The sequence below is a fragment of the Neovison vison genome, chromosome 3 (assembly GCF_020171115.1).
Source record: "Neovison vison isolate M4711 chromosome 3, ASM_NN_V1, whole genome shotgun sequence".
Classification (NCBI taxonomy): domain Eukaryota; kingdom Metazoa; phylum Chordata; class Mammalia; order Carnivora; family Mustelidae; genus Neogale; species Neogale vison.
Genome location: NC_058093.1, coordinates 29,332,438 through 29,451,818, shown reverse-complemented (window position 1 = coordinate 29,451,818; position 119,381 = coordinate 29,332,438). Strand labels below are relative to the sequence as shown.

At 48.3% G+C, this 119,381-nt stretch overlaps 4 protein-coding genes and 1 non-coding gene across 10 annotated transcripts; 4 read left to right on the top strand and 1 right to left on the bottom strand.

Annotated features, from left to right (window-relative positions):
• Nucleotides 1–6,166: 6,166 nt before the first annotated feature.
• On the top strand, nucleotides 6,167–6,268 carry LOC122903831. Its single transcript, XR_006384048.1, has one exon. It is a non-coding gene; the product is annotated as a U6 spliceosomal RNA (small nuclear RNA).
• Nucleotides 6,269–15,204: 8,936 nt separating this feature from the next.
• Nucleotides 15,205–20,824, bottom strand: RETREG2 (reticulophagy regulator family member 2). Its single transcript, XM_044241627.1, has 9 exons — nucleotides 20,477–20,824; nucleotides 20,086–20,192; nucleotides 18,975–19,005; nucleotides 18,493–18,628; nucleotides 17,999–18,083; nucleotides 17,539–17,682; nucleotides 17,289–17,383; nucleotides 16,993–17,128; nucleotides 15,205–16,730 (listed from the first exon to the last, which is right to left on the bottom strand). Exons 1-9 carry the CDS (start codon nucleotides 20,755–20,757, stop codon nucleotides 16,102–16,104), a joined length of 1,644 nt encoding a protein of 547 aa, XP_044097562.1. The 5' UTR covers nucleotides 20,758–20,824; the 3' UTR covers nucleotides 15,205–16,101.
• Nucleotides 20,825–21,059: 235 nt separating this feature from the next.
• Nucleotides 21,060–26,619, top strand: CNPPD1 (cyclin Pas1/PHO80 domain containing 1). 3 transcript variants are annotated; one of them, XM_044241626.1, is made up of 9 exons: nucleotides 21,060–21,197; nucleotides 22,316–22,403; nucleotides 22,851–22,959; nucleotides 23,496–23,577; nucleotides 23,740–23,860; nucleotides 23,946–24,074; nucleotides 24,631–24,692; nucleotides 25,060–25,177; nucleotides 25,388–26,619. In XM_044241626.1, the coding sequence occupies exons 2-9, from the start codon at nucleotides 22,335–22,337 to the stop codon at nucleotides 25,931–25,933; spliced, it is 1,236 nt and encodes a 411-aa protein (XP_044097561.1). In that variant the 5' UTR covers nucleotides 21,060–21,197; nucleotides 22,316–22,334; the 3' UTR covers nucleotides 25,934–26,619. The 3 variants fall into 3 exon arrangements, with proteins under 3 accessions (XP_044097561.1, XP_044097559.1, XP_044097560.1); XM_044241624.1 differs by having other exon boundaries at nucleotides 21,060–21,441; XM_044241625.1 differs by lacking the exon at nucleotides 21,060–21,197 and adding an exon at nucleotides 22,000–22,085.
• Nucleotides 26,620–28,716: 2,097 nt separating this feature from the next.
• Nucleotides 28,717–36,427, top strand: SLC23A3 (solute carrier family 23 member 3). 2 transcript variants are annotated; one of them, XM_044241622.1, is made up of 12 exons: nucleotides 28,717–28,987; nucleotides 29,125–29,282; nucleotides 29,448–29,545; nucleotides 29,755–29,828; nucleotides 30,470–30,651; nucleotides 30,967–31,090; nucleotides 31,245–31,359; nucleotides 32,312–32,565; nucleotides 33,366–33,471; nucleotides 33,778–33,945; nucleotides 35,434–35,529; nucleotides 35,623–36,427. In XM_044241622.1, the coding sequence occupies exons 1-12, from the start codon at nucleotides 28,802–28,804 to the stop codon at nucleotides 35,910–35,912; spliced, it is 1,851 nt and encodes a 616-aa protein (XP_044097557.1). In that variant the 5' UTR covers nucleotides 28,717–28,801; the 3' UTR covers nucleotides 35,913–36,427. The 2 variants fall into 2 exon arrangements, with proteins under 2 accessions (XP_044097557.1, XP_044097558.1); XM_044241623.1 differs by lacking the exon at nucleotides 35,434–35,529.
• A 1,061-nt stretch (nucleotides 36,428–37,488) lies between these two features.
• Nucleotides 37,489–115,024, top strand: NHEJ1 (non-homologous end joining factor 1). 3 transcript variants are annotated; one of them, XM_044241618.1, is made up of 9 exons: nucleotides 37,489–37,563; nucleotides 40,057–40,233; nucleotides 40,897–41,109; nucleotides 46,818–46,956; nucleotides 47,565–47,623; nucleotides 99,225–99,251; nucleotides 113,412–113,529; nucleotides 113,956–114,074; nucleotides 114,505–115,024. In XM_044241618.1, exons 2-9 carry the CDS (start codon nucleotides 40,057–40,059, stop codon nucleotides 114,577–114,579), a joined length of 927 nt encoding a protein of 308 aa, XP_044097553.1. In that variant the 5' UTR covers nucleotides 37,489–37,563; the 3' UTR covers nucleotides 114,580–115,024. The 3 variants fall into 3 exon arrangements, with proteins under 3 accessions (XP_044097553.1, XP_044097554.1, XP_044097552.1); XM_044241619.1 differs by lacking the exon at nucleotides 37,489–37,563 and adding an exon at nucleotides 38,221–38,262; XM_044241617.1 differs by lacking the exons at nucleotides 37,489–37,563; nucleotides 99,225–99,251 and adding an exon at nucleotides 39,719–39,736.
• Nucleotides 115,025–119,381: the final 4,357 nt, after the last annotated feature.

The following is a 119,381-nucleotide window of genomic DNA, read 5'->3' as shown; positions in this document are numbered from 1 at the left end:
AGGGATAAAATGGGGGTGGGGTGAATTCTATTCCCAGAGCAATTATAAAGTACTTAAAAATTTTTTAAAGAAAAATTCCAACCTTATCTGCAGGAAACACTTTGACTTACCTCTGTGTAAAAGTTCAGCCAAACATTGGTTTAGTGTATGGAGCACCTTTGGCCATTCTTTAATGGAAATCCTGACAGCTGCTTCCTACAACCCACCCTCATACCCTGGTGTGGCTCAGGACAGCCATGTTTCTGCCCTCCGGAAGATGATTGGTCTGGGAGTGATCACCTGACATGTACTGGGTATCTAAGTTTGTGTTCCCCTAAAAGCATAGCCTGAGACAAGGATTTGGTCACGGGCGGTTCACGTGGGAGTAAGTGTAGCCAAAAAGAGGGAGAGACAAGGAAGGAAGGAAAACCAATAAAGAATGTTATTGAGCTGGTTACCACCATGGTAATAGGAGCTCAGTTCCACGGGCAACCATAGGAGAAACCACGGAGACTGCACCTCAGAACTGTCTTTCTAAAGGGCAGACGGTGGGGCAGACTCCTGTTTGCCACCAGCTGGGTGTTGCTGCCTGTGGTGGTAACTCTCCACGCCCACTTTGCAGAGCCTGTGCTCATGGGTGCAAGCTGAGCTACGGAGGCTTTACCTTGAGGCAGAGATGGCAAGGCTGGGCTTTGAGGTGGGAAGCCATTAGGGCTTCTATGAACAGCGCAGCTGAGGTTATTGATGGACCGAGCAAATGTGGCACAGGGCACCAGGAACATCTGCTATATTTGGCAATATTTGGCCAATTGTTTCTTTCCCAAAAATTTGGAATTGAGGTCAAGAGAATCAATGTTCAGAAAACCATGGGGCCTGTAACATAACCTATAGTTTGGCCCTCTGCCATACTCCCATGCTCTCATACTGACTGGGTAACAGGAAAAGAGCTTGTTATCTGCAATATTCTGTTTTCACAGTGGGACACAGTAGCCTCCTAAAAAGAGGTTTATCTTGTAGCTCACCTATATGGGCTTAAGTCATACCGCTGATTCTTTTGCTTCCTCCCAAAGTCTACACTCTGACAAAACTGTGGCTAACTGCCATTACCCCTCATTTCACTTTGTCTGTTTTAAGACAGTTGTAAGTCATCCCATTAGAGTCAAGGTATTTCTTAAGGCTTCGTCAGAATCTCTGATCACAATGTGAAGTCAGGCTGATGACATTGTGGAGGCTTCTGAGACAGGTCTACACATCAGGCCCTCTGCCATGGAGTTTAGCTTTTGACCTTGGCCCTGTAGAAAGAACATGTTGAAGAGCTTGCCATTTGTGAATTCCAAAACTTCGTATCTGTGAAATCCAGCCTCAGTTCAGTTAGATTTAAACTTATGAAATAGCTAATATTTGACTACTTTTTTTACACTTAAAAATTTTTCATATGGGGCAGCTGGCAATTTTTCAACTGGCCAGCTCAGTTGGTAGAGTGTGCTACTCTTGATTTTGGGGTTGTGGGTTTGAGCCCCACGTTGGGTATAGAGATTACTCAAAAAAAATAAAATCTTTTGGGGCACCTGGGCTCAGTGGGTTAGAGCCTCTGCCTTCTGCTCAGGTCATAATCCCAGAGTCCCGGGATCGAGCCCCGCATCGGGCTCTCTGCTCAGAGGGGAGCCTGCTTCCTCCTCTCTCTCTGCCTGCCTCTCTGCCTACTTATGATCTCTATCTGTCAAATAAATAAATAAAATCTTTTAAAAAAATAAATAAAAAATAAAATCTTTAAAAATTTTTTTGTATGATTTAGTCTAACTAAGCAGCATACATCATGGGCAAGAATTGTTTTTCTCTGACCTTCTAACTAATTGTGAGCCTGCTGGGTTTTTGCACCAAGACATGAAGGCAAACAGTTACTGTCTGAGAGTATGGTCTAAGTCCACACACCTTAAAAACAGAGGTGCCAAATGTCTATGTACCTCTGCCCTTCAAACTTTTATTTTCTACTAATCGTATATAAGAAGAGGATATAGATAGGAAATAAGTTACGCTACCATAACGGGGACTCAAAACCAGTGGCATAAATAAGAAAGAAGATTAATTTCTTGTTTGTGTAATAATCCAAGGCTAGTATGGAAAAACCTCTCAAAGGCCCAGACACCTCCATTTTGTGCCCCCTTCATCCTAACCTGTTGCCTTTGTCCATGTGGTCCCAAAAGAGTCCTTGCTCCAGGCAGCAGAATGAAGGAGCGGAAAAGGAAGGCCGCCAGTGATTTAAGGGTATGTCCCTTTATTTGCATACATCACTTCTGGGCGCTTTGGATGGACTAGCACTTAGTCACAAACGATCATACCCAGCTCCATCGTGCTCATTCCCTCGCTAGGAAATGTAGTCCTCAGCTGGATGGTCACGTGCCCAGATCAAATTTCAATTATTATGTCAGTGAAGGACAACAGATATTGGGAAGAAGACTAGTGTCACAAGAGGGAAATAAAGGACACATTTTATGTTACGTGGACCATCTTGAGCTTGAAGTACTAAAGCAGGGTGTGGGTTATTTAACGTCACATAGCAGCCAAGATTGTAGAAGGCCTCTTACCTCACGTGGTTTGAGGATGAGAACGAGCTCTGCTTGACCAGTCCCCTGTCGCAGCGCTCTCTGCTGGTTGTCTACCTAACAGCCTTTCCCAGCTCCCTCCTTGAGGACAAAACCATGATTTTAATCACCCTTGTGTTCTACATGGATCCCTTTGCAGCCTCTGGGATGAATCTTAAATGCCCTAAGTCAGTGTTTCTCAAACTGGTTAACCACTACCAACATTGAATACCCATTTTATAACTACATTTTATAAGCCAACACACTCCCAGAGGCCAAAACTAATATTTGACCTTATTATTAATGTTTGATATACTCCAATATTCTATTGTTTCATTTTTTTAAAAATCTCGTTGCCCATTCACTATGTTGATTTCCGTCCCACCCCTGCCCCCACATTAATCGTTTGTAATCTTTGGTTCTGGAGAGACGGGGAAGCCAAGCATACTATCTATCCTTTTTTTTTTTTTTTTTTTCTGGTCAGAGAGAGAGCACAAGCTGGGGGAGCAGCAGGCAGAGGGAGAAGCAGGCTCCCCGCTAAGCAAGGAGCCTGATGCAGGACTTGATCCTAGGACCGTGGGATTGTGATCTGAGCCAAAGGCAGACTCTTAACCAACTGAACCACCCAGGCCTCCCTTTCCTATCTATTCAGATGAGAATTTATTTCTGCTGTAAGCATTACCTGTGACATGCAGCACTTAGGAAGTCATTTTCTGACCATGAATGGAGCCAAGCAGAGAGTATAAGCCAACATGTTGAAGACGGCAGAGAAGAGAGATGGAAAAGATCCAGGGTCATTGATAAATTCACTACCCGGAGCACCACATCTGGCCTTTCGGTATAGGAGAGTAAGTGTCCTTGTTAGCAAAGCCTTCCGACTCCTACAACCCAAAGCTTCCTTTGTGAAGTACCTGTTATGGAAGCTCATATTAATAAAAATGAACATTTGATTCCTTCATTTGGAACTTTCTGCTGGTGTATTGTCTACATAAGGTGTTGGCTGTGGTAGTGGCAGCAGAGGGATTTCTGAACTCCCTAACCAACCTTATAGCTCTCCACTCACAGCTCTGGCAGGACTCGAAATACTGACATTATAATCTATGCATTAATAGTCTGTTTACTTGCTTTTAATTTTAAATAAGTTCTAGGGTTTTATAAGTGCTTTTATTTTAAGATATAATCATCCGATTTTAAATCGTCCTCTTTGGGGCACCTGGGTGGCTCAGTGGGTTAAAGCCTCTGCCTTCTGCTCATGATCCCAGGGTCCCTGAGATGGAGCCCTGCATTGGGCTCTCTGCTCAGCGGGGAGCCTGCTTCCCCCTCTCTCTCTGTCTGCCTCTCTGCCTACTTGTGATCTCTATCTGTCAAATAAATAAATTTTTTAAAAAATTAAAAATAAATAAATAAATCGTCCTCTTCATGTTAAATTATAATCACTTGGTTTTAAGAAATTTTTTTTCTCTCTACATTCATCTGTGGCTTTAGAATTGTAGGCTTTCAGTTTTTGGAAACTTGTCTGGAGCAGACTAAACAAAGATAAACACTGTCTCTCTCCCTACTCCCGCTCCACGGATGCTCAGATAACCAAAGGCTTAGAGAACCCTAAAAATAAAATCTTTGGAGCTCTTTCTTGGGACTTTGCCAAAATGTTTTAACTGTCCCAAGACTTACTTCAGACACCACAGAGACCACAAAAGGGAGGGAAGCTTTGGGTCTTCACTTTTCTCAGACAAGACATCTCCTAACTGATGGGTTACAGTTTAGATTAAGCTTTCCACGTGGATCAGCAGCCGAGGAGCTTTGGAAGACTTAGAGAGGGTGTCAAACAGATCCAAGTCACCACTCCCTAACGCAGAGTTTGAATGTAGGGTCCTTGCTTCCTGAATAAAGGAATAAAGAAGAAATTCAACAACATTTCTACCTTGACGGAGCTGTGTCGGAAGGTATCAGTTAATAATCAAGCCCCACGTTAAGTCTCTTTCATTGTAGCCCAACAAAGCCTACACAGACCCGATAAGCAGCTTTGTGCTTCAATTGTGAGAGTAACCAGTAACCGAGCAGGAGCCCCTTCCCTGGAACAGCAGGAATCAGCTCCTCAGTAACTGAGCAGGTGGGGGCGGGGCCAAACACAACACCTCTTGTTTTAGGGTCAGCAGGTTTAAAGCAGACAAGGTTAAAGCGAGGATATCTCCAGCGCAATTAGACTCAAATACTAGCTAATGGTATCTGCTCTGTGGTCTTCCTCCTCCTCAATCAGCTCTCAGAGAACGAAGGCATGAAAAAAGGGAAAGGAAAATTTACCTGTCCTGTCCTGCTCTTGCGCACCTGTTAGTTTCTTTAATCCCGCATGAAAACCTTTTGAAGGAGAGCTTAATCTGTTCCCATTTTGCAGATAAGTCAGCTGAGTTTGAGAAGTTAGCTGCTTACGGAAATGGGATCTCGAGCCAGAGTTTTGTGATGCCTTGAGTCCCATGTTATCTCCTGATACAACATTGCCCCCCTGAAATCTACTCTTGTGGCCTTCTTAACAACTGAAAAGAGGAGTCTTAAGCGGTGTTTTCTCAGAGTGTTTGTGGGAAATCCCAAATCTCTCCATGGGTTATCAATAATCAAACACCCTGTCATAGCAAGGTATTTAAATATCTAAGTGAGAACCAGGATGGGGGAGCTCTTTGGAAGGGACTTCAGATCCCAGGAGATCTGTAGAGCATCCCGACGGCTCTGCCTTCTCTGAGGTGAGCCTCCCTGTCTCCAGTACTGTCGGTTGATGTCCTCAAGTGCCTTAGCTCTCCTGTGAGCTAATCAGACTCCTACTTCAAATCATAGGACTTTATGGGTGGCACAGTGATCTCATATATATTTGGTTCACTCCACTAAATAATGCCATGGGTGTGCAGAAGGTGAATAACTAACCCATGATCTCTACCCCCAGCTGTTCAATGTCTAGTAGTAAAGACACACAATGAATTTAAAGGGAAAAGCACCCCAATACAGTGGCTTTCAAACTTATTCAGTCTTAACTCACACCAGGAAATATATTTTACACCTCATCCCAGTATACAAAAGTATAAAATAAATGCTATTTAAGGTTCCCTAAATTGATTTAATGACCCACTAATTCATGAAAGTTTGAAAACCAGGCTCTCATGGGCGCACAGAGCCTACAGAACACAGAGTAGGGAGTCCGCAACGCTCAGGAGCGGGGCCGGGGAGGGACAGTGAGAATTCTCCAGATGGACAAGAATCTAAAGGTGTTCCCAGCCACAGGAAGGTCACAGGAAGGGCATCGCAAATGTTACGGACTACCCTCACAAGTAAGGCATGGAGAAGACTGAGGCTAGGAAGGTGGGAAAGAGACTTTCTGTTAAATGCAGTAGATGGAACACACACGTTTGATGTTTGTTCCCTTCTCAAACTCCAGTAAAATAGTAATAAAGGAGTGAAGAGAGCAGAAGAAAGAATACATGGAGATATGATTTTTAAAAACCATATTGACCATCCAACTCTTGGTTTTGGCTCAGGTTGTGATCTCAGGGCCATTAGATCGAGCCCCACATCAGGCTCTGTGCTCAGCATGGAGTCTGTTGGAGACTCTCCCTTCCCAGGCTCCCTTTGGCAGCACATATACTAATATTGGAATCATACAGAGATTAGCATGGCTCCTGAGCAAGGATGGCACACAAGTTCATGAAGCATTTCATATTTACCTATTTATTTTCAAATATTTTATTTATTTATTTGACACAGAGAGAGAGAGTGAGCAGGAACACAAGCAGAGGGAGTGGGAGAGGAAGAAGCAGGCTCCCCACTGAGCAGGGAGCCTGATGCAGGGCTCAGTCCCAGAACCCTAGTACCATGACCCTAGCCCAAGGCAGATGCCTAACAACTGAGCCACCCAGGCACCCCAAACTGTTTCATGTTAAAGAAAAAAAAAAAAAAGACTGTCTCCTTCTGCTGCTCTCCACACCTTTCTCTCTCTAAAAATAAACAGATAAGTCTTTAAAAAGAAAAAAATCTCAGGGAGGGCACTTCTGGCTGGCTCAGTCAGCGACTCTTGCTCTCAGGGTGATGAATTTAAGCCACACGTTGGGAGCAGAGCCTACTTAAAAAAAAAAAAAAAAGAAAGAAAGGAAAAGCAAACATCTTGGAAAATGGGAAGGTTATAAAAGAGGGATGACAGGGAAACAAGCCAGTCTGGGCTGCAGGGCCTTGGAAAGGCTTGGGATGGGAAGTGCCAGGTAACTCTGAAGGTAGGATAGAAGGCTGGGGCTGAAAACAGAAGGAGGAGTTGAAGAGCTACATAAGCAGCAGTGGGATTCCCTGATCCCCTCCTCTGACCTGGGAAGCCGGAGCAGGAGCATCATCAGTGCTCTGACTCCAACAGAAAGCAGGAGGTACACTCGCCTGAGAATAGACCAGGGGGACTCTGGGATACTGGTCTGCGGGAGTCTGCTTCTCCCCCACCCCATAAGTAAACAAAAAAGAAAAAGAAAAATATAATCACAGAATAAAAATTCAGGAGGATGGTTGCAATGGAAAGTTGAGAAGATATTTTAGAAAGTAGAACAAAAAAGAAAAATAAATGGATAAATAGGAAAGAAAGATGATAAAATCTCAGTCTTGAAGGAGCCAGAGTTGGTCAGGGGGGAAGTAGGGAACCATATTCCTGACTGAGACACACAAATGCCAAGGAGTGACTAATGAGAATGAGGGATTACAAATCCTTGTGCTGTGGTTGAAATATCAAATTAGAGGGGGAAATGGGCGGAGACACGAGGCTGAATAGCCAGGTAGCTTTTCTGTTATTTTGAAACGTGTGCTTATAAACATTTAAAGACCTCGGTAAAAGTAGCCTTCAGACTCACACCTTAGTATTTTTTCCATACAGCCAAGGGCAGTATGATTTAGACCAATAGTTCTCTAGTGGATGTGGCGATGGGGGGGCGGGGTGCGAATCGCAGTTTTGCCACCAGGGACCATCTGTGAGGGGGGAGGGGAAGGGGGGAGGGGACTACTGGCGTTTAAAGGACGTTATTATCCATTCTGGATAAACAGGACAGTCCCTATCACCACTGACCAAGAATTATCGCACTCCTAAGGTCAATCAGTAGTACAGTCAATAGTTGAGAAACCCTGATTTAGATGAAATGTAAAATTGGAACTATTCTGAGTGAGTTCAAATCCCAGCCCCTTCAGTATTTATTTTACATAAAACAAGCATTTATTTTTACAGAAAAATGCTCAACATTTTAAAAAGTAGTTTCTGAACACCTTTGAAAGACATGCACACAGGGTGCTTGGGTGGCTCAGTCGGTTAAGCGCCTGCCTTTGGCTTGAGTCCTGATCCCATGGTCCTGGGATTGAGGCCCATGTCAGGCCCCATGTTGGACTCCCTGCTCAGTGGGGAGTCTGCTTCTCCCTCTGTTCTTCTCCTCCCTCCACTTGCACTCTCTCTCAAATATATAAATAAATAAATAAATTTAAAAAAGAAAGACACATATACACATAACTAAATGTAAAAAAGTAAACTTTAAAAGCATGGATATTAAATATACACTATTATGTTAATATAATTTATTAGAATATAAAATTAATACATTTTAGAGTAAACACTAAACAGCAGTCCAAATTGAAATGTAGTGATAAATCATGGAAAATAAAATTATTTGCTCCTTTTAAAAATAGTGATCCCTTAAAGAAAATATATCAAGGTGTCACTGGTAAATTTTAAGTATATTTTGCGTGCAAATTTTTGGAGCTGCTGAAAAAGCACTTTCTGGTATGACACCACTCAAGAGAATGTGAGGAGATGAAGTTATAAATCTAACTTCAAATACAGTTCTCTGACTCTTTCTTATTCAAATAATTTCATTTCTTGTTTGATAACTTTTTAAAAGTACAGTTGACACACAATGTCACATTAGTTGCAGGTGTACAATGTAGCGATTTCACAAGTGTATACATCTGTGCTCAACACAAGTGTAAGGAGGAGATATTTTTGAGCCAATATTTTTGTTTCTTGAGATAGATGTGACGTTTTTCTTTTGATTTCTGGCAAGCTCTAGTTTTTGTTTCAAAATAGAAGTTTTTGATTTATAGCCATCTTCTTTAATTTTATTGAATACTGAATGAGATTCTGATGCAGAGACTCAATATTAATTTTAATATTGTCTTGTTCCTAATTCTACTCGTTTTGTTTTGTTTTTATTTGACAGAGAGGGAGAGAGAGAGCACAAGAAGGCAGAGTGGCAGGCAGAGGGAGAGGGAGAAGCAGGCTTCCCGCTGAGCAGGGCCTGAGCCAAAGGCAGACACCCAAGGACTGAGCCACCCAGGCACCCCAAGGTCTTTATTATTATTTTTTAATGTGTAGGTAATATGTAGGTAAACTTGGTGTGGCAATTTTAAAATACATCCACAAATTCCTCATTACTTCTCCATTCACAAGTGGGAGCTGGACTCAGTGACTTGCTTCTAACAATTCAAGACAGCAGAGGTGATAGCGTGTGACTTTTGACACTAGGTTATACAAAAAAGCATGGTGGCTTCCTTCTTGCTCTCTCTTGGATCACTTGCTCTAGGGAAGGTAGGTGTCTTGTGACCATACTCAACAGAAGAGGTTAGTGTGATAAGGAACAAGAAGTAATTGTGGTTTCTAGGCAACAGCTGCCTAAGGGCAGCAGATACCCTAGCCCCAGTCAAGCTTTCAGATGATGCACTTCAGGGCACCCTTGTAGGAGACTTTGAACCAGAACCACCCAGATACTCCCAGATCCTGATCTTCAGAAATAGTGTGAGATAATGTTTTACGCCACTAAGTTTTGGAGCACTTTGTTATGCAGAAATAGACAATCAATACACTTGGTGTTGACACATTTTACTGATCTATGACTTACAAACGGAAATGTATACAGGTGACTGAATTTTCACAAATTCAACACTCCCGTATAACCAGTACTCTGAACAGGAAATAAGATATTACCACTCTCAAGAAGACCCCTCCAGGGATGCCTGGGTGGCTCAGTCAGTTAAGCCTCAGCCTTCAGCTCAGGTCATGACCCCAGGGTCCTAGGATTGAGCCCCGCATCGGGCTCCTCACTCAGGAGGGAGCCTGCTTCTCCCTCTCTGTCTGCCTGTCACTCTGCCTGCTTATGTTCTCTCTCTCTCTCTGACAAATAAATAAATAAAATCTTAAAAAAAAAGACCCCTCCAGTTGCTTCTCCCCCACCCCCAAGGGTAGCCAATATCTTGACTTCTAACAATATAAATGTACTTTATAAAAATGGAATCATATATATATGACTTTATTTGAAAGAGAGAGAGAGTGTACAAGTGGGAGGAGCACAGGGAGAGGGGAGAGAATCTCAAGCAGACTCCTCGATAAGTCTGACCCCAACACAGGGCTCAATTCCACAACCCTGAGATCAGGATCTGAGTCAAAACCAAGGGTCAGACACTCAACCAACTGTGCCACTCAGATGCCCCATACATATATCATATAATTTTTGTGTCTAGTTTCTTTTACTCAATATTTTATTTATGAGATCGACACATATTTTCATGCTTAATTATAGTTCATTCATTCTATCTGGTTGTCTGAATATACAGCATTTATCCACTGAGTGACAAGCTTCTGTGTGTTATAGTTATATGTATTCCTTCCTGACATTGTGCCGTTTGCTTTATCATTCTCTCTCTCTCTCTACACACACACACACACACACACATCATACATTCACATACTCATTTATTCACATTTCTAAATCATTTGATATGATTTGCAGAGAACATAACTCTTTTCCTCTAAAATCTTTAGACTGTCTAACCTAAATATAAGGATATTCTCTTATATAAACAAAGTGAATGTCAAGAAGTTTGATCTTGATGCAATATTTTATGTAATATACAATCCATTTTCAAATTCTACCAGTTGCCCCACGAGTGTCCTTTATAGTAACTTTTTTTCTCCCACCTAGCCTAGGTGTAACTTTATAGTAACTTTTTTCTCCCACCTAGGATTCCAACCAAGATCATCTCTTGCATTTATTGTAATTTCTCTTTTGTCTCCTTTTTAATCTTGAACAGTTTCTTGGTTTTTCATTGTCTTGTATGAAATAGACGATTTTGAAGGGGATCACCTCATTTTTCACACTTAAAAAAATACTCTGAGATTTCTTTTTAACTTTATCCCATTTCTGCGGAGCCACTTTTTTTTTCCAAGCAAGCACTAATACATATAACTGAATTTTTGTTCAAAATATTTAGTTGAGTCTCAATAGTTTGGTCAAAATTGTTTTTGAAATAATATGGTATCTTGATAAAATCACAGAAGATCAAGTTGGTTGGGCAATCTTACTTTAAACTCAGAAAAGCCTTTAGCTCCAAAACAACAAATATGAACCTCTAAATCTAGGTCATTTTCATTGCCTTTGGCCTAGTCCAGGAACAAAGAGCTCGCAAGTCTATGTTAAGGTTACTTTAACTTAGCTACCATCTATGCTAGAAAAATAACAGACAAAGCCAAGGTATCTACTAGCAATGGGTCTGTACCAATCACCACAATCGATTTACATTGGCTATTCCAAAGTTCAAACACTTTTGTTTAGGTCAACATACATTTATTGAGCATCTAGTATGTACCAGGCACTGTGCTAGGCTCTGGAAATATTCAGATGACTAAAATATAGTCCTTGCCTTCAAGAATAAGCATTATAGGGTGCCTGGGTGGCTCAGTGAATTAAGCGTCTGCCTTCAGGTCGGGTCATGATCTCAGGGTCCTGAGATCGAGCCCCACATCAGGCTCTCTGCTCAGCAGGAAGCCTGCTTCCCCCTCTCTCTGCCTGCCTCTCTGCCTGCTTGTGATCTCTGTCTGTCAAATAAATAAATAAAATCTTTTTAAAAAATGAGAATAAGCATTTCAGTGGAAGTTATACATATACACATATACCTATATATCCTCTATACCACACTTGGATAGAGAAAATGAAGATTACGTGTGATGTATGGAAAAACAGAAGTACACTGAGGGAACACTAGGAAAGCCAGTCTGATATGGGGGGGCAGATGACCTGAGACATCAGGGGAGTCTTCGTAGGTGGATAATGGCCTAAAGTTAATACTAAAAGACAAGTGAAGTGTTTGCCAGAGGGATAAGGTGTGTGTTTGTGTGCAGAGCAGGGGTGGAGGAGGGCAGCACAACCCAGCAGAGGGAAGGACAAGCTGTTTGGAGTTTGATACTGTAGTGTAAAAATCATGACAGGGCATACCCAGTGTTGGCCTCACTGAAATAAATTCCCTTCTCCTTCTCTTCTCCTTCTCCCTCAAGATTTTATTTATTTATTTATTTGCCAGAAAGAACACAAGTAGGAGAAGCAGCAGGCGGAGGGAGAACAGGCTTCCTGCTGAGGAGGCCGCCGGATGCGGGACTGGATCCCAGAACCCTGGGATCATGACATGAGCCGAAAGCAGATGCTTAACTGACTGAGCCATCCGGGCACCCCCAAATAAATTCCCTTCTTGTTTTACCACCGCTGCTGCCATCCAAACAAAACAAAGCAAAAAACAAAAAAGGCCAAGAAGGGGAAGGGGCATAGCTCAGAGGTTTTTTAACCGTGCCAGGAAGCTTGAATGAAAGTTTGTAGAAGGAGAGCCTTTGATCAATATTAAATAGCAGAAAGGTCATCAAATTTGTATTTTAAAATCATCTAGTCACATTTAGGGATATGAATTTCCGTGGTGGACAGGAGTGTGAGCAGGGGGGGCGACTGGGTGGCTCAGTCATTAAGCGTCTGCCTTCGGCTCAAGTCATGATCCCAGGGTCCTGGGATTAAGCCCCACAAGTGGCTCCCTGCTCAGTGGGAAGCCTGCTTCTCCCTCTCCCACTCCCCCTGCTTGTATTCCCTCTCTCACTGTCTCTTTCTCTGTGCCAAATAAATAAATACAATCTTTTTTTTTTTTTAAAGAGTATGGAAAAGGAAACTGTCCTATTATGTCAGGTAAGCGATGAAGAGGGTGTGACTCAGGGCTGTGGTACAAGTGACAGAATCAAGAAATAACTAGGACATCCAATTAGCTGCAACTGGTGATTGCATGTGGAATTAGGGAGAGAAGTAGCCCTTTGTGGTTGGTGGTGCCAGCAAGCAAGACGGAAAATAAAGAAGAAGCCTATCTGTTTCGGGGAGTGGGGTGGCAGCGTGGAAAGAGTTTTCTGTATGCGGAGAAGAAAGCACCCATGGGATGTTCAAGAGAGGTGCATCATTGGGAGTTCCAGGCATGGAGTTGAACTAAGATGTAGAGGTCATCAGCACGGGAGTGGAAACTGAATGGGTGGACACGAGAAATTGCCCAGGCAGTGAGAAGCAAAATGAACCAGTGACACGCTCAGTGACCACCAACATTTAAGGAAGCAGGCGGAGGAAGTCCAAGGAAACTTAAGTCAGCCATTGAAAGCAAAGCCATATGGTGATAGAGTGTCCTTCCGTGATGAAATTAACAGTTAATCCTTGATCACATGTACATGTACTCTGATCTGCAATAACCCTTGACCAGAAAAACAAAATCTGCCCAGCACTGCTACTAATCAAATTCTTCTTGAAGACTTCATTTCTGCCCTCTCAAGTCCTATAGATCACCCTTCAGAGTAGAAAGGCAGCTAATGTGACTCAGCTCAGCTCCCCCTTCTTGGAACCTTCTCTGTTCCCTCCACAGTTCCCCATTGGACCATGTTGAACCTTCATCTCTGATGATCCTTTTCTGAGCGCACTATAATTTGTCAGCTTGTCCATGAGCCAAGCAAGCCATCCCTGGCAATATTCTAACCTGTGCAAGGCACGCTACATACAAGTATTACCTCTCTTGCTTCAGAAACGGTATTTCCAGTAATACAGCCTAAAATTTAGTTTATGGCCAGCCACCTTACACTATTAGCTGTTGGAATGTCTAGGTAACTAGAGCGCACAGCCCTTCCCTCCAGTGTAAATGTAACCCACTCTTCTTGCCCCAGCCTGTACTCTACAGGTGATTTTTGTTTAGCCTAAATTGTAGGTTTCACATTTCTGTTCACTTTTCTTTCACTCATAGGAAAAGTTTTCTTGTCCCTTTCATCATGGGGCAGAAAATATCCAGGACACCTGTTAATGAAAAAAAAAAAAAAAACTGTAGATAAACATGTAAGAACCATCAGACCAAGGTGAAATGTCCAGATTTGACCCTCCTGGAACTCTTAATCTATGATGAATGTTTTGATCCAACTGAGACTTCTGGCTTCATCTTCAGACTGTAAGTTTAAGAAGGAGATGGGTTCAAGGTGAGACCTATGGCAGCCAGTTGGTTCTATTTTTCTTCAATTTCCTATTTGTGGATTAGAACTGTTTTCCTATTCCCTTCTGAAACCTCCAGATGATTAAAAGTTCATGTTCTTTAGAGGCAGAGGACAGGGCCTCAGTCAACTCTAACAGATGATCTCCCAGGCAAAGGTGAAATAAAAGAGAAGGAAAATGTCCCCACACTTAGGAGAGACACAGCATATGAGTCAACCCCCAAAGTCAGGCAGCAAGACAGTCCCTCCAGCTGAAGGCAGAAGAGGCCCTCCGCTCAGGTCAGGGTTTTCTCTAATATTGTTCTTCCCCCACAAAGAGGTAGGACTGCTAAGTTCACTCTATGAAGCTGAGATAGTAGATTGGCTCTCTATGGTTCCCAAGTCCTTGGACATCTTCCCATTTGTGCCCTTTCAACAGACAGGGGCTTCCCGTTCCAGCATGACTGCTGGAGCCAAGCTGCTTGACGTCTAGATCCTGACTCCATTACTTACTAGGACTGTGGCCTTCAGGGAAGTTAACTCATCTGTAAAATGGGAGTTACAAATAGTATGTATCTCAAGATTATGAGGAAAAGCATGACTTACTAAATATAAATCACTGGGCTGCCTGGGTGGCTCAGTCGGTTAAGTGTCCAACTCTTGGTTTCAGCTCAGGTCATTGTCGGAGGGTCCTGAGACACAGCCCAGTCAGACTCTGCGCTCAGAACAGTGGGCCTGAGATTCTTTCCTCCGCCCCTGTCCCTGCAGCCCCCCACCCCCTCCCCCTGCAGCTCCGCCATCCCAGCGCACTCTTAAAAAAAAAAAAAAAAAAAAACCCACAAAACATCAGAAGAGTGCTGAGCACATATTATGCCTTCAGTTAGAGTAAGATACTATTCCTTCAGTGTACCTCAGCCACAAATCAGCTTTGATATGGGCATTAGGTCCTACGCGTTTGGGTCGCCAGGATAGACAAATCATGCTGAGGGAGCGAATCGGTAACACGTGGATGGGTAAGGACTTCTGAGGATGTTGTAGGCAGGCTTGTAAAGAACTGTTACAGCCTTCAATTTCTACCGACTGGGAAGACGAGGCAGTTTCCTCCTGCATATACTTTATTCACACATGCTAAATCTCACTAAACATATCACACTGTCAGGGAAGAGGACTAGGGGCAAGTTCAGGCTGTTGGGGGAATGCTTGCTTCTGGCCTTTTTTTGCACCAAGGTTAAGTCTGTCACCAGGAGCAAGGGAGCTGGGGACACCGGGAGCAGTGAGGAAGGGGGAACAGAGCAGTGTGGGAGGCAGCTCCCAGTGAGGGAGGGAGGGAAGCAGGCAGGCAGGCAGGAGTTCTAGCCAATCAACACTTTATTTTTCCAGTCAACACCCACACAGATGTTACTGTCCACCTCCTGACCCTAACAGGGGGTCCCGTCACACTGGGACCATCTGTGGCCCCCAGAGCGGTCTCTTTATTCCTTCCTAGGATAGTAGGAAAGCCCTTTGTCCCAACAGGACAGAGCTCCTGCTCACTAACGCAGCGCTGGCACACATGCTGTGGGACTCCTGCTCTCCCTCCTCATCAGGGAAGGCCATGTTGAACTAGGACACCGGCGCAGCGGAGCTGACGTGGGTGACAGTGACCTAAGCGCATCACCACTGGCCTGACCCACCACCCCAGCGTTAGTCTGTACCACCCAGACAGGGGCCTCCCAAAAGCTTAGCCACGGCCTGCTGGGAAGAAGGAGCTGGCCAAGAGTGGGGATTGAGCTGCTGAGGACAGGACACAGCCAGGAAATAAAGCAGAGGGAAACATGGGACAGGAGAGAATGATAAAGTGCCCAAACTAAACCACCAGTGGGACACGAGGACAGAGCAGCACAGGTCCCTGAGGATAGGAGGAAAAAAGAAAGGGACAGACCACCAGGGCTTGAAGCGTAGTGGAATGAGAAGAGAGATGAGGCAGGGAGGCAAGTGCAGGCTGTGGGAAGGACTTCCCTAGCCCTGTTCACATCCACTAACCCAAGTGTAAAATTATTTACAAACTTAAAACCAGTCCCAGGCACGGGCACCATACCAGGCCTGGGACAGCAGGCAGGCAGGCAGGCAGGCAGGCAGAGGGTGGACTGGCTACCATCCGACAGCCAGCTTCCCCACACATGACCTCTCCCTAGAGCAGGAAAGAGGAAAACAGTGACGCCCCTAGCCAGGAAACCCTACTGTGCCTGCAACTCCTTCCCCCACGGCTCATGGCTCTGCCACGGCCTGAGCCTCTTGGTCTGACTGTACCAGAGACAGGGTGTCGGGCCCTAGGGAAGCAGGGGGCGGAGCATCAGGGGGCTCTGAGGGTGTCTCTGGCCCCAAGCCCAGCTCAGCATTCAGCTGTTCCAGCTCCCCCTGATCCAGCAATTCGAAGTCCTCAGTGGTGAGTGCCTCCTCTTCCTCAGGGGCAGGAAGGGGCTGGGGCAAGTCCTGGGGAAGAGGTGGGAGCACTGAGGGGGAGGGGACCGGGTCACTTTCAGCAAGGCAAAGTAAGGGTGACAGGGTGCTCGGTGCAGTGGTGAGGTCACCACTCACTGCCTCCGGGCTCAGTGTCTCCACCGGTCCTCCAGGGGAGAGCTTCGCCCCATCTGTGGGAGAGCCCGCCCCATTGAAGTGCGTGTTCACAAAGTGAAGGGGGGATGAGAGCCGAAGCAAGGTTTCCTCGGCTACTACATCTTCCTCCTCCTCCTCCGAGTCCAGATCTTGCCTTGAGAGGGCCTGAGGGAGCCCCAGCAGGTCTTCAGCAGGAGGGGCTGCCTCTGTCTCCTCTCCTTCCCCCAGCTCCCGGCTCAGGGCCTCCTCTGGCTCACTCGGCAGGCTCTGCTGGTCCAAATCTGTGCAGGACACAAAGGGTCAGGAATGGGTGGATGGGCCTGCTGTTCTGAACCATCCCAAAAGGCAATTAGTTCAAGGAGGAGACTCAGGACATGGAATACTGGACCAAGCCTTGGATCTTAAAGTCTTTCAGAAGCTTGAAGTCACATTAGAGGATCAGTTCCCAGAAAAAAAAACGTTTATGGGGGTGACAACCAGAGAGCACAGCCAATAACCACAACAAAGAACAGGAAGATTGGAAGGGCAAAGGGCTTCTCATACCCTCAGAGACATCAGTTAGCTGTGGAGTTGTGGCCCGGGATACAGAGAAGCCACCACTCTCCAAGATAGAAGCCTCCTCGTCTGACAGCTCTGAGTCTGTAATGGCCAAAGCCAATGCTGTTTTCTTCACATCCACCTGCAGGAGAACCCGAATGACACAACAGGTGAGAAGATAAAAGACAGAATTTTTCAAAAGCACCTCCCCCCACCGACTCCCACCCCCTTGAGGAGAAGCTGCTCCAATGCAGATTCTCCTCCAACCTTCTATTTGACATCCCATCTCCCTTGGACCTCACCACCGGGGAGAAGCCGGCCAGTTCCGCTTCACTTTCGCTCTCTGTCTCTGCCAGCGGCTCATCACCTCCGGGGGGTGCGTTCTTCCCCTGCCGCTCTAGAGAAACAAGAACAGCAGGTCAGCGACCAAGCAGAGACAGTGGTGGGGGAAGAACACAGCCCAGAAACTGGAAATAAGTTCCAGGACACTTCATGAGCCATGCCCCCAATGCCCCCCTTGCAGGACCCCTCCTGGGTACGGGAGCCCCTTACTCTTCTTATCGTGTTTGTGATGCAGGGCGTCAGCTTCTGCCTTCATGCTATAGTCCAACTGCATGAGCAGGGGCTCCAGGCGGGTGTACATCCTCTGGATCAGCTCATGATAAACCACCAGGGGCCACAACAGGATGCTCAGCACTAGGGGGCAGAGGATTCACTCAGAGCTCCTGAAGTCTATTCCATAAGGGCCCCCATTTAATCGGTTCCCAAAAAGAAAAGGCTGAAGGCTTTCTGGAGGCTGTACCAACCTCCTCCCTCCACATCTACTACTCTCCTCCCCAGACGACTCTTGCGCTATTACTAACACACCAGCACCCCCTGGAGATCTCCGTAAATGGATAACCAAACAGAGAGAGAGCACCACCCTCCCTTAGAGTCAGTCAGTCTCTTTGATTCAGTCCAGTAAGAGAGGAGAAAAGGGCTTCAAGAAAAGCAGGGGTTAAACCCTACTCACAGATAATGTAGGAAATCATAATCCCCGGAACATAGTGTCCCAGCACAGCCAGCACAGCACAGCCAGAACAAACTCGAGCACAGAACTGCAGAGAAGAGCAGAAGGTCTAAAAGGAATATGCCCCACTTATCTGGGCAAGAAACTGCTGCTCAGCTGATAGAAGGAGGGGTGTATGCCTTCTCAGGATGCAGGCATCCAGTCTAGTCAAGAGGATGCCGAAGACCACCAGTTCAAGAAGTTTACACTAGACATCACCAAACACCTATAATGCAAACTGTTCTGCCCTGACAAGAAACAGCGTAAGCACATCAAACATGTCTTCCCTGAAATGAGACTACTTCTGCACCAAGCTACTACTGGTGAATGCTGCCTCAGAAAGGCTCCAGCCCTCTTCCTTCAGTGTCTAGCCAGGGATTTCACATTACCCCTCCCCGCCTCCCACCCGCCTCTATTTCCCCACAGTGCAGGAAACTGTTCTAGGGCGTGGAGATTACCTGAGCTGGATTCTGCCTCTTGTACTGCAGCAGCTCCTGCAGGTGAATCTGGAAGGTGAGCCAGCTCTCAGCCAGGTATCTGCACAACTCGGGCACACTCAGCAGGTGCGGCCGGGCGCCTGACCCCGCACCCTCACTGGGGAGACATGACATGACCCCTGGAGGCCTCAGACACCAGCTTCCTAGGCACTCAAATCCCTCTGAGAACGCCAATGAGATCTTCACTCTGAACGAGCGGACAACCCCACCTCCCAAAGGGAGGCTGTCCTGATCTTGGGCAAAACCAAGAGTTTCCAACCCTCTGCCCCGGAAAGGGGCAGGCAACCCAAACACATAAACAGGAACCCAGGACCAAACTTGTCGCCGGTCCATTTGCTATGCTGGGGTCAGTGCCTGCAGAAGCTGCTGTGCACCGTGGTGACACTGGCACCAAAGCAAGATAAGGTTTGGGTATTTGTCTTTAAGAAGTGGCCTGCACTCACCTGTCAGAGTGTGGCTCCTCTGGAGATGATGCTATAAAGAGAGGAAGGAACTAGTTGAGTGGTAGGGCTCTGGGAGACACTCCCCGGGGCAGGAATAGCTGCCCCTACTCTGTATACCCAGAGCACTTTCTTCAGATGGCAGTTGCAAAAAAAATTACATCGTTATGGTTGTTTGTACTTGTATGTCTATTTCCTTTTTTTTTTTTTTTAAAGATTTTTTAAAAAAAGATTTTATTTATTTATTTGACAGACAGATCACAAGTAGGCAGAGAGGCAGGCAGAGAGAGACGAGGAAGCAGGCTCCCTGCTGAGCAGAGAGCCCGATGTGGGGCTTGATCCCAGGACCCTGAGATCATGACCTGAGCCGAAGGCAGAGGCTTAACCCAGAGCCACCCAGGCACCCGTTTCTTTCTTTAAACTCCACTCTTCTCTTCAAATATTTTATTATTTTTAAGTAACCTTTATACTCAACATGGGGCCCAAACTTACAACTCCAAGATCAAGAGTCCCACGCTCTACCAACTGAGCCAATCAAGCACTCCAAATTTCACTCCTTCCAAACACATTTTATTCATGTTTACATCCCAAGCAGCTCACACAGCCCGACATCTAATTGCTCCTAGAACACCGATTTAGTAGACCCACGGATAACAACAAAACAGAACCTAATACTCCTGTGATCCCCGAAACACGCAAAACTCTACCACAAACATAACAGTATTAACTCGTTCAGTCTTCACCTCCTTGCTTAGTAAATTTTATCCTCCTTGTTTCATAACAGAGAAAACTGAGATTAACAGAAATTGACTGGTTCTTACAAGGTCACATGCATGGCAAATGGCAGAACAAGCAACAAAACCCAGGTAATGTGGCTCTACAGTCCACACTCTTTAACTATTACACTCACTTAACACTGATTTTAAAGGGAAGAGAGAAATTCACTGATTTTAGAGGGAAGAGGGAAATTCTCCATTTCGGGACTGGGGAAGTGGTGGTGCCTGGGAGCTGACTGCCTGCTGTCCATTTTCCCTCCCCTTTCAGCCCACCCAGCGGGGTCACGCACAAAGCAAGTGCACGACGACGGGGCTTGCAGAATGAAGTTAACACTCACCTGAGATGTCAGGGAAGAAGCGAGGCTGCCAGAGATCCAGCAGAAAATAGGCCAAAAGTGAGACGCTGAGTAGGAAGAAGGGCCGGAGGGACGACGAAGACAGCAACCTTAGGAAGAAACAGGCACCTCGGCGGTGAGTGGGTGAGAGACTCCCGCATCCATCGCCAAAGGCGGAAAAGCGCCCACTGATGGGGGAACGGGAACCTCCAGGCCTAACACGAAACCCGAGACAGAGGACTGGGGCAACCCCGACGGACAACAGCCGGGGGAAGGGGGGTCATTCCACCGGGGCAGGTGTCAACCCTGGGACCGTGAATGGTGCCCCGGGCCCCTCCCGCCCCCGCTCGCCCGCGCTGCCCGGCCCCGCCCCCTCCTCCTCCGCGGCCGTTACCAGAAGAGGCCGTTCAGAGCGGCCGCTGTGACCAGGCTGTGCAGCGGTTTCTCCCACACCAGCAGCCGCTGCGCTGCCGCCAGCACCGCCTCCCAGCCGCGGAGCCGCAGCCACAGCGTCGTGGCCAGGCGGCCCACCGCCTCGGCCGTGGCCGCCTCCTCCTCCGCCTCGCCGGTGGCCTCTCCCATGCCTAGGCTCAGACCCAAGCCCAGGCCGAGGCTCAGGCCCAACCCCGGGCCTCCACCCGCGCCGGTGTTACCACCGCCACCGCCGCTCGCCATGGCCCCGTCGCAGCCGCCGCCCGAGCCCGCGAGGAGCCAGGGCTGCGCGGCCGCCGCCGGGGGCGCGTCAGGCGGAAGGGGGCGCACGCCGCGGAGAGCTCAGCGGAGGCCGCCGAGGCTCGTCACGTGACGGCGGACCGAGGAGCCCGTCACGTGACGCACCCTAACCGCCGGGATAGGGCGGCCCACGCCTGCGCGCTGGAGGCTTTCCGGGCGCCTGCTTCTGCGCGGGTGCGTGTTGTGGCTGCTGGAGTCGGGAGTCTCCGTCGGGTTGTTAAGGCACTTTCGTCCGTGGGGCCCGGAGGACTCTATCTCCGCGTTTCCGCACTGTGGCCCGTTTTCTTCTCCCTGTATAGGCAGGGCGCCTAGGGAGTCGATACTCCCGATGTGATGCCGACCGAAGGGGCAGGAAGTGGGCTCCCAAATGCCTAGTGTCGCGGGTAGGATCTGCTTCTGCTCGGGAAGGGCGGCGGCTGTCCCATTACTCAGCCCTTGATTTACTGGTCCTCCCAGTTCCTTCCCCTCAGCCAATAAACAAACACTGGCGCGTGACTCGACCGACTCAAAAACAGCTTCACCTACTTAAAAAATTGTTTCCTTCTCATCGCCTTCCGTAAACTTTAGTGCTAGCGCGTATTAGCGTCTTTCCAGTCTCTTGCTCAAACAGGAGATCGGGGTTGCGGGGTGAGTTTAAAAATAGAATCCTGTTTAGATGTTTATTTGAGGGAGCATAATACCATTTATTGAGGCTCACAACGTACCAGGTGCTTTATGATCCCTTGTGATCATTTAATTTCTGCAGTAACCCCACAAAATAAGTAATTGGGTGTAGAATTCAAACTAGTGAAAGGAAGGTATACAGCAAATTTCTCTGCCACCTTGACCACAGTGCACCGACTGTTTTTTTCTGTATTCTTTCCTATGTTTTGTATGTACATTGTTCTGTGTGTGTCTATTTTTCAAAACATTCAGCCGCTACTCATCCTGCATTTTGGTTTTATTCACATTAATTATCTGCATTGCTACGAAAGGGTCAGCCGGGCTTGTTCATCCTCGCATGGTTCTCCGGGAATTGTTCCTATTACCCAGACGAGGACACGCTGGGGCGTAGCTCTGGGACTCGCCCGGGCTCGGGGCGACCAGGAGGAAGGCGAGCCCGGCTTGTCCGTGGGGGTCGGGGCTGGCGGCTGGGCCCAGCGGGGGGGCAGGAAGTGCCGGGCGCTGAGTCTCCCGCGACACCCCAACGGCTAGTAAACGCGAGGCCGACGCGCGGCGCGATAGACTAGCTGCACGCGCCTGGCAGCCGGGTCTACTCCGCACTGGGTGAGGTGAGCGCCCCGAGCCCCCCAGGCCAGCTCCCGGAGCCCGGATCTCGGAGCCGGGAGCCCCGCCCGGGGCGGAACAGGAAGAGGCGCCCGCCAGCCCGGCCCCGCCTGCCGCTGCCGGCGCGAGGACCGGGGGCTGCGCTGGCCAAGGGCGGCGGTCTGCGCTGGGGAGGACGGCGGGCAGGCTAGGGCTCGGCGGCTCCCTCACCACGCGTCCCCTTCCACGTTCGCAGGGTGGCGAGTGGCGGCGCGATGGACCTGGCCGGGATCCTGCTGGACGAAGAAGGCACCTTCTCCCTCACCGGCTTCCAGGACTTCACGGTGAGAGGGCGGCCCGCCCCTTCCGCGGCCTGTCGGTGCTTGAGCTCGGACCGCGCTCGCTGGGTACCCGAGTAGGGCTGCCACCTCGCCTGACCGCTGGGACCGGAAGCCAGGCGGCAGCCGCTTGGGCCTTGCCTACTCGAGGCCCCGGCTCCTTGGGCCCCGAGGGAGAGCGCGGGGTAGAGGAATGGAGATAGGGCTAGCCAGCCGGGGACCTGCACGGAGTACCTCTCCTGCGGAGCAGTCAGTGGCGGAGGATTCCTGCCCTCCCCTCTGCCATTTGTGATAGGCTGCCCTTAGCATATAACCCGGACAACGGGGCGGGTTAGGGCGTGGGCCCCACTAGCAGTGAGGTGAGCCCTGCTGCCCCGCACCCCACTTCACCCTGAGCCAGGATCTCTACTGTTGCCTTGCCTGGCTTTCACGCTCCAACACCTGCGGTTTCAGTTCCTCCCCGGGCACCAGAAACTGAGTGCTCGGATCCGAAGGAGACTGTACTATGGCTGGGACTGGGAAGCCGACTGCAGCTTGGAGGAACTCTCCAGCCCCGTGGCAGGTTAGTGTTGCGTGATTGGGCGAGTGAGAAGCCTGAAGATGGGGTTGTCAGCAGTCACCAAAATGGGCAGGTGTGTACCCCATGAGCTACACCGTGTGGCCAGTGCTAACTTACTGGTACCTGGTATAAGGACCGGCTTTCCAGTCACTTTTTTTCAGTCTAGATGAGTAGAAAACAGTGCTGTCTTACAAATTTATATCATTCTTGATTTGTATATAAGACACATATATGTATCCCAAATTCACAGGGTGTTTATTTCTCAGATGAGTGGGGCAAAAGACAAATCTAGGTAATTTCTTCAGGTGATCCAGAAATAAGCCTCCTTGCTGGAAGGAGCTGAAATTCAAATGTAGAATGGGCCTTTTGTCTCAGCATGGGAGAATTTGGTCTACTTTGTTACTGTGGTCCTGTCTCTGAAGCTCAGATCATACACATCAGACTTTTCTGCTGATAGCAGTGGAAACTGGGTGTGTTGGGAGGCAGGGTGGTAAGGGAGGAGTTGTTTTCCTACTCTGGCTTCCTTCTGCCTCCTGCAGACATTGCTGTGGAACTGCTCCAGAAGGCGGCCCCCAGCCCAATCCGCCGACTCCAGAAGAAATACGTAGCTCATGTGTCCCGGTGAGCCTGGAATTGAGGGGGACGGGATGAGAGTGTTTGGGCCTTAAAGAGAGGGAAATGGTTATGTCTAAAGAGAAGATGTAAAGACCCAGGGATGCGCATCCTGAGTGGTGAGAGTGGAAAGACCCTTGGGGTTAATTAGGGATCTTTTCCATCACGCAGGGAGGCGTGCATCTCCCCATGTGCTATGATGCTTGCCCTGGTGTACATCGAGCGGCTCCGGCATCGAAACCCCGACTACCTACAGCACGTGTCATCTTCTGACTTGTTCCTGATCTCCATGGTAGGACGCCCCCTCCCCTTCATCTCCCTGGTGAGCCGGGAGCTGGGCGCCAGCTCTTCCCACTCCACTTCTGGTTCCTTGGCAGATGGTGGCCAGTAAGTACCTCTATGACGAAGGGGAGGAGGAGGAGGTATTCAACGATGAATGGGGAGCTGCAGGGGGTGTGGCCGTGCCCACTCTCAACGCCCTGGAGCGGGGCTTCCTGAGTGCCATGGTGAGTGGCCATTCTGTCTCTCACTCAGTTCCTCTGAGCTCTTCTTATGTTCCTTTCATCCTCTGCTTTTCTCTGTCAGCGTTCTGTAGTTTCTTTGTTTCTCTTTTTGCCTCTTCTCCTTGTGTCTTTCCTTATTAGTGGCTTCCCTTCCCACCCTTCTGGACCAGCCACAGCCTTTGGAGGTTCCTGGCATGGTGAGGCCAGAAATGGAGCTGCCGCCGCCCCCCGGTTCCTCAGGCCCTACATGTTACATTCTGAGTCAGCTTATCTCATGGGGTTCTGATTATTTGTATCCAGACTTCTGCCTCCTGACTCTGAGCTACCTACAGCCCGGTCTTAGGATTATTTTCTCTCTTTTCCCTTAATGGAGGATGTCCTGTGAAACCAGATAATGTGGTGTTAAATGAGTTAATATATAAAAGCTCTCGGAACAGTGTGTAGCGTATGGGAAGTGCGCTGCGGGAGCAGTGCTTGTAGCTGGTGCCGTGGTCCTGGTTGTTAAGTGACGGTGGCTCATCGCTGAGCTTGCTCGGTGCCCTTGTCTTCCTACCTGTAGGACTGGCGTCTCTACACTGACCCTCGGGAGATCTTTGAGGTGCTGAGCTGGCTGGAGAGCTGGTAGGTTCTAGAGTTGGGCAGAGGGGCTCAAGGGATTTGAGGGGTTAGACCTCAATCATAAGTCGACGGTGGGGGTGGTCCGTGTAACTGGAGGGGGAGGGAGGAGACAGGAAAGAGAAGTGCCCAAGGTAGTGGTTCGTAAACCTGTCTGCCCTCTTTGTAATCACCTTGGGAATGGTGGGAGGCGCTTATTTAAAATACAGATCTCAGTGTCGCGCTCAGCTCCTGGATCGACAGGTAGGCTAGGAATGTGCACATGTAACAGGTTGCCCTGTGTGTCCTGGTGGCTGCCCAGGGGAATGAGGCCACCACCGGGCCAGCTGTGGAAGGGGTGTAGATGCCCTCTGTCTTCCTCCCCTGCCCACAGTGTGGCTGCGCAGCAGGGGCGGCGGCGGGGCTGGTACACCTACACAGACCTGTGTGTGCTGCTGGAGCAGCCGGCCTGGCAGTTGGCCCTGGGCTCCCTCTGCCAGCGCCTGGCAAAGGTGAGGAGGGTTGGGAAGGACGGGCTGGGTGTGGGCTGGTGTGTAGGGCGGGATGAGCAAGTGCCGAAGGCCTCAGGAGATGGGGTTTGAGAGTAGATGGTGAAAGAGAGCTCTGACTTGAGCAGACAAGGTAAGGGGTGGGCGCATTAAAGACAGAGCGGGTTTTGGGGGAAGGGTGTTTGGGTACCAACTCTTCTTACTTTCCTGCAGCTGTCCTGCCTGTTGGCCATGGCCTATGTGAGCAGTGTGGCCTTGGCAGTGGCCTCAGTGGCCGTAATTCACCAGTCCTTGGGCCTGTCCTGCAGCCCCTCACCAGGCCCTCCAGATCTTGGATTGGCCTCCAGGAGCCTCTTGGAACCCTGCACACCTTCTTCCGTGCCGCAGTGCCTGCCATGTCCTATTAACATCTCCAGTGGCCAAGAAGGTGACGCAGGGCTGCGTTCACTGTGGGGCAGTCTCCTGTCCTCACTGACTCCTCCATCAGTGCCTCCCCCAGACCCGCCTTCCCTTCCCGCTCTTCTCCAGAATTGTCCCCTTTGCCGGAAGCTGCAGAGAGACTCCCCAAGCTGCCATGCCTGCCACCACGTGAACCGTACAGTTCCCACTGGGCCCCCCAAAGCCGGGTACCACTCCCATGGCCTGGCTCCACCCTGGCCCTGGAGCCCAGTGCCCCCACTGCTCCCTCAGCCCCAGCCGTGTTCCCTCTTCAGTGTCATGGAACTAGCCCGTCTCAAGTCTTTCATTTTCCCAGGCTAGGCAGGCTTCCAAGGAATACATTAAGAGGATCTGGGAGTCCTTGAGAACCTGGAGGGGCAAAGCTTGATTTAGATCCTCTCCGCCTCTCTGGGTCCTCGGCTGGTCCCTGTCCTTTTAGGTGATGAAGCTTAAGGGGTTGTGGGGCAGAAAGACTGAAGGTCGCTCACTCTCCTAGACCTCAGCGGCTGACTGCTTGCCTGGGGCAGTGAGGGTACTTGGGGAAACTTTGGCTTGGTGACCAGGGCCATGTAACAACCAGCCAGAGAAGCCCCCATCTTTCTATCTCCTTGGGTTCTAGACTTGCTGTTGAGTTCCCTAGGAAGGAAGGGGAAAGTAGGGTGAGGGACGGAGGGGATGTTGACTGGCGGCCCGTGTGATGTCCCTGAAGCAGGAGAGCCAGGGACGGATAGGGCCAAGGTTGGATCTGCCAAGGGAAGGCAGAGGGAGATGGGAAACCCTCTCCACACCCATCCCCTGGATGTGGCCTAAAGGAACCAGGGACTACTGACATCTTCAGCCTCACCCTTTTGTCTTCCAGCCTCTTCTTACTACTTTGCTCCTGGCCTTCACTCTCTTCCCGTTCTTCTTCTGGGTGTTCTTTTCACAGGCCACCCTGGCCACTGCTTTGTATCTGGGTTTTTCACGCTTTTGTAGAACTGAGGTTTCAATAAACAGTGTCAGTTGCATGGCCTGGATTCTTAATTCTGCGGCAGCCCTGGAAGAATCCTTCCTCCCCCCACCCCATATCTGGATTCTAAGCTTTTCTACTTCCTGAGCCCATCATCTTGCAATTCATTCTCCTGGAAACCCATTTTAGAACTTCTCTGTTTGAGAGATGCCTGGGTGGCTCAGTGGGTTGGCAGTCTACTCTTGGTCTGGCTAGGGTCATGACCTCAGGTTTATGAGATTGAGTCCCACATCGGGCTCCATGCTCAGTGGGAAATCTGCTTGAGATTCTCTCTCCCTCTCCCTCTGCCCTCCCCTGACTCAAATGTGTGTGCCTGCATGCTCTCTCTCTCTCTCCCAAATAAATCTTAAAAAAGGGAGGGGTGCCTGGGTGGCTCAGTGGGTTAAAGCCTCTGCCTTCGGCTCAGGTCATGATCCCAGAGTCCTGGGATCGAGCCCCACATTGGGCTCTCTGCTCTGCGGGGAGCCTGCTTCCTCCTCTCTCTGCCTGCCTCTCTGCCTACTTGTGATCTCTGTCAAATAAATAAATAAAAATCTTAAAAAAAAAAAGCCAACAAACTTCCTTGTTATTTGATGATTAGACTCCCGTCTCAAAATTAACCCTCAACCCAGCACCCTGGGGCCCCTAGTGCTGCTTGACTTGGGTGCTGTGGGGCACAGACGGTGACTCTGCCATGCCTGAGGTGGGCCCTGTCTGTCACAAGTTCTGGGGGTGCCCTATCCTGGTGGATCCTGACGGGTCTAGGGAAGCATCCTTGGGAAGTTCCAAGGACATCTCTCTCTATCCTGACTTCCGGTCTGTTTGGATGCGTGGTGGTAGTTGGTGTTCTTAAGAGAAGTCCAAGGGGGCACCTGGGTGGCTCAGTGGGTTGAGCCGCTGCCTTCGGCTCAGGTCATGATCTCAGGGTCCTGGGATCGAGTCCCGCATCGGGCTCTCTGCTCAGCAGGGAGCCTGCTTCCCTCTCTCTCTCTCTGCCTGCCTCTCTGTCTACTTGTGATTTCTCTCTGTCAAATAAATAAATAAAATCTTAAAAAAAAAAAAAAAAAAGAAGTCCAAGGCTGGGTTATCCTTGGAAGAAGGAAAACCTTTCTGGCCCTTGGACAGGGTGTCCAGGACAGGTAGTACTGCCCGTTAGGGGAACTACCTCGAAACATGGGGCATTTTTTTGATGGAGGTAAACATCTGAAGGGATGCAACCTGCATTCAGCTGAGCAGCCTGGAAAGCTTCAGGCCCCTCCCTTACAAAGAATTCCCAAGACAACTTTCGAACCACCCCCTGCCCCAGGACCTCACGTATATGAAAAGCCTGTTTATCTGAACCTAGACCTTTTTAACACGTAAACACCAAATTGTTTTTGCACATTTTGAGAAAGACTCCATTTGCCAGGAATGTACCTACATGTAAATTAAAGCCGGACTTTGTTTTGTGCAGCACTTTGCCAAGAACCGGATCATGATTTTGGAACATTAGGTCACCCGCCATGGCGCAGCTTGTGGTACACCACAAGGCCAGGAAAGCAGCAGTATCTGTTGGCGTCATAGCTGCTGCATCCAGGTCGATGGTACATAGCGAGTGGGCAGTGGATACCATCGCCTTCTTGTTCAGCTGGGCCCCCTGCTTTCACATAGGAAATACCTACCATCAATCACCTTCATTTCTCCTTCCTGTTGGGGGTGGAAATGGTCTGGAGTTGTGGTCACTGTCGCCATGCACCGTGGAAGGATATTACTCACGCATTTCCTTCCCAGGCAGCCCTGGGGGCTGGGCCCCGAAAAGGTTGAAAACTGGGGTAGCAGTGATCTTTCCAAATCACTGGAAATTTCAGGGTTTCCAGTGAAAAAAACCTCCAGTGAAAAACCTCCCCAGAATATTTTATAAGTCTTCTTCACCCCCTCCCCCCGCCTTATCCTACTTTGCAGAGCTTGGATTGAGATGGAGATTCTTGGGGGGAGGGGTCCAGACGTGGCTCCCCAGTTAATGGGTGATGGAATTTGTACAAGAGCTGGGCAAAGGTGAAAGGACCTGTCCTGCCCCAAATCCCTCATCCCTTTGCTCCGCTTCACTGACCCTTTCACCCCCTCCCCACTCCAGGAAGCTAACTTCTTCCAAACTCTGACCTCTTACACTCTCTACTTAACTCTGACCCAGGGCAGCCAAGACAAGCAGCAAGCAGGGCAGCATGAGCCGATCATCCCCCCATCCCACCCAACTCCAGTCCATGGGCCCCCAGAATGCCCCCGTTCCCCTGCTGCTGCCGCCGCCGCTGCCACCACCACCGCCTGATGGACAAAATCCCTCCTCTTACCCTTGGGCCTCTCAGTGTGGGCCTCCTCCCTGGGGCCTCAGCTGTCTTCTGGCTCTGCAGGTAGGCGCAGAAGTGCAAGAGCTGGTTCTGACTGAAGAGACATTTGGTGGGGAGTAGGAGTGGCATGAGAAACCCTCCGGAAATAGGTATTTCTAACCCTTTTCTGAAGACCACCCTTCCCATTCCTCCCCCTGCAGCATATCCTGGTCCTGGCTTCTCTGCTCTGGGCCTCCCACCTGCTCCTGCTTCCAAGTCTCCCCTCAGGAGAGCTCTCGTACTCCCCTGCCCAGCTCTTGGCCTCCAGCCTCTTTTCCTGTGGTGTGTCCACCACCCTGCAAGTCTGGATAGGCAGCAGGTGAGGGGAACTCCCTGGAGAGAAGGGGGCGGGTATGTGTGTGTGTGTGTGTGTGTGTGTGTGTGTGTGTGTAGGTGTGTGTACTCGTGTGAGTGTAGGAGAGGCCTGAGAAGCTCTTTGGGCTGCCATGCTTTTCTAGACCTGCCAGGGCTACTGTTCCTACAGGCTCCCTCTTGTCCAGGCTCCATCCTTAGAGTTCCTTGTCCCTGCTCTGGTGCTGACCAGCCAGAAGCTACCTCTGGCCATCCAGACACCTGGAAACTGTGAGCACAGAGCAAGGGCAAGGGGTGAGGGTGGGGTGGGCTGCCAGTTGGAGCCTCCAGGTGTAGGTGGGTGCAGGATGGAGAGTGGGCAGTGATGGGAACGGCTAGGCTCTGGAGTCTTGGAGCTGTGCCGAGCCCCAGCTAGGATGGTGGAATACTGGGGTTCTGTCCCACTTATTCTCTCCTCTCCATGCACCCTTTTTTCCCAGCCTCCCTTGTGCTGCGCCTATGTCGGGGGTCTGGCTGCCATGGCCTGGGGCTCTGGAACACTTCTCTCAGAGAGGTGAGTGCCTCGGGGTGGGGAAGAGGAGGGCTGCCTGCGCGTTGCCAGGATGGAGGAGGTTCTAGTTTCCATTTGGTGGGGCCTGAGATGGTCTGGGGGAAGGAGCTGAGGCAGGGACCCACATCTGGAATTTGGAATTCAATAAGAAGTCCAGGTTGACATCAGAAAGGACCAATATCTACCATTTACATCGATGTGGATGGAACTCGAGGGGATTCTGCTAAGTGAAATAAGTCAAGCCAAGAAAGATAATATGGTTTAATTCATATGTGGAATATAAGAAATAGTATGGAGGACCATAGTGGAATAGAGGGAAAACTGAATGGGAAGAAACAAACCATGAGAGACTCTTGACTCTGGGAAACAAACTGAGGGTTTCAGGAGGGGTGGTGTGTGGGGAATTGCGGGGATGGGGTAACTAGGGGATGGGCATTAAAGAGGAGGGACCATGATGGGATGGGCCATGGGGGTTATATGCAATTAATGAATCAATAAACAGGACATTGAAAACTAATGATATACTATATGTTGGCTAATTGCATTTAAATTAAAAAAAAAAAAAAGAAGTAGTAGTAGTCCAGGCTGAGGTCAACTCCACTGAGCAGAATGCTTCCTCTTTGTGCTTTTCTTGGCTCCTCCAGGTGTCTGGGGCTGTGGTGGTATCCGGGCTGCTCCAAGGCACCCTGGGGCTGTTGGGGGGTCCTGGCCACTTGTTCCCCCACTGTGGACCTCTGGTGCTGGCTCCCAGCCTGATGGTGGCAGGCTTCTCTGCCCACAGGGAGGTGGCCCTCTTCTGCTCTACTCACTGGGGCCTGGCCTTACTGTACGTAATTCCTGACCGGCATGGGGTGGTGACCAGTGGGTTGTGCGGGCCTGCGGGTGGGCAGAGAAGCTGGCCCTCCTCCCCAACTCAGCAGCTGTCTGAGCAGGGCTGATCCTTCATGGATTTAGAATCCTGAGCTTTTTCTGGATTCATTTGGTCTCCCACTGACCCCTACTCCCCCTACCAAGGTATCCTCCTTCCTCTCTTCTCTGGGGCCCCTTTAAGGGAATTCTTCCACTCCTACCTCCAATACCGCCCTCCCCCCCAACAGGATACTTGCTTCCTCTTGCTCCTGAAGCTCCTTCTCTCTCCTAGGCTTATCCTGCTCGTGGTTGTCTGTTCTCAGCACCTGGCCTCCTGCCAGTTACCCCCCTGCCCCTGGAGGCCAGCTTCAAACTCTTCCCCTCAAGCTCCCATTCCCGTCTTCCGGCTCCTCTCGGTATGTGGTGGTCTGGAGAGGGCCAGTTGATGAGAGAGGGACTGGCATAGAACGTTTACTAAGCCTGCTACCTTTGGCTTCTGCCTGCCCCTCAAGGCCAGCTTGGAAGGTTCTGGGTGGAGGGGCATTTTCCTGTCTCAGTCTTGCCGCTCAGGTGCTGATGCCAGCGGCCTGTGTGTGGATCATCTCCGCCCTTCTGGGTCTGCGCGTCATCCCCCCGGAGCTGTCTGCTTCCCTTGAGGTGCCATGGGTCTGGCTGCCTCACCCAGGTAGGTTTCCTCTTCGTCCTTCACTCTCTGACTCCAATAAAGGGTCTATTTCTTCGAACTCGCGATTGAGTGAATTTCATTTGAGTTAAATCCTGTGTTTTCTCAAAACACGCAGGGGAGAGGAGTTGCCAGTCCGAGGAGCAGTGCTGGCCCCTCGTCGCAGGTGTTTTGTTGCGTGTTAAGAGACATCTATAAGCCCACCACTCCCTATTGATACCCAACTGCCCAATTTATTCATTTGTTACCACCACCCTCCACAGGCATTTGGGTCAGCGACCTATGTATAAATATTGCTTTTGAGTCATTGTACACAAATGCCATTCATTTGTCAACTTGATACATGTCTGTTGATTGCTGATTTTGTGCTGGACAGATGATAGGGCACATGGTGATGAATATAACAGACACAGTACCTATACTTATGAAGCTCTGTCTGCTGGGGGATGCAGATACTACTTAGTCATCCAAGCAAGTGTGAAATTGCATGTGGTACGTGTCACAGTGGGGAGGTATGTTGTGTAATGACAGCTTATAATGGAGAATCTGACTTTATTGGACAGATCAGGAAAAATATTCTTGAGGAAGTGATCTTTGAGCTGAGATGTGAGAGATGAGTAGCAGCCAACAGGGTGAAGGCAAGGGAGAAGAGCATTCTAGGTAGGGAGAAGAGCCCATGCAAAGACCCTGTGGTAGCCAGCCACACAGCAAGTACAAGGGTCTGAAACAAGGCCAGCGTATCTGGAGTGAAGGAAGAGAAGCAGAGTGCCGTGAGCGATGGTTTGTAGACCGTGGCAAAGGGATGAGTCTTTATCCTGAGTTTGTTGGTTTTGTCCCAAGACATTATCTTAAAAAACAATGGGCTCTCGAGGATTCTTGTAGCACAGAGCTTTGGAGGCAGGGGGATGCTTCAGACTTGAGTCTGGCCCCAAGGTGGCTCTCTCTCCCTCCCCAGCTGAGTGGGACTGGCCCTTGCTGACACCCAGGGCTCTGGCTGCGGGCATCTCCATGGCTTTGGCAGCCTCTGCCAGCTCCCTGGGCTGCTATGCCCTGTGTGGCCGACTGCTACAGTTGCCATCCCCACCTCCACATGCCTGCAGTCGCGGGCTGAGCCTGGAGGGTCTGGGCAGCGTGCTGGCTGGGCTGTTGGGGAGCCCTATGGGCACTGCCTCCAGCTTCCCCAACGTGGGCACAGTGAGTCTTATCCAGGTATGTGGGTGGGGGTGGGGGTGGGAGTGGGGGTGGGGACGGGGTCGCTGGAGGTGTGGGCAAGGGGAGGAAACTCACGCTGACTGGTTGCCATCTGTGTCCAGCATTCTGTCAGGAACTCCATATCAGTTATCTCATTTAGGGAGGTGCCTAGAAGTGGTAAGGGGCTAGGAGTGGGAGGAAGACACTAAGTCATCACCAAATTCCTTCTGTGCCTCAGGCACTGTACCCAGGCTGGGAGTCTGGTGAGATCAAGTCATATAAAGTCCCTGATCTCTTGGGCACTTCAGAGGGGGAGAGGCAGACAATTTAAGGAACAAAGTAAGATAGGGATGCCTGTGGCTCCCTATCTTGGTTAAGCGTCTGTCTTCAGCTCAGGTCTTGGTCCCAGGGTCCTGGGACTGAGTCCAGCATCAGGCTCCCTGTTCAGCGAAGAGTCTGCTTCTCTCTCTGCCCGCTGCCCCCCCTGCTTGTACTCTCTCTCTCTCTCTCTTTTTATGACAAATAAATGTATAAAATCTTTTAAAAAAAGGAAAAAATAAGATAATTCCAGAGTGATACGTCCTATCAAGAAAACAAAGCATTTAAAAGTTAAAAATAAAATATTTTAAAAAGAAAAAGAAAGCAAAGCAGAGTAGTAGTGGGATAGTGGTTGAGAAAAGGAGAAGCCTTCGGGTAGAGTGCTTCTTGGGAGGGTCATGTTTGAGTTGGGATCCAAATGATGAGAATGCGCCAGCTGGGTAAAATCCTTGGAGAGTCGAGGAAGAGGTGGTGTTTTCTGGCATCTCTTCTTCACCTAGGCTGGCTCTCGGAGAGTGGTGTACTTGGTGGGACTGTTCTGCATGGGGCTTGGGCTCTCCCCGAGGCTGGCCCAGCTCCTCACCGCCATCCCGCTGCCTGTGCTTGGTGAGTGGATGTATCAGCAGGCCTGGTATTGAACCAGCGCTCACCCTGCCCCCAGGACAGCCCAAATGGCTGGGTGTGGCTAGCCACCTCTCTTTCCGAACAGCATCCCCTGACATGTTGATAGCTGTGTGTGTCAGCTGCCCTCATTCCCCCCCGCCCAACATCTTGACCTCTTGACCGGGCTTCTAGCATCATTGGAAAATGAGCCTTTTGGTCGTCCATCTCCATCACCACCTGCCCCACCCTGCAATCTTCTCTGCTATTCCAGCCCTTCCTAACCTCCTTAACTACTTCCCTACGAGACAGGTGGGGTGCTTGGGGTGACCCAGGCCGTGGTTCTGTCTGCTGGATTCTCCAGCTTCCACCTGGCTGACATTGACTCTGGGCGGAATGTCTTCATTGTTGGCTTTTCCATCTTCATGGCCCTGCTGCTGCCAAGATGGCTTCGAGAGGCCCCGGTCCTACTGAGTACAGGTGGGAGAAAGGAGAGGGATGGGAGGGGGAGTTGGACGGGATTGGGAAAACAAGACCTGGAGACTTGGAGCTCTCCAGACTCCAGGTCCCACACCCTTTTCTGGGCTTTGGTGTAAATAGTTCATCCATTCGTTTAACAAATATTTATTGAGCATCAGACTACCCTCTTAGGATACAAGGTGCCTCCAGTTGTTGCAGGCCAGTGAAAGAAAGAAGACGTGTACAGACATAGCAGGAAAGGTTCAGATAAGGAGCTGGGTTGCTCGGCAGCAAGAGAGAGAGTTTCATTTTGAGATGATCCAACTTAAATTTTTTATTTTTTAAATTTTTATTTATTTATTTATTTATTTTTGATCCAACTTACATTTTATGGAGAAAGGAACATTGAGCTGGTTTGACTTGAACATATTTAGTGAGAGGAAGCTCATTTCCGGTGGGGAACCATCATAAACAACGACTTAGAAGTAGGAAGTCCTAGGGTATTTCCGGGGAGCAGCAAATACCTCAGTTGGTTAGTGCAGCCTAGCCAATAGCAGTGACACTCAATTGAGGAGGATTTTGCCCCACAGGGAATACTCAGCAATATCCAGAGACATTTTTGGTTCTTACAAACAGAAGAGGGGATTGTTATTGGTATTTAGTGGCTAGAGGGGTTCTGCTAAATATCCCACAAGGCACAGGACAGGCCCCCTCAAACAAAGAATTATCTGGTCCAAAATGTCAGTAGTACTGAGGTTCAGAAAACCAGGCTAGAGCATAGAAGGTAAGAATTGGGAAGTAAGGGGCTGCTGGGTGGCTCAGTTGGTTGAGTGTCTGCCTTTGGCTCAAGTCACAGTCCCAGTACCCTGGGATTGAGCCCCACATTGGGCTCCCTGCTCAGCAGCAAGTCTGTTTCTTCCTCTCCCTCTGCCCCTCTGGCTGCTTGTGTGCGATCTTTCTCTTAAATAAATACAATCTTAAAAAAAAAAAAAGTGGAAGGTTAGGTCTTTTATTTATCCATTTATTTATTTTAAAGATTTATTTTTCTTTTAGAGAGAGAGACTGCCAGTGGGGGGAGGGGCAGAGGGGGAGAGAGAAAAAGAGAGAGATTCTTCAAGCAGACTCCCCACTGAGCAGGGAGCCTGATGAGGGCTTGATCCCAGGACCCTGAGATCATGACTTGAGCTGAAACTAAGAGGCGGCCGCTTAAACAACTGAACCACCCCAGCACCCCAATGGCTGGGGCTTCTAATACCAAACTTTTGAGAGCCTGGATCTATCTGGAGGGCATGTGGATACTCAGAATACAGGATGATGGACTGGGAACTTGTGAGAAGGGCCTAGGTGGGGGAAATAGAGAATAGTGGGACAAAGGTGAAGGAAGATAGGATAACAGTTCAGAAAGACCTGTCCTTAGCCCAAGATGTAGACTTAGGTCTAGGAATATAAGAGTCATTGACCCTGCACAGGATCAGAGTTCCCTTCCTGCCTGGCCCCAACCCTCTATAGGCTGGAGTCCCTTGGATGTGTTACTGCGCTCGGTGCTCACAGAGCCCATCTTCCTGGCAGGATTTTTGGGCTTCCTTTTAGAGAACACCATTCCTGGTAAGTTGAGGCCAGGCCCCAGCACAGTGGGGAGGAGCCAGGATGTTCTCTCTTCCTGCTAGGGCAATAGCCTGACAAACCTTTCTTTTGCAGGCACAAGGCTTGAGCGAGGCCTAGGTCAAGGGCTGCAATCTCCTTTCACTGCCCAAGAGGCTCAGCTGCCTCAGAAGTCCAGAGAGAAGGCTGCCAAAGAGTATGAGATTCCTTTCCCTACCCAAAACTTGCGTATCTGTATGCTCCAGCCCCTCCATTGCCTCTGCCCGCTGCCTGAAGACCATGTGAATGAGGAAGGAGAGCCCTCGGAGCCAGGAGAGACAGCTGATTTGTTGCCTGGCTTTGTGGAGCAGTGTCCTGAGTCTAGCAGAGAGCTTGGGTCCCAGTGATTACCGGGAGTCCTACTCCTTCCCTGGTTAGTTTACCGTATCTCCCAGCTTGCTGGAGAGTAAGCTCCCAAGTTCTAATTTCTCCTGAGAAGAAGGTGTGTGTTTGCGCATGTGTGTGTATGAGAAATGGGCCCACCTAAAGGTCTCATTTCCCAATAGGTGTGTTGCCCTTCCTTTTCTTAATTAGGCCTAATAACAACAACAAACATTAATTAGGCCTAACTGTTCCACGTTCCAGGCAAGGGCCACAGTTTAGTGGGCTGTGATCGAATGAATGAGATTCTGCATCTGAACTATCTATGGTCAAACCCCAGCATTCGCTTAACAAATATTTATTGAAGGCCTTCCATGTGCAAGGTTCTGGAACTACAGATGCGGATAACATAGGGTCCCTGCCCTCTTAAGGAACCTATCATTATAAAGACCTATGTAATTACTAACTAAAATCTAAGGTAAAGGCGGCCTGTAATAAAAATTAAAACAATGTTATGGAAGCCAAAAGGAAGAAAAAAAAATTTTTTTAAAGACTTTATTTATTTATTTGACAGACAGAGATCACAAGTAGGCAGAAAGGCAGGCAGAGAGTGAGAGGGGGAAGCAGGCTCACCGCTGAGCAGGGAGCCAGATGTGGGGCTAAATCCCAGGACCCTGGGATCATGACCTGAGGCAGAGGCTTTAGCCCACTGAGCCACCGAGGCGCGTGGATAGAGGCAAACACAGGCTTTCTGGAAAAACAAAACAAAAAACCAAAAAGAAACCCCCAAAAAAAACCCCAGCACCAATCGAGGCCTTGACGGCAGGAGGAGTTTTGCTCCTGTAAAGTGGGCAGGGAGAGTATTTCAAGCTTAGGTATCCAGTTGGAGCAAAACCATTAATTGTGCAAAGCAGAAAATGAGTTAAGGGATTTTTTTTCAAGTTTTTCTGTGGTGATGGAGCATAAATATGGGGCTAAAAGGAAGGAGAAATGAAGACAGGAGAAAGGATGCGGTCAAACGATGGGATTTATGCATTTAAGAAGGATCCTCTCTGAAACGGTTCAGCGCTGGTGAGGACCAGAGAGATTATCTAGTGAAGTTCAACCTCCCTATTTTATTTATTTTTAAAATACCTATCTCTCGATCGATCTATTTATGGTGGGGGGAGGGGCAGAGGGAGAGGGAGCAGCAGACTCCCTGCTGAGCAAGGATCCGCGGGGTTGGATCCCAGGAACCTCAGATCGTGACCTGAGCTGAAGGCGGCCGCCTAACCGACGGAACTAGGCAGGCGCCCCTCATTAGATTTAAAACAAAACAAGCGGTTGGACAGGTAAGGGAGGGAAGTGATCTTAGTTTACTGACAAGTCCAAATCCAGACAGCCCTCTCCCGAACCTCCTCTGGCATTCTTTTTACAACGCCAGCGCGACTTCGAGGGGCACCCACCACTACCTCAAATCCTACAGCAGCGGGCCACCCAGTCCTGTTCCGGCTCCCCTAGGGCGCGGCAGACCCCCAGCTCTAAGAGGTCGGTCCGACCGCTCCGAGGGCCCAGATGCCCCGCCCACGTTGGGCCCGGGCCCCGCCCCTCTGTCCCGAAAGGCCTCTACCCTAGGCCTTTCGGTTTGCGCGGGCCAGCCCGCCGCGGGGAGGGCTGGAGCTCTCGCGGCCCCTCACGGTAGGTGGAGCGGCTTTCGAACCGGGGCCGGGACTCGGCCCGGCGCCGGGCGGTGAGGGACCCCGGGGACCCTGCGCGGGCGAGCCAGCTGGGACCGGCGCTCGGCCTGGGAACTCCGGCAGACCTCCGGGGGTGGGCGGGGCGCGTGCGCCGCGCGTGCGCAGCCCGCCTTCCGGCGGCGAGGCGGGGTTTGTGAAGCTGCTTGGTGGTGGGGTCCTCGGTGCTGCAAAGGGACTGGTGGTCCGCTTTGTTACCCTTGAGGAGCCCGGAGCCGCGTCTCGGTGCGGCCGGTGCTGTCGAAGGCCGACGGCGAAGGCCCTCGCAGCGAGGCCGGATGGAAACTACGCCGCCAGACGGGGCTCCTGGGGTGGGGCTGCGGTAAAGCGAGCGAGGGTTGGTCCCCACCAGAGGGCCGGGGCGTGGCCCCGTCTAGACGGTCCCTGGGGCCTTGCTGCCCTCTGCAGGATGACGGGGGAACTGCGCTGAGAGAGGAGTTCTGCCGAGGGGCGGAACTCTGTGCAGACCCGGGTTCTCTGGCGACCTCCTGCGGGCCCTCGACGCTCTCCCGCTTCATTCAAGAATAACGAACGGCCGAATCTAGTTAACGTGACAGTTAAAGGCGGCCTTGAAGGGGGAAAAAATGAGACACAGAGGTCTTGGACTAAACAGGACGCGCTTTGTGGGAACAGCCGACACCAGGTCTGGTGCTGAATGTTTTAGACCTTCCTATGGGGCCTGATCCTGAGCACATTTTAAATTCCTGCCCCAAACAGGACAAAAAACAATCATGCTGTTTGAGGGTTTTGAGCTCCCAGGCTTTCCGAAGCGATGGGCCAGGATAATCGACCCAATTTGGGGCACTCTTACAAGACATACTGCAGAGCGCCTACAGAGGACAGAAGGGCTTGGCGGCTTCACTTGTTTACTTGTATTTGTCACCTTTTGCAACGTGGAACTCTGTAGTGACGGGGAGCTTACTTATTCCAAGATCCCCCTCCCTGTGGTACCAGCGTGTGGGAAGGGACTGATGTCCCATCCTCCAAACGCAAGGTTGTGAGGCTGCTGCGAATAAAATCACAATATATACTTTTCACCCAGCTATTGACTGCACAAATTAAGTGTTGTTACAAGACCATGCATCAAAAACTAAGTTATGGTTGGAGGAACCAGGGCTTAGACCATGATGGAAATGACTGAAGGAACAGAACCGTGTTAATCATGCGAATGAAATCCTAGAAATTTCACTATTTTCTTTATATTCTAAGGCACTCCCCTCACTTCACTTTGTATTTATAGACTGAAGTAGTGAAGAAGTTGTATCACTCCCCGCCAACAGGAAAAATGGTTGAATTTCCTGTACAGTAGCCATAGTTACTGAACATCTACTAGATTAAGACTACAAATTTAGTTGTTGAACCAGAAGAATTGATTTCCAGAAGTTCTAGGGTGTGATGTCATTAAGGGCAGTACCTTGGGTTAGGGGTGTATGGGGGAAGAGTGAAGCAGAAGTTAATTGTTTCCATCTCTGGGAAATGGTGTGCCTTGTTTTTATGTTTTTAGTCATCCAGGTTCTTGAAATGGGATTTGGGTTTTTTTTGTTTGCTTCTGGACACAGAGTTTGTTAGCCTTTATTTGTGTGTCATTGATCCCTTTGAGAATTTGGCAAATTTGGGGACCTCTTCCTCCCAAATGGTTATCTGTGTATATGCACAGATTTTGCCTATAATTCAAGAGTGTTCACATGCATAGACTCTAGATTAAGAATCCCTGTCTTTGGGAATGTATGTATCTGTGTATATATAAATATTTAGATATCTATATTATATATTATTATATAATTATGTAATAACTATATATAATATTATATATTATTATACATTGTTATATAGTATTACATAATATATGTATATTATATATATATTTGAAAATCTGAGATCTAGAGTTTCATTTCTAGATAATGATAAAATAATTTGAATTTCCTGCTCATGACACTTCTGACTTACATGTTTTGTAAGACAAGAACTGTTCTTCTCTTCTAGAAGTTCTGGGAAAGGGTAGCATGGTGTATTTATTAGGAATGTGATAAAGAGACAAGAATGGCTTAGGTTCCCACCTGTTAGAAAGCAGAAATACCGAGACCAACATGCCAACGCTTAAACACTACAGAAGAAAGGTATTTTCATGCCCTTTAGGAACTTAATTTGAAAAATAAAATAAAATTCTAATTAGATTTTAGTGGCCAGGAGATAGTAAGGTTATATGTGGGCTGGTTATATGTGGGGTAAGATATAGGGTGTGGGGGGGTAAGAGCTGGTTATATGTGGGGTAGGATATGTGTGTGTGGGGGGGTAAGATGTAAATGTATACCTTCTGTCTTATATTAGGGAGGAGTCCTTCACAAGGCTGATTTGCTGTAGCACTGTTTGTGTGGGGCCACCGTCCCCAGGCCTATAGTGTCCTGGGTTACTTCCCTAAATCCAGACTCTTCTGCAGATGGAGGAGCTGGAGGAAGGCCTGCTGACGCAGCCGTGGGCCTGGCTACAACTTGCTGAGAACTCCCTCCTGGCCAAGGCGTATATCACCAGACAGGGGTATGCCTTGCTGGTTTCAGATCTCCAGCAGGTGTGGCATGAACAGGCGGACGCTTGTGTGGTCAGCCAACGAGCCAAGGTAAGCGTGAAGAGGAGTTCTGCTGCGGGAAGGTAGTGGATATCATTTCTATCTTAGTGAAGGTCAAGGGTATGTTCACATCAGCCAGCTTGCTGACCTGTAGGTTGCCAAGGGATGAGGAATCATATTGAGACAATTCCAATGTCCTGCCCTTCTACCTAAAGCCCTGAGATCTCTCTCTCTCTCTCTCACTCTCTCTCTCTTTCTTTCAAGATTTTATTTATTTATTAGGGAGAGAGAGAGAAAACTAGTGAGGGGAGGGGGAGAGGGAGAAGCAGATCCCCGCTGAGCAGGGAGCCCAAGGAAGGAATCCATCCGAGGTCTGAGCCTGATAAGAGAAATCTGTCCCAGGTTCCTGGGATCATGAGCTGAACCCAAGGCAGATGCTTAACCATCTGAGCCACTCAGGTGCCCCCCGCCCCAGGATCTTTCCATATTGTCTGTGTGTTCATTTTTGCACTGGTTACAGTACAGGGTAGGATGGTGAAGTAGGCCAGTCGCTCTCTGTTTTTGTTTTCTTCTTTCCTGTTCCCCTGTTTTTGTCTTCCCTTCCTCTCAAGCCCACTGTCTTCACTTTAGCCAGAATTTCCTTTGCTGGGACTTAGGGGAAAGTCGGTTTCCTTTTTGCACCCTTACTCTGTCCAACTCGTGTTGTCTTTTTAGGAGCTGAACAAGCGGCTGACTGCCCCGCCTGCAGCTTTACTCTGTCATCTGGATGAGCTGCTCTGCCCGTTGTTGAAGGACACTGCTTGCCCCGGCAAAGTTAGCTTTGTCTGTGACCGTGTGGGCGAGGCACTGATACTGCGGGTGCGCAGTGAGCTCTCAGGTCTTCCCTTTTATTGGAATTTCCACTGCATCCCAGCTAACCCTTCCCTGGTGAGTGTAATTCAAATGTGGAGTTGGGGAGGGGAATGCCAGCTGCTTTGTGGTGACTCTTGGGTGCTCTTATTTTTTTGAGTTTGACATTCTTCTTTAACCAGAAAACTTTCCTTGACCAGACAGAAGGCAAAACAGATTCTTGACTGGTACATCCTGTCTTTGCAAAGGGACCAGGCAAAGGTTTGGTTTACCTGCTTTATTGGGTGTCTTTATTCATTACTTTATTTAATATTTATGAAGCATCTACTATGGGCTAATTGTTGGGTGTCCAGATCTAAAACAATATAGCCTATACCTAGAGTTCATCATCTAGTGAGAAGACAGACAGGGAATAGGTCAAAATATGGTAAATTCTTTGATTGAGATAAACTCAGGATGATTAAAGGTCTGAAAAACCTTCTTGAAAAGAGAGGGTTTTTGTTTTGTTTTTTAGTGATAGGGAGAGAGGAGGTGGGAGGGGTAGAGGGAGAGGGAGAGAACAAATCTTCAGCAGACTCCATGCCCTACAGGGAGCCCGACATGGGGCTCAATTCTCACAACACTGAGATCATGACCTGAGCTGAAATCAAGAGTCAGATGCTTAGCCAGCAAGGCCACCCAGGAGCGCCATTGAAGAGAGAGTTTCTGAGCTGAGTTTTGAAGATGAGTAGGAATGAACTGGGAGAAGATCCAGAGGTCATTCTAGGCTAGAGTGCATTTTGAGAGGTAGGGAGATGTGTAAGTGTGGGACAAGTGGGGGAATTTCCTGACTGCAGGGAGTTGTGAGAAATGAGGTAGGCAGTGGCCAGATTTTGAGGGATTCTAATGAGTTTGGATTTTATCCTAAAGGCAACGGAGATTCACTGAAAAACTTCAAGCAGGGGTTTAGCATGATTCAATTCATAGTTTATTAGCAATTCATAGTTCATTAATAGTTTATTAACAGCAACAGGATAGATAATACACCAGCATTAGATACCTTTCTGAATATTTCTTGTCATTGAATCCTCAAGACTGTCCTGAAAAATAAGTAGTATTGTTCCGTTTCCAGAGTAGGAAGCTGAGGCTGAAGTCTCTCCAAAGTCATCCAGCTGTTAATTTTAATTGTGTTTTTTGTGAAATTTTCCATCCTGGTGCTAGTCTACATCTTCTGCTCAAAAAACCTTGTCACTTTTTCTAGGCAACACCAGGGGGCGCTGTTCCCTCAATAATGCTTGTTCTGGGACCAACACCTCTGTGCTGCCCTAGATGTCGTAGCCACAGCTTGTCTCCCTTTACATCACGCAGCCCTAGAAATTCAGAATAGTGAGACCGAGGACATAGTTCCACCAGGAGGCTGATGGGCTCTAGTGGTTTTTTATTTGCCCCCAAAATAGTAAAGTAAAGAATGATGTTGTCACTGAGAATGATAGATAAAAGGAAAATTAGCCCTTCTAGGCAAATTCCTCTAGTTGGGAAGCCGCCATAAGAAAAGAAGCGTCAGTGTTTGGACTGGAATGAGTCCTGGTTGGCCATGAGGAGAAGTGACCATTGGGTAGTTGGTGAACAATTAGACATTAAGGTAAAATAAAATACTATTAAAAAAAGAAGAATGCCAGCCCAGGGAAACCCCTGAGGCTGAGGAAGCTTTACAGGGAAAATGTTAGAGCCAGTGGACACGGTCAAGGATGTAGGCGGACACTATTTCGGGCTTGTGTGTGTGTCTGTGAGGTCACACAGTCCTAATTTTTGTTTGTTACTCATTCTTGTGATGGTTTTTATTTCATTTTTTTTTCAATGAGCAATTCATGCAAAAGACAAACATTTCAAATAGAATTGAAGAAGGGTCTAGAGTGAAAAAATAGGTCCTTCTACTCTTCTCTCTGGTCCCTCATTTTCCTTATTTAAAGCAACTACTGATACCATCTTCTTGTGCATTCTTAAAGCCATAAGTAGGTTCGTATGTTCACAAGTATGTATATATACTTACACCATCAAATACCTATCTGGGTGGACATGTGCCTTTTCATAAATGGCAACATGCTATCCACACTGCTGAGTAGCTTGCTCTTTTCACTTAATTAAAAGTGAAAACTTAAAAACCATAACATATTTAGAAAAGCTGCCTTAATATTCTTCACTGGTAACAGAGAGCTTTACTTGATGAATATATCAACATGTATTTAATTGACAGGCTACCGGTAGACACCTACATTGTTTCCATTCTTTTGTTATTACACATAGTGACTATCATTATAATTTACTTTTCCTAAGTGTAGATGTACGAGTCAATTCCCAGCCCTGGAATAGCTGAAACCAGGAATATTTGGGGGCACCTGACTGACTGGATTGGAAGAACATGTGACTCTTGATCTTGGGGTCATGGGTTTGAGCCTCACATCTGGTATAGAGATAGCTTAAATAAATAAATAAACTTAGCGGCGCCCGGGTGGCTCAGTGGGTTAAGCCTCTGCCTTCGACTCAGGTCATGATCTCAGGGTCCTGGGATGGAGTCCCGCATCAGGCTCTCTGCTCAGCAGGGAGCCTGCTTCCTTCTCTCTCTGCCTGCCTCTCTGCCTACTGGTGATCTCTCTGTCAAATAAATAACTAAAATCTTAAAATAAATAAATAAATAGATAAATAAATAAACTTAAATAAAAGGGAATATTTGTACCTTTAATCTTGGCCCTCTAATGCCAGATTGTCTTCCAGAGAGATTGCACATGTAAATTCCTACCAGTCACGCAGGAGAGTAGGAGAGTACAGCGGGTGGTGGGTTCACGCTAAGTTCTCAGGATGTGCGGGACAGGATGGGATGGCTAAAGCCTCAGGTCTCTCCTTTTCCACTTCCAGCCAGCTTCCTTCATCCCTTCTTCCTCCTCACTGTTCTTCCTTGTAGCAGATGTCATTTCTTTGGTGGTGTTGCTGTTATCTTTCCTTTCCTAATGTAATTCTTCATATTCCAAATTTTGACTTTCAAATTTGGCCATTTTATAGTTTCTAGGAGTCACAGCCTCAGGTTTTTTTGTTTTGTTTTTTAATTTGTTTTGTTTGTTTGTTTGTTTGCTTGTTTGTTTTGTGGCAGGAAGAGCCCACGGGCTTTGGAGCCAGCAGGACTGAATTTGTCCTTCAGCTCCACCCCTTTGACTATTTGTGTTACCTTGGATAAGTCACTGCATTTTTATGAGGTTTGGTGTCATCATCTGTAAAGTGGAGATGCCAGTCCTCACCTTACTGCTGATTTTAATTGAGCTTTTAGATTAAAGACAAGACCATACATAGTATTACTTAACTTTAGCATTATTGTGGCCCTTTGAGAGCAAATACTCTGACTCCCTAATTTTTCCTTGAAGAACCCAAGGACCATGAGAGTGCTTGGGATTAAGCCATTTTCACATCTGGGTGCTCCGAGAGCCGGGGCTAGAATCTAGATCTAATTCCCAGTCTGTTGCCCTTGTCGCTGTATCCAAACCTGATAGAATAAATCTTGGGATTGCTAACAGCCATTTGGGTCTCCCACCTCTGGCTTGTCTACGTTTTAATGGGAAATCTGCAGACGTGGGGGGATGTTATAAATAGATTTCCTCTGGAAAAGATTGGAAACTCCTGCCTCCTTATCCATCACACTTCCTGACCTCCTTAACTGTTGTGAACTCTTTGGGGGCAGAAGCCTCATGGGGTCACACAGTATGTGTGAGGCACATAGTAGGTATTTATTGAATTGACTTGTGAAACCACAACCCTTCATTGTCTTTAAATGAAGGGGTGAGGATCTTCCTCACCTCCCCAAGTGCTTCAAGACTTTTTCCTTGTAGTTTCTGTGGATTTGCTTTGAAATCCAGTACTTCAACCACAGGCATTGTCCAAACTAACTGATCTCTGATTTAAGTTAGTGTGTTAGTGGGCATCTAACTTTGAAATGAGTTATACCTCAGTGATTCAGAGTGACATAACCAATTCTATGAAATTACTTGAGAAGTTGAAATATTTAACTGTTATTTATTTATTTATTTGGCTGTATAGACATCAGAGTCTGATAAATAACTTCTGGCCTTACCATATTTAATTAGACATGACATTGATTAATAACTGTTTCTCATTATGTTTCATGTGGTCAGATTTACCACCACTCAAAGAGATGGCTGTTAAGGTGGGCTCCCAGAGAGAGGCTGGTTGTCCCCTTAAGGAGTTTCTGTTATTTGAGGGCTGTCACCAGAGGGAAGGCAATGCTCCTTGGTTACCAACTGTGATTACTTTCAGCTCCCTGCTCCAAACACGGACTTGCTTTCATCTGAGGAGTCCCCTGTTTCTCCTCCTGAACTCCCCCAAACGGGATCAAACCTAACCAAACAATTCCTAGGAACGAGGGTTGGGTCTGGAGCAGGTGAATGTTCCCAAAGCAGATCTTTGGTCTCATTTTGAGCCGTACTTCCTGCTTATCCTCAGGATCTGAACTGAGGACCAGGGCCAGCTTGGGGTGTGCAGCATGATGGTGAGAAGTGACGGATGTTTACAGCTGCATTTGACTTCTGGTCTTCTACTCTGCATCAGTACCCCTGCATTGGCTGGGTCCTGGTGGTGGTGCAGAAGCTGCGGGCTCTAACCCTCACCACCCCTACCTCCCCCAATCTCTCCTCTTGTGCTCTGTCCTTAGAGAAGCCTGGGGGGTGGGCTGACGATGGCCAGTGGGCCAACTCTGGCTTGCTGCCTGTTTTTCTAAAGTTCCATTGGAAACCCACCACCGTCATGTATTACATGTTGTCTGTGGTCGCTTTCCTGCTGCAGCAGTGGAGCTGAGCACTGTGACGGCCTGTATGGGCCCCAGAGCTGAAAATATTGACCCCCTGGCCCACACGGAATGAGTTTCTGACCTCTGATCTCGGGCATTTCTTCTTGGTGACTCCTTGGGCTCATTTCTTTGGGAGAAGGGAAAGGGACCCCCAGAGCCTCTACTAGTCACAAAGAGATGAATGATTCTAGTTACTTTCTTTGGCTAAGGCTTTTTTCTTTCTCAGGCCAGTGGACACCTTGTGCGGGTGGATTATTCTCTATAGTTACACGTTGTTGCGTGAGAACACAGTCCCGGCGGCACAATGGTGTGCTCATGCTTGTGTCCTTCTTACCTTGGAAGACACCTAGGAGCGAGGTGTGCTGGCGAGTTTCTTCCTTCCTAGGCTGGCCTCTCGGGGACTGGCTGGTTTCTGTCCTGATGATCTCAGACTTTGTGACCTTCCTGGGAGCAGAGTGAAACTCTGGGCTCATTCTGGGCTATCGTCAGCCCTGAACTGGCTCGTAATCAGTGTCTGGGTCTAATCCGAGACAGATTCCAAGGCTCTCTACTGTCTGTTGCTTTTTGTCTTCTGTTATGCCCCAGCCAGCACACTCTGTTTTAGCCACGCCTACTTTCCTAAAGTTCTACTTGGATCTTCTGCTTTTGTCTCCGGCTCTGTGGAGAGTTGAAGCAACACCTTTCTCTTACCAACCTTTTAAAATCACCACCCCAGGCTGCCTCTCCACGTGTTCTCCTCTATTCTTCCCACCCTTTTAATCTAGGCTACAAAGAAAACCCTTGAACTTCTTTCACCTACCTATATTGTTATTGTATTGTTACAGTCATGCCAATGGGTTCCTTGCTTATGAAATGGTAAGTTCTGGTGAAAACATTTATTTTGCAGTATTTTTCTAGTTCCTAAGACAGTGGGGAGTACTCCATGCCTGTTGGCTGATTGATATCTCTTGCATGAAAGGTCTCCCAGCATCTGATTCGTCCTCTCATGGGCATGAGTCTGACCTTGCAGTGCCAAGTGAGGGAGCTAGCAACCATGCTTCGTATGAAAGATCTAGAGATCCAGGACTACCAGGAGAGTGGGGCTGTGCTGAGCCGAGGTGAGAGGGCATTCTTTGGGGGTGTTGGGTGGGGAGTGGGACAGATGGTCAAAGGGACTCAGGAAAGGGGTGGGTCATCTGCATTAGAGGTGTGCTTCCCCGAGGAGGTGGGGTGCTGGGTCCTGACTGTAACTGGAGATTTGATGCCGGTGACACTTCCCTCTGCCTCAAGGACCCGACTGGCACCCTAGTGACCCATAGATGCTGTAACCCATCCAGCCCTGCCCTGGGCAATGGCAAGGACAGACCTTGGAAAAGGGCCAACAGCTGTATAAAACTGGGGAGGGGGGGGGGCGGGCAACACACACTTGGGACCTTCCGAAGCATAGTTCCAGCTTCAGAATAAAAATTCAGTTCGACCTTCGTCTTTGTGGCAGAAAGAACGCCTAGAGTGCACCCGCCACTGGACATGTCCTGTGTGGTTGATCGCCCTCTCCTCTGCCTCCTGTTCGCTCACATACTTTCATCCCTTCTCCCAGTGGACTCTGGGTGTTGCACGTGTATGTGCTCCCTCCCCAGAAATCTTGGGCTCTTTTTCTTTTCCTTCTCACAGGCAGGAAACTCATCCTAAGACTAATATTTCTTTTCTGTATCCCTTCTTATTACAGATCGGTTGAAGACAGAGCCATTTGAAGAAAATTCCTTCTTGGAACAATTTATGGTAGAGGTAGAGTATATCACGATAAGGATTTCCTTTCCCCTTGCGCAGTTTTGCTTTATTTTCTCTTTCTAGGTGCCTGAGTACTGACTTGCATTTTGGGTGTTAGGTGGCTTGCATGCTTGGAAAACCTTTCTCTGGATAAGTTGCCTATAGAAAATCTGATAAAACTTGAGATGCCCAGGGGGAAGATGGGGTGAAATAAGGGGCAAGAATATAAAAGGCAGAAGTGGGCTGGTCAACATTTGTAAAAACATCTCTCTGCTCACAACCCTAGGAATTTCATTTAGAATTCCCTAACCTTGGAAAGTTTGGTTGACCAGTTGATCCATTTTTGCTTGTTAAGATCTGATCACAGGTCTGGATTATAGAGTGGGGGGGCTAGTCATTATTACTGGTCTGGGCCCCTCCAATATCCCACAGCAGAGTAACGTGAAAAGCACAGGATTACCATTTGGGAACTGTCTTGTGGGCACAGTAGGCTGTGGAAAATCACAGTGTTTATACAAGGGGACTGGCAAAGGAATGAATGGGGAGTAGATAATTGTGGCCTGTCAGAAGCTCCTGCCTAGGTTTCCCTTCTAAGGATTAAGCTTGGCCAAAAGAAACATCTATTAAATGCCAAACAGGGGGGAGTATTAATAATAGTGACCTTTGATAATACCAGTCAATATTGATCTTCTCCTTCTCTAACTCTTTTAGGACTTGTTGCTTGTACAGTTGGTACCTTAGCATTATTGCCCTTTTTTTTAATTATACATGTGACCCAAGTTGGTGCTTCACTATGTAAGCAAATAATGCTATTATAGTATCGTGTTCTGTATAGATCATTCGTATTTCTGTCTTGCCATCTAGGCTACTTTGTAAACCCCTTGTGGACAAGGATTGTGACTCATATTTCTTTTGAACATGAAACTCATATTTTTCCCAGGGCTAGGCAGGAAGAAAGCAGGTGTTTTTGACTTGGAACCTTCTGTTCTGCCTCTGTACATTGGCTGAGCAAAGATGCCATCATGCTTCGGGGCTTAATACTAAGAACAAAAAAGGCAAGTTGAGTGCTGAGTCCATCTACTGAAGCAGTCTAACTCTGGAGAAGAAGAGAAGCTCACACTGTTACATCTTGAAGTAGACTAGATTTCAAGTCTTTATGGGGAAAGAGAGACCATTAAACCTAGACTTGCCGCAGAGAGATGTCCTCGGCCATTTTTCTGTCAGATAACTTCCTCTGTCTCTAAGTGTTCAGATTAAGGAGGCTAACACAGGCTGGGGACAACATACTGATTCCCTTCCCCAGCCCCTTAGCTAAACAATGCAAGGCTGATTCTTAGCCCAGCAGAAGGTCTCTTCCTGATCCGGTGCCCACATACCCCTCTAGCTTGGTTTCTTGATATTTTTCATTATGAACTTTATGCTTTAAGTCACAGAGAATGACTTTGGATTGCCAAAATGCCTTCCTCTAGCCTTAACGTCTTGGCATGCATTGTTCCCTTTATCTATAACGCCCAGTGCCCTGGCCTTATCTACCTTGTAAATTTCTATTAGTCTTTTAAGTGTGGGCTTTGACTTCTTTAGGAGACTTTTCCAGACTCTCCCTGTAAAGATAATCCTTCTTCCCTGCTGCTGTCGTACCTTGGTTCCTACCTCTGTTTTACCACTTATAACTGTGTGATAGATTCTGCTGTTTATACTTCTGTGAGACTGTGCCTTTCTTCTCCATTGATCTCTGAATATTTTGGGGACAAGGACTGCATCGAATGCATTTCTATGTCCCCGGTGCCGAACACAGTGCGTAGGAGTAGCAGGTTCTCCATAAGTCTGTCGAAGAAGATGTTGATAAACGTGTGCTGGGAACGGGGGGGTGAGAGGGATCTCATGAAAGTTGGGGAAATGTGGCCTGTGGATACAGTGCTGCTTGTGACCTCTGTATCTGGGGTCTTGGGTTATTCTCCTGGTTTATTTTGCAACTTTGGTTGAATCAGTGCTCCCAGAGCCTCTGTTTTCTCATTTGTCCAATTGGAAGCTCATCTCTTCCATGCTTTTGGGGCAGGGGTGGGGGCAGGGCACAACCCTGCTGTTGTGGAATGAGAAAGCATACAGAAGCTCGGGGCAGCCCAGGAGGCGTATTGGTGTTTTGGAATCAATTACTTCATGAATACTGGTCTTCTAAGCCCTGGGTGGACCACACCCAAACCACAGAGACTTACAGAATTTTATATATCTTCAAAGGATCTGAGAAACAGGTAGCTGTAGTTTTCCATTTCCTGGGTGAAGAAGGTGGGCCTCAGACAGGGTAGGTGACTTGCCTAAGGTCATGTTGCTGTAGCCGGACGTTTAGGAGGAGGGATCATCCCTGTTCTGCCTCTCTAATGGGTCGTGCACACCAGTTAGAGGAGGGTTAAGGGCTAGGAGAGTGTGGCATACTCCCAATCTCGCAAGGACAGGATCACTGCACTGTCCTCCAGGATCACGGAGTGTCCTGCGTACCTGCTAGAACCAGCTTCCTCATGGGACCGCAGAATTTCTTATGGCCACTGCACCTTTTCAGTGACTCTGCTTGTCTGGGGTCCTACAAACAGGACACAGAAGGGTCATGGGGTCACCCAAGACAGCTGAAAGGATGTGCCATCAAAATAAGCAACATAGGAAGATAAACAAACCAGGGACAGAAAGCCTGGGATGAAGGTGCGGGGGACGGGTTGGGGGGGCGGGCGGTGGAGCAGGGCTGATGTCAGAGGGGCCTCACGGTCAGTGCTGGGGTCTGTTTTTCCTGGTTCTAGGAGAGCGGCCACAGAGATAGGGCACAGAGGGCAGTAGGACAGGGAGGATTCTAGGATACTAGGGCCAGCAAAAATATTTAAGGGTTGACCAGGGGTTATGTCTTCATATTTGGTTCTTTTGTTTTTCCTCCCCCGCCCCCCCAGCCTTGGATTTCGCATTTCCAGGGAGCCCAAGGGGGCCCATCGATAGTGGCCTGACTGGAGGGGGCGTCCTGGCAGTGTTCTTTGGGTCAGCTGGGAGGAGTGGCTGCTGGTGTGCTCTTCATAGAGGGAAGATCCCCACAGAGAGCATCTCCTAGGACTGGGGGCTGGGAGGCACTGTTCAGAGTAGGAGATGAGTCAAGGATTCGGGAACGATTCTTACATGGCCCAGGAACTGCGTGAGCAAAGTTTAGGAGGATGAGGCTGGTGTGGCCTTCTCTCACTCTGGTCCACTGGAGGGAGTTCCTTCCCCCAGCCCTGTCCCCGCCTCCCGCTCTCCATCTGGTTGCCATCAGGCTGTGCGGCTGCTGGCGGGCTCTTTATTTATTTATCCCAGTGTAATGGGGTGAGGAGGGAGCTGGCCTGAGGCTGGCATTCCGAGGCCATGCCACTGAGCCACAGGCGGTTGGCCTGGGTGTGTGAGTCACTGGGGCTGCGTGCTGCTCAAACCAGACTCGGCCAGGCTCAGGGACAGCAGGCAGCCCAAAATAGAGCCCCGCCCTCTGCAGCTGGCAACCCCTGGCCAGGAATCAGCCCTTGACACCAAAACCTGAGCAGTTGCATGAAGTTGGCTTCTTTAAGGGGCGGGGGTTGGGGGGGGCACTTCACAGCGAGATCCTCTCCGTCCCTGTCTTCAGAGGAAAGTATCAGGTCCGCCTGACACTCCCATTGCGGCGTACCATTTAATCCGTTCAGTGTAACACCTTCACGAATTTTTAGCGTGTACTTATAGTTATGTAACTATGGTGGACACTGATTTGCTGAGCGTCCTAAATGGTGCTCAGGCAGATACTTCTAGTTGGGAAGATACTCTTTTCTGCTCTTAGAAAGCTAGGGGTTTTATCAAAGCTGCCTGGGGAAAGAGGAGGTGTCATTTAACCTGGAAATTGCCTTCTGGTTGATTTCATCCATGGAGGACAGCTTCTGCTCGGTTTCCTCAGCTGGCGTCCCACGCTTCACCTGCCCCTTGAATGTTAGTGTCACCCAAGACTGTGTCCTTCTCGCCTCGCTCTTCCCTCTCTGGGTTGTCTCACCCAGATCTCTCTTGGAACTGTCACTAGTATGCCACCGAGGGCCAATTTTCTATCTTCATTAGGCAGCCCACATTTCTTTCTGCACTTTTATTTGACTTCTACTTGGATATTCCACATTGTAGCACCCTACCCATGTCCAAAATAGACCCCCTACACCTCCCTACACCTCAGAAGAGATCGAATTCTCTTCTGGCATTCCTTATCTTGGGGAATCATACCCGTATCCGTTCAGCTTTCAAAGCTGGGAACTTGGGAGGTACCTGCTTTTCTCTTTGTCCTGATTTCCAAAGCCTAACTCGTCGGCTGTCTCTTGAATCTGCTCTCCTCTCTTCTGCCATCCGTTGCTAAGAGTAGCAGCTATCCCCCCCGCACCCCGGCCCACAACATTTTCTGGTTCTGGTCTGCCCTTCCAGCAGCCTCCTGACTTGTCACACGGTCAGTCCTTATTCCTCTTCGAGTTGAGTCTGTATTACCGCAGAGTGGTGTCTTTGAAACAGAAACTGCAACCCGATTGCTTGGTCATTCAGTGGTTCCACCTCCTGGCATGGCACACAAGGTCGTTCATGCTTTGGTCCCCTTGACCTCTGCAGCCTGATTCGTGGCCACTCTGGCACACGGAAGTCTTGATGCCCATACATCCCTTGACCAGTTTGCCTGGACTTCTCTTCCCTCTTGTGCTCGAGACAGACCTCTACTCAACTTTCCTGACTGCACAGACTTCATCCCTCTCGTGAGTTTTCCATGAGTGTTTTTCCTTTCCTTAGCCCTCTTCTTTCGGGTGCTGGCATACTCTCGGCTGTTCCCAAAGCCTCCAGTACAGACCTCTGCCATAGTGTTTGGCATAAGTGAGGATATGGAAATGAAAAGGACGGATAGGGAGGCGGGAAAACTGAGTTGGCCCATCTACCCTCATTTAGGTTTTTCCTTCGTAAAGCTTGTGACTTCCTTCTCCTCAATGTTTTCTTAATGTGGCTTCCATACTATGAAACTCTTCTGCTTTTTTTCCTACTTCATTGGTTTGCTCCTTCTCAGAATCTCTTGCTGGTTCTTCTTCTCCCTTACCTTTTTTTTTTTTTTTAAGTAATCTCTACACCAACACAGGGCTGAACTCACAGCCCTGACACCCCAGGATCAAGAGTCCCATGCTCCTTTGACTGAGGCAGCTGGGCACCCCTCCCTTACCTCTTAATGTGGGAGTGCCCCAGGATTCCGTCCTTGGTGCTCTTATCTTTTTTCACTTGAGTGATCTCAGGGAGTCCCCTGGCTTTCACTTCCGCCTTGTCGGCGAATCCCGGATTTAATATCTATTCTTAGACCTCGCCCCCAAACTCTGGACTGCCTGCTCACATTTCCACATGGAAGTCCAATAGAATCTCAAACTCAGCATGGCCAAACCTGAACTTCTTTTTTTTTTTTTAATTTTTATTTATTCATTTATTTAACAGACAGAGATTACAAGTAGGCAGAGAGGCAGGCAGAGAGAGAGGGGGAAGCAGGCTCCCCGCTCAGCAGAGAGCCTGATGTAGGGCCCGATCCCAGGACCCTGGGACCATGACCTGAGCCGAAGGCAGAGGCTTAACCCACTGAGCCACCCAGGCGCCCCCAAACCTGAACTTCTAATCTTATCCCCCAAATTTGCTGTTCCAACAACCTCCTCCCCTTTCAGCTGATGGAAACGTCACCCTTTCACTTGCCAGGGCCTCAGACCTTGGAGTCATCCTTGACTTCTGTCTTTCTCTCACACCCCGCATCTGGCCCATCAGGAAATCCTGTTTGCTCTGCCTTCAGAGTACACCCATAATTTCAACTCTGCTGCTGCCATTCTAGTCTGAGCCACAGCTGTCTCTTTCTTGCTTCATTGCAATAGCGTCTTTACTGATGTCCCTGCTGCTCCCTACGCCCCTTTCTGGCCCATTACCCACAGAGAAATCTTAATAAAACACAGATCGCATCATGATACTCCCCTGCTCAACCTCCTTCATTGGCTTCACATTACACTTCTAGAGTAAAACCCAAAGGCCTTCCTGCCCTCATCTACTACTTTCTTCTTCCTTTTCTTCCCTGTGCCCTCAGTGGCTGCTTGCTGGTTTTCTAGCTCTCTAATACCACCTGCCTTTAGTTCTTTCTGCTGCCTGTTTCCTCTGTCTGGAATGTTCTTTCTTCAGACACCAGTGTGGCCAACTCCCTCACTTCCTTTATTTCTGGATTAGTTCTCTATTGCTTTATAACCAGTTACCCCAAAATGGCATGGTTTAAAACAGCAAACGGTTGTGGAGGGCCAGGAATTTGCAAACAGCTTTGCGAGGTGATTTGGGTTCAGGGTCTCTCGTGAAGTTGTAGTCAAGATGCTGGCTGGGAGGGGCAGAGAAATGACTTCCAGGCTCTCTCATATGGCTGTTGGCTGGAGGTGCCATTGCCCTGTCATAGGGCTGCTCCCATGACATGGTCCTGGCCTCCTCTGGAGCAGAAGATCCCAGAGACAGCCCAAGACCAAAATGGAAATGACAGCCTTTTTATAACCTAATCCCAGGAGTCACAGCATCTCACCCTCTTGCTGTAATCTTTCCGTTGGAAGTGAAGGACCAAGTTCCGGCCACACTCAAAGGGGAGGGTAACTAAGCTCTACTTCTTAAGGAGAGATGTGTCTAAAATACAGTATGTGGTTTTGTTCCAATGTCACCTTCACAATGGAATTGACAGTGACTATCCTGTTTAAAACTGTAAGCCACATCCTTGCCCCTCAGCACATGGCTCTACATGTAAGTTTTTCCGTAGCACTCATCTTCCAGCATATAGTAAAATTTCCTTATTTCCTTACATTCATCGTTCATGGTATCTTCCCCCACTGTTAGAACATGCAGGTGAGCAAGGACAAGGATGGATATTTTGTGCCCTGGTTTATCCAAAGTGCATAGAACAGTGCCTCTGCACACAGTAGGCACTCAGTAAATACTTGTTGAGTGGATGAGGCCATCTTCACTTACTTCTTCTCTTTATTTTCCGGATCTTACAAATAGGCTGTGAATTTATCACCTGTTGGTAGCCTAAGACCCAGAGAGCCCTGGGGCAACTAGACAAGTAGCCTAAGGAGAGAATTGCCCAAGGAGAGAATGTCAGATTGCCATTCTCCTACGCGCCTGTTTACTGGGAGATGGTCCCAACTTGGAGATGAGCTATAAGCCTTGAGTCTTTTTTTTAATTTAAAGGTATTATTTATTTATTTGACACAGAGAGAGAGATCACAAGTAGCCAGAGAGGCAGGCAGTGGTGGAGGGGAAGCAGGCTCCCTGCTGAGCAAAGAGCCCCATGCTGGGCTTGATCCCAGACCCTGAGATCATGACCTGAGCCGAAGGCAGAGGCTTAACCCACTGAGCCACCCAGGTGCCCCAAATCTTGAATCTTTTATTCCTGAGAGCCCCCAAAGCCTCTCTTTTAGACCCAGTAAAGAAATTAGATATCTCAAAAACCAAAAGAAGGAGAGCCTACCAAAATCCTGGAAAGAACATTAGTCATACAGCCAAAAGCAAGTTAGTAAGTTTCCTCTTTCCTCACTCTTTCCTCTCCCTGGGCTCTTCCTCCACAGTTAGCAGGGCTGTCCAACAACTGTACGCCTGGTATTCAGTACGTCGAAGAAGATACAGGACTTGGTGTATGTTTCTTCAGTATCCCTCATGGGCATTGTAAAGCAGTGTAAGTCTTGGGGCGTGAGGCTGTCCTGTCTTTTATCATGTACATCCGTTCTCCCGTCTAGAGAAAATTGCAGTGAATTCATTCTTCCGGGATTCAATGTTGGACGTGTGTCCGGTGCCTGGTTCTGTGGACATACACGGGACGATAATACAATCACCAGAGCTCGCTGTGCTCGATGAATGATAGTAAGGGCCAGAGTTGTGGAGTCATCGGAAAAACTCCTGCAAAAGGCAAGGCTTGATCTGGACTTTCATGTTGGTTTGGGGTTTTGCTAGGGAAATAGGTGGAAGGCATTTTAACTGGGAAACTCATGGGTGAAGGATGTAAGTCATAATGAATGGGTGAGGATTAGCAGAAAATAGGTTAGCAAGATAAGAACTCGAGGCTAGTTTATTTGGGGGCTTTAAAAGCTGGGCTGGAAGTTTGGTAGTGTATTCTGAAGGTAAATGTATTTCAGCTTTTTTTCCCTACTGGGAATCCATTTATTTGCTATTTTCAGTGCAGTTATGAACATCTATCATTACATGCTGTGACTCTCAAACAGGCTCATCTCCCAAGAAGGAGCTGGGGTCTTCCTTCTCGCAGTTATTAATTACTGTTGTAGATAGTGGGAAGCTGTGGAAAGTTTTGGCTGGAGAATTGACATATGAAAGCGATCTTTGGGAAGATTAGGCTGTCGGTGGTATGCCTATGTGAGCAGAAGAATAGTGGTCCTATTGACAGACTAGGAAAACCATGGGTGGGGCTCAATTAAATCTAATCTTGGGCATACAAAGGAATGGTTTTCCTTATTTAAAGCACAAATCCACCAGTATTTGAGCTCTGGAATGAAGATCTCCAGGGAGGAAGGGATGGCTGCATATATTTTTCAGCTACATTTCTTGGTAATTTTGCCTCCTTTTTGGGTTTTTTTCAGTGTGGTTCTTGTAGGCACCATTGAACCCCACTACCAGTGGCTACCACCTCTTTTCTTTTTGGCCCCAGAATATATTAAAAGGCCTCTTTATTGATTTTCCTTTTATAGGGTATTATAGGGGCTTATACTTTCAAAAGAAAACTTATCAAAAACCTGAGGCAAACAAAAGGGAAATCAATATAAAAATACAAATGGGAGGGGCGCCTGGGTGGCTCAGTGGGTTAAGCCTCTGCCTTCGGCTCAGGTCATGATCCCAGGGTCCTGGGATTGAGCCCTGCATTGGGCTTTCTGCTCAGCGGAGAGCCTGCTCCCCCCACCCCACCGCCTGCCTCTCTGTCTACTTGTGATTTCTCTCTCTGTCAAATAAATAAATAAAATCTTAAAAAAAATACAAATGGGATAAAATTACTCATAGCCAAGAGATAGATTTCTGATTCTGGGAGTCCTGATAGTGAAGGACTTGATCAGCTTCCCAATTCTCATATCCTAAAAGCCTCAAAATCAAGTGTTACTCACACAGATGCCTACAAGGGACAGACAGACCTACAATGTAGATATGTGGTCTGGGTGTAAGACAATAGAGATTTGTAGGGGTCTGTGGAAAACTGGATTGCGTATGCACCCTGTATCTAGACCCCGACAGGCTAGCACAGCTTACCAGACACTGTTCTGGGGGCTTGTATACTTTACTTCATTGAAAGGAAGTTTCCAACTTCTGAAATGAAAGCTGGTTTTTATTTGTTTGCTTAGCTCCACTGAATCCACTATTAGTCTCTCATTTGGTTTCATTCTCATTTCCAGTCTGAGAAATCTGCTTAGTTCAGAATTGAGCTGTGAGGCAGTGATGACTGAGATCTTATTTCTGGCAAACATCTAGCCTCCTTCGGCCTGAACTGTAAGCTTCTCCTACTTCTGGAGCATTTTTGCGAGATCCACATAGTTGAGTCTCTCTCCTCTTCCCCTGGTAGAGGAAGGGTTTCATAAAAGTCCATTCATTTCATTATGATGATTAAACAGTGCTTTAGTCTCTCTCTCTCTATATATAAAGATGGCTTCTATATAATCTGAGTTTCTTTCAAAATATAAGATGAAAGTCTTTTTCCCATACATTTTGGGATTTAAATTGATTATAGGACCTACAAGTGGCAATGCTCTGGGAAGTGATGACACAGTAGTGTTGAAGCTTTGGTTGAGAAAACATATAGAAATAGAGAGATCTGGAACTCTGCTGCAGAGGAGAAATATTTGAAATTACAAGAATGGACCTTTCTTTCTTTCTTTTTTTTTTTTTTTGGCTGGGAAGAGCACAGAGAAAAGAACAAAAGTCCAGTGGTTGAGATTTGGGGAACAATTCTCATTGGAAGGAGTTGTAGGAGCCAGTGAAGGAAGTGCGAGCAGATAGGAGGAGAATCTGAGCAGAGTAGAAATTAACCAAGAAAAGGGAACAGATGGTTAATCGAGCATATCTGTGCATGTGCCAGACACAGTGGCCGGGTGCTTCATCTAACTTATAAATTTTAATCCTTACAGCAAACCTATGAGGTTGGTGGTCTTATTCTCATTTTAAAGATAAAGAAGCAGGGGTCAAGGGCTAAGTAATTTGTTTCAGGTCAGCTCACCCGATTTGCTCCTAGTTGTTTACTCAAGTCCCATGTTCTTCCCGTCGCCTGGAGGTGACGCACAGTGCCACATGTGGGAAAGAGGATGGGTGCCTGTCCGCCCGAAGAAAGACCGTAGGCCATCTGTGATCTTGTACAGCATCTGCAAATTTGCAGGCAGCCAGAGAATCAGTTGATAAGGCAATGAAGACAATGAGTCTAGAACTCTCACCCAGAGAAGCTGCACGATGAAAAGGCAGTGAGAGCCAGCTGCTGAGCTACTGGTGGCTTGAGCAAAGCCCCTTCTGAAGATGAAAAGATGCATGTGTGTCTGAAAGCAAAGGAGAAGCCACTGGAAAGGGACAGACTTAAGCTAGTGAAGAAACAACCATGTGAAAACAGGGAGCTGCGGAGCTGAGTGTCCTGGGGGAGAATTAATCCTTCCTCTGAGAGTTGTAGATGGTGGGAAGGCATGGGTGATGTTTAGAAGCAGATGACTTGATTTCTGCCTATTTCCATCCTCTTTCCCCAGGAGACGTAGCCTTTTCAGTTAAGAATTTTAAAGTCCTTCCCAAGGGCATTTAGTTCTACTGACTTAAACAGAGAATTGGATGGTCCTGTGACTTTTGTGACTTTTCTGTTAAGGATGGAAGTAGCAAAACTGACAAGTAGAAGTATCAGCTGAAACTGACAAGTAAAAGGATCAGCCATGTTCTTTGCCTCTTCTGAGCTTCCGTGTCACTTTGTGTCTTTACTCCCTCACTTATCATAGCAGTACCTTGTAGGCAGGAAGCACACAGTAACCAGTGGTTGTAGCTTAAAGGCCTTGGCTTTGGAAGATTCTCTCACATTGGTAAATGTTGTCTCTGGTTATAGAAACAAAGAGGGAAGACAAAGGTATCAAATGATTTACCTTTAAGTTTTCCTGATGTGTCGGCTTCATAACTTTAGTCTTATCTCTGTTCTCTTATTATGGCCTTCCCTTTATTTTGGACAGTGAGTCACACTGAAAAGTGAGACACTGAGTCCCACAGATGAACACCTTAGCTGTCTGGTGTGTGCAGAACAAGACATCAGGATTCACAGGCATCCTTATTATCTGCCATAAGGGGATCGTCAAGGGAGAAATTGCCAGAAAGTCTCAGGAAGCATTTTTTCCCCCATTCTGTATGGGAGATCTTCACTGTATTTGATTTTGTACTTAGAAGTTTAAACTCTATGTGGATGGGACGTTTTAAGCACCATTGAGAATATTAAACGTTGTGGAATCATGTTGGAAAGTAAAAACATGGTTTCTGCCCTGGAAAGATGGACTTTTGAGGGAGATCAGACCACCGAAACTTACATATATGCAAAGGATATTCCAAATACACAAACTCTGTGTTAGCACAGAGGGAGAAGAAATAGATTGATTTGGATGGGCTCTGGGCTCCGTAGCAGGCTAGTTTGGAAGAGGTACTTCTGGAAGAGGCGAATCTTGAGCTCAGAGTGTGAAAGGATTTTGTGTGGCTGCCGAGCTAGGTGTTTTATTCAGTTACACAATCTGAGAGGCTCTTCCTATGTGTGGTGGTTTGAGGGAATCCTTGAAAAGCTCTTTGCCTTCTGTTACTCCTACCCTGGAAGCCTGAGCAGCTCTGAGGCCATACAATGGAGAATCTTTGACCCCACAGAGCCCCTTCCAGTTTGGTATGGGTGAAGCTAGGAATGGGGCGGAGCTTTGAGACAGGATGGCAGTACCCCTTGGTCTAAAGAAGGAATAACTGACAATGGTCTTAGCATTCAGTTTGCCGCAGCCTCAGCAGCAGGGGGGAAGAACAGAGGGAAGTTGTGGAATTTAGTGGATACCAAAGGAGGGACACCTCAATACTCCCAGCAGAGTACTGTCCCCCATCTCCCCCCAGTTTTGGGGTAAGCTCTGATATTGAGGTAAGTGAGAATCAATAGGAAACAGATGAGATTAGCTATCTACAGAAGCGACCTGTCCTCCTGTTTGTAAATATAGTGCTTACGAGACTCAGTTACAAGTCTTGACAAGGGCTGAGGTGAGTCTCTCAATGAAGGCAATTGTGGCATCTCAGATATATGTAGAGAAGATTAGAGCCATGGGATTTGAGGAGCTGGAAGGGATTTTATCAATCTAAGAATATATTGAAACTTTTTGTTTGGCTTTTGAGGAAATTAGGCCCCACAAAGACAAAAGAACTCTCGAGTAGACCGACAGTGGTAGATCTTGACACCAGGACCCAGGGCTCTGACTTTCTGGTCCAGTGTCACTCCATCATGCCCCATAGCCTTGCCACATGCTACACAGCCGCACTTGGAACTTTAGGTGGGCAGTAGGCAAGACTGAGACCCGTTTGTGAGCATTATGGAGATCCCACTTACGCAAGAGATGGAAAACCGGGTCCATGGCTAGAGAGCTCTGCCCTGAGGATGGCCTTCTTTCTTCCTCCACATCGCTTTCTTCCAACCTTTGGTCTTGCACACCTCTAGGCTCTTGTAAGCCATTCAAGAAAAACTGTTGTGTAATTATTTCATGAGGTCTGAGGAGGAGATGTACTAGCAGAGGGGAAGAGTGGTATAGAATTAAAAAATGAGAATGAAAGAGTGTCCATTTATCAATGTATCTAGCACGGTGCCAAAGCAGTGATGTAGTAGGACAGGGATGAATGTCTAGTTTTCTCCACAGTATATAGGAACTCTCCCATAAAGTCATTTGCTATTTTCTCTGCCTTTTATTCTTCATCACTGGTATGATACAGCCCCAGCCTTATAACCCAATACACCAGCATTTTAATTTCTAAAGCAGTGTCCTGTGATTTTATTTAATTTTATTTTTTAAAAAAAATTTATTTATTTATTTGACAGAGATCACAGGTAGGCAGAGAGGCAGGCAGAGAGAGGGAGGGGGAAGCAGGCTCTCAGCTGAGCAGAGAGCCCGATGTGGGGCTTGATCCCAGGACCCTGAGATCATGACCTGAGCTGAAGACAGAGGTTTAACCCTTAACTAAAGCATTAACAAATGCTTTAGTTAGCATTTGTCATTTATCCCTAACTGGACTCATGGAAACTGCGCTGGGGACTCCAGACCTTTGGTAACCCGTACAAAGTACAGACTTCCTCTGAGATGCTGCTTGAACCGCTGCTCGGGGGCTCTCCAGTCCATATACCTGTCTGTAACACCCCTGACATTGGATAGCGGGGCCTTCTCTAACCATCTTAGAGGATCAAGCTGGGTTAGAAGCAGTCAAGTAAGTACTCAGGTAGGGCTTACTGGAGGTCCTGCCTTTTGTTCAGTGCCCTACAAAGGCCCCACAAGCCCCTTTGTTGAACCTAACACGAATACTAAGAAAACCCGCCATCAATTTCGGGCTTTGCCCAGCTGGAGAAGAGCTTTGGGTGGTGAGTGGAGGTGTGGAAATTCTGTCTCGGAGGGGGTCTCTGTCCGCACTCTCATAACTTATAGTTTACTTGACTCCATCCGCCAGTGGACAAGAGACGGGTCGGCCCCTTTTGTTCTCCGTTTCCTCACACCCATTTTAGGAAATTGAGTGTCAGAAGACTTCCCGGAGTTCTGCTTACTGGGTCTAGAGAGCCCTCATTGCTCACGGTCCCAAGGATTGGTTCTAGCTACACCGACCCAGTCAGACCCACTTGGATCAGCCAGCAGTGGGATTCAGACCAGTAACCTGTCTCTCCTGCAATCGTTCCTCTTTCAGGCCTCAAAGCCCGAATCAAGTGACCCTTGTACCAGCCCCATATCAGGGCTCAGAATGTCCTCGTATATAAATATAGGTCTCTCTAGATGTAAAAAGTGAGAGAGTCTGTAAGTTGCCTTTTTTTTTCTATACCCCCTTTCATGGGGCAAACTAATGAGATGCATATCATTAAAGACCCGATGTTTTGTGGGACGGAGCCTTTTAAACTGGATGTGCCTGGCTTAGTCATGGCAAATATTTACCAAAAAAAAAAAAAAAAAGGGACATACCATATAAAATTAGACTTCTGAAAATAGTACTGAGAGAGGGAGAAAGAAAAAAAAGAAGGAAAAAAAAAAAAAAAAAGAACCAGGACAGAAAATACAGGCCAGTCTGTTTGGGGAAAAGGGAAAAAAGAGATAAAATGAGAGAAACCTCGGCAGTAAAAACAGCATCTTGGTAAACAGACTATAAAAAAAACTGTGACCTGCTTTCTGGCAGCCCTGGCGGCTGTCGAGCGGGCGAAGGTGGCAGAGCTGGCGTCTGTGTGGACACACGGTGCCCGGGGCGCACGGCTCCCCTGGCCGCGCGGGGCGTTAAATTTAGCCACATAATGATGGGCCTGAGGACAGCCTCTTGTTGACCACACCATAATTACTGCTTCGCTTTATGAATTTTATTTTGCTTATTCTGTTTCCTCCTTCTTTGGTGTGAAGGGGGCCTGGAGTGGGGGGGAGTCCCGCCCTCACCCCCTCCCCTTCCTGGACAAATGAGTCTTCATAGAAACTTGGGTACCCGGGCCATCAGGGTAAAGAGAGGCGCCCTTGATTAACCAGAAAGGGAGAAGGGTTTCTGGACCCCAAGGCTCTTGATTTTTAGATTGTGATTTAATGTCTGAGTGGAACCTGCTTAGCCCGGTTTCTCCCTGCTTTCAGAGAAACTGTCCTGAAGTCGCTGGTCTTAAAAGGCATGTCCACGTGAATCTGGGAGGTTGACAACCTGACTCCGTTTAGAAAACCCCAGGAGTGAGGCTCCCAAGTATTGTTGGTTTTTTTCCCTCTTTGGTCCGAAGCTCCCTTGGTAGCTACTTAGAAATTCAGTTTTGACAACATCTTGCGTAAAGAGATATATTGTTTTATGTAGATCTTGGTCTTGGTGATAACAGGGTTCTTGAAGCTGAGGATCTAATATAATCAACTCTGTTCAAGTAATACAAAAATACTTGTTTAGAATATTCTGTGGAAACCTCAAGCGTCGTTCTTTGGGAGCACTTGACGCCGATCTTCTCGGTTTTAGAGTTAAAACAGCATAGTTTGCTAGAGCATCCCATGGCCTCTGTCAGAATGGTGCTCTGAGGCTTCTGGCTTTATCTGTAACTCTAGGGAAGGGCCAGGAGCCTGTGGTCTCAGACCCGAGGTACCACCCGAGGGGAGAGAGAGTAGGCTGTGGAGAGGGTGTCAGAGTGTCGCCTGGAGTAGGTATTGGGTCATTGGGGGTGACGTTCTTGAATGGTGACCTAGGCTGGCAGCTACCTATGGCCCCACAGTGGCCCTCCAGCTGAGGAAGTGGTGGAAAAGGAAAAGCAAACAGGGGTTGTGGTCAGGGTACCGGCTTGTCTGTCGCTGGCCAGGACTGTCTTGTTTGTGTGTGAGGGCCGGTTGGGCTCCTCCCGAAGCCAGGCAAGAACGTGTCAAGGAGAGGCTTCTTGCAGTTCTTGTTTTCCCAAAACAAAGGAAACTCCTTGCATTGCTGGAAGTCGCGTGCTTGGATGCTGAGTTTGTTACTGCCTGATAACCTGGCCGCCAACTCCTGCCCTCCTCTTCACCCCATGCAGCCAGCGGCTTAGCGGGGGAAGCTTCCTGTTCCTCCTCCGAGGCAGCGGATTCACGCCCTATTGTACCCAGAAAGGGGGAAAGAAGGAAGAGGTAGCCTCCTGTCCCCAAACCCACCCTCTGCTCTTCCCATGGAACCTTCTAGAACAGTGCTTCTCAGAGTAATCTGGCACATGGTCTTACTGTGCGTGACCGATGTGACAAGTTCAACATTACATGGACCATTCTGTGCCCTGTTCATTGAGAGCAGTCTTTTTGACCAAGTGTCCAGATGTCACAGTGATGTCACATTGCAACGAGAGTTTGTAAATGCTTATTTTATTCAATTTCCACACTTCCCTCATCATGGGCTAGCTACAGAGAGTTCATGGAGCAGCCCCAGTTTGCCGACCACACTTTGAATAGCAATGTTGTAGAACTGTAAGGCCCAGTGAGTTGGAGTTATTTCTTAAGGGACACAGAGTCCTGAACCTGTTCGTGGGGAGGAATAGAGTTTTTTTAAAAAAGATTTTATTTATTTATTTTGAGTAAGAGAGAGAGAGTAATGAGCAGGAAGAGGGGCAGAGGCAGAGGGAGAGAGAATCTCCAGCAGACTTCACGCTGAGCGCAGAGCCCAGTGCAGGGCTGCATCCCACAACTGTGTGATCCCAACCTGAGCCGAAGCTGAGAGTCAAACGCCTGACTGTCGGAGCCACCAGGTGAACCTGGAAAAAGGAATTCTCAAGGAAATTTCAGGTAGTAAGGAACAATCTGATCTCAGTTGCCATGTCATGCCAGGGAGCTCCAGTGCTTGGGTGGAAGTTCGAACTGACTGATTAGAGGTTTCTTTCCTGGTGCCAAGGTTCGGTGATTTTCATGCTAAATGGTAAAGCCAAGAGGCGAAATTAACAGCCTCGATGATTTTCCTGCAGGGTGGTGATTCTAAGTCTTCAGTGGCAGCTCTAGATGACTTACTGAGGTAAAGAAAGAAAAGGAGGGGATGTTTTCCGTAGGGTTCAATTACTAGTCCGTCATTTTCGTCTAGATATGAGGTCTTTCTTATACAGATCGATCACATGTGTTTGGTCAGCATTATCTTAGTCTTCTGTTAGGAGGCCACCAAATTGTTTCCAGAGGTTGAGAGATCTAGGATTGAGGAGAAAAGTAAATATTGGCAGAGTTGGTGGAATTCAAGTAAGAGATAAGGGCTGGGCCTTGGATTAGAACCGTGGGATATTGGCAGGGTCATTTGACAGGCCTAGTTGGAGAATGGGGGCTCGCAGCCCAGGGCTGGAGGACAGCAGGGTGGAGGGGACTGGCCATGCAGTGAAAGGTTTGTCTTTGCCAGAAAGAGCAATAGGGCACTGAGAGAGAGGACTATTTGGAAAGTAAGCCAGGAATTTAAAGGACTGGAGAATTTCCGGGAGAGGGGGAGTGGGAACCTGCTAGGTTCCATCCTTGCTGAAGGACAGAAGGAAGAGAAGTAAGCCCAGACTCACCTCTGTGCCTCTTCTCTTTTTAACACCCCACTCACCCCAGGGATCTGCAATCAGGAAAAGAAACCAGGTGGAAGCTGCTGATTAAATCTCATCACGTGTCCCTGCTTAAAACTCCTCGGTGGCTCCCTCTTGACCTTAGGATAAAGTCCAACCTCCTTAATAAAACCATTAAGGCCCTTTATGATCTGGTCTCTATTTACCTCCCCCAGCTTCATCTCCCACTCTTCTGCTAGGCCACACTCCCTCCTCATCCACACTTCTACCTTCCTTCCTAAATCTACACTCGAGGCACAGATCCCTGCCGTCAGCTCCCAGAGCCCTTTATTCTCTGTCTTATCTCTAGTCCTTGGTACATGGCGTTCCCTCTGGGAAGTCCCTGCCACCACCAGCAGACCTTTTCACCTGGATAACTCCTGTTCCTTGTCTGGATTTCAGCAGAGATGTCACTTCCTCTGGGGAATTGTCCCTGGCCCTCTGAGTTCAATTTAGCTGCCTTTCTTGTGTGTCCCTTTATTTGCTCTCATAGGCCCTGTCACTCTGCATTATAATTATTTATCTGGCTCCCTGCTCCCCCCTACCCCCTCCCAGGGGTAAGTTCTCCAAGGGCAGGGATATTATCAGTATTATTTAACTTGTACAATTTGTTGTGGGTACTCAGTACATTTTGTGGTGTGTTATATATTCTGCAGAGACATTTTGCTTTTGTTGTTTAATTTCATTCTCTTTTAACTAGCAAGTGAAATGAGCAGACTTTATTGAGAAAAATTCAACACAAATATGTCAATCACCTACTCAGATAAAAAGAAGACACAAATCGACATAATTTTTTTTTTTTTTTTTTACTCCAATAGGGCTGCTTCCAGGTGAAGAGGTATAATGGCTTAGTTCAGAGAAATTAAGAGGTGCAGTGTCCCACAAGTAATTGCTATTGAAACCAGAGCCTCATCCTTCTACTTTCTAGCATAGAGCTTTTCTTCCTGCTCTTATTTCTAATGAAATATATTTGAGAAGATAGGCTACTCAGAGAGGAAAAAAGCACTCCTGTAACTCTTCTTTAATCTGCCCCCCGCCCCCCGCCCCCCGCCCCCCGCCAAAATACAGGTCTGAAACTGTAGAAAAACGGCCAAGCATCAAACTGAATTACCATCACGTCGCAGGGCAAGGAAAAGCGTCAGGACTGTGAGACATGGAAATGTCTCTGAGACACAGTTGGAGGGGAATCCTCAGTCTTGGAGAAGGATCTGAGAAACACTGATATTTTTCGGCTGCCAAAATGTTTTCCTCGGGGCTGCCTTGAGAACAGGACAGTCTAGTGGGGTGAGGACAGAGCTGGGGGCCCTGGGGAGACCCTTGCTGGCCCTCTTCCAACTCTGGCCATTTCTCAGCCACTGAGCCAGTGAGGTGGATGAGCTAGAACATTTCAGGCTGCCTCTCAGCCCTTTCTAATTCTTCAGCTCCTGGGAGCTGGAAGGAATGGGTATCGCCCAGATCAGCGGAAACCTAGTCTGTAGGCAGAGCTGGCCACAAGGCCAGGTTCAAAATTACTCCTGTGCCCTGGCCTTGGGGCAGGGAAGAGCATGGCCTGGGTTCTCTCACCAACAGGGACCAGTAAATTCGAGCCATAAGGGGACCCAGACGCTCTTTGTCCAGCAATGTTTTCCCAGTGTCTCCTGGGGAGTGATTCAGGGCCAAGGTGACAGTGGGTTTGGAGCCCAGATGAAAGGATCGCAGGGACCACAAGACAAGATCCCTTGTGTGGCGGCTGGCTAGAAAGAGGGGGGAGGGAGTGTGTGGAGGTCAGTGACGCAACTCTCCTGGCTTGCAGGGATGGAGGAGGAGAAGGCTCGTGGTGTGTCTCCTTATAAAGAGGCCCTCACCACATGAAGCAGGGGAGAAGGTGGTCCCACAGTGAGTCACCCAGGAAGGGACGCTGTGTGCCCAGAGCCCAGAAGAGAGGACTTGTGGATTTCCCACTCTTTCCTTCTATGATTTTAGGCGTCATATGGTTGCTTTAGCCATTCGGGCCGTACTGCTTCCCGTCCTGCCTTCTAACCTAGTCCTTCTCCTCACTCTGCACTGTCCCTGGCATGCCTGCATTTTAATCTATCAATTTGTTCTTGATTTCTGTAGTTGGGTTTTTTCTTGCCTTTTTTTAAAACTCTGAAGTTTGATCTCTGCTGATTTCAAGAACCCCCAACCATATTACTCACTGTATTTGCCTTTGAGAAGATAGCCGGGCGGTTCTTTGCCAAGCACGGCTGATCCTAGATTGTGTTTGCTCTCCCTCTTATCTTCAACCAAGGCAGGTATCATATCCTGGACTGGAATCTGAAGGGATTCGAGGGGGGCCCCTGGATCCAATTGCCCCTCAGTTGAAAGCGGCTCTCGTCTGGCCTTTATTGAGGTCTGGGACTGCACAGTGCTCTGGGGAGTGTCCCTGTAATCAGCCAGCCACCAGCCCCACACTGCCTTGTAATAAAGCGCTCTATATTTGTTCTGTTTATAGTCTCCTCTGTAATAATGCCACAGCCCTCACTGCTCTCTTTCTTTGGGGAGATTTTCTGGGTAATAGAAAATTTTGCAATGTTAAAGAGGGTTGTAGACTCCGAAAATGTTTTTATCTAGGATGTGTCTCAGGTCGGGAAGATGCCCGGGAAGGCCGGGCGGCCAGTGAGCTCTCGTGGGGAGGAGTGTGTTGTGGTGAGCATGGGGTGTGTGTGTGTGTGTGTGTGTGTGTGTGTGTGCGTAAGGCACTGTGGCTTTAGGGCCCATGCATGCGGAGGCGGGTGTGTGGGAGCAGCCGTGGGTGCGTGCTCTGTGGTCACGGAAGGTGTGGAGCGCGCTGCCCTCATGCCGGTGGCGAGTGGAGAGCGTGGTTGGGAGGGGGGTGGGCCGTGTGCAGGAAGGGCCCATGCAGGGATGGAAACCCCTGTTTTGTCAAGTTTCAAAACTGTCAGGTATGGAGGACGCCAAGACCTAGGAGTGGGGCCTCAGGATGGAACATTCCATTCATTCTTTGAGCTGTCTCCCCTTTCCTCTGGTCCCCAGCTACAGGCTTCTGCCATCCTGTCCTTCCTTCTCCTCCTCCCACTTCCTTGTGTCTTTCTCTGTTAGCAGGGAAGAAGGCAGAGACAGACGGTTAGGAGAGGGGGTGAACTGTAGGCCGCCTTGGTCTAGGCTGGCGAGAGCGGGCCGGACGTTCCAGGCTGCGGACTCCGAAGTTGACCTGTGCGATGCGTCCTGGGAGCTGTCCTCCCCAGGGCTCCTGCTAACAATTCCGATTCCTCCTTTTCCCCTCCCAGTCTCTACCTCTGCCCACCCCCACCCCCCGGATTCTATAAATACTTTATTATATGGCACTAGTAAAACTTCAAGTATTTCTTTTTATTAGAGCTACATAATATGGTAATTGTGTGACAGAACACAGCTCCCGTGCGCGGTCCCCACCCGCTTCCTAGGTGTGGCCTCTCACCGCCTTGGCTTGGGCTGGGCCCACAGGCCTCTCTGTCCTCTGGAGGGTGTGCGAAGGGGGCTGGGACCACTTTTCAGACAGAGCTAAGGGGTCAAGGCCTTTGAGTTGGACCAGGCCAGAGGAGTAAAGGGGTGCTTTTCAAGTTTTAACCGTCTGTCCTTCTGTGTGAGTACAGCAAGGATCTTACTATTAGCATTAATTCCAACCAGTGCAGAAGGCCACTCGACCAGCCTTTCCTTTTAATGACATTTGTCAGGGGCCATAGAAGGTTTTTGAATTGAGACTGGACCAGGGCTCCGTGGGTTTCTTTAGTTGACTCTGGTTCATGGTACTTTTTAAAAATTTACTTTTAAGAGCAGTCATCATTCTCTGATGAGCTCCCAAATCCCTGGGTTCAGAATCTGGAGGTGCTAAAAGAACCCGATCCCTCCCATCTCCTGCTTCTTCAGGCCTAGAACATCTTTCTTCTTAAACCCAAGTCGTTGGCCTCTGTGTCCACTAGTCTCGTGGGAGATGTGGGGCTGGAAACACCACAGTCCATCCTTCTTTCCTTACTGTTATCATGTGACCTGCTAATGGTGCATTTTGTCACCTAATTGAGCCTTATTGTTTGATTCTGATTTTTGGCCAACGAGAACTGACTTTGAATTTTCCCTTTATCCTCCATTGTAGCTATTGTATCAATGCCCTCCCCACCCCCGCCCAGTTCTTCCCTGCATTGCACGGGACGTCTCTGCGTCCTTACTTCTGTGAAGCCTGAGGACTGGGGTTTCTGCCCGGGTAGCAGCTAACAGAGCCCTCGGTGCCAGGGACGCGGGCACAATGTTTAGTCCTTTCTTAACTGCCTCTGTGCCCAGTGTTTGCATAGGGGCCAACCCCCAAACTAGGCTCTGCCATGCACTCTTTACTCCCCATGGAGACCTATGGGCATATGCTCTTCACACATTTTGGGCCTAGCCAAGGTTAATATTAGGCCTTCTAGCCGGGCTGCTGTTCCCGAAAGCCACAGGGTGTTGTTAATATTCATGTGACCGCAGAGGCTCATTAATATTCATGAGGTATCTGCCGTCTTCCTTTAGGCCCTTCGCTCGGAGAAAACAGCAATGATTAGAGTTTCTAGAACTTAAAACTAACCCTATTTCCTGGAGTCTCTTGAGGAGGAGGCAGACCTTAAGAGTAAATGTCTGGGCCAAGGGAAAAAGGAGTTTTCATGCCAATATCCTAAACTGGTCTGACAACTTAGTGGCACTGGGCTGGATGGCTGTTCATGTTATCATCCTTATCCAGTGTTTATTGAATGCCACTGGGCTTAGGTTCTTGTACAAGACCCTGCGGGGAGTAGGAGACTAGCGCTGTGAGGTTCTCAGTGATAACGGACATGATTCTGGCCCCACGCAGCCTGGAAGAGCAGGGGACACAGGTGTGGACGTACCTGTAGCTCAAGGTGAGGGCCCCATGCTAAATAAAACTGGGTGCCCAGTGCAGAGGTGGGGATGCAGGAGGAAGTCCTTCTCTGTGGGGAGCTCTTGAGAGGAGCGTGAACCAAGGAAAGTGAAGAATTTTCTGTGACTCCCTCGATAACCCTCAACGAGCCATAGAGCCGCTCCCCGTGCCCATCCTGGACTCCCCGCTTACCCACCATGCCTCCCTTCCCTTTTGTCAGATGTCTTAGCTAGTCCAATATCATATTTACTAGAATTTCTTTCCTGTGAGGTATCTTCTACTTCCTAGATCGACTCTTTTCTTTTTTTTCTTTCTTTCCTTCCTTCTTTCTTTCTTTTTTTTTTCCTGAAAAACTTAAGTAGTAAGAGCTCTCAACTGTGATACAGTCTTTAGCAAGTTTGGGTATTCAAAATGATGACCATAATCCTGGGTTCTGTGATTGAAAGAAGACATGAGAGCACGAGATTGCCCTCCCATCGTAGATTAGCACTAGTTGGCCTCTTAGGATTGTGGTGTTGTGCTTGAAAGTTGCGTGGGATTTTTGTGCCCATAGGAACAGCAGGACAATAGTAAAAGGGATGGAAACAGAACTTAAAAAAAAAAGTATCCAAGGAAAATGGGATTATTCAATTCGGAGAGTCAATTGGTAGGTAGCTCATTCTTTTAAATATGAAAAACTGGTACATGTAGAATGGTAAAGAACTTTTCTGCTTTTCCTTCAAGAGTCTGTGAGAAAGAATGAACTTGGGTTATAGCAATAAGGATATAGTTGAAGTCGAGAGAAAACTTTTTTTTTTTTTTTTAACCTGCCTGGAATGTGACCAGGGAAGCTTGGAAACTCCCTTCCTAGAATTCTTCAGGCGTCTTTCCCTCCCAACAGGTGTAGCATATTAACCACTCTTATGCACACAGTCCTCACCCCCTCTGTACATCCAGTCTTTTCTGCCCTCTCTGCGTTTCTTCATTCCGTTTCTTTACGAAGTCTGCTCATACTTTTGGTTTTGATCTTTGCTGCTCACACAGGTGTTCTGTGAGATGAGCAAGAGATCGCCAGACGACCTTCATCAATCAGGCAGAAGGTGCTGCCGTAGAAGCTCTGTGAGAACAGAAACCTTCTTACTCCCCCCACCTCCAATGTGCGCCTGGTCCGTAGTAGGCACTGCAGAAATATTTGTTAAGTGGATGAACAAATGTTTAGATTTTTTAGATGAACCGACTTCTCCATGAGCTTTATGCTTTATGAACATGTTTGCCCAGACCCTAGTGAGGGCCCCAGGAATGAGAACGCTGTGCAGAATACCGAAGGTGTTGCTGTTGGGTGACAGCGTTTTCATTCTGCTGTTTGATGACAAAAGTATCATGCCATCTTGGTGCAAAATTAGAAAAAAGAATGTCTACCTAAACCCCAGAAAACCCAAACGGGTTAATATAGAAATAATTTTAAAATGTCATTTAAAATGTAGGGAATTTATTAAGTAGAGATAAGGCTTGTTGAGTATTCACTGTTCTCAAGTCAGCAAGATGCTGGGAGAAGGAACTTCGTAGACTAATGGCTGTTGAGACGACCTGACACCCAGCAATGGGGGTCTGGCTATTGGATTCCTAAGACATTGGTCCCAGGAAGCAGTAGAGGGGCGGGGCACCAGTCCATTGTGCTACATCAGAATGGTCCCTTTGGTGGAAGTTATGGTTGCCCTTCTCTTGGGTTCTATTCCTTTAGGGCTTAGGAGGAATTCAAGGTAAATTTGAGGGTCATCCGGTTTTAAGATCTGGACTATGCATGCATCAGGAACAGGCAGCAGGTGGCGCCAAAACATTGTCATGCTTGCGCGGGCTCAGGGAAATCCTCCGGATGGATAGACAGAAGGATTGTCTTTTGACCCGGGGACAGGGAGAGGGAGACTGGCTACCTTCGTCATTGCTCAGGGAAGGAATCTCTAAGGGCTAAAGTCTGCCAGTTCCCCACCACCCAGGATCTGTCCCTCCGACCGTCCTACTTTGGCAAGAGGATTGGTGGGCAGAGAGGGATCCCAGCCAATCAGAGTGGAAGAACAGCCCGTTCGCTTTCTGTCCCTGGCATCCCTGTGTCTCCTTTGGGGCCTGATTCTACCAGGCAGCATGGTTTCCGAGGCTCTCGCCTCATTCTGTCAGCCTCTTTTTGCTTTCCGTCAGTGTATTCCTAAATGATGACAGATGCCCATCTGAGGACACTTTTATTGTCTCGGGACACTCTTCTTGTGGATAGACTTCTTTTGCTTGCCCGTCCCCCTCCCCAGTTTCTCTTGTTGGGGGCGGGCACTGGAAGTGGGGAGAGGGTGGTAGGGAAGGGAGAACACTGGCCCCTGGACGAATTTAAACTGGGGCGTGCTGGCGGGGAGAGCGGAGGATGAGCGAGCCAGTCCCGTCAAGGCTCCCCAGTTCTGAGAAGGAGCAGGACACTGTCCCGAGGGCAGGAAGCAGGGTTAAGACTGGAACTCAGAGGCTCGGTGGCTGTGGTTCCCTCCACCCTGACTGATTCCCCCCGCTGAGCCATTAGCTCTCTCCCAGCATTGTCCCTGACGCCCCCAATTTCCCCACTCCCTTCCTAAACCCGCCGGGCTGTCTCCAACCTTCATTCCTTGAGCTTGTTCCCTGGGCCTCCCCCCTTCCCTGGGGCGGGTTTAAGGGCTGGGCGGAGCTGGCCGCCCGAATCCCCTGTGGCCCCTTTGGTTCCTGGTTCTATATATATCCCTGTCCTTCTCTGCGAGGGTTTGATACGGCTTTATGGGCATTTCCATCCGCTTCACAGGCACAGCCGTCACAGAGGCGTGTTTCACCCGAGAAACCTCAGTGGAGCCTGGCCTGTGGCGGACTCAGTCTGGCCCCTGAATCAAGGCTCTCTTCTCTTCCTGCCCTCCCCCCACCCCTCCCCCTTCCATCTCCCACTACCTACCCCCAAGTGAATAACAGAGCTCTGGGGAGCCCTCCACCTCGTGGGCAGGGCATTTTGGAGCTCCAGAGACTCGTGGAGAATTCTTTAGTGTCCGTTTCTTCCCTGCGTTAGTCAGGAAAGGTATGGACCCTGCCTTCTGGCTGAGACTGCCGCGATAGGGCGTTCTGGCGTTTCTCGAAAAGAGTAGAACCTAGTGGGTGCTGGCAGGTTCTCTCGAGGCAAACAAAGAGAAAAAAGAACCTTTATAGACTGAGGCTGGAGGAGCCAACAGCGATGAAGAGGGTCAGGAGCAGAACTGGGTCATAGAAGTTCAAGGAGACAAAGGGACAAGGGTCCTTAAGACAATGGGTAGGAAAGAATACACCCCCAGGGGACTACTTTGGCCAGGAGATGAAAAGGTGGAAGCTGGTCTAGAAAGGGAAAGTTTGCATGGAAAAAAGGAGGAACCTGTTAACACGGACTAAAATTTGCATAGGGAAGCTATAGACCCTGTCCCCCATTTTAGGATGTCTAATACCTCAAATCATCATAAGGGCAATGTTTTCATACCTGCTGAATGCCAGGCCCAGGCCCTCTGTCTGTAAATCTTGTTACTCTTCACAGCCTTCTGAAGAGTTGTTATTTTCCCATGGGACGGAGAGCAAACCGGAGCTTCAGAGAATGACTTGGCCTGAGTCACGCGGCTGGCCCATATGTGTGCGATGCAGCCAGCCTTCGAAGCCGTTCAGCTGAACCCCAAGCCCCTGCTCTTTCCCCTACACCGTACTCCCTCTTGGGAGAGCCCACGAGAAGGTGACAAAGCTGATTCTGACTTCATTTGTGGTCTAAATGATATTTAGCCTCTTTCCGTTATTTAAAACATTCACGTTTCCACATGGTCTCTAAACCTGACACCTGTGTTTACTTGTGAGTTTCTCTGACATTCTGGCTGCGTCTTCGAGCCTGGGAATTCCCAGGGCACCAGGATGCTTGGCTGTGCCTCATGAAGATTGGCACATCTGTGTGTACATCTCTTTGTTCTTACCCATCTGAGCTCGGGCGTGAAGGCCAGCTCCCTGTTGTTGCCTAGACGCCTTCATCCCTGGCTCAGAGACCTCTGTCCATTTGTGACTCTGCTGTCCAGCGCGGCCTGGCTAGGTATTTTCTTTTCCCTGCGATGTTTACTGTTCTTTCGTGGGATTTCAGATTTCCATGATGGCGGAAGGCTTGTAAATTGCAGGGGTGGGGAAGGGTGGCTGTGGCGGGAGCCCGGGCCAGGCCAGGTCGAGCCAGCAGCACAGACAGCTTTTATAATGGTGTGCAGGGCGAGGAGGCTTGTAAAGGCGATGCAGGCAGATAGGGGGATAAATCATGCAAGCAGTGGGCAGGGTGGTGAGCCGAGGTTAGGAATTAACTTTGTGTTGGATGGAGCCCAGGTTGTGGGATGGGAAGGGAGGCCTCCCTTCTTTTCCTCTCCTCTCAGCCCTCTTCTTTGCCTCTCCTTTCTGTTGGCCTTATTCACTGCAGGCTGTGACATGTTTGCCCTAGCCCTTCCTGTCCCTCCTCCAAGTTGCCTGAACTAAATCAACAAGGGAGAAGGTACCCCAGACCAAGGGAAGAAAGCCCTTCGTGCTTCTACCAATCAGACTTTGTTTCATCGCAAACAGGGAATGGCTCTAGCTGTACCCTTCCTTCCTATAGCCATGGAGGAGCATGCCCATCCCTGGTGCCTTTCTGCTTATTCTCAGGGAGTAGGGCCTTGACCTAGAAAATGGACTGGAATCCTCTGGGATGATGAAGAAAGCATTAATTAAAGACCCTGCCAGCTGTTCTGAGTGTCCCCGTCTTGACCTAGGGTCTCGGTCCACCCGAGCCAGGGTGCAGACCTGGGCTGGCTGGCTTTGACAGCTGAGACTTCATTTGGGAATTGTGCTTCACGATGGCTCCTTTTTCTGTCTGTGTCATGTCTGGACATGCGAGGGGACCTGGGAGAGATGCCGCATGAGTGGTCAGACTGGACTTGGCGTCCAGAAAGGAGCCAAGGTTGGATGTTCTCTGACGATGCATCCGTGCATATCTAGTGACTGAGTGTTTCTAGGCGGGCACTTAACGCGGGGACGGTATTTAAACGCCTCTTCGGGCTACAGTTGTGTCTGTTAGAAGGGTCTCTGTTTCTCCTTACAGCGCTTTGTGCAATGCTTTGCAGACGGTGGGTGATCGATGGGTGTTTGGGACACTCTGCCTTGGCTGGGGGCTGGCACAATGCCTCCGGCCCTGGGCCCTCTTCTCCCGTTCCCTGCTTCCCCTCCAGCCTCTCTCACCAATAACTGTTCCCCTAATCATCACAGCTTTCAAGGGGACGCCTCAGCCCAAACTAAAGTCATTGACTTCATTTCTTCCTCCCCAGATCTGTAATAACAGCGCTGCCACTTTCCTTTCTAATTAGGCCCTAATTGAAAACTGGTTGCATCTGGACTTTTCTTCTTCTGTTCTGCTGTTTAGTTCCAGTGGTGGAAAAACATTCAACTGAGGTTTGGGTTTTTCCTTTGCGCCCCCCCCCCATTTTTTTTTTTTCTTCTTCTCCTCCACCTCCTCCTTTTTTTTTTTTTTTTTTAATATGGTAGGATTCTTTCAGAAAAGCTGTCCCCGGCCTGTTGGAGCCCCGCTCACAAACCCCAGCCTTCTCCTAGAAGACCGGGTCTTTTCAAGTGGTTTGCGTTGAACGCGTCGGAGGCCCCCAATGCCTGTGACAGTTTCTGTTAATTATAGAGGCTCTTTCCCCCTCTCACATTAGTCAAAGGAGTTTTGTGTGTTTTAACAGCGTTTTCCCTTGGCTTGAATAAGACTCTGTTCAGACATTTCCTAGGGCTGGTGAGTCGGCAGCCCTCCCTGGGACCCGGTAGCAATGTTTCCTTATTGGCTTCTCTCAGGGCTTCAAAGATCACAGTGGAGGGATGCTTCCTAGTGTGCTTGAAATGTCGTTGGTTCGGGATTATGGACTGAGTTCCTACCCCATCAAAAACTTCTACGGTGTCTGGGCTTTGGGCCTAAAATGGGTGTGTCCTTGCGTGTGGAGAGGTTCCTCAGGTCTCTGCTTGCACTCTGCTCCCTGCCTTATCCAGTCCCCATGTCAGAGTCCCCTTCTTGTCCTTGCTGTCCTTGTTGGGCTACATCAGAGCATTTCTGGGGACCCTGGGTTTCATTCTTTATTTTCCAGGCCTTATAAGCATTATGGCTTGTGTAGAGCTTTGGAGCGTTTATGCTGCTGTCGTCTTAATATTAAGGCGACCTTCTGTCTCGACGCCCCGAGGAAGAACATGGCACCTGCTTGGGTTGGGCCAAGGCATTCCAAACAGAAATCAGCATGGGCACGTGGTCTGCTTAGGGACTTCTCTGAGAGACCAGGCCACCAGTTGGTGAGGAGAGAGCAGGAGCTGACTGAAACAGTATTTGACTAGAATCCTGGGTGGGGCTGCATTTTGTTGAATTTAGGCTGCTTGAATTTCGTCTGGGAGGGTATCAGCAGGGTCTCACAGGTGGAGCTGTGCGTAGGAGGTCAAGGGAACCCTCGCAGGTAAAGTGTCCTTGGACACATGTGTTATAATTGCTGGATGATAATCACTTGTCCCATTTCAGGCTTTATTAGCTTTTTTGTTTTGTACTCTACTGAGTACTGTGTGTTTCTCCTTAAGAATATTTTGCCTTTTTTTAATGTTTTTTTTTTTAAAGATTTTATTCATTTATTTGACAGAGACAGAGATCACAAGTAGACAGAGAGGCAGGCAGAGAGAGGAAGGAAAGCAGGCTCCCTGCTGAGCAGAGAGCCCATGCGGAGCTTGATCCCAGGACCCTGAGATCACGACCTGAGCTGAAGGCAGAGGCTTTAACCCACTGAGCCATCCAGGCGCCCCAGTATTTTGCCTTTTTTTATTTTTATTTTTTTTAAAGATTCTGTTTATTTGAGAGACAGGGAGAGAGGGGCAGATGGAGAGGGAGAACAGGCTCCCCGCTGAGCAGGGAGCCTGATGCGGGGCTGGATCCCAGAACCCTGAACCATGACCTGAGCCGAAGACAGATGCTTAACCAACTGAGTCACCCAGGAGCCCCATATTTTGCCTTGTTTAAAAAAAATTTTTTTTAAAGATTTTATTTATTTATTTGACAGACAGAGATCACAAGTAGGCAGAGAGGCAGGCAGAGAGAGAGGAGGAAGCAGGTCCCCCGCTGAGCAGAGAGCCTGATGCAGGCTCCATCCCAGAGCCCTGAGACCACGACCCGAGCCGAAGGCAGAGGCTTCGACCCACTGAGCCACCCAGGAGCCCCTAGAAAAAATTTGTTTTTAAGTAATCTCTATACCCAACAGGGGGCCTGAACTCACAACCCCTGGTGACTGAGCCAGCCGGGCACCTCAAGAATATTTTGCTTTTGAAGGTGCTTGTGCTCAGCTCCTGAACTATTTTCCTAGCCTAGAAACCTCCCTGTCTGAGGCATTGATTTTCTTTGGTTGAGAACTCGGTGGGAGGAGGATCTTGAGGGAGTCATAGACCCACCGGCTCTGTTCAGGGCTCCTCTGGTCAGCTCTGGCTCTTGCAGGGAGAGGATGGACTTTCTTGGGGTAATAAATGAGTGACAGTCTTGACTCAGGTACCTCTCATTTCCCTTTTTCCAGAAGTGTGGGATAGTTGAAGTTACTGTCCGTTCTGGCTATAACTTAGTGGGTCTGGCAGGGAGTCTTAGGCTCCTCCTGGGAAGGTCCGCGAGCTCAGTTTCTCTGTGGTTTACAGAAGATGGAGGTAAGACCTATGGAGGGGAGTCACTCACTCCTGGGAAAGATGGGGGTGCAGTGAGGAAAGGATTTTTATTCACGTTCGAAAAACAAGAGCTTTGGAAGCCCAGGGTGGCAGGACCCAGAGTCCCTTCTGCAGGAGAACAAAACCATAGGAAGAGAGTTATGGAAATTCAGTGATTACATTTTTAAAAAAATTCTTGGATCGGAATTCAAGGGAGCTGGTTCCCCACACGGAGTCTCATTTCCCCACTTTCTTCCCGTTTTCTTTCCTGTCTCCCCCTCCCCAATCTGTTTGGAGTCTGCTCCTCAGCACATATTCGGGCACCGAATGCAAAACATCTCCCTGCCTTGTGACCACAGAGACTGCAGCGTTGGAAATTCTTCCTGAGTTGCTGACATGGTTGTGCTGTACATTGCTTCTATTTTATGGCACACGTTTAACAATATAAACTGTAATATATTAAGGTAAAACATTGAACAAGCGAAACAGAGTCAGAAGATACGAGCGACCTGTGTTTGGTTAGCAGCGAGGAGGCAAAGGGCTCTCAAGTCATCCCTGCCTGCTGCTCTGTGCCGTGAGGAACAGACACTCGTCTCTGCTTTTAAGGTGTAACGTGTAAACAGCGCACCACGGAAGGCTGCAGGAGCTCTCCGGGACCCCCGGCGACGAAGAAGATTTTGGAAAAATCTTTTCAAATGTTTTTCCTAGTATTTTTATCTGAAATACTTAGATATTGTGATTCCTGGTGGCACAGATGCAAGGATTTGGGAGAGGGTTGTTTTCGTGCACTCCTATATAGAGATTGGGTCCAGACTTTTTGTGATTATTATTATCGATTTTGAAAGCCATGAGTATAAGGAAAATATAAAGGAGGGTGAAGACATCAGAGGTTTGGAACAGAACAAAGTTACCCAGCATCTGTGATATTTGTTCCTTTAAAAAAAAAAAAGTGGGTTGCCAGAGATCAGCTTTCAGGGAAATAGCACTGATGAGTCCTTTCTCCCCCTTTGTATCTGGACCTTTGAAGCTGGCGGTATAGCTTTTGGGGCCAGTTTCAGCAAGCTGGCCTCCCTGTTATCTGTCAGCCAGGGAAGGATTTAGTCCTCTGCCTGTAGGAGGCTTTTAGCAAGTTCAGGGGCAGAAGCTCAAGTTCCCCTTCTGACCCCTGGCTTTTTCTTCGAGAGACTGCAGTTCATTGGGTAGTTCGGAGTGGAAAGGGGCATGGTTAGCTGGATCGAATTAATAAAAATAATGACTTATATCTGGGTCAAGTTTATGGTCAGCCAAGTGCTTTCACTGACATTGTCTTCTTTGGGTTCTGTCTTTGTAAATCAGAGTAAGGTTTCTGTATCGTTGCCCCTATTTTATCGATGAGAAACCCGGGGTCTGGAGTTTGCCAAGGCCACATAGCGAGTAAGCAGCAGAGCCAAGACTCACACCGGGTCAGTTTAGACGGTTCCATTAGGTTAAGTTGGTCACCTGGTCTTCTAGCTTATGACTCTTGGTTTGACCAAGGGCCAGGGTTCAAAAGGGTAAGCTCCCCAGTGTTCCCTCCATTCTGTTTCAATCTCTGTCGTATTTCTCCCTATTTTTAGCAATTCTTTTTCTTTCTGACACTTCCTTTTTCCTCTCTCTCCCTACTTTCCTGATGCCCCCCCCCACCCCTCTCACTCCCCTTCAGAGGCTGCCTTATTTGCTTTCTTAGAAATTCCTCTCGCAGGCTTTTGGGAACTTTGACCTACCTGTACTCACTGCCTTTCAGAGAGTGTTTAAAACATCTCCTGCCCCTCTTATTCATCCCCCACCCCCAAAGCATGGCCTCACCCCATCCCGCCGCCGTGCCGGCCAAGCGCGTGGGGCAGCTGTGGTTAGTCCCATTTATAAAACTGGTAAATATGGGACCGGTTTCTGTCCCCTCCAAAGGTCAATATTTGTGCAGAGTTTAATTTTAACTTAACAAGCAGTTGTTTTCTGCAGCTGCCCTGGTGTGTTGTGTTGTGTGTGCTCTCCTTCCCCTCCTTCCCATTGACTGTGCGTGTCTCTGTGTGTGTGTCTGGATTCCCACTGGAGGCTCGGGGCTCGTCTTCAGAACCTGCAGCCCTCGGGCCTGGCCAGGCTCTGTCTCATGGAAGGCATTTGGGCTGAAGCCGGGGGGTGGGGGTGGGGTGTGTGTGGCTAGATAAAGGGTGGTGGGCCGAGCATGGGGAGATGGACATTTTCAGAGGTCTGGGGACAAAGAACACCGTTCAGTCTTCAGGAATCCTAATGTATCACCATAGCTTCCTTTGCAGAAGAGATTCTAGAATGTAGGATTTGAGAGAAATGGTCCCTTCCTATAAAATCTACACTGTCCCCTGCTTTGCTTTTTGAGGAGTGTTAGACCCATATCCTGGGTGCTCATGTTGGCAGCTGCTTCTTGAGTTGGATGAAGGGAATAGGTAAGATAATCTTGTGATGCCTCTTCCCACTATTACTATCCTGTGATTTTATTAAGAATCATAACCCATTGGATTGTATAGCGAGAGAAAATTTGATTCCACTTTCTAGCTTCAGAATCATTTAAAAACTGGTTCTTGGGGCGCCTGGGTGGCTCAGTCTGTAAAGCTTCTGCCTTTGGCTCAGGTCATGATCCCAGGATCTTGGGATCGAGCCCCGTAGTTGCAGGTGGGCCCCCTGCTTAGCAGGGAACCTGCTTCTCCCTCTGCCTTCTGCTCCCCTCCACCTGCTTGTGTGCTTTCTCTCTCTTTCTCTCTCTCTGACAAATAAATACATAAAGTCTTCAAAACAAAACAAAACTGGTTCTTGAGCTAGTCATTTTTCCCCTCTGGCCCTTAGTTAAGGGGCTAGGGCCTTTGCTCCTTACAAGGATTTTGTGTGAATGGATGAGATTTTTATTTAAAAGAAATCTGAGCTGTTTAAAGAAAGAGAAACACTTTACTACTCAGCTCATCTTACCCACCCGTGTGTCCTTTCATCAAGCTGTATCGGTTTTTTCTGCTTGTGAGCATGTCCCTGGTTAGGACAGTTGAGTCCGGCAGGTAATCAGCCCAACTCCTCTGAATTGGAGAAGGAGGGCCTCTGAGCACCACGGTGACCACCGCCTGGCTCTTCCTGGAACACACTGGGCGCAAGGCCCTTCACGCTTGCTGGTCCCCCCGGCAGAGAATGTGCTTTCCCCCAGATATCCTCATGGCCGGTTCCTTCTCTTCCTTCAGGAAGCTGAGGACTTCCGGGCCACCCTATCTAAAATTTCATCCCCACCTCCAGCCCCGCCCCCACCAGCACTATCTGCCCCCCCCACCCCGCCCCACTCTGTTTTTCTCCTTAGCGTTTATCACAACCCAACATGCCACAGATTTTACTTTTTTATTAGGTTGTTTTTCCCCTGTGAAGGCATAGATTCTCGGTGAGGGCAGAGAATTTTGTCTGTGTGTTCACCGCTGTCTCCCCTGTGCCCCTAGAACAATGTCTGGCACATGTAAGCTCTCGAAACGTTATTTGTTGAATACATGGAAGGAAGGAAGGGAGGGAAGGAGAAGTAGGCTCCCTAAACTGATGATTCTTCATAGGGGGTATGTAACCCATAGGGGAGGCAGCCAGGATGCTTTGGAGGCCTTTTCAGACGATTCATACCCTTACCAAAAAATTTCTGATATGTGCTCCCTCTCTCCCCGGGATGGCGAAGAACCAGGGCATAACGACCCGTAGTTACTGATGAAAATATGCGGTATGCCTCATGTGTGTTGGGTGGAAGAAAGTCGAGAACCACTGTCCTCCGCCAGCCCCACAGGCCTGTCCCTCTGGGCCTGTGACTCGCAGACAACTCTCCTGGCCAGGAGGAGATTGATTATTTCTGTCCCCTTCCCCACCTTCCTCTACCTCGTCTATACCCCCAGCCTCTACCCTCCCTGCCCCCCCCTTCCCTTCTTCTGGGCCAGACACCCACCCGCTGTAGTCGGGACACAGAGAGCCCTTGACGGCAGCAAGCGCTTCTTGTGACATCAACCCTGTGGCTTTAGGGGGAAGGCTGTGGCTCCAGGTCCCCAAGGGAGGGGGCTGTTTTCCTCTTCTTGATCGTTCACGTTGGTGCCCGTCTGACTTATAAACTTTAATGGCCAGTTTTAAAGGTTACTGCCATGGGGCACCTTTGTTGCCAGTTTTAGTTTTTTAATTTGGAAACTTTTTTTTCCCCTTGTGGTCTTGGGAGGAAAGATTTGGGGCCATTTGGGGCTGGGAATTGGTATTTGTGGGTGATGATGAGATAGCTCAGCAGCGTTCTGGTTCTGGCTCCAATAACCAGAATCCTTGGCACGTTACCCACCAGCCCAAAGGAACCCCAAGTCAAGAAGGGGAGGACTGACACCGAGATGTGTCATCTTGGGCAGTCATGGTCAAGGTTATATAGGGGGCTGTGAGTCTGTTGGGCTGTCTGGGATTGAGAGGTAAGCCTAGCTTGGGCACTGGGGCGCTGGGAAAGGAAGGACAGTTCACACTCTTACTCTAACCTGTAACACTCTCCTCACTTCTGGCCCCAGTCCTTTGCTCTTAAGGTGAAGAGTAGGTAGGTTTCACTGGGATGGACATGAGGCTTCAGATACAGAATTAAGAGTCAAGGATGAGGCCTGCTAGGGGCTGCCCTAGTGTACCACAGACACGGAACTGACAGAGAAAACCTTGCTGAGTCTTTTTGCCAAGTTTTTGTTTTTTGTGTGTGTATGTCCCTTGTGCCTTTAATTTAAAAAAAAAGAACTTTTCTCCACTCAGGATAACTTCACAAAGCCCCATATGTCAGAAAATAATCACTGCTCATCTTAGAGTCATCTCCATTCTTAGGGGGAAATAATGTTATATAGAATGATACACAGATAATAGCATCTTGGAATCAGAAGGAATTATTTAGAGCATCCTAAGAAACCCATCCTGTTCAGGGCTCTGTCTGAAACTTTGTCTGAAATTTCAAATGTATTTGGTGGGTGTTAGAAAAGAAGTTTTGGAGGCTTAATGTTGAGCACACCCCCTCCGTGGGTACCTTCTTTTGTTGCAGAGTAGTAAAACAAATAAACGGGTAGGTCCTCCAGCAAAGAGACCCCCAGACAGGGCAGGCATCCCAATCTCCAGATACTTACACATCTACTAAAAGAGATACGCTCTTTGCTGGACTGTTCACAGTGTCCTTGGTGGCCAAACCCGTATCTCCCCCCTCTAGTATTTGAATGGGTGAGTCTGAACCTGGGATTCAACTTTGGATGAACTTGAAGAATTCAGGAAAGGATGCCTGCTATAGAAGGAGGGGATATCACAGCTCTCCAAGATACACAGTCTGAGGGCAGACCCTCTGGACGGTTCTGGTACCTTCTTCAGGACCTGTAATACAGGGTCTTGGATTCAGATCCCACTCCTGGCTGTTCTTCCTGGGCTGGACAAAGCCGGATTTGCTGCTTTTTCCCTGTGTTGCAAGGGCGGGGGAGGAGATGGGGGGATTGGCTCGGGGCTGGGCCACAATTAGTGACCTGGAAGCTGGGCTGGGCACCCAGAGGCTATAAATAGACGACATGGAGCAGTCACTGAGCGGATTCGAAGCCCAGCCAGACTAGCCGCGTTTCAAGTGGTCTGGGTGGGATTTTTTTCTTCCCTCTGTTAACCGTTTGTACATCTGGTTTCCTCAGTGTTGGTGGGGGCAAAGGAGGGTGGGGTAGTGAGCAGAACCAAAGGTTCATATGTGGAGTTGCTTCTTGGCTAGTTTTGCCATATGTGTGTCTTGGATCTTCTTGGGTCCTTAGGACTGGAAGGGCCTTGGGAATAAAGGAACGGCAGCTGCTGGGAGCTAACTCTCAGAGTAGGGCGTGTGGGGCAGGAGATGCACGAAGGGATGCTGGGTGTTCCTGGGCAGGGACAGAGCACAGTGTCACACAGAGCACCGGATTTGGGGATAGCCTGCGACTTACATCTCAGGATCCTACGGAACAGTCCCCTTGTCACAGCCAAGCCCAACCACTCACCTCCTTCCTCACAGTCATTTGCCAATTCTCGCTTCTCTGGGACGGTTCTGCTGTCTGCCCTGGATGTGAGGACAGAACACTCTAATTTGAGGTAGAGTTCTTCCTCTTATCTCTGTGTCCCTGGACATATTATTTAAGCTCCCCGGGCTTCGGTTTACTTCATCAGTCAAAGAGCAGTTTCGATGGGATATACCTCATGGTTCCTTCTAGATTTTATGACCGCTTCCATTGATTTCAGTCCGGCCATTTCAGCGTTTCTTCTTCAGGAAGAAGAGGCGCCTCTGCCAGGAAGCCTTCCCAGAATTATCAGTGCCATCTTATCTTCAAGCTCTTACTATGCAGACCATTTGCAGATAGATAATGCAGCCTATTTTTTTTTTTTTTGGCTGCATATGTCACGTGTTGTTTTGCAGTGATTTTTGTGCAATGTGCACGTATTTCTGTTTTGTCTCTTCAAGTAGATTACAAGTTCTTTGAAGCGGGAAGCCGTATCTTCTCTATCCTGCCTGCTCAGTACTTACCATGAATGTCATAGGTACTGCTGGCATCCACTGAGACTTCTGAGAGCGGGCAGGCAGACGTGCAGGGGAATGGGGAGAAATGCATATGTTTTCAGCAAACACCACTTTTAGAGGTGGCTTTGTTAGAGTAAAACGGAAAGCAGCGAATGAGGACCCAGAAGAGAGATACCATGGGTTTTACAGAATGGCGGGGAAGGGGTCTGGGCCCACTGCTGCACTGATTCCCTCCTCCCCCTTTTCTCTTGAAGATGCTTTTCCCTTACAGGTGAAGTACAAATCCGTAGTTGGGTGTTTTGTTTGTTTGTTTTTTGGGGGGGTGATTTGGATACTGCTTAGTAACACGGAGCTCGGGGCTGCATTCTGCAATGCGGTAAAAGGGCTTTGTGTTACAGGCGTGGACTTTTTGTTTTAGGTTTCGGGTCTTCTCACTGCAAGAATCCATCTGTTTGTAGACCTCCTTTTGGCCTGACAGTGAAGGTAATCACACTTGTTGGTATCTGTGAAAACGTACGTGACGGTGACGTCGTTGTTTGAGTCCAAGGAGAGCAGCGTGTCCCGTGGTTGGCTTTCTGGTCACAGGGCTTTGACCTTCCATGCCACGTTTCGTCCTTTCCCCTACTTTCAGCCCTTCAGCGCAGGCTAAACAATTCCTCCCCTCTTGGGTGTTTACTCTATCCCAGCATTAGCAGAAGATTACCGTATGTGGTCCCAGACGTCACTTAGACCATCTGCCCCATGTGCCCCTCATCGCTGCCTCCGTTTTCACCCTGCCCTCCCCCTCCCCACGCCAGCCTTGTTCCTCTTCCTGGCACTCCCTCAGACTTATCTCGGCAGCTCTGGTGCCCGAGGGCCCGAGGCTGAGTGCGTGAACCAGGCAAATCTCTCAGGCCTTTGCTTCAAGGCACGCCCTCCAGCCCCAGGATTTGAGGCAAAGAACTTTGTTTTGTTGGTATCTTTCTTTCGGTTCATTCATATAATAAATACTTATCGAGCATCTATTAGATGCTGGCTTTTTATTAGACACCAAGAGCGTCATTCTGTTTTATTAAACTTAGCAGACATTTAAGTAATGACTGTTTATAAGGCATTATGTTAAAAGATGGGGTTTCCAGAATCACCAAATCCCTCAAGAACCTGGCCCTCAAGGAGCTTATAACCCAGTGGAAGGGTCAGACACAGCAATACAGAATACAAACAAAAACAAAAACAAACTGAATTACAACATAATGCAGATGAAATGAGAGCAGATACAGATCTGAGTGATGGGCTTTGGAAGCCAAGAATGAAAAAGGTTTAATTCTGGCGTTTTGGAGGAGGTGGGGTTGCGGGGAGTAGGAAGGGATCTCAGGGAAGACTAAGAAAGAGAAGACATTTGTGTGGGACCTTGAAGGATGAGAATTTCCCTGAGTAGAGAATGTGAAGAAGGCTATTAGACCAAGTGAACAGCATTCCTTCTTTCTTTCTAGAAATGTGTTTTGTTTTGTTTTGTTTTGGGGGGGGCGGGGAGAATGGGAAAAAGGCAGTAAACAGAACAGCATTTATTCCTCCTCTGAGTATTTTTGAGTGCCTACTATGGTCAGTCTCTGTGCTAGAAGCAGGGATGGAACAGTGACCTAAACAAAGTCATTGCTCTCATGGAACTCACAGTCTCCTGAGTTGTCAAGCTGAATGTGGCATTGTTTTCCTCTGTCCCTATTATCATTTGCCATACTTCTAACTGTATTGAGTCCTAAAAAATATGATGGCTCTTAACTCTGGGTATTGTCTTCTCCTTATTCGGTGCCATCTACATCTTTCTAGATTGCTTCTTCTGAGCCAGGTCAGTAACTGAGACTAGATTCCATACAAATCTTAGGCAGTCGTAACCACTGATACTTTTGATAAGCACCCAATGTCACTGGAAGATTCTGAGGCATCTTCTATTTTTGTGTTATTTTTATTTTACAACAACATACTGGTGAATTCTTTGAAAACTGATAATCTGTGTATGTAACAAATGGTAAACATTAAACTAGAAAATGCAATTACCCAGAATATCTCCTTCTCTAGCAAGCAAGTGATTGGCATTCATGATCATGTTTACCGTGGCTGCATCTGTCCCGTTGCTTTCAGTTACTATGCTGATTCTCAGGGCCCATCTTCTGCCCAGCTGATGTATGTTTCTGTTTTACTCATGGTCTCCTCATGGCTTTAAGCCATTTTAATTTGGTCAAGTTAAGCCTTTCTTCCCAAGTCTGCAATTGCCTTTGCCTCAATTCTAAGAGAGGCTGACAGTAGGAATGAATCCAAAATTCCATTCATTTTACATTCACCACATCTGGGTTTCTTTTAGCATCATTTTTCCCCTTGAGAACATTTTCAAGGTTCTCCTAATTTTCTAGTGTTTTTTTTTTTTTGGTGGGGGGAGTGCCTCTTGGAAGATTACTCAGAAGTTTCCAAGGACTGATTATCTAGTCTTGAGTCTATTTCTGCCTGTTCCCACCTTCTCTGCCCCCTCCTCTAGTTTAGTAAAATCATTTTCCTTTCCTGTCTTCATTTACCGTGTAGGCATCTTATCCTCGAGACCCAAATTCTGGGCAATACTTATCCTCTGTTCCCCTTTGTTTCCTGGGGGCCACCCTTGATTCTCCGAAGAGTAGTTTTGGGATAATCTTGCGTTGTTTTGTAAGGGCGCCCTCTAGATAGAGCAGCGGTTCATCTTCATGTCTCCCCATTTCATCTCAGTGACCACCCTCCTTCCGTCTGTTCTGGAGATTTTGAGCTCTACTTCTGCGGTCGTCAACACGGTTCTCAACCACTAGGGGGCACTCTGTTTCCCTGAGCTCTGCGGGCCCAACTGCGGGAAGAAATCGGCCATTTCCTTTAGACAGTCTGTATCTGGTCCAGCACCACCACATTCACCCCTCCAGGTTGTGGACTGAGCAACTCCAAGGAGCTCCATTCACATTAAGTATGATGCCCCTGAGCCATGCGACACAGTGGCCCTGCCTTTAGTTCAACCAAGGCAATGTCAGGATTTTTTTTTTTTTTAACTTTTGGCAAAAGAGAACCAAAAATACCAAAATCAACCCCCCCCCAAAAAAAAAGTTTAGGTGGGAACAAATTCTTTCCCACACTGTCATTACATTATTCCTATAGGTGATGCAAGTTCTGTTGAACAAACATCTTACATATGGGTGCTCTGCTGCTGGGCAGACTTGGCTTTGAATCCTGACCGCACCAGCCACTGCTTATGGGACATTGGTTGAGCAAGTCACACTGTTGTCTACGTGCGGGTTTCAGAGTCAGGTAGTCTGGGTTCAAAACATTCAGTTACTAGATGTGCAACTTCAAGAAAGTTACTTCAGTTACCTGGCCTCAGTTTCTTTTTGTGGTAAAAGGATCTAACCGTGCCCTCCACGGAGCGTAAAGAGCTCAGGAAGATAGCCTACTTGAGTACTTTTCATGGTGTGGCGCACAGTGAACATTCCAGAGTATTGGTTATGTGTCTAATGATTATCATCCTCAGATTTCTTTCCATTCAGCAGTCAGTATATTTAATGAAGATGCTATCTTTTTGGTTCCGTGTGTCTGCATATAAAGGAATCTGAAAACAGTTCTCATTGTTCTCAAACTGACATATTATCCCCCACCAAAGAGAGCAAACAGAACAAAATAGCGTTCACATTAAAGCAAGGATGAGGGATGCCTGGGTGGCGCAGTTGGTTGGACGACTGCTTCCGGCTCAGGGCGTGATCCTGGAGTCCCGGGATCGAGTCCCACATCAGGCTCTCAGCTCCATGGGGAGTCTGCTTCGCTCTCTGACCTTCTCCTCGCTCATGCTCTCTCACTGTCTCTCTCTCTCAAATAAATAAATAAAATCTTTAAAAAAAAAAAATAAAGCAAGGATGAGATCTTCTTCTGTCAGTCAGCAAAAACAAATCAATTATTGTATCTTTGGCAAGATTATGGGGAATTGGGCATTCTTCATACAATTGTAGTGGGAATACAGATTGATACGTTATATTTGGAGGGCAGGGTTTTTTGGCAGTATCAGCTCTATCAGCTCTGGTTTTTTTTTTATTTTAAAACTTTATTTCTGCAAAGCCAATCAACAAGTGTTGGAGGGGAAAAGTGTAAAAGCTTTTCTTGCATATTTGGGAACAGCAAGCACTTAGTTTGAGAAAACAAGGACTTAAAATAGTTGAATCAAAGGCAGTACCCTGCTACTTGTATTTTAAAACAACAGTGATGTTCTTTCTTAAACAACATTCCTTTCTTCCCTAAAAGCTACAATATGATACAGTACGCAGTAGCTCACTTGAAAGTGCTAGAATCAGAAGGTCAAGAACGCCATATGTCAACCCATTTATATTTCCTACCATACAATCCAGCAGGTAGGAATGAGATCTGTAGAATTAATAATGTGTGAACACTTGTGCATGAGTATGTTGAAAGCTGTGTTGTTTTCTTTTTTTTTTTTTTTGAAGATTTTATTTATTTGACAAACATAGATCACAAGTAGCCAGAGAGGCTGGCAGGCAGAGAGAGAGGAAGGGAATCAGGCTCCCCACTGAGCAGAGAGCCCTACATGAACCTTGACCCCAGGACCCCGGGACCATGACCTTAGCTGAAGGCAGAGGCCTCAACCCACTGAGCCACCCAGGTGCCCAGCAGTGTTGTTTCTAATGGGGAAAATTGGAAACAGTTTAAACTCCCTTTGTTGTGTAAATATGAAAAAATTGTAGTTTATCCATACAATGTAGTACAATGAAGCCTTTAAAAAAATGAGGTTGATCTATATGTAGGTCATCCTTGAAAAGACAGCCATCATATACTAGTAAGTGACAAAAAACAAAATGCGTAAGAATATATGCAGTTTGGTCCCATTTGGGGGGAGAAGACACCTCTGTACATGTACATTTATATAAGAACAGAAAAAAGTCTGGGGAGATAACACACCAGATTGTTCACAATGGTTACCTCTGAAGAATGGGTTTGAAGGCAAAGTGAACAGCATCTTTTACTTTTATGTCTACAGGTCCATAGTGTTGAAACTGAAATGTTAAGTATTATCTAAGTGTTAAAAGTCAAAATGTCATTTTGTAATCTTTTGAAAAAGAAGAAAGGGTAGTGGATAACTTTACCCAGCTCCAATTCCTTATCATGATAGAGTTCTATGCTATTTCTTAATTTGATTGATTCAGCTTCCCCGGCTTCCTCATCCAGGTTCCCTTCCTTAACCCTGACTGGCTTGGGGTGATTCTCAGTCCATCTGGGAATTCACCACATTCTGATCCTCTTCCAGAGCGTAAGCATGAGATCAGGTCTTCTGGATTCTTGGCCATAATCCATTGCTTCTTTAGAGATCTTCTGCCCCTCTTAGATCACCCTAATTTTGAATCCCCCAAGAAGGAAGGCACTTGCCTGGTGGACCACAGAAATCCCACTTAGGGCTTTAGGCCTATCTGCATGAACCTTACTCAAGCTTCCTTCTTCTGGAAGATTTCCTTAGCTCCCAGGTTTTTGAAAACCCTGTTCTCATCTCTTGATAGATGTGTGTCTGTTTGGTTGGCTTCCTCATATTAAAGCTGGTGCTGTTCTTTGGGGAAGTGAAGGGTGATCCTCTTGTTCTAGACCACGTCTAGCCTAGGGTTGGTAATTACAGCATGACTGCTAGTGACATGCACCCTATTCCCAGCAGATTTGTACCTTCTGTCCACCTTCTTGCTAAAATAACAGGAAGCTCCCTTCTCTTGTTTTGAAGATGTGTGTCCACTAAGCCACCACTCTCCTTAGTGGATCTCCTACCGGATTCCACCTTCCAGTTTGAGGGACACGCCTTGCACTTCCCTCTGTCTTCTTTTCCCAGCCTTCCCCAGTTCCTGAACCCTTCCACTGTGCCTTCTGGAACTAATAGTGTATCTTCAGCAAAATTGCCTTTATGTTTAGTCTCTTCTCTGAGCACTCCTTTCCCCTTCTTGCTCACAAACCTGGCTTTCACAGAGGATACTTCTTTATCTGCTGCCCACTCACATTGTCCTCTTGGCCCTGAATATAGTGGTGGGATATGTGTCTTCCATGCTTCTCATTTCTGCTTTCTGACCGTTCTCCCTCCTCTTCCCTAAAAAGCCCGGTTTGGGCTCTCTGGTCAGAGTATACCCGCCAGTATGCATTTGTTGTGGTGTAGTGACTCTGAGTCATTGCCATTATGTTTCTTGAGGACTTTAGCTCCTGACTCAAGGCCACTTTCTCCAGTCTTCCCTAATTATCTTGACTTCTGCTCTGTCTCTTTCACTGATTTCTGTGGTCATACTCTAGAGCAACGCTTCTCAACACAGGGAGGTTTTGCCCACAGGGAACATTTGGCAATGTCTGGAGACATGTTTGGTTGTCATAACTTGAGAGACAGTGCTGGCATCTAGTAGTCGTGGGTAGTGTCCAGGGACACAACTCAACACCCTATAGTAGGCAGAATGCCTTCCAACCCCTGCCTGCCATGGCCAAGTGTTGTCTAGGCCAGAGTGGCTGCTTTTTAGAAACTCTGCCCTTGAGTCCACTCTAGACCTTGTCAGGGTTAATCATGGCAACCAGTCCATCATCTCAATTTTATATGTCTTACTTTCCAACCACATCTTCCTCTTACTCTTCCAACTGTCTTTCTCTACCTCAGCTCAACCTTCCTTGAATCCTGCAGGGACCTCCAGTTCATTGATCTTACCCTCCTTTTTATTGTCCTGGCTCCTTTGATGTCCTGCTTCCCTTCTTTACTCAGCTTCTGTGGTCAGTCATTAGAATCACTTCCTTGCCTGTGTTCTCGACCCGATTGCCCATCTTTTGTTTATAGGTAAACCTAACTTTTTGGCCTCTTCCATAGCTGCATATATAGCCAAACATGGTTAATTCAGGAAACAACAACAACAAAATAACCATAACAGCCATGCTGACTGTTTCCATTTAAATTCTTAATGTCCTACTCCTGATTTTGGCTCAGGCCATGATCTCAGGGTCATGAGATTGAGCCCTGCATCAGGCTCCAAGCTGGGCGTGGAGCCTGCTTAAGGTTCTTTCTCTCCCTCTCCCACTAACCGCCCCCTGCCCCTTTCTCTATTTCTCAGCAGAAGAATAAATAAATTCTTGACCATGAACCTCAAATGTACTCTTAATACTGCCAGGCGTTCTTGTTGTAGTTCCCTGACCCAGTCCCTCTCCCATCATTTCACACCTTCTTCTCTTTCCTCAAGCCACCTAGACCCTGCTTCCTGTTTTGCTGGAAAAAAAGTAAGAGTCATCAGAGGTGAACTTTAACAGATTTTCAGCACTGCTTCTACTCCCTGCTAACATCTGTACCCTCATACACTGCCTTTCTACCTGTTTGCATGGAAAAATTCACCATCTGCCCATCTAAAGGCAGTTCGTCATTTGTGCATTGGATTCTAGGTCACCTATCAAGGAAATTGTCCCAGTAATTCTCCCTCTCTAACTTTTTGCTTTCTACAGGCTCATCATATTAGCACACAAATGGGCTATTATTTTTCCCACCTCAAAAAACCCCCTCTTGATAACCCCACTTTGCCCACCAGTTACCAGCCCGCTTCTTTGCCTGCTTTCCTATGGAACTCTTTACAAGAGTTGTCTGTTTTCATTGTGTGCAGCCCCTCACTTCCTGGTCTCTCTTGAAACCATTTCAGTGGGGTTTTGACTCCTTATCACTCTCCTTAAGTTGTTCTCAAAAAGGTCAAGACTGACTTTCTCATTGCAAAATCCAATAGTTCTTGGTTCTCCTCTTATTTGGACTAAATCAGCCTTTCATACAGTCGGCCAGCCAGTCCTTCTTGACACAGTTTCTTCATTTGCTTCCAGAGATGTGTACTTTACTGGCCTTATTTTTCTATTTCTATCTTCTGTTTCTTCTTTGCAATCTCCTTTGATGTTTTCCTTTTTTCTGTACCAAGGCTCTTTGTTTTCCAAGGTTCCATCCTTGGTTCTCTTCTGTTCTCTACCTGCCTTCCCTCTGTTGGTGATTACATTTAATCTCATGGCTTTAAGCCATTTTTATGCCTGTATCTCCAGCCCAGATCTTCCCAAACTCTAGACTTGTGTCTCCAGCTGCTTGTTCAATATTGTCAATGGAAAGTCTGATAGACAATTCAAACTCAACACACTCAAATGGAACTACTGATTTCCCCCGCTCTCCCCAGCACACCTACGCCAAGCACGTTCCTCCTTTAACCTTCCCTTCTTAGTTGATGGCAACTCTGTCCTTCCACTTATTTGAGTCAAAAAGCAATTTGGGGTCATGTTAATTAACTCTTCTTTCTCATCCAGTCCATCAGGAAATTCTGTTGGCTCTTCTTTCAAGATAGATACAGGCTCTTCTTCTGCTTCTTCCACCTTGATCGGAACCATCTTCAATTTTTGCTCCGATGACTGTCGTAGACTCCTAAATTGTCTCTGTACATCCACTCTGGCTCTCCTACAGTCTCTTCTCAACTTGGAAGGTGGGCTGACCCTTTGAAGTTCTAAGTTAGCCACTTCTTGGCTCCAAACCCTGCAAAGGGTTCCCATGTCACTTTAAGTAAAAGCAGTCCTCACCATGGCTGAGGAGTTCCTGGATATCTGACCCCTGTATCTTCTCCGACCTCTCCTACAATCTATTATTCCCTTACTTCCCTCTAGACCCATTGACCATCTTACTGTTCTTTCAGTACCCTGTGTACCCTCTCACCTTAAGCCTTTGCACTAGCTGTTCCCTCTGTTTCCAGCACTTGTCTCTCAGATACCCATGAACTAAATCTCTCGGGTCCTTCCAATGTTTGCTCAGATGTCATCTCATCAAAGCCCCTCTCCCCCGCCTGCCCTATTTAAAATGGCCATCCACCCCTCCATCCCTACACTCCCAATTCCTTATCTTACTCTTCTTCCTGCCCCCACTCCTCCCCTTGGCACCCAACATTCTTTAACATACTATTTTTTATTAGTGATCTTTCAGCACTAAAATATAGGTGCCACAGGGCAAGAATTGTTTTACGTTGTGTTCATTTTTGTAGCCAGGAACGGTACCTGGAATACGGCAGGCCCCAGTGCCTATCTGTTGAATTAACGTCCATCTAGTTTTAGGCATGGTCACAGAGCACGGATGACTGACAGGTTGAGTCCCATGAGTCGTAATTTCATCTCTCCAGCACCTTGTATTTACAGAATCTTTCTTGGCTCATTACCAACTCTTCTACCTCGGCAGGGGGTCCCCAGCCCCTCCGCCTGGGGGACTAGTCTGGCAAAATTCTACCAACTTTATACAGTCAAGAGTGACCAAAATAGCAAGACGTTGGTCCTCTCACTTTCCTCCCACCCTGAATGATTTAGAAAGAAAGAAATCTTAGAGCTCCGTGTTTCCTTTCCCAAATGACCCTTTCTCAGTTTGATTCCTTGATTTCTGGGCTTTAGGATCCTGTTTTTGGAAGTGTTTCTGGATGAAGCAAAATGCTTTGCATCCAGGAACGCCTGAGTAAGTAAGTCTCCACTTCTCTCCCCTAATCTAAATTTTGATTTACTGAGCCTCTTACCTTATGGCAGCTTCTCAAAGCTTCTCTTCTTGGGCCCAACCCAGGTGGAGTTGAACTGGTACATTCATAGTTTTTCCCAGGATTTCTCTGCTTTTCTGCCTTCAGGACTCCTTATGACCTCTGTGAACATATTTCTCACTTCCTGTCTTACTTCCTTGAAACCTGCCCCTTAACTCCTTTCACACTTTCCTTTCTTTCTTTCTTTTTTTTTTTTTTAATAAAGATTTTTATTTATTTATGTCTTAGAGTGCGAGAGAGAGCACAGGCAGGCAGAGTGGCAGGCTGAGGCAGAGGGAGAACCAGGAGCCCAATGCAGGACTCAATCCCAGGACACTGGGAAGGCAGCTAGCTGCTTAACCGACTGAGTCACCCAGGAATCCCATCACACTTTTCTCATGGCATTTTAAATTTACTTTTTAAAAAAAGAGTTATTTATTAATTTTAGAGGGAGGTAGAGGGGCAGAAGGAGAGGGAGAGAGTTTCTCAAGGAGACTCCGCTCTATGCACGGAGCCTTACATGGGGCTCGATCTCACGACCCTGAGATCACAACCTGAGTGGAAACCAAGAGTCAGATGCTTAACGGACTGCGTGCCACCCAGGCACCCCTCTGACTGCATTTATGATGGTGCCCACATCCCTCCTCTCTGAACTAGATCCCAGGTTATTAGGAATTTGATTTGAGAAGCTGACTCCTGCTTTCGATGTGGCTACCCCTATTCACTGTTGGCTCTTGTTGTGGTGGGGAGACTCTTCCTAATCCAGATCAGGCCTAGGCACAGGAAGCAGGCAGGGGCTGAAGGGTCTGCGTAAACTAAAGTTCCGATTGTGTGGGGAATGAGCTGCGTGAAGGCCAGCTATGAAGTGACCGTTAGGAGTAAAGCATTGTGCCCACGTGCCAAGAGCTGCAGTGAGTCACTTTAGCACTCAGGATTCTCGGTGGAAGATATGCCCCCTCAAAACCTGGGGACCTGGCCTCCTGGGCTAGCCGTCTACGTGCTGCCCGGTCTCTTTTTATCACGGTTGGCTTTTATTTCCTTGCCCTTCTCTGCTTTATTCTCCCACAGATCTTACAGAAGCCACCTCAGTAGTCAGACACAGTGGAAGTAGAAGTGGAGGATAGCGGACTGGGCCAGGTGTCTGTCTCCTCAGCCTTTCTCCCGTGTCCATGACCCGCCTTCCCTTTGGAGGACGGGGCCGATACAGTCCCGCGTCCCTTGGTCCTTCCTTGAGAGTCTCCCTCAGGTGCCCTTCTGCTCCGGCTAGTGGCCTTCAGAGTGGGATTGGGCTGGGGGCTGTTGCTCCCTGGGGTGGGAATCAGAGGGAATAAAATTTCTCTCCCACCCTCTTCCTCTGTTTTGGTGGGTTGGAGGGCCCAAACCTTGACAGTTAGTGTTTTATTATCAGCAGGTGTTCAAGATGCCCTGTAACCAGAGCCCAAGTTCGGTCCTTCCTTCATGCCCTCACCTGGAGATGAACCCTGGAGTAGCTCTTCTGTTCCCTAGGGTCAGCCTGGTGTCAGGGCTGCCCGTCCTCCCTAACTGAGCCTGAGGATGGCGGTTTAGCAAACTCAGGGGGAATTTTAAACCCACAAGGTTATGGCTTCCTGCAAGGAAGTGGGGAGTGTATCAGTAGGAAGCGCTAAATTAGGTAACCAGGGCATCCTGTCCTCCTCAGTGAAACCTAGATCCGAGAGAGTGTGAGATGTCATTCCCTAGAAATGACCTTAGAGGACATGGACGGTAGCCAGGAGAGACGACAAGGAGTGGAGAGAAGTCCTGGGCCGAGGGACCGAAGTCTCAGGAAGCAGGTTTGAGCCTCAGGCCCGATCTCATCCATTTAGGATGATTTCCTCCCCATCAGACCTGTCAAGACCTGATTCCCGCTTCTCTCCTCCTCCAGACCATGCCTCCCACCACCCACCCTCTGCTCCCCCATAGTGTGGCCACACTCCTCTTCCAAGTCGAGCTCTGACTCGAAGCTTATCTTTCTCCACTTCTGTCTCCCTGCACTCCTCCTCCCTGGTATCTCCTTAGGCCCCACTCAGTTTTTCCTAGGCAGTCACTGGATTTTAGAGTCCTCACTGGGGGAGGACACTTGGAAGTCACGTCCCTCCAGGGCCCCCCCCCACTTTAGCAGGTGCCCTGTTGGGAATGTGTATTTTGAGTTAAACTGGTGACTGGGGCCCAGCAGTCGAGCTTCCAGCCCTTCAGCTTCCTAACCAGCAGCCTGCCAGGTTTCTTGTCTTTCTGGAAAGTGACTTTGTATCCAGATTTTTTTTTTTTTCTAGAACCTCAGGTTCCTTGGAATCCCTGCCCTTCCTTAGACTCAGAGTCCAGAGGGCCAGGAACTGGTTCAAGTCTGGAGAGCACATCCCTCAACGAACCTATGTTCTTGGACTCGGGTAGTCACTGCAGTTGTTGTGTTAAATAATTTTCACGTTTTCACTGGGATGTTTGATTTATTCTGGTTTTCACTGTGTCTTTTAAGCTATTTCCACTATAAAATATTTGGTACCTATGAAAGAAAATATATGACGTATCTAAGGTATAAAGGGTAAGAAAACAAACACTGTGTACCCACCAGCCACGGTGTTTTTAAGCAATTAACAGTAATATTCAGTTCCTTTGCCCTCGCGTGTCCTTTCCTGTTTACCCTCAGTGGATTAAGAACGGTGGGAAGAGCAGCTGGAGAGCCTTGAGGGTCATTCTATGCCCTTCTCCACAGAAGCAGCCCTGGGCCTACATCCGTCTAGTGGAGTTCAGGCGCTGACCACGAGTGTTACTTTTGTAACAGGAAAGCTGTGCAGGACACAGTTTATCCCTCAGGACACAGTCCATCCCTGCCCCCCTCAAATGGGATGTCTAAATATTTAAGATGCATTTCCCCAGAGGACCTCTGACAGCTTTGGTTTCCTCTTCTGGGCATTTCTGTCTCCCTCTTCCCTTGCCCTCCCCAAACCTAAAGATCAACAATGGTTCAGGTAGTTCCAGGAGGCTTCTTTGATTTTCCATCCTGTTCCATTTTGTCTGGCTCCTACCAGCTAAATAGAGATAAACCAGACTTCCCAGGTTGGCCTGCCAGGGTTGGCCACAGAGGCAGAGGACAAGCCACTTTTCCTCTTCCCTGGAGCCACTGGACATGAATTAAGGTTGCATGTAGTCTCCACTGTTAAGGAGCTTATAATCCAGTGGAATGTTAATATACACAAATATACAAAACATATTATAGACTCAGAGTAAGTTAATTCATTTAACTATTATCTCGGCATATGCAACTGACGAACCACTGACCTCTACCTCTGAAACTAATAATACACTACAGGTTAATTAAATAAAGTTAAATAAAATAAATAAGTAAATAAATATTATCCTGGCAATTCATTGGAAGGAAAAAAAATTCCTTCATTAGCTTGAGTGAAAGGAAAATTTACTGAAGAGACACGGGGAGATCTCTTGGTCCCTGATTTTGGGACATGCCTCACAGCAGCTGGAAAGATGGCTCTTACTCTGGGATCTCAAGATCACTCCTTTATGGCCCTCGTGCCGACCTGCTGGCCAGTTTGTTTCTCCTACCATAAACTGTTAACTGGCATGTGACTTTGGCTTGCCTTATGGATCACTCTGACTACCCCTGTGTGACCTTTCTAGCTAAGTATCCGCTGTTATCCAGTGAAAGTCTCTACAGCAGTTTCTTACCCGGGGGTCCATGCTTCCCTTGAACACTCATGTTTAGAAATTCAAGGTTTCGGGGCACCTGGGTGGCTCAATCAGTTAAGCATCTGCCTTTAGCTCAGTTCATTGTGTTGGGGTCCCGGGATCAAGTCCCACATTGGGCTCCCGCCTCAGCTTGGAGTCGGCCTGTCCCTATCTCTCTGCCTTTCCCCCCGCTCATGCTTTCTCTCTTTCTCTCTCTCTCAAATAAATAAACCTTAAAAAAAGAAAAAAAAAGAATTCAGGATTTCATGAATTGGATGGGATGAGGGGGTGGAATTGCAGCCTTATCGTCAGTAACCTGTAACTAGAATTTGGCATTTCTTCTATTCTAAATATAAGGAAAACCCACTACTGCATTAGCGGCATCTATGATTTTTGTCACTGACAGAAAACACAGATACTTTCCGGTCATTTTATAGTGGCTGCTGATATCATGGGATATAGCTTATGTTCATCACTGTTTGAAATTAGGATTTATTAGACCCACTACTAGATCTTGTCATTTAATGTATTCATAAAGAAGCATATATATTATCACAGCACTCACATAAAAAATATTTGAATAACAGCATTTTGATTCATTGGTTTTCTTTGTAATAATCTGTGTTTTATTGTATGTATTTGAAAAGAGTCGTCAGGCTTCGCTGGACTGTGTAGGAGTCCGTGACACCCCAAAAAGGCTAAGTAAGAATCCATCCTGTGTGGCTTTTGGGTCACAGACCTGATGGAGATAATCTGATTGGTCTAGGGATTGGGTTCTCTTGGGTCATGTGTTTACCCTTGACCTCATTAGCTGAGGTCAGGGGATGTGGGTCCCGCAGCACAGATTTGACCTCCTCATCTTGCCCTTTTTAATGGGGCACTGTGGGTGAACAGGACGCATTTCCAAAGAAGGGGGCTTAACTGAGCTAGCCGCCTTAATTTTCTTTGAAGTCATTTGTATTTGATACAGAGAACAGTTTTCTTCCATAGCCATATTGTACCATCTAGCTAGGAAATCCATGCTGTGGGTGCACCTGACTGGTTCAGTTGGTAGAGCGTGCGTCTCTTGATCTCTGGGTTGTGAGTTCAAGCCCCATGTCGGGTGTAGACATTGCTTAAAAATAAAGTCTTTTAAAAAAATGTGCTATTGATCATCAAAAAAACCAGTAGAATGTGGATAGATCAATATGAATCCAGAAAGAGATCTACGGATGGTTTAAGTGGTATCGTATTAGTATGGCAAGGAAACACAGTTTGTATTTGGAATAATAGTAAAATTTTAATGCTGAGTGAAAAAAAAAAATTCTCCTCTTCTTCCCACCAGGATCATGGATCCTGGGAGAAGCAGTCTTTCCACGTGCGTTTTCTCCAAATTATAGGTTCCATGTTCAATCTGTCATAGATGGGCAGGGCGTATTCTTCCAGGATATGCAATCTTTGTGCCAGGAAAACAACACAGTACTCAGTCTCTGCTCAAAGAGGGGCAAGGGAGTTTAGTGCTGAGGACATGCATTCTTCTAACCTGGGGCTGAGTTAGGAATTTGAGAGCAGAGATTTCCAGACAATCTCCTTTTCCTGAGACAATATCACGCATATTTAGCTGCAGAATCTCATTCCCTGCCTGACACCGTTTCTCCTTGCTGGTTTTCCTGCATTCACGCCAGTAATTCTGACAGATCTGGTAGCAGTGATTTCGGCTGGGGGCTGTGAGCTGGCCGGTTCTTGTAGATTTCCCTCCTATTTTCAACTCAATACCCTGGTCTGAATTAACGGACCTGTCTGTCCTCTGGCCCCACCCTCCAGACCCACCCCATGGCATTGCCTGTGCAGGCCTCCAGCACAGGTTAAGAGGAAAGAATTTGGGGGCAGAGTTGGGACATAGTTGACAAGGACGAGAAATCCTGCCTGCTTTTCCGCTGTTCTCAGGGCAGACTGGGCATAGACCTGTATCACAGAACTGAGCAGATTTTGCTGAACCCACAATCATTCATTTCTTTCTTTGGTCCTAGAATCATCTGGCTCAGAGAAGGTGCCAAGTAAGTGAATAAATATATTTGTTTCTGTGGCTTGAGCTTTTTTTCCTTGATCCTGCTTTCGGGAATTATCTCCTGCTATTAAGCAAGGATTTATTCCGCGTGCATGTGTGTGTGTGTGTGTGTGTGTGTGTGTGTGTGTACACTCCCTTGTTTATTTAATAAAGAATTTAAAGCAGCTTTTTAAATAATCCTTTGAATCTTATTATCTCCCAGTTGCAGTCCTGGGAAACAGTGTTCCCTTTACCTATTCCTGGAGAACTTGCAGCAGAATGTATTTACTGGAGTCTAATTCAGCATCCCCAGACCTCAGGCTGCCTTGTTAAGGCATTTGCTGTTAGCAAACGGCCTTTGGGATGAAGTCAGGCTCAGTGATAGAGAACCTCAGACTGTGGGAAGCTGCCATCTGAAAATCTCAGGGCATTGAACTTGAAAGGTGCTCAGGGCACAGAATCTCCAAGTCTACTTATTCCTTCTCTGCAGGACTTAAGAAGACTCTCCTTTCCCTCCCCGACCTCCAATCCCACCCCCTCCCCCAGTCGGTACATCCTTTGCTCGATACCAGTAGGTTTTGCTCCTACGAGCTGATATGAAGAGCTTTAAAAAAAAAAAGGAGCCAGATACGGCTTTGAGGTTGTGCTGTGTGCCCCAACTTAAACCCTGCTGGGTCGTGGGAACCTAGGGCTGTAGAAGGAAGAAGAACTAAGAAGTCCCTAGAGTTCCAGCCTCTTGCTTTTTGGATTCAGTGAGAGATTGGCAGTCCAGGGCCCAGATCTTTAACTGGGCTCACCAAAAGAAGGTCGTCAGCCAGGACTGGAGTCAACTTCCATCCCAAAGCTCTGCAGCAAACACAAATTGTAGGCTCCATGAGGCCATGTCTATGCCCCCAGACTGAGTGCCCAGCATGTACCGCAGAGCCTGGCACATAATAGACTCTGGGTAAATATTAGCAGAGTGAACCTGAACTCTAGGAACGCACAGCCTGGTCGAGGAGATAGAAAATAAATAAACAAATAAACCGTTGAAAGTTATTGTAATTGCTCTGAGGGAAAAGAATAGACTTCTCTAAGGGCAGACACTGGATGACGTGATCAGGGGCCTGAAGAAGTGGCATTTAAACTGAGACCTGAAAGATGGGATGGGACCAGCTTTGAAGCCAGTGGAGGACAGAGATCCAGGAGATGCCGGGGGACCGAGATCCAGGAGGTGCCGGGGGACGGAGATCTAGGAGATGTTGGAGAACAGAGATGTAGGAGTTGCCTGTACCGCTGGCCGGCTAGAAGTCATGCCCAGGAGAAAGTCTGCATGCCTGTGTATTTAGAGTCTTGGAGGCTATTTATAGACAAAATGGAGGGTCTACTCTTGGTTCCTGGTTAGTGTGTTCACCACGTCCCCCGCCCACCCTGTTCCTCATATATCCAGCTTTGTTTTATAATGCTCTAGACTTAGGGCTATTGACTGGGAATCAAAGGCTCCAGTGTGTGCTGGCCAGGAAGAACAATTATTTGTTTATGTGTCTGACTCCTCCACTGGACTGTGAGCTTCTTGAAGGCAGTGAACTCCATCTTATCCTCAGGACAGGGTGTGCTCTATGGCGGAGTCCACAATTTGGTTGAATGGTCAAGTGAATCGTACTGCTGATAGCTGTTGAGTGCTTTCTGTGTGTCAGGAAGCGGAACAGGCACCTCCCATGTACTAGCTCATCCTCGTGATGACTCCGTAATGCAGTCCTAGTATTATTCCCAACATGTCACTGGAGAACCAAAGGCTCTTTAGCAAGAGAAACTGAGGGATTTGGGATTTGGGCGGAAGCACTTGACTCCAGAGCCCATACTGTCCGGCTGAATTAAAATGCTTCTGGTTGCCTTCAAGGAGCAGAGATTGCTTGGAATGCTCAAGGGAATGGGACTAACACATTACGCCCATGATCGCATTTAACACTTCTCCCAACAACCCTCATCAATAGGAATTATTTTACTTGTTTTTATAGAGAGAAAATTGAGGCTCAGAGAGATTAAGTCAGGGGGCACCTGGGGGGCTCAGTCAGTTGAGTGTCTGACTCTTGGTTTTGTCTCAAGTCACAATCTCTTGGTCATGGAACTAAGTCCCACCCCCAACCCTGCTGCCCTCCCCCACCCCGCCTTGAGCGCTACACTCCACACAAATCTGCTTCAGATTCTCTCTCCTGCCCACTCTCTCTCTAATAAATAAAATCTTCTTAAAATATTTAATTAATTTATTTATTAGCGAGAGAGCGCACAAGCAGGGTGAAGGGCAGAGGGAGAAGCAGACTCCCACAGAGTGGGGAGCCCGATGTGAGATTTGATCCTGGGATTCCGGGGTCATGACGAGAGCCGAAGGCAGACCCTTAACTGACTGAGCCACCGAGGTGCCCTAAATAAAATCTTTTTTAAAAAATATAATTTAAAAAAAGAGAGATTAAGTCACTTAGCTAAGGTAATAAAACGAATATGTAAATGGTGGTCTTATTTTCAGAGCCAGGCCCGCAGGACTATAGAGCCTATGGTGTGTCCCCGTTCTGTGCTAACTCCCAGTCACTCACTCACTGGGCAGGAATCTGCCATGCTCACTGTGTTAATGTCCTATAAACGTTTTTCAGGCCTGTTGGGAGCCTGAGAGTCTTTTCCTCAAAGAGGAAACAGAGTGGAGAATGGGAAGCAGATAGAGGGAGGGCAGAGACTTTATCTTTTTTTAAAAAATCCTTTTAAAAAATTGAGTTATAATTCTTGTACCATAACATTTACCAGAAGTGAGCAATTCACTGGTTTTACTCTATTCACAAGGCTTTGGAGCCATAGCTACTATTTTAATTCCAGAACCTTTTCATCGCCCTGAAAAAAAAGAATCCCCGTACTGATCGGCAGTCATTCCTTATTTCCTCCTACGCCCCCCAACCCCAGCTCTTGGACTTGCTAATCTACTTGGTCTCTACATAGATTTGCCTATTCTGAATATTTTACACAAATGGAATGATACAAGATGTGGTCTTTTGTGTCTGGCTTCTTTCACTTAGCCTTGTGTTTTCCAGATTCATCCTCTGAGGGATGAAGTATCGTCCTTCATTTTTTTTAAAAAAAAAGATTTTATTTGTTTATTCGACAGAGATCACAAGTGGGCAGAGAGGCAGGCAGAGAGAGGGGGAGACAGGCTCCCTGCTACGCAGAGAGCCCTATGCGGGGCCCGAACCCAGGACCCTGGGATCATGACCTGAGCTGAAGGCAGAGGCTTTAACCCACTGAGCCACCCAGGTGCCCCCTTCATTCCTTTTTATGGCAGAATAATATGCCATTATATGGGTCTCGTGCCTTTTGTTTATCCGTTCATCAGCTGATGGACGCTTGTGCTGTTTCAACTCTGGGGTTATTTTGAATAATGCTGCTGTGAACATGCATGCACAAGTTTTTGTATGAACATATGTTTTCAGTTCTCTCTGGTGGAGACCTCACAGTGTAATTGCTAGGTCATATAGTAACTTTACCCTTAACTGTTTGAGGAACTGCCAAATTGCTTTTCAGGGTAGTTTATCTTTTATTAATAAATGTCTTAACTTGAAGTATAAGATATATACAGAAAAGTGCCCATATCATCAGCGTGGGGCTCGAAGAATTATTACAAAGCACACATGGCCACATAATCAGTACCCCGCCAGGAACTAGGAAGTTTCCAGTACTCAGTACGTACCACCTCTGAAGGATAAGTACTGTCCTGGCTTCTGATGTGATCAATTATTGTGGCCCATTTTGAGCTTCATAGGAATGGAATTCTATGGTACATACTCCTTTGGGTGTGACTTCTCTCCCTCAACGAAATGTTCACAAAGTTTCTCCATGTTGCGGTGACCAGCGCTGTGTTCCTTTTCATTTCCGGATAATAGATCATTGTCAGACCACACCACAATTCATTTATGTGTTTGCATGGGGTGTGTACATAGACTTGGAAGGGTTGCTTCACGGTTATACACGTTTTCAGACTTAGTAGAGACTGCCGAACAGTTTTCCAAAGTGACTGTGAACTTGGACTCACACAAGAACTCTCTGAGAGTTCTGGTTGTACCACATCCTTGGCAACACTTGTATCATGTGCCCCTTCCCTTTCAGCCATCCTAGTAAATACGCGGCCGTGCCCTAGTTTCATATTGATTTTTAAGAGCTTTTCATGTATTCGCCGTTGATTCTGGAAACGAGTCCTTCATTGGTTGTGTGCATTGCTGGCCTTCCCTCCCATTCTGTAGCTTGCTGTTTTGCTCCTAACAGTGTCTGCTGATGAGCAGAGAGGTTCCTAATCCTAGTGGGGTCCAGTGTATCAGTCTTTTCCCTTGTGATTTGTGTCCCATTCAATCTTTACCTACCTAAGGTCATGAAGATCAGGCCCTTATCACGAGTGTGTGTGTGTGTGTGTGTGTGTGTGTGTGTGTACATGGGTGCATATGGGGAGGCGGTATATCCCCCTACAGAGTAAGATTTCTGGGGTGGACTGGGCATGGTGTCTCCCTACGGGGAGTAGGTAGCAGGCAGCGTGGGGGCGTCGGGGGGAGCTCGTGAGATGACAGCCACCACGGGCTTGTGTTCCCAGCTGTCAAGCGTGTAATCTGGAGTGAAAGAGAATCCCTTTAGTGGTTTGGGTCCTACAGAGAGTACCAGCAGATCCTCTAAATCACCTCTGTGCCCCGGGGACCCAGCTGACTCTCCTCTGTTCTCCCCTCGAACACGGGGGCCGGGGGGGGGGGGGGGCGGGTGGGCGCAGGGGAATGGGGATAAAAAGAAAGAAAGAAATTTGCGCTCCCGAACAGTGCTCCTGGCCCAGGGCAGGGATCCGGAACTTTCAGAGCCAGGTGCCTGCCTCATAGTTGTGATTTTGGTTGTTATTAAACCTTAGGCCTTTTCTCTCTGATCTGTACCGCACGGCTGCATCTGCATCTGGGAAGAGGATGGTGAAGTGGCTGAACGCGGGAGAGGCACGCTTGACCATCCTTCAGACTGCTGGTCTCCCAGCCCGGCGGCCGGAGCCCCTCCCTGAGCCCGCGCGGACAGGAGCTGCTTGTTCTTGGAGCAGGAGCAGGGGCCGCTGCTGCAGTTCCTGAGGGGTCGAGGATTCCTCCCCCCCAGGAAACCGCTTTGGTCCCCCAGCCCCTGTGCTGCTTGTTAGGCGCTCCCCAGACTAGAAAGCCCCGGTTTGTGCTGGGGCTGGGTGGGGCTTCGGGGACAGTTTCGGCTCGGGCCTGCAGAGGGGAGGGGTGGCTGTGGAGCGAGCAGAGGGTCACAGCTCAGGCTTTACCGTTCGCTTGTCACCTTGAGAAGTTCCACCTTGTCTGGCAAAACCCCCTTTCAGAGGCAGCCACCACAAAGGGCTCTTATGAGCTCAGCGGCCCCTGCCCCCACCTCCACTTCCACTCCCTTTCCCATTATTTTTCTTTTGGGGCAGAGCTGAGGGGCCTTCCTGCTATGACTTTGAGGGGCTGAACTCCTTTTAAAAGGAGACATAGAGTCTTGAGCCTCCGTGTACCAGAGACTCCTTTTGCGGGTTTTCTAGCATCATCGGAGGACCCTTCAGGCCTGGAGTCTGGAGGGCCTCACAGTCTTTTCCCTCTCGCAGCCTCTTGGGCTGTTTGGGGATTTAAGAAGCAGGTGAGGGCTGGCTTCTAGTACTAGGCCTCAGAGTGGGCACAGCAGCCTGCTTCTGGGGACGTGGGAGGGGGCAGAAGGGAGCGATACCTATCTCCCTGGGTGACTCTAGGACTTAGTGTGGCCTAGGAGGTCAAGGGTGCATTCTGGAGTTGGGCCTCCTAGGTCTTCTACTTAGCGTTCTGCCACTTTCTAGCTGTGGCCTTAGTCCAGTCACTTAACCACTCTGAGCCTTTATTTTCTCATATATACAGTGAGAATGATCTTAGTGCCTAGCTGATAGGGCTACTGTGGAGATTGAGATAATGCATTAAAATGCTTATTACTCTAGTACCTAATACATGAAAGCATCCCAAAATGTTAATTTTACTGATATTATTCAAGCTGTCTGTTTGAAGTTTTTTTTTTGTTTGTTTTTTGTTTTTTTTTAAGAGAGATTGACAGAGAGCATGAGCAGCAGGGAGAGGGAGAAGCAGGCTCCCTGCTGAGCAGAGAGCCCGATATGGGACTCCATCCAAGGACCCTGGGATCATGACCTGAGCCAAAGGCAGACACTTAACCAACTGAGCCACCCAGAGGCCCCCAGGCCGTCTGTTTGGACATCTCTTTCATAGCTCTCTTCCCTTCTCTGTCTCTTCTGACCATACAGCTAAGGAAGCTAGCTGGGCCTCCAGAGGAACCAGAAAAATCTGAATACTATAAGTAGGACTGGACTTTATCTCAGACTGTTTTGAACTCTGCACATATGTTATCTCCATTGCATTTCCGGCACCGAGAGAGAGAGAGAGAGAGAGAGAGAGAGGCGGCAAAATGATCCCATTAGAAGGGCAGGCTGCAAAGGGAGTGATTTCATTTGACCGGATTGGTACCTGCATTACACGTGCAACCTGTGCAGCCATCGCCTCCCTCCTCCCCCTGATCTTGTTTCAGCCTGGGGAGGGTCAAGGAGGACTGCAGTGAATCCGCAGGCTCCTAAACACAAGATGAAGTTCAGCACCAGGGAACTTGTCTGTGGCTTCTCCTTTGCAGAGCTCGGCACTGAGCAGGCGTGGGGCGGGGCTCTGGAGCTGGGAGGCTAGGGGCCACAGGGGAAGCAGCGCCAGGTCAGCGGAGGCACCCAGAATGGTCAGCGGAGGCCTGACGTGGCCTAGACCCAAACAAAGCTAAACCAGACCAAACACAGGAGCAGCCCCAGCTATCGGGTCCTCACGTGCCGTGTTCAAGGGCAGCGTGCCTTGTGCGCATAGGGTGCCGTGTGCTCTCCCACATCAACAAGATTTGCAATCAGCGGGCTGAGAGACCCCACAGGGTATTCTGTGAGGGAGCAGACAGAGCCTGGAACTTGGCTGAAACTTTTAGATGAGCCAGCCAGCCGCTGTGGAATAATCATGGGGAGGGAGGAGGAAGAGGGAGCTGGTTGTCTCTGGAAAACCCGGACATCACCACCCTGTCTCTATTCTGTGTCCTAGTAGCGATTTATATTTTTCTCCCGGACTCTGAAGAAATGCAGAGATTAATCTCATCCAGACACATTGGTCTGTTCGCTTCGCGGGTGGCGTCGCTGAAGCTCATTTTCTTCTAGTTCAGGAGCCTTTGTTGAGTGTGTTGGTTTGCCGTGGCAGGGTGGAGCCTCTTGCACGAGGCTCATTTGGGGTCAGGAAGGGGCAGTGAGAAAGGGTCCCATCCCCAAGCCAAAGTGTCCTCAGAAAGGGGGGGCTAGGTGGGATGCTTGTGCTGGAGCGTTCTGGGGAGCAAGCTGCCTGTGCTCCGTGTGCCTCTGGAGAGGTTGGCTTTCCTCCACCACCGCGACAGAAAGAGGGGAGGGAGATGGAAGTGAGACCTGGACCTCTTGGGGAGGTCCTGAACTCTGGGGGAGCAAACGAGATCTTCCAGAAGCAACAGAGCAGTGTGCGGGGAGATAAGGAGACATATTTCTCCAGCAGGCAACCTTTATGTTACTGTGTGTGACCCTTCCCACAATCTCTTGAAAGTACGTGTCGGGAGCTGTCCTCACTTCTCTGGTGAGGAATATAGCCGCTGACTGGCACAGCGGGGACTTAAAGCTCGGACCCGCTGGTGCAGAAGCCACACTGCTGTGGTCCTCCCCAGAGTCTGAGCAGGGGGCTCGTGTGGCAATGGTGGGCAGGGAATGACCGACGGGTTACCAGCCAGGGTTTCCACAACCGTGGGTCCCTGCTCTGGGCTTTGATTAGTCACTGAGTTGTTGGAAGAGCGTATGCTTTGGGGTGCAGCGGGAAAGTGTTCATAACTGGGTCAGACCTATAGTATTAAGGCTTCTCTTGAACCTCCTTGGCCCAGGCGAGAAGAGTCCCAGTGTGCCTTGCAGGGGAAAGGGACAGACATTTCTTGGGTACTTACTCCACCCTCTCATTTATCCCTTCATGAACCCTGACACAGAGATTGTTAGTCTCTGCAGCCCCTCCCTGTCTCTCTCTCTCAAGAATCAGACCTTGATTGAGTATAATAACTTGCCCAGAGTGTTCCCACCGGCAGATAGACCTAAGGTACAAATCCAAGTCTTTGGGCTCTCACGCCAGTACGTAAAGCTTGCTTCTACTTCTCTTTTTTCTTCTAAGAACTTTTCTCCCTAATCCCCAGATGATCTTGGTGCTTCCTCTTTGAGTGAGAAGCCGCTTTTAACTTTCTCTTTTTAAACCCTGATACTTCCCCTGGGCTTCGGCTTCATCTTTCCTACTCCTCTCACCCTTTTGCTACTAACGCTGAGTCTGTGTTGTGGACGCAGGGGTCATTTCAGGTTTTCTTTGGTCTAGGGATTTATTTTGGGTTTCTGGGTCATCCCCCTGTGACATCTACTTTCTGCCCTGGAGCGAAGTGATCCTTGAGTGTCTCAAATGCTACTGTCTACTCCATCAGCAAATCCTGGCTGGCCATGCCTTCAGATACCCCCCAAATCTGGTCCTTGCACTGACCCCAGCCCCAGGCTCCCACCACCTTCCACCTGATCACCCTAGCAGCCTTCTAACAGGTCTGCCTGCCCTTCAGCACTCAAAACGATGCTTTTTAAATGTAAATCAGATTAGTTCCCTCCTCTCTGAGCTCTCATGCCTCCCCATCTTAGGAACAGAACCTAATATACTACATTAACTCATGATTTCAAATAAACCCCCAGACACATATGCTCCAACCTGCCAGGCTCATCCTCTGATCCGAGGCTACCATCTAATTGATCGTGCAAACTGGGACCTAAGAAGAGAGAAAGGGACGCCTGTTAATAAACAGCACCCAGCGTGAGCCAGGCCTAGACTCACGCAAACTGGGAATCTTGGTCTCCTGACCCAGATAGCCATGTGGATCATTCTCCCGCTTCTGTTTGGGTCTTTTAAAAACGTTACTCTCTCAGCAGGGCCTTCTTTGGCCTCTGTTCAGAATAGGAACCCATCCCCGCGCCTCTCCCATGACGCCTGTGCCCATTTGTTTCTTCTCCGTGACGCTGTCACCATCTGAGTGTTTTAATCAGCTCTGAGTGTGTTGTTGATTCCGCTCCCTAGACTGTAGACTTCAAGAGGGCAGGGGATTTTTTTAAATCTCTTATTCAGTCTGTCCTATCCCCAGCAACTCAGTCATCCTGAGCACCATAGAGGGTCAGTAAATATTTGTTGGGTGAATGGACTGAGGGTGGAGAGGAGCGCCCGGCAGGAGTCCTGTCGGTTAGAGTCTTTCCCTTTAGAATCCTCATCCTAAACCATTTTTCTTCTTCTTCTCTATTTATTTTGGTAACCCTTTGGTAATGTGAAACCTTAGAAGAATTTTCCAGTGTGCCCTTAACCCTATACGGAGCTACTGATGAAGATGTCCATGCTTTCCTAAAGGAAGGCTTGCGCACTCCCCGGGACGGGGTGGGGGGGTGGGGTTGGTGAGTGCTGCCTGTAGAGTTCACCAGGTTGTGAGAGAGAAGCTGTGTGTTTGGGGCACTGCCCCCTGGGTGTGCTCCTGTGATAACTGGGGGCTTCACCGGCTCCTGGGGCTGATGCCAGCCCTGAAGACCTGCTCAAGGCTGATGCTGGGGGGTTCCAGTTTGCGTGGTTCCGCTGGCTCTTCTGTCCCCTACACCTGTCCCCTGGGTTGTGGGCCCATATAGAGTAGGATGAGCACGGTGTCAGGGTCCAGCCTTTCCTTACTCGGATTCTAAAGGTTTCTTTTTTGAAACAGCCTCGGGGAAAGGAGGGATGGAATTGGGGTGGGGGAGAGAGTAGAGTGGGAAATCTGACTTCTTTCTTTTTTTTTTTTCTTTGAAGATTTTTTTCTTTATTTATTTATCTGAGAGAAAAAGGGAGAGCTTGAGAGAAAAGAGAGCGAGCACAAGCAGGGGGAGTGGCAGGCAGAGGGAGTAGTAGTTTCCCTGCTGAGCAGAAAGCCCAGTGCAGGACACATTCCCAGGACCCTGAGATCCTGGCCTGAGCCAAAGGCAGACGCTTAACTGACTGAGCCACCCAGGGGCCTCCTGACCTCTAATTTCTAATGGAAAGCCACAATGGGGATCTCTCCAGCAGATCCTGCTGGGGTCAGAGAGCAGGAGGGAGCCTTGGGATCACTGGGAGTGAGTTTGAGATCTCACCAGTGGCGATGGGAGTTGCAGACACATCTCCACTAAAGAAGGGAATTTGGGTGCTGGGACCAGAAATGGGCTGCAGTAGGAAAAGAAGGGGAAATAAAGTGCCCTATAGGATTTCTGTAGCTTTGGTTTTCCTAAAGCTTCTGATACGGCCAGACAGCAGAGGCCAAAGTCCCAGGGAACTGGAGATAGGAGAGAAATGCTTCTCTGTTTTGCCTAATGAAAGGTCACAGTCTAGCAGTCCAGTTAGTGAAGGGCTTCGAAATGGAGCAGAAACCTACAAAGGCAAACTCAGAGGATGCCTCTGAGCCCTCACTCTTGATTCAATATTCATTCAGAGCCAAGAAAGCCTTGGCAAGCATGGGTATAGCATAGAAAACCACTTTGTGAAACAAAAGGAAACTTCCGGGGCATATCCTTTGTCAGAACACCCAGCCAGCCCTTAGCAATCTAGCCTTCTGGTCTTATTTCCCATGAGATACATCAACATATCCTGTCTTTTCACACCTTTGTGCTTCAAATACTTCCCCACATTCACAGTCTAGGGGAGGAGGCTGGCTGTATGTCACCCCTCACCCCCCCACCCCCTGCCCCAGGCTTTTTGCTGGACAGTCAGAACTCCTCCTTTTCTTTTTCTCCGGTTCTCGTTACCCTTTATTTCTAACTCTGATAGCATAATGCTTGGGAAAAAAGCCCTGAAATCTGCCTATTCCTTGCACCTGAATATAAACCCTTTGAGGCAAGGACGGTGACTTCTTCATCTTTGACTAACTCGGCCCTGTTCTGAGGGGGGAAAGGTGCATCTCTTTTCCCTCGCCCTAGTCCTGCAGTACCTAACACACGGTAGGATCACAGGGGCTTTCTGCTGCGTAGAAGTGGTTCTGGGTTGATCAGATGAACGCAGTCCGCAGTAGACCAACTGTCTCTTCTTCCCCTTCCCACTCCGCGCAGTGACCCGCTCTGTGGCCGGTACACCTTGCTCCTGGCTCCTTCGTACTTTTATGGCAGGGGGCACTGCTGTTTGCTTTTCTTAGTCCTGACCCCACTGTTCTCCCTTTGATCTCCACTGCCTGCCCCAGCTTGCCCCTGCCATTGTCCTGCCCGCGGAGCTAATGTTTCTCCTTTTCAAGCTCGGGCCTCTCCACCTCCTCTTCCTTGTACACTCCGAGGATAATGCCATCACGGAAGCAGTGATGCTGGGGATGGCTGGACTGAGAGATGGCCTCAGCCCCACCAAGGGTTCCGGGTGGGGACAGCTTTTCTGGTAGAACGTCTTCATTCTCTGCTCACTTCTCTCTTGTCACCTGAGGGAGCTTGTTCCTGAGCTGGCTGGGAATTGAGGCGAGTGATCTGTGGTGGGAGCCACAGGTGGTTGTGGCCCTAGGAAAGGCTGTGTGGCTCCTGTGACTAAAATTCTGCTGTTTAGAGAAGGAAATAGGGTAGTCATACGCCTCGGCCCTGAGGTCAGCCTGTTTGGGTTCTAATCCTGCGGAGCTGTTTACTAGTTGGACCATGTCAATAAGATGGGGTTACACTAGTGCCTACCGTGTTCATGTACCCCTACCCCAGTCCAGGTGCCAGGGAAACAGCAGGAAAAAAATAAAATGAGTCAATACATTTAAATTCTTAGAACAGTGTCTAGCACATAGGAGATATGCAGCAAATGTACCACTGTTCTCTTTCTTTTGTTTTTAAAAGATTTTACTTATTTATTAGAGAGAGAGTATGAGCTGGGGGACAGGCAGAGGGAGGGGGAGAAGCAGGCTCCCTGCTGAGCAGAGAATCAGGATGTGGGACTTGATCCCAGGACCCTGAGATCCTGACTTGAGCCAAAGGCAGACGCTCAACAGACTGAGCCACCCAGGCGCCCCCCAGTATTCTCTTTCTAGTACTTTTCCGAGAGTACTCAGGTGGGATAACTTCCGGCAACACCTGCTGGACCAGATCTCTCCGAGATGGGGAAAGATCTGGAGGAAGGTCCAGGATATCAGTTCTGTATTTGGGCTTAGGCTCGGGACGCACCGGCTTTAGTTGCCTTTCATTTCTGCCACTTTGTTTGGAGACTCAGTTTGGGATACGGCTGAAGAGCGCCCTAAAAAACGTAGACGTCTGTCTGGTTCCATAGAAGGGGCAGGAGGGTGAGGAATGGGTTAGCGGAGACTCTGCCTCGTCCATCTGTACCGGCAGCACCCGGCCTCCAGAGCCCTGCGTGCAGGAGCCTGAGAGAGGCCACGTTCCCGGAGCCATCTGAAGGAGGTCCTGGAGATGGGAGAGATAAGGAAGGAGAACAGCTGTTGGCCTCTCCACGGTTGGGGCTCTCTGTCTGCGGAGAAGAGGACAATGTTTTCAGAGGACATGGTTTGGGGAGGCTGAAATTAAGGAGAGTGAGGGGAGACCGAGGTGTATGGCCTGATAGTTTACCCACCCCCCAACCTCCCCCACACCCCCACCCGCTTCCTGTTTGCTCCTCAGGGCCCTTTCACTCCTGCGGTGATAGCTGGTCAGAAGCAAAGTTCTCACTTTATCTGTGGTTTCCAGTGAGAGTCCAAGCCTGACGGAGTCCTGACGGACCGGGCTCGGAGCACAAGTGCATGCTGCGAGCACAAGAGCATGCTGCGTTTCCTGGGGATCGACAAGGGTTTCCGCTCCCACCATCCTTGGGGAGAGATAATCCTGACTGTGGCTCAGCAGCTGCTTGCCTGCTTCTCCTGCTTTCTCTCTTTCATCCTTCCCCCTCGGCGGCTTCTCAGAAACGATCGCCTTTATAGCACAGAGCACGTGCCCTTGACCCGAGCTATGGGTCCGCCCAGGGTTCTCAGGTGGGCGCCCTGTGAGCTACTGGCACGGCTTCCCTCCGAGGCCAGCTAGCTTGGCCGGGAACCAGGACAGTCTGCCTGCACAGGTGAAGGCATTCTGGGCCCTTTCCAAGATTGCGAAGCACAGCCAGGTTTGGGACCCCTGGATACCGGACGCCTTCATCTCGTTTTTACTGCCCTTGCTTCCGTCTCCAGCCGTCACTTCAAGTCTGTTAAGCCGAGTGCGTGAAACTTGAACTAGGCAAAGCATTTTCCTGTGGATATAAATCCACGGTTCATTCACAGCGAAGGAAACAGGTACATAGGGTGTGATGAGAGCAGGATTTCTCAACTTTCTACCCCTCCTCATCTTGCTCAGGAACCTAAGGCACTTTTTCCTAATCCCTGCCCCTCAGGAAATTTTAATACCACAGGGAGAGCAAAATTCTATTTGTGTACTGTATGTAGACATTTCATACCTTAAAAGAGTAAGATTTTTTTTCACCCCTCAAGAGCCAGTTTTCTCCCCTCTTGGGGGAATGATCGCCCCCATTTGTGGGTTTGTGGATTGCTATAAAGCTACGTAAAAAGGCCAGGAAGCCTCCAAATCTTTGCACACTTTAGTCCCCCCGCCCACAATCCCCTCTGACCAAACACCACAGCTCCATAATTCAGTCTTGTCTCTCAGTCTTTCTTATTTTGCTCTTTCTCCCCTTTCCTGCATGTCATCCTTATTCTCTCTCTAGTGTGGAACTTTAGGAGGGAACGTAAGTAAAAAGGTGATCTGTACAGCTCAGGGACAATTTAAGTAAGATGATTTCCTAAAACAGTCCTCTCAGAGGTCATTCCTTTGGAAGAAAGGCCCTAGAGACTCTTGGGCAGATACCCCAGGGGCATTCATGGGAAAACACAATAGGTATTGGGGGAATTAAAGATGTGCTTTTGGAGTTGCCTTTCAGAGAAGACCTCACAAGAGGTCTTTATACTGTTCCCAACAAGGTATGGATATGTTGGATCCAACTTCCCCGTATAAATTCTCTTATGGTTGATGCCACTTCTGCCAATGGGATATCAATCTGCTTTTCTCTGGCAATGTAGTGTAACCAATGACAGCATCTCCTCTCTCCTCTAGAAACTACCAGAGGCATGCAGTGTAGGTGACGGGAGACGCTTTGTCATGAACTTACAGAGTCTGTATACCGCGGTCACCAGACAAGAGATCCAAGTGAGACAGAAACATCCGGGCAGCGGTGAGTAGCTCCGGAAGTACTTAGTCTCCCTGGGGTTAGAGTTCCGCCCTCCAATATGGTAGCTCTCGCGCCTTGTGAATATTTCAGTTAAATACAAATGAAACGAAATGAAAAATTCCTCTCCTCCTTTGCTGTAGCCATACTTGAAATGTTCAGTAGCCCCACGTGGCCGGCAGCTACCAGGTCGGACGGGGCAGAAGAACATTTCTATCATTGCAGAAACCTCCACTGACACTGGTCTGAATTTTCAGCGTAGAAGCAGGGCTTCCTGAGAGTCAGCTGGAGGTTGGACTTGTAGCTACTCCTGTCTGTTTATATTATTAATCCTGAACTCTGACCTTGATCAGAATGCTTGCTAAATGCTAATGCCTCCCTGGTAAGAAGAAGGTATTTACCACGGTCTTCCCTTGTTTGTTCTGATTTCAGGAGATCCTCAGCCCTCAAGCAGCACCTCCCCACAAGAGACTGAAAACCAACTTCTGAACGAGCCAGAAGAGCCAGTCTCCTCGGCGCCATCCCTCCCAGTGCCCGAGAAAGAGCCCACAGTGAGTCACGTACCTGCAGCCCCTGAGCCAAATGTCCTTGGTCTTGTCACCTCATTGAGACACTGCCTTAACCATACTGGAGGATATGTGTGACCAGGCCACCAGATGACGGATTTCTGGGAGGCAGTCATGGTCTTTCACATCTTCCCTTGATACTTCCTCTCTGCCATTCCTGTACTGAGTGAAGGACCTTGACTCCTTTTCCTCCTTATCCCACTTCCAGTGATGGTCTGGGAGGTTGTTCCCTGGGGGGAGAAGGGATGTACACAGGGCACGGGGTCTTAGATCACATTCATTGCCTGACACAGCCTTCAGAACACCTGTGTCAGCCCCTCACCCCCACCAGAGCCACGGGAGCAAAGAAGTTCTTCTCCTGACTTAAGTGGATCTGTTCAAAACCTCTGTTAACTCAGGTTCCTTTTCTTTCTAGGGTCCTTCAGGCCCTGTGCAGAGACCTCAGCTGTCAAAGGTCAAGAGGAAAAAGCTAAGGGGGCTCTTCAGTTAGCCCATCACTGTCTCGACTGCTGAGGACAGACTAGAAGAGCTTCCTCGTGTCACCTTGAGAGGAGCTCCCGTGGCAGCAACATCTGTGACACAGAGTTATATAGTCAGAGCACTCCACCCCCCGACAAGGCTGAGATAACAGAAGTTCACACAGACAGGCCTGGGTACTCTTAACCCAGGGAATCTCGGCTCTACCCATTGGGCACTGGCCTTCCCTAGCCAAGTGGAAGCCAGCTTCCGAGAGTCCCAGACCTTCCTCTCTTTTGTTAGAGGTTCTCCAGACCCAGGATCCTACCATGGACTCTAGGCACGGAGGCCAAGTCAGCAAAAAGGCACAATGCTCTCAGGAAGCCTTGTCCACCTTTCTCAAGAGCCCCTAGCTAACCCCGGGTGCTCCTCAGAGACCCAGTTCTCTCTTAAGCATGGAATAAAAAGCACTCACACTCCCCTGCTTTCGAGATTGCTTATTCTGGGGAACATAGAACCAACGTCTTTCGCTCTACTGGGCCCCACCCATTGTTGTCTCTAGATGAAGTTCAGGCCCTCGATCTGCTCCTTCAGATTCTTCTCATGCTTCTCTCGTTGTGGCCAGTGCTAAGCCTCCATTTGGGACCTTTGATCTCGAGAACTCTCTCCATGGTGGGCACAACACAGCACAGATCGCTGCTGCTCTCCTTTGCCCAACATCATGTAGGGTGTTTTTTTTGTTTTTTGGGTTTTTTTTTTTTTTTTGTCTGTTTCCAAGGCATAGACAACAGACTAAACCACAGTCTGGGATCAAAATTATAAAGAGCTCCGAGCACAAGGGCTGAGGTAGTTTCCCACTGGAGTGGGAGAGACTTCATGCCACTTCAAATAACATGGCAACTAGGAAAACTTGAAAAGGTAGGACGGCAGGGAGCAGGAATGGGCACAGAGTTCTCTGGGACAACGGAACTGGCCTAGAGAATGAACAGTGCCTTAGCAGGAAGAAGGGCAAAGTTTCTATGAGGTAGACAACATCCTAGGGAGAAACTCAACTCTTTGGACAGATCAGGCAAGATTTAGCATCCCAGGATTAGTAAAGTCCCTTGGGCTTTCCGGCTAGGTTCTCCTTACTAGGTAAGACCCTCTGGAACACGACTTCAGAGAGACAGGAAGGAAAGTTGAGCTCAGATGTTCACGGGGAGCTGTCGGGTGGAGGGAGGTGTCGGGGCAGGACCCACAGAGGCCTGGCCTAGTTTGTTTACTTATGGTCAAATGCCTTCCCATCCCCACGCCTTCCCTGTCTGGGACGGGTGTTTCTGTCCTTACGTCAGGTCATGGGGAAGAGGACAACCCAAGCAATAAGAAAATAATAATGATTATAAGGAGAACAGCACAGATAGAAGCAGCTAACAGGTACTAAGCAGTTAATGCACACCAGGTGCCCTGATAAGTGCCTCACATTGAATTCTCATGGCATCAGAGAGGGAAGATACTGTTCACCCACTTGGAAATAAGAGTCTGGAAGCGATTAAGTGACTTATCAAAGGTCACACAGCTAATAAGTAACAGCCAGCATTTAACCGGAGACTGCGGAGTTCTTAGCCGCGTGTATGCACTGACCAACGTTCTCTGTTCTCCAGGAAGGGTGTTAGGCCTTCTTTCTTTCTTCCGCTATGACCCTCCTTCTCCCAAGGCCCTGCCTCCTTTCAGTAGGATCTCCTGGTTGCCACTGGCTCCTCACAGCCAGGGGCTCTCAGTGCTCCAGGGGCCCCATGCTTTCACCCGACCAGGAGAGTCTGTGGGCTCCCCCAGGGCTCGTTCCCAGGCACCACCAATAACGGCTTCTGGACCACAGCACCCTAAGACGTGCCCCACCATCCGGACTGTCATCAAAGTAAACTGGGGACTATGTACAAACAAGCCCTCAGGTGGCTCACTCTGTTCCCTGGTTTCTTTCTGGCATAATTTAGACAAGCCAGATTTCGATATCGATGAGGTATGAGACCACAAGGAAAGTGGGAAGACTTCCCCAGCAAGCTGAGTCGGGGGGAAATAAGGGTTCTTCACCTTGGATAATCTCTCTGTGTTAAGACCACGGTGTCAAGAGCATGCATTTTTAAAAAAAATTTTTAATTAAAAAAAAAAAAATGGAGCCCACTGAGGAACTTGAACTCGCAGCCCTGAGATTGAGTCAGAGGCTCAACAAACAGAGCCACCCAGGTGCCCCAAGAGCATGCATTTTTAATCAGAGAGGGCCCAGGCAGTTGTGAATCCCCTGAAATTGTGAATAAAATGCTAAGAGCATAACTTTTTTGCATTCTCGAAAGAATGTGGGACTTTTTAAAGTCACACATTACTTTTAAGTAAGAGCACACCTAAGCGATCTCCCTGCCACCGCACTGTCCCCTTCACCCCAAAGTTTGCTGCCTCCGTAGGGATTTGCCTAAACATATCCTTCGAGAAGCAGTGCTCCCAGAGGCTCTGCCCCGGATGGGTATCCTTGCCCCTCAGAGCTAGGGGTGGTGATTGAGAATCCTGGGGACAACTCCAGGGAAATCCCAGCCTCTACAAATTGGCCTGGCCAGGCTGTACTCCAGCCCTGCCCCCTGGCTTGGGCCCCTCCCCAGGCCCCCAGCCTGGCCCAACCCCCACCCCACATGCACATAAAAGGGTCGAATTCTCGTGGCTGCTCCATAAATTTTATTCCGTAAATATTAGTTTTCCCTGTGTTTAATAAAGCAGTGGCCCACCTCCCCGCCTACCCGCCCGCTCCCCGGGGCCGGGGCTGGGGCCAGGGCTGGCTGTTGGGAGAAGGGACTCTTTCAATTGCTTTGGAGTATTTTTAGAAAAAAAAATAATATAAGGTGGTTTACAGGAGCAAGCCAGCAAACCAGGAGCAGGACTAGGGACCTCGAGGAAGTTCTTGCAACTTGACCTAAAAATAGGGAAATAGCGCCACCTAGGCTGCCAGGCCTATTTGGCCTCGCCGACGGGCGCCCCTGCCCCCCACAGTCAGCTGGGACCGGCAAGCTCTTTGCTGGAAGAGAAATCTTCGTCCCTTAGCCGGCCAGCTGGGCAGTACCTCCTTCGGCCGGGCCTGACTGAGGGCTTCCCAGCAGCCTTGAGGGCAGCGCCCTGGCCACCGCCTGGAAAAAAATCCCACCGGGGTCATTCTCTGCTCTGTCACGTCTTCTAGATCAAGGAGTGTTTCCAAAGGCTAGAAAAGTTATTGAGAAGGGAAAAAGGAGCTTCTAGTCTCCATCTTCCCACTGAACCTGGAGGAGCTGACCCTGGAATTTCTGGAGTGTAAGGAAGCAAAGAGATCAGTGCTCCTACGGTTCCGGACGAGGAAAGAATCTGTCGCTTCCCCGGGGTCTGATGAACTTCACCTCCATGGAGCACTTGGGGGGAAGGAGAGAAGGTCAAGACTCCCAAATACTCAGCCCTACTGCTTCTTAATTTTATCTAGCGGTACATTTGAATTCCCACGTCTTGCCTTCCTGTTCGCTGAAACCTCCCATCTCCCCCAGCTCTTACCTCCGCTCCTCGACTGGTCGGTTGGGAGATGAGCCCTTCTGCCTCTGGATAGCGACAGTGCGAGGCGGGGGTGGGGGGTGGGGGGTATGGAAAAGGCCACAGCTTGGTCTTGTTCTCCTTCTGTCCACCATTATGCTGTCCCTCGTGTTCTCCTATTTACAAAACTAGGAAGATCTGCTCCCCAGAGTACAGGGGAACCCTAAAATCCTCTTAATAACCCATCCTCACGATGTAATAAGCTCTTTCTCTGTTCTGCCTACCCCCTCGCTATTTGAGCTATTAATGTCATCTGTGTTATACACCCTATTTCCTGTGTGCCTTCTGTTTTCATCCTTTCATACTCTCAAGGAGTAAAAATATTCTTTGAGAACAGAGTCCGCTTTTGACCCTAATTCAGAAAATATCACCATGGTGGGATTATACTAGCAAACGGTGCAACTTCATGTTAACTGGGTTTTGATAAGATCCGGATGTATGCTTTTCTTTTCTTTTTGAAGTAATCTCTACCCCCAACATGGGGCTCGAACTCGCAACCCCAGGATCAGGAGTTACATGCTCTACCCACTGAGCCGGCCAGGCACCCCAGGATGTGTGCTTTCCTAAGCTCTGCCCTGAAGTATTTTCTATATTCTAGTTTTCCCAAAGAAGAAACTCTTTAAAAGGAGTAGTGACCTACTACAGGAAGACCCCCGCCTCGGAGCCAGAGCCTTGGCTCTGGGTTCCTAGACCCTGTTCCCGACATCAGTAAATACGTGGGCTCACCCACTTGCATTGGATTATGCTGGGCACTCAGTTACGGAGAGGAACGACAGAAGGGAGGGGAGTCCACTTTGGAGGGAGAGATTTCCCAAACCGCCATGACCTTCTGGAAGCTGCAAGTTAATCTTGTTGCTCCTTACTGCTATATTCCTCCCCGCAACCCCACCACGTCGGACAGGGCATCAGAAGACCCCATACTGAGGGGAAACATCCAGACAGGGAGAGTCTGAATTAGCTTGTGTGCGTGCACATGGGTGACGCAGAGCGACCCAAGGGATCCCTCGTTCCTTGAGCTGCAAGCCCAGCTGTCCTCTGTCTGTTGTCCTAGACCCTTGGAGGAATACTTTTCCGTCTCCCGAGGTGCTGCCTTATGGTGGTTCCTCAACTCTGGGGTCTCATTTCTTTACCCTGGCTTCCAGGAAGTCAAGACATGGCACCAAAGCCTTCCAGCAAAGGCTCCTTTGCTCTTCCAAGCTGTTAAGTCCTACCCGTGCTTGGTCTCTCTCTCTCTGGGAGCCCAGCACATTCTGCTGGGCCCTC

What these genes read in the sequence shown, in the direction of transcription:
- RETREG2 (XM_044241627.1), bottom strand. Translation starts at nt 20,757, where the DNA reads ATGGCGAGCGGCGGTGGCGGTGGTAACACCGGCGCGGGTGGAGGCCCG. An exon ending in CTTCTTCCCTGACATCTCAG is followed by an intron (nt 19,006 to 20,085) that starts GTGAGTGTTAAC and finishes CTCTCTTTATAG; the next exon opens with CATCATCTCCAGAGGAGCCA. An exon ending in GAGGAGCCACACTCTGACAG is followed by an intron (nt 18,629 to 18,974) that starts GTGAGTGCAGGC and finishes ATGTCTCCCCAG; the next exon opens with TGAGGGTGCGGGGTCAGGCG.
- CNPPD1 (XM_044241626.1), top strand. Translation starts at nt 22,335, where the DNA reads ATGGACCTGGCCGGGATCCTGCTGGACGAAGAAGGCACCTTCTCCCTC. An exon ending in ACTCTCCAGCCCCGTGGCAG is followed by an intron (nt 22,960 to 23,495) that starts GTTAGTGTTGCG and finishes TGCCTCCTGCAG; the next exon opens with ACATTGCTGTGGAACTGCTC. An exon ending in TACGTAGCTCATGTGTCCCG is followed by an intron (nt 23,578 to 23,739) that starts GTGAGCCTGGAA and finishes TCCATCACGCAG; the next exon opens with GGAGGCGTGCATCTCCCCAT.
- SLC23A3 (XM_044241622.1), top strand. Translation starts at nt 28,802, where the DNA reads ATGAGCCGATCATCCCCCCATCCCACCCAACTCCAGTCCATGGGCCCC. An exon ending in CATCCAGACACCTGGAAACT is followed by an intron (nt 29,546 to 29,754) that starts GTGAGCACAGAG and finishes CTTTTTTCCCAG; the next exon opens with CCTCCCTTGTGCTGCGCCTA. An exon ending in CCCGGTCCTACTGAGTACAG is followed by an intron (nt 33,946 to 35,433) that starts GTGGGAGAAAGG and finishes AACCCTCTATAG; the next exon opens with GCTGGAGTCCCTTGGATGTG.
- NHEJ1 (XM_044241618.1), top strand. Translation starts at nt 40,057, where the DNA reads ATGGAGGAGCTGGAGGAAGGCCTGCTGACGCAGCCGTGGGCCTGGCTA. An exon ending in TGGTCAGCCAACGAGCCAAG is followed by an intron (nt 40,234 to 40,896) that starts GTAAGCGTGAAG and finishes TTGTCTTTTTAG; the next exon opens with GAGCTGAACAAGCGGCTGAC. An exon ending in TGCCCGAGAAAGAGCCCACA is followed by an intron (nt 114,075 to 114,504) that starts GTGAGTCACGTA and finishes TTTTCTTTCTAG; the next exon opens with GGTCCTTCAGGCCCTGTGCA.